This window comes from Notamacropus eugenii, chromosome 4 (assembly GCF_028372415.1).
Source record: "Notamacropus eugenii isolate mMacEug1 chromosome 4, mMacEug1.pri_v2, whole genome shotgun sequence".
NCBI lineage: Eukaryota > Metazoa > Chordata > Mammalia > Diprotodontia > Macropodidae > Notamacropus > Notamacropus eugenii.
In genome coordinates, this window is record NC_092875.1 from 36153214 (window position 1) to 36270725 (window position 117512).

The 117512-nt window shown below is 39.4% G+C and overlaps 1 protein-coding gene across 2 annotated transcripts; it reads right to left on the reverse strand.

Annotated features, from left to right (window-relative positions):
- Positions 1-2839: 2839 nt before the first annotated feature.
- IFT81 (intraflagellar transport 81) lies at positions 2840-81498 on the reverse strand. Of its 2 annotated transcripts, XM_072600500.1 has the most exons (20): positions 81358-81498; positions 77596-77760; positions 76660-76763; positions 75885-76065; positions 70577-70666; positions 69648-69713; positions 69235-69345; positions 67703-67787; positions 59189-59352; positions 57763-57858; positions 56160-56306; positions 25033-25182; positions 23613-23741; positions 22991-23080; positions 16409-16495; positions 15845-15916; positions 15678-15763; positions 12066-12111; positions 8086-8229; positions 2840-2951 (listed from the first exon to the last, which is right to left on the reverse strand). In XM_072600500.1, exons 2-20 carry the CDS (start codon positions 77737-77739, stop codon positions 2937-2939), a joined length of 2007 nt encoding a protein of 668 aa, XP_072456601.1. In that variant the 5' UTR covers positions 77740-77760; positions 81358-81498; the 3' UTR covers positions 2840-2936. The 2 variants fall into 2 exon arrangements, with proteins under 2 accessions (XP_072456601.1, XP_072456600.1); XM_072600499.1 differs by lacking the exon at positions 2840-2951 and having other exon boundaries at positions 7456-8229.
- Between the last annotated feature and the right edge of the window lie 36014 nt (positions 81499-117512).

Genomic DNA, 117512 nt, shown 5'->3' on the forward strand with positions numbered 1-117512 from the left:
GATCACTTCCATGTATCATTTGGCAGGTTCACATTTCAGCTGCTGTATGTGTGGCCTTGAAGCCTAGCATGGTGCCACTATACCTAGTGCGTGATGAGTAAATGCTTTGGAACAGGGTCATCCTGAGTTGAATTTAGCAGGTTTCTTTCACTGGGTCTGTGTTCTCTTCACATGGCTAATTAACATGGTTCTTCCCACTCTAGGGCTCAGAAGATAGCTATTAACAGTTGCTTTGGGCCCCAAATTCAGTCTCCTCTAATGAGCCTCTTCAATGTGAGCCAGGCTAGTCCTTGGACAAACATACTGGGCCAGTATCTAAGGCCATTCTAGCTTGGAAGGACCTGCTAGAACTTTGTTCCCTATTGCCATAGTCTTTGAAAACACAGGGCTACTCCTATCCATGATGACGAGCTTGGAGGAAGGCCTTAATGGAAAGACCCGGTCACTCTATTGCCTTTTTCTTTACATTGTATAAGATTTATTCCAGAACTCTGGAAAATAAAAATCCTGCAACTATTAATTATATTCTTTTTAAATTGGAAAACTGTGTTACAGATGCCTTCTGTTCTCAGCCCCGCCCCTCCGCCTTTTCCACCTTCCCTTCTTAACCTTAATCCTCCGCCCCTTTTCAAAAGAACCAAAAGTAATACGCCTGGGTGATACAGTAAAGTCACAGACCATCTCATGAACCAGTGAGCTTCAGTAACATTTATTACAATAGATAACATAGAAATAAATACATTTATTTAAATAAAAAGATAGAAATATATTTATTTAAATACACAGTATGTGTAAATATATGTATTTAAATATAATGTATAAATATATTTATTTAAATCTATAGTAACATAAGTAAATGTATTTAAGTAGATAATATATAAATAAATATCTTTATCTAAATATGTAGCATATATAAAGATATTTATTTAAACATATTTGAATATATATAGTATATAGAATCATATAAACATCACAAACGGATTTAAACACATACCATATGTAATTACACATAAAATATAAAATAAGCGTATTTATGTTTTGATCTGTTTAAGATCCATGACTTAGTTGATGCAGGGAACTTTCAACGAGAAGGCTTCTCTTCCAAAGTACACCAGCAACTACCTGTCAGTTTTCGTCTTAGAGAGTTGCCTTGGCAGCATTTTGGTCTTTGCAGGGTTCCAGAGCTACTAGGAGTCCAGAGGCAGAATTCAAACCTGGGTCCTTATGACTCTAAGTCTGGCTCCCTACCCACTGTACCACATGACCTCTCCAAAATACCTTTATTAAGCTGTCCCTATGCATGATGCAATGTCTTCAGCCAGTAGCAGAAGACTACATGTCAGGCAGGCAGGAGGGGTAGTGGAGGGTTAGATTAAATGGTCTGGAAGGTCAACTATCAAATCAACTGGCCATCACCTCTCAGTGGAAGCAAGAACTAAAGTTTATGGGAAAATATAGATACCTTAACTCCTGTGCTCTGAATACTGGTTTCCGTCCACAGTTCCATATGCTTGTGGCATGCCCAATGATTCTACCAACCCAGAAAGGAAAATGGCACACATTCTCAGAGGAACTCTTTTGTGGAACTACTTTAGGATCGCCAACAGAGGGCACACATGAGAAGGAAAAAATAAAACAAACCCCACAACAAAAAACTTGAGTCATTTAAATGTCATTGTGGCACTATATTTTACTTTTTAATCTCTTTGCCAGAATGCGTTGGAACTAAACTCTCAACTCTCTTTGTACATTTTTAAGCCTTGAGATGGGGGTGGGGTCAAGGATTAAAAAAACACAGATAATTTTAAATGACCCCTTTCCATCTTCATCTCCAGACATGACAACCCACCCACCTCTTGGACTGCATGCAATATGTGAAACAGCTCTTACAAAGGAAAGGGAAAGAGAAGGTGCTTAGGCTGGAGGGCAGAGGAGGTACACATGCCCTAAAGGCACTGTGTTATTTCCTTCCTGGGCTGCTATGAATTATCTGTCACCAAAAAATAGGAAGTTGGTCAAGAAGGACGTCTTGAGTTGATAATCGAGTTTTCAACCCAATGAAAGATTTAAACAGAATAGACAACCTTTAGGAGAGTTAATCATTAGGGCGCAGTCTTACTGGCTCCCTCAGGCTAAACACTCCGTTATTCCAAAGAGGAGAAATGACGTGAGCACCTGGAACCTTTTGTAGAAACAAGTCTTTTATTTCCACTCTCACTAACATGGCTGAATGCCTGGCGGTGACAAGGCAAGGAGGTTATGATAAAAGCCTCCAAAACAAAAATCATTCCTCAATTTGCACTTTTATTTTGTTTTATTTTGTTTTCCTAAAGATGGTCTGTCACTCATTTCAAATTCAATTCAGAACAATTCTGAAAACCTTTCTGAATTCTGAGCAACGTGTTTTCCCCTGGTTACCAGAAAGGGCTCCTCTATCACATCAGGTTAAGAAATAGTCAAGAGGTTTGATAATCACAGAGTCTACAGTTTTCTAAGGACTGTATGTATATTACATAAACTAATTGGGCTGAGGGATATATTTGGAACTTTTCTAGGATTTCCGTGAAATGCCATTTCATTTTGACTACCCCTCTCGGAGAAGTCCCAAGGACAGATGGCAATAAGTTAGAAGTAGAAGAAAGGATTACTTGCTATTTCCTTGGGCTCACTTGGGTTTCCCTACATCTTTAGGCCATGTACTAGAGACCCAGCTGCTGCTATACTGCCTGAAAACAGAAAGTATATTATTATTTTGGAGCGAGCATGAAGATTTACAACAAATATCACATAATACTATTTTAACTCTTTAAAACAAAAAGACAACCTTTAAAGTTGGATTTCTTCCTGATCCAGCAGAGAAAGAAAGAGGAGCAGTGGCCTTTTGAAATATACAGTTCCTACGATGCGTCCCATACAACTGTTGGCAGCACTAAGTCTTAGAAGTAGGAAATCTGTGAATGCAAAAGCAGTTTTGACAGGCTATTCCCCATTTCTTCTCCTTTCCCTCCCAAGGAAGACAAACAATTTTCCAGAATGAGTAAATATTGTTACCAAATGCCCAGTAAGGCTATCCATCCCGAGGAAAAAATATACATATATATATATACATACATATATATATACATATATACAATGAGCTCTTCTTCTAAAAGGGTGATCTATAAAGGACCTGTCTGAGTTAGTCAGAAGTTTTGAACGCTCCAATCAAATCATTATCTATAGTTACCAAACCCAAGCTGTTAAGTTCGATCAATGCTACATGAAAATGAAAGCTGGCCACTTTCATTTTTTAATTTTCTTGGAGGGATGATGACTTTCTGCTTTAGTTAGTAAAGTACAGTTGGAGCTGCCAACAAGGTGAATCCACAGTCTCATTTTAAGCAGAATGAATATGGCTAGCACTAATCAGATTAGTAGAGCTATCTACTACGCTCCTTGGAATATCTGTCATTGACATTTTTTTTAAATGAAGAGAATGTTTTTCAGAGACAGTAGGAGGCTAAAACGTAAAACATTCTCTGGGCTAGGTTTTCACTGACTGTATTCTTTTCTCGGAAAAAAATTCATTTGTGAGAAGGGGAATAGAAAATATATCATGACATATGGATATGCGTATATTATCATGTTATATAAGGATGTAGATATTATGTACACACCTACATTGACATATAGACATATATATATATAATTTCAGGATGCTATTTAATAAGTGAGCTCTTTAAATTGCATGCACATATGTGTGTATGTGTGTGCACACATGTGGGAGCATTGTTTAGGGGAGTTCCCTGATCAACCTGATGAGCTTGTAGGATAGTGAGGCTTTGTTTGGGACTTCAATATATCTTCTCATGCTCATTCTCCACTATGGATCCACTAGAGATTAAAAGGCTCACTTGGATCATTGGGACAGTGTTGAAGAAGAAGCCATCCCTTTGGGCCAGCTCATCGAAAGGAGTTTTCATAGAGGACTTGGCTTTTGCCCTTTTCCCTTGCTGGAGAAGAGTAGAAATGACCTGATTCCCCAGGGGATGGATGGCTGCCTTAAGACAGAGGCACATGGGAAATAAGGCACTTTCAACAAACTCCTGAGGAGGTTCCCAGACTCGGAGTGCCTGGACCAGTGCTGGGGAGAGAGTAGCAGAAGCACACAGCCTCTCAAAGCATGGAGCCAGGAGAGGAGAACAATGTGGACAATCACACTCTGGCCTTCTATAAAGAGAAGGCACTCGCCTAGGCAGTGCGAACTTCTAGGAGAGATAAGAGAATCATGGAAAGTGATCCCCAAATAATTTTGTATATATCTTATATTTACTTCTCCCCTGTGGAACAGAAGTTCTTTGAACACAAGGACTGCCTTGTATTAAAAATTCTATCTGTAGTGCCTGGAACAGTAACTGATCCCATAGTAGGTACTTAAAAAGTACCTACTGACTGACTGGAAACTATACTTGTGGAGGGGAGAGGAGAGTTCCTCAGCAGCGCCAGACTCTTGGGGATGACAGTCATACATGTGGCTCTTAAAGGTAGGGGACATGAGGGAAGAAAAATCAGGGACTTTTGCTAGCACAGTGATTTATTCAAATGGTTCAGATCCCCATTCCCCACAAAAAGGAAAAGGGCACTCAAGTCTTCTATGAAGACTCCCTTTCATGGGTTAAGCACAAAGGGGACAGGTATAGTGGACAGGGCACTAGACCCAGAGTCAGGAAGACCTGGAGTCCTGTCCTGCTTCTGATACGTAATATGTCTATGACGCTGAGCAAATCCCTTAAATCTCTCTGTGCCTCAAGTTTTTATCTGTAAAATGAGGGCTTCCAGAATTCCTTCTGACTCGGAATCTATGATCCTATGATCTTTCCACAACTATCTGACGACGTAAACCAAAGTTTCCCTCAAAGAGCCACAATGAGGAAAAATTGGGCCAAATGAACATGTCCAGATCCTACCTAGGGAGATACGCTCTTTTCTCCAACCTTAACACACACGCACACGCGCGCACACACACACACACACACACACACACACACACACACACACACTATGTTTTTGTTTTTAGGGGGTAGGGTTTGGATCTATTTCATTGGAGTTTCCAGAAAGGAAATTCCCTTTAACAATGTCTAGATCTTATATGTGCACAGTTGTTTAATTTTGTTTCCACTAGATTTGGAGCTTCTTGAGGGGAGGAACTATATTTTTGTCTTTCTTTGTATTCCCAGGGCAATACCTAGATCACATTAGCTTCTTAAGAAATGCTTGTTGATCTATTTACATATACCTACCTACCTGGTAGGCACACACTATCTGTCTACAATATCTGGTATATAGTAGGTTCTTAATAAATGATTATCTATCTCTCTCTATTTACCTAACTACCTATCTGCTTACTGATCCACCCATTCATACAATACAGATCCTCAAAGTACTGAATATACACATAACATGCATCTATGTGTATGTACGTATACATAGACACACATGCAATACAAATTCCCATTCAGTGCCTCAAGGCTCTGTGCCATTGCTGATGTGGGTCACTTCCCCCATCCTCTATCAATACAGACTGCAGCTTCACTAACACTTGGCCTTCTGGAGTTGCTGTGGTTGAAATATTCATCAGCTGGATCCAACCTGGTGATGACTCCTCCTAATTCAGCCAGACTGGTCCATGGAGAAAGATTTAAGGTCTGTCATGGGGCCTGTAATGACTTTCCAGCCTTTCATGCTAGAGGTTGTCCTACACTGGCACAGTCGTTGGGAATCTAGCTTATCTATCCTATCACAACGAGGCAACAATGTGAGTGTGCATCTACTGAATATCTACATATGTTGTATGGGGGAATATACACACAAAACATGTAAGTCACTAAGTTAAAGGCTTATGATTTTCTCCCTGTGAAAACTCCCAACACAGATCACACAACATCTACATATGTATGTCAGCCTCTACCCTGCACAAAATGTCATGTTTGTTTATTTCTGCCCTTTACCTGTTGGGGTGTAGCCACAGAACAGTAATCAACACTGTATAAAAATAATTACTTAGGTAAAAGTCCTCATAAAAGCAAACATGATTTTTCCATGCATTATTTCACATGTAGAAAATTTCCTTCCTTTTTAAAAAAAATTCCAGTAAGATGTATCCCTGCTGTAGTGTCTAGAGCTTCAAACCAAGGCTCATTGTTCTTAGGAATCTCATCCCCTCTTGCCGTTGTTGCTATTAGAATTACACATAATCAGGATGCTTCCAAACTTTCTCAAATCCCAATTTAAATATAGCCCACAAATACAGACCTCAAAATCACACTGGAAACATCCTGTTCACTAAGGTGACTGACACAAAAGACCTTGGGATAATCCGGACGCTCTGTGGAAGTCTGGGTCCAAACCTGGCCTAAGGCACTTAGGGCTATGAATGTGGGCAAGCCACTTAATCTGAGCACGTGTCCTCATCTGCTCAGTGGGGATAATAACATTCTGGTCACTATCCTACAAGCCTGTTGTGAAGATCAAAGGAGAAAGTGCATGCAAACACTCTGCAAACTGTTACGTGTGACTGTGAATGTCAATTACTGTTTTTCACCAGCATTCGCAGGAACGTATATTTCTGCGCACACCCACATTTTAATGAAAACCACTTCAGCTATGGGTTTGAATTCAAGTGTTGACTTTACATTGACCTGATCCAAAAGGATCATGAGATCATAGGGCTAGAGTTAGGGTCGGTTAGCCCAACTCTGCTCATTTTATAGATGAGAAAACAGAGGTTAAATGACTTGCCCACAGTCATATGAGCAATAAGTATCAGAGATAGTATTTGAACTCAGTTTTTCTGATTCTTAAGTTAGCAATTTCTCCCACTTTCTGCTTTAACTACATATGATTCTTTAGGATTGTTGAAATAGGCTCAATCTGTACATGCCCCAAAGTACAGATAAAAAGAGGAGCTGATACAGACGTGAAAAATCTAGGTGAGAAAAAACCCCAAAGTAGACAGTTTCAAGTTATCTTGCCCATATGAGGCAGAAGTTGGGTCTGGAGTAATATCCTGTACTTCTGAATCCCATTTATAACTGTCTGTGTACAAGATGATACTGACTTCTATAACAGCGGTGTCCCTCAAGTAATCATTCCTGAGGCCACTTTACTGTAGAATACTTTTGACAGGTTACTTTGATGTGGTGAGACGAACACAAGACTAGAAGTCAGAAGACCTTGTTTTAAATCTTGGTCCTTGTGACTTGTGTGACTTTTGGGGCAAGTCACACCACCTCTCTCTGCCTTGGCTTCCTCATTTATAAGATTAGCAGGTTAAATTAAATGATCCTTACTAGCTCTAAATTATGATTTCAATGACACTCCTTAATTTCCATTCATGCTACAGTTTGGAAAGCTACTACAAAAATGATACATCTTGACACTAGCACCTATTGTCATTTAAAAAAGAAACAGTCATGGTACTTGCAACAAGTTTTATTGGTCTTTAAGTTACATGAACAGAGCAAAGCTATTAACACATTAAAATAAATTTAATTTCACGTATATTTAACAAAAGAGAAACTGAAGAAAACTGAAGGAACTGATAAACTTCAGATAAAAGTTTCTTCAAAACAAGAGAGAAAAGTTCCTAAAGGACTCCTCTAAAGTTAAGAAAAAAGACTGAGAAAAACATTAAGAGTTTGGGGTTATTATGCTTTTTTTTTTTTTTTTTAATAAAACTACATGTTTCTTAATGGGCACACGTTTAAATATACAGGTTGTAAAATGCAATCACTCGTCCAATAAAACCAGAAGACATCACTAATGGTTAAACAGGAAAAAAAATGACCATTCTTTTAAATGAGAATAACACTGAACAAAGCTCTAAATCTAAGCCCTAAGATGACTTTCCATAAAAAATCATTAGGGAAAAGCTAATTTGTAGCCAATATATTTTATAAAAGTGACAGATTGTTTTTAGGTTAAAACACAAAAAACAAATCAGCAAACAGCATGGGGAAAAGATTATCACTAGTACCTATTATCAACCCAAACAGATAATACGTGAATTCAGAGTATCAGCCGGTCCTCGCCTCCCTCCTGAATTACCTGCCCAATGGAGGCTTGGCTTTGTTGTTTCAGAAAGCACTGTTTCTTACACTCCATCAGCTGCTCAAAGTCACGCCACATTTTAGCTTGCTTCATGTTGGGACCATGGCTTTCTCGTACAGTTTTTTGTTTTTCCCGAAGTTTCTGTTACAAAATATCAAGGACAAGTGGATCTAAATAGTAGAACAACTTTTAGTCAAGAATATACTGAACTTCATACATCTGACTGCTAGGCTAAACCCTACCCAGGCTGTCTGAAATTCATCAAAACTGAGATCGCTGAAATAAGTTACAAATTTAGTTGTAATGAGATGTCGTGAATTTAAAAACGAAAGTATGTCTTACAGGTGAATTTCTATGGTTTTACTTGAAATATTAAATGTGAGCCGAGAAAATGAAAATTCCCCAAACAGCTTTTGCTAAAAAAAGGTGAAAAGTTCTAATAACAGGCAACAAAAGGAAATGAGTAGATAAGCAAAAAGTCCTGCTCTGTACTGCTGCTTTTGTCATCAAGGACTGGAATGACTTAGAGATGTTCCAGTGGAAGTTTTTAAAACGACTAGTTAGTCAATAAACGCTTATGAAGTGACATTAAGAACAAACATCACGAACATGTATACAACAAAAACAACCCAAACACATCTTGTTTCATTACTATGTCCAGTTGGGAGAGATGGGAAGGCAGAAAAAGGGCTGACTGAGACATGGTCAGAGATGCAGAGACAGAAACCTAAAGAAATGCACTACAGAGATAAATATATAGAGAAAGAAGAAAGCTCAGAGGAACAGAAGGGAGAAACAGACACACATCTGTAAAGACAGAGAGAGTTTTTAAGAAATAAGTATATTCTAAGAGAGTGAAAATGCTTCAGAACAAAACAAAAACACCCACCATGGGAGCGTGGTTAATGCTTTACCCATTACAAACCCCCAGAACACACAGGAATTCAGATAACAAGATGGACACAAAAAAAAGACAGTGGAAATTTACTTCATACAAAACCATTTGGATTCCTAGACCCTGTTAAAAGTTTTTAAAGCTATATTGCAATTTTCCAATTAAATGCATGAATCAGAATATCTCTCGCTAGCGCTTGCCCCATGGACCAAACAGCCTGCAGGCTAGGCTTGTCCCGCAGCTACGATGGCTATAAACAGCAGAAAGAAAGGACGAAGAAGCTACGATTTTCATGCATTTCGTAAACTATTACACAACTGGCGTCTAAACTCCCTTAACTTAAATAGGTCATTAGTAAAACTGCTTAAAATGTACATTTTACTCTAGCTAACAAGAACAGTTTTAAACAAAAACAAAAATAGAAGTGTTAGGGGCTTCAACGACAGCATTTCTCAGATTATTTTAACATTTCAGTGCCATCTCTAGACGTGCTGGAATGAGAGCTGATCACCAGACTTGCAGTGTGAACACCAGCGCTACAAACCAAGCCTTGATCTATGGTTTGGCTCACTGTCTAGACTTAAGAAACGTTAGCGAGGCTTAAACTTAGTGGTGTGCCATGACTATATTTTTTTGAGAGACAGCTGTTCAGTTTTTAACCTGCTATTTCTGAGAATTTATGGGGATGATAAAAGTTACTGTATGAATACAACGAATTCTTCTATGCAATAGTTTACTTGCCGGATCTTTTTATAACTAAGTCTTTTGGGGATGAGAATTGTCTTGTTTGTACTTGTAAAGTTATTTTAAAAATTCTTTATGGGATGTCATCTAGAATTTGAGACCACTGAAGAAGAGTGGGACTAAGGAAGCTTTGGAGGTGAGCTAAGGTTTCTAGAATGGGGGAAAAATTGAACTTCTGACCTACTTGAAATGGTACTTAGTAATTAAACGGTGCCTCCCAAACTCTCAGGATGGTCTCAGGATCAGCTAGCTGCAGGGATGCAGGTCTAGCCCATGCAGCTCTCCAGAGGATTCTGGAGTACCCTGTGTCTCTCTTGTTTGGAAAGACCAGCTTAGTTGTGGGTCTGCCCTAGAAGGGGAAGTCTGTTTTTAAGAAGCGTATAAAGTGTTAGACTAAGTATCTTAACTGGTGAAAGAGGAGCAATTTTTGCTTTGCTGAACTCTATTACAATAATTCTCGTTAGAGACTCTTTAGCTGCCAGAATGAACGCCCAAATTGGAAGACGAGGAAGAGTCCTGAGGTCACGTCCAGCCAGTTAAGTTTAGGCCGACGGGGGAGATGGAAGACTACGAAACGCTTTTGTTCATGTAATATTTTTTCTAAGCAAAAAAGATAAATTTTAAAAACAGAAAATGATAAAATACATTTAGAAAAAGACGTGTACAGCGTGTTTCAGGCATGTTGGTTGTAACAATAACTCCTCATATTTCTGTAATAGAGCTTTTCTTACACAGTCTTCTGACAAAGGCAGAGTAAGTATTATAACATTCATTTCATGGAAGAAGTTGTGAGAAGTTCAGTGATTTGTTCCTGGTCATATACACAGTGGGATGTACACCCCCTCCCTGATCTCAGAGATGCTGGCCTGTATCTGTAGGGTAAGTCTGTACTAGTGATGCTACAAGCAGATACCGACAATTTGCTAAAAACACCTGTTATTCAATATAACAAAGGCTGTTTTGTTTCTCTGAAGAGATTATGGTGTCAGTATGAAGAGGGAAGAAAATAACCTGGAACTCAAACTAAGGAAAGGGAGAAAATGTGCTTTCACATTAATAGTGAGGAAATTTATTCCCAAATTATACAGTGAGACTGGTCCATCATATCTGCTCAGTCATCTACACTGCTGTTGTGGAAACCATTTTCCATTTCTGATGTTTACTTCTGGAGCCATCAGTTTCTTAGAAGTTGATTCAGTTGAAGTAAATGATTGTTTAAGCCAGAAAGGAACCAACACAAGCATGGATATTTTTCACTAAACTATGTAAAAGTTAAATGCCCAACACTTTGATTTTTGCTTTTAAGTAAGCTAAGGGTGAATAAACCTCGTTTTTAAATACATGATCATTTCTAGACTTAACTGCTACACAAGTTGAAGAGTACAACACATTCTAAATCCAATCGTGGATTTAGAATCCCCTAACAGTACTTGACAAAGAAAACTGCAACTCAACAACCTCAGCTGTCAGAGCACAAGCATGTCAGTGTCATGCTAATGACTCACAAATGCCAATGTCCGATTGTAAATTACAGTGAGGAAAACTTGGCAGGGTGGATTATTCTTTACTGTTTAACATGAAGGTAGAAGAAAAGAAACTTAGCAGGAGAAGGGACATGGGGAAAGCCTGGAGAGTTAGGGTGATCTGCCAAGCCATGCTGCCCATTGGCGGCAGAGCTGGGCCAGGACCCCTGTCTCCAACTCTCATTCGAGTGGTGTTTCCATTTCCCAGGCTAGCTTTTACTGTTACCTATAAATTGTTAATACATTAGATTATTTCTGATGAATACAGTGCTATCCATATATTAAAGGCCTGATTCTGAAGACCTTTTCTACTGATCTGTTGGTCATTTCAGTGCTCAGTGATTCCTCCGCCAGAAGGTGTCCAAGAGAAAGGAATGCTGGTAACACTTGGGAGAGTAAATATTACTTTTAGTAGGCCTGACAAAGTTTTGATGGGCAAGAAAGATGAAACTAATGTACACCATCCAGCTTTTGGATTATTAGAATTCATGCTGACTGATTAGTAAAATAATTGAGAATTGTCAGCACATCATTTAGACTTTGAACTGGTAGTTCATTCTGTCATTATTTGGGGGTCTGACCTGAATTATTACCAGGAATGTGATATTAAAGTTGTCTAAGAACCTTTTCAACAATTCATGCTATCTCTATTATGAAAAACCAGTTCAGATGGCCATGGGAATCCTTGAGGCTAAGGACAGAACTTTGACCTGCATCCTAAACAGCACTCGACACAGGGGAGCACAACACCATTTATGTACGAATAGTCTGTACACTGGTAGACAGGTGGTTTTGAATGAACAAGGTGTTCTTACCTTCCCAAGGTTTTCTTGTTCAGCAATATTCTTGGTATACTGTTCCCTAAGGAGCCAAGATAACAAGTTAGCTTCAATTTATTTGAATGAATTTTCTCATGAAACTCAATAACATGAACATCTCTATCTCAAAGTTTTATGAAGTTTACAATGCTCATATGAGGAATGTAGCATCCCCTTACAGTATTTCAATAATCATAATTACTTTTGTCTTTCTCAGCTTTGTTTAGTCCCAGTAAATGGTAATTTAAGAAGGAAAATAAAGTTACAAATATCTTGTGATTTCACGGGAGTGGGGAACTCCTAGTGAAGAGACTTCCTTTACTGAGGGAGCTCTATCCTCCACTCGCCTGTCCTGCAGTCTTTGAGAGCTCCCAATGGGTAAGTGACCTGCTCAACAATAAGCCCTTTCCTATTCACTATAACATGCTGTCTCTCTCAGAAAAATCAAGAGAATGAATATGTGAAATACTCTTTTTGTTTAATCTTCTTTTAAGACAACATTAACACATTTCTGTACAGGTCACTTCATAATTTTAAAGAGATTTTTAAAAAAATTTGTATTAAAACAAAGAACAGACACTGGCCAAGCACATGCTGAACTGCTTTCACACAAAAGTTCCATTATAATTGAATATGTGCTCATCACAAGATGAGGCAGCCAGGAGGACTGATGTAGGAAGGGCAAAGGAGGTAAAGCCAAAGCATGTGGGGTTAGGAAAAAGTAGAATAAACAAAAGACCAGAATAATTGAGTTTTTTGCTATCTTTATTCAAGAGTATGTTGTTATATTTTGAATAAAATAAAATTTAGAAAACTATCTGGGGAACACAAAGAAAAAAAGACTAGAGCAGTCTTAGGTGAAGAGAGATGGCCTTTTAACAAAAGGGGAGGCAGACCCAGTTGGAACAGTGAGAGTTAAGAAGATTCAAAATACTGAATCGATCAAAAGTGCTCATTAAGTACCTATTCTGTACTAGGTCCTCTAGTAGGGGCTGAAGACAGAAGAACAAAGAATGAAACAACTGAAGATAAAAACGTGTAGAAGGAATGAATGTATGTGAAGAATCAGTTAAGGGCAAACAAAGCCAAAATGCCACGAAAACTGCAGATTGGGGATATTACGTAACGATTACAATTATACATCCTATCTCATACCCAGTAGGATGTTCCCAGTTCTACTGCTTCTACAGCATATGTGCTATAAAAAGCTGTGTAGGATGCGCAGTCCATGTTATGTGCTTTGTTAATGTTAGCAACTCAACTCTTGTTTTTACTTTTGTAAATCTGTAAACAAAGTCATGTTGGGAAAACCGATTCAGAATTATTTTATGCTGAGGAGGTCTGCAGTAACTAGGAGTGGGGGGGTAGAAGTAAACAACAAGTCTAGGAGGTTCATTTTCCATCTAATGGGTTAAAACTAAGTGATGATAATCACAGCGCTAAATGTGCCAATTTTTAGACCACAGCTCAGTTAAAACTGTTCTTGGAGAGTAAAGATTATATGAAAACTATCCACCGATTGTGCCTGAATTATGGAAAGTCTGAAACAAGACGGTGAAAAGGCAAGATCTGAGTTTGAATCTGTGATTTTGGGCAAGTCACTGTACCGATGTTCGTTTCTTCATCTAAAAATGGCATTATGACATCTGCACGACCTACCTTACAGAGTTGTTGTGGGAAAAGCACTTTGTAAATATTAAGAAACAACTGTGACTTGTTATCGTTAATTATTGGAGATTTTTTTTTTAGTTTCTCCAAGGGCAAAAATTCTTTAAACAACAACAACAACAACGAAACTTATGTCCTTTTTCAAAATAAAAACTGGGACACCAGACACAAATTTTAAACCAAACGAATCACTTTCATCTGTGGTTGTGCCAGAAAAAGCTACAGATCTTTGAAATTTTTTTAGTGTGTCTCAGTAATATTCAAACAAATATGGGTGAAGCCATAACATGATGAATTGCACTTTGTTTTAATGTTCTCATTACCACATAATTCTACTACTGTTTTTTTCTGGGGGGAAGAGAAAACCAATGAAGTGGTAGGCAACTATGATAAAGGAATGAAGCAAAGGATCTTAACTGGAAAACTGATCAGAAAGTTTAGCAGAAACATTTTCTTCTTTACTCTTTATAATGACAACATTGGAAGGAATGTAACTTAATTTTTAAAAACTTTCTATTTTTAGAGGCCAAAATTAACTTTTCACATTCCTTAACATTGACCGTGTAGATTTACTTGAGTTGAGCTGACATTCAATAAAGACATCTGAATAAGTACATTTTTGGCCCAATATGTTGTAGCCTTAGGAAAGTGCCTGTTTTATAAATAGTAGACTTTAAGCCCCTCTTCAATTCCTGTATAAATTGAAAAAATATTTAAATTCTGCAAAGAAATCCTGTTTCTTAATTCTATTATCTTTCTAAGAAAACTATCACTTCAAAATCATTGCTATATGGATGAAGGTAAAAAAGTCTTACTCTAAATCTGAAAGGTGAAAGCAAAACAATTATTTTCTGGATGGGAAAACTCCAACTTATTCTGGAGACAATTCAAACAGAACAGCTTGTGTTTATATTGCGGTTTGCTTATCATACCATATTCCCAGCACAATCAAGAGCTGGACAAAGCCATGCAAAGGCTACTAGAATTCTTACACTTATTTTCATCCTTCACCACAGACTACTGGGCTCTGTACACAGCAGATACTCAATCAATTTTGAATGTTGAAAGTGTAGTGACTTCTGGGGCACAAAACAATAACCAGGCAGACAATTGGGGCTTAGCTCACAAGGGATGTGTCCAAAGAAGCAAAGCTCTATGCTTCCAAAAGGTTTAGATCACAGGATAAGATGGATCCACAGCAGGGAGAGCAAAGCTTGAATCGTGATGGTATTAAGAAGATATCCTTAACAAGCTGCATGGGGCTGTGATTTCCCTGAGTGCTGCCTGATCTGGTCCAACTACAAAGTAAAATGACCAGTTGGTGGGCTGAAACATGCTAATTCCCTTGAATTATCTTTGAGACTCGTCACTCAGACATACTATGAAGTAATGAGACCTGGAAGGGACCTTAGGGATCCTCTTGTCCTATCTTCTTAGATGAGAATACAGCGCCAGGAAATCTTCGAGAGTAGGCCAGGTGGGTGAACGGAAGAAGCATTTATTAAGCATTCACTCCGGGCCAGGGTGGTGCTGTGGACCTTTGACTCCTTATCCCAAACTTCTAGGTTTTAAAATCCTAGCGCAGAATTGCTTTTGCTTCTAATATGAAATCTGCAATCCAAATTTTCCTCTGAGAAGTTTTTTTGTTAAAGTATGTATTATAAGGAGAATGATTTGGGGCATGAGAATTTTACAGTGAATTCTAGATTGTGACTATACATCAAAACAATTGGTCAATTAAGTAGAATTTAATTTTTTTTTTTAAAGATCAAACCAGCAACTGAACAGAATGGCCATGTTGGATGAAGGAACAAAAAAGTATTCCTTGAAATTTAAACCTGAATATGCCCATTTCTGAACTAGAGATTTTTCTAACTGAATGACACTGAGGAAATCCTGCAGAGGCAGAATGAAGTTGTTGGGAATAAGAGGTGTACTTGCCGAATGGCCTTGCGCTTCTCCTGCTGATCCGAGGAGACGTAGGCCTTCATCTCGTCCGTTGCGCGCCTCAGCTGTACTTCTAGATTCTAAATGGAAAGAGAGAGCTCTGGAGACGCTGCTGACAAAAACCCTCTCTGAAGTTTCTCATTTGTTTTCCCTCGTCTTACCTTAATCATGCAGTTTGTATAATGGTATCGGCTTTCTTCTTGAAGACATTCTTCCCGAAGTCCTCTAACTTCCTACAATGGGATAAGAATGGGCAGCATTCTTTAACATGGTAAAAAGAAACAACCTTTGCTTCACTAAGCATAGTTCAAAAAACTTTTTTTCTAATAATTTTTCCTTTAGTGATTTTAACTTAACTGAAATACTAACAGATGCTACCTATGTATTTAAGGATTTTCAGATGCACATAGTCTGTGACTATGGAAAAAGCTGTTAGTTTACTCCAGAACACAACAATGAAGCAAAGATCCACATCAAAGTGAGAAGAAAGGTCAAAGTTCAGAAGACAGCTGGCTGGACTAAGACTCTTCCATAGGTAATGGATTCCGGCCCAACATGGCACAGGACAGTGAACACAGGAAGACCTGGGCAAATGAGCACACCGACTGACTAATATGAAAGGAACACGTGCCCACCAACAGAACAGGGCTGCTGGAGGATATGTTCTGTAACAGGAGGAACTACTCCCATTAATTACATGCATGTGGTTGAACCATCCTTCTTACCTGCTCAAGTTTGGACCGATTACTTTCTAGACCTGCTGCACAGCTGTCATACTGTGTTTTCTTTTCCTCACACTCCTGTGTCAGTTCCTGGTAGGAAAAGGGCAGACAACTGTGAAAATGAAAACTGGAATTCAGCTTTAAAGCAGTATTTGCTCTTGTTAATCCTGTAACTGAGCCTCAGACTTAGAATTGTTGTTGTAAACCATGGGGACAGACGAGAATCATTACAGATGAGGCAGTTACTCAAGTTGCATGTTAAAAGATCAGGTGAATAAACAGCACACAAACGTTCTTCTAATGTTTCTATGTTTACTCAATACTATCACATTTGGTTGCCTTGTGACGCTCAACAGAGACATAAAGATTTTATACTTCACCATGTGTACAACAAAGACCAACACTAGAAAAAAAAGCACCATTAAATATTAAGTTATTTAGGGTTTTAGTAGGGGGTGATAAAAATATTACCTTGAATGCATTAGGAAAGTACATAAGTACTAGTAAAAACACATTCTTCTACACAGAATACATTTTAAATTATATTTAAAACTCTTCTTTGCAAAAACAAGATTTTATAATGGAAAAAAGAAAAATCTGTCAGTTTTGCTCTATGGACCATACTTAAACTTTTAGTATGTTAATTTTCCTTGTACTAAAAACCTGTGCCTTATGCATTCCATATTTCTCCCAATGGACATTAATTCTAATTTCCAACTTGAGAAGCACTTAATTGTAGACCCAGAGAAGTAATTTCTATTTCTCATATTTGTCAACTTTTTCTATTTTCTTTTTCTTTCTTTTTTTGTTTGAAGATACTTGGTATTAAGTGACTTGCCCAGGGTCACACAGCTAGAAGTGTCTGAGACCAAATTTGAACTCAGGTCCTTCCGACACGGCGCCACCTAGCTGTTCCCTATTTTTCTTAATAGTCCTTATCTCTAGTTTTCTTTTGAAAATCAAATTGGCTAATGGCTTGTCTAATTTATTTTCTTCCCCCATCAAAAAAAAAATTCCTAAATTTTAGTAACTAACTTGATGGCTGGCTTTGTTTCGCTTTCCGTTTTGTTCATCTTTTCTCTGGGTGTTTACTTGGGGTCACCTGATTGTTTGTTTTCTACATTTTTGGCTGCATGCCCAATTCTTTGATTTTTTTTCTTCCTTTTGTTGATGGAAGTGTTTAGAGACATGCATTTTCCTCTCCCGATGACTTTGACTGCATCTCCAAAATGCTGGTGTGCTGCCTCATCGCTGCCACTACTTTTAACGGCATCACCTACCATTTCTAAGATTTGTTCTTTGATTCCCCAGTTCTTAAGGGGTAATTAATCCAATGGATATTTAATCCTTTGTTTAACATTCCTTTGCTGAAAAGAATTGGTTTTTGTTGACGAGTCTTTTCCACGCTCTGACCCACGGGCAATTCTAATAATAGTAACAGCTCACATTCACATAACGCTTTAAGGTTTGCACGTTGCTTTACAAGTTTTCTCATCTGAATTTTCATAACGGTGCCACAGCCCACTGAGAAATACCTAAGCTCCTTCTTATTTCCATTATTTCCATTCAGTAATCGTGAGATATTAAGCACATCTAAATTCTAAAAGTCTGTTCAGGTTTTTAACCTCTTTCTTGTTGATTTTTTATTAGATTTGTCTAGATCTGAAAGGGATATACAGACATCTCTCATTAATATAGTTCTATTACATATTTCTTCCTGTAATTCATTTACCTTTTTTAAAAAGTATTTTGATGCTATGTCATTCAGTGCATTTATCTGACTCACCATCTATAGTACCTTTCAACCCAATATAGTTCCTCGATTTATTTCTTTTAATCAAATCTATTTATTATAATCAAATTCATTATTGTCTGAAATTATCATTGCTATCCCTGCTTTTTTAAGTTCAGTTGAAAGATTATAGATTTTGCTTATCTTAACTCTTTTATCTTTATGTTTCAACCGTATTTCTCATAAATAACATGTTGGATTCTGGTTTCTTATCTCCTCTTCTGTTTTATGGGAATGTTCACTACATTTTAGAAGCAGCTAGGTGGTGGAGTGGATAGAATGCTGTGCCTAGGGAAAGAAAATCTGAGTTCACATTTGGCTTTAGACTGTGGGTGATACACTACTGTGTCACCCTGGACAAGTCACTTAATCTATTTGTCTCAGTTTCCTCAATTGTAAAATGGGGATCTTAATTATACCTACCTCCCAGGGTGGCTGTGCAAACCAACTGAGGTAATATTTGTAAAGCACTGAGCACAATGCCTGGCACATGAAAGGTGCTTAATAAATGTGTGTTCCCTTTCCCTTAATATTAATAAAGATATTTAAGAGAAGTTAATCTTAATCTTAAAAATTTATTAAGCTCCTACTATGTCTCATTGCCAGGTACTATGCTAGATATTAGAGACACAAAGACAAAAATGAAATAGTACATTCCCTCAAAGAGCTTACATTCTTCTGAGGGAGACAACAAGTACATATGGTACGTATATAAATACACACTAAGTAAATGCAAGGCAGCTTTGTGTGTGAAAATACTAGCAACTGTGGAGGATCAGGAATAAAGATTTATCCATAAACATTGATCCATGTACTATCTAAAGTATGGCTATGTATTATAGCCTTTCCTCATGTCCGTAGTAATTCATGATTATGGTCATTTAATTACAGACCTGGCATATTCTACTAAACTAAAAAGGCTTCAAACATGACCCTACCAAAAAAAAAAATAGTCATATACCATTCAGCAATGTGGTAAAGTGGCCCTGAATTCAAATCCTGCCTCTAATCTTTCATTTTCTGTGTGTTCCTGCATTCTGAGCTCGTACTGGTCTAATCGGCCACAGTCAGACACACTGAAACTTCACGTTATCATGGTGATGTCATTTTGGTCCTCTTTGAAAACAAAGGACAACAGCCAACCAACCAATCATTCCCTCACTTAGACTCCTCACCCATAAAATAAGTGACTGGATCAGACGCCTTCTCCAAGGTCTCGTCCAGCTCTACAGTTATGCTCTTTGGAACTAACTGGAAAAACTGAGCAGTAGCAGACAGAAATCAGGAGTAGAAATAGCTCATGCATAAAACAAAATGGGAGGAACTTTAAAAGAAAATGCTTAGATTGCCAAGTTGTTCCTCTGACTTGGAGGATTCAGTGGCAGTGGAGAAGAATTAACTGAACTTAAGAGAGACACAGTGATATCGCTATGTCTACGAGAAGCAGGCAGCACTGTATTACTAGAGCTTGGGACTGGGCCAGTGTACAGAGATGGTCATGGAAGTCATCAAAGAAAGAAAAAAATGACATTCCTATAACATTTCCTATAACATTTCCAAGCATTTAAATTTGTTAAGGCATATGATTCAGTATGTGACTCATCACATGTATAACCAATGTATAAAATTACAGCAGACAGACAGGATATATAACTTGCACACCAGAGACTTGTTCAGATGTTTTTTCTATGCTAACAAGAAGGACAATACTATGACCTTTTATGTGTTATTTCAAATGTCTCTTCAACTTAAATTTTGTATTTAACTATAGTGGTTCAATGCACTTGAAGGCACATTTATTAAATGTACTAGTTACTGTGCTAGGTGCTGGAAGAAACAAAGACAAAAAACAAAACTGTTCCTGCCCTTGAGGAGTTTACACTGTTGGGGAGAGACAGCAGCACACATTTAACCAATCAACCAACCAACACATATTTATTAAGCAAGAACTATGTCTATCAGGTGCTGCGCTAGGCATCAGGGAAACAAATACAAAGAAGGAAACAACCATTCTAATGGGAGAGACAAGATGGACATAGACCAATACATACAGCCATCAACAGAATGTGAATAAATACAAATAAATGCTAAACAGTTCAATACAAAGTAGCTTGAGAAGGAGGGAATTAGCAACTGAGGAGATCAGAAAAGGTAGAAAGTAGTACTGGAAACTGAATCTTGATGTGGGGGATGACAGAAGGCAGAGGTAAGGAGGGAGGGCATCACAGACATGGGGGAACAGCTAGAGCAGAAGCATGGAGGCAAGGAGATGTAAAACGACCAGAGAGAAGTCAAGGACAAGACAAGTTTGGCTGGACTGCAGTGTGGGAGGGAGAGTATTGTACAATGAGTCTAGGAAGATGGGTTGAGACAAGATTCATAAGGGTGTTAAAAGCTAAGGAGAAAACTTGACAGTTGATTCAAGGCATCATGGAGCTACTGGAGTTTGGTGACTACGGGAGAGACATGGTCTGTAGAAAATTGAATAGGGGAGAGAAAAGTCAGTTAGGAATCTATTGAAATAACCTAGGCAGGAGGTGGTGATTGCTTCAGATAAGGGGGTGACTGTGTGAGCAAGGGGAAGGGGTGAGATGCAAGAGATGTTGTAGAAGAAGAAAGGGTCAGATTTGGCAACTAATAGGATATATGGAGGGAGAGTGAGGAGTCACAAGGTTACAACCCTTAGAAACTGGACAAATGGTGATTCCTTTGATAGAAGGAAAGAAGTATGGAAGAGAGCTGGAATTTGGGAGAATGATAATGAGTTGTTTTGGATCTGCTGAGTTTGAGATTCCTATGGGACACCAATGGGTCCAACAGACACAGTGATGCCAGTGATGCAGGACTGAAGCTCAGGGGTAAGATGGGGTCTGGATAAATAGATCTGGGAGTCATTGGCATAGAGCTGATAATTAAACCTGCAAGAGTGGATGAGGTTGCCAAGAAGATAAGGAGAGAGAAGAGTAGGGGGCTTAGGATAGAGCCTTAGAGAACACTCATGTTTAGGGGGTATGATATGGATAATGAAGCAGCTAAGCAAACTGAGAAGAAATGATCAGATAGAGAGGAGGAGAACGAGGAGAGAGTAGTATCATGAAGGACAGGAGTGGTTAAAAGCGTCAAGCAGTTAAGTAAATCACAAGGCAAACTGAAGGAGGAGAGAACACAAGCATGTAACACCCAACTGTTAGGGGTGTTGAAAAAGGTTTTTTTTTACAAAGGGTGAGAAATTAAGACTAAGTGAACTTTAAAGTCCCCTCTAATTCTAAGGTTCCAATTTAGGTTGTCCTAAGTCAGGTTAGAGGAGTCAGAAAAGGTCAAAATGAAGAGGCAAAGGCAGCCATCTTGTCCCAAATCCAGCAGCTGGTGGGCTGTCAGTCAGATACCTCTGCTCACAGTCCAATGGCTGCTAGGATTGCGCCCAAAGGGATCTGCTTCTGTCTGAGTTTGGCACCTCTGTTCCAGAGTAACATAGACAGAGATCAAGAAAGATGGGAAGAAACGGCAAAGGAAATTTCAAATGTCTTTCCATCAGATAAATAAGCAACGCTATTTTATTATTCATGCAGCCTATTTCCATTGGGCTGGAACCAATGACCATATTTTGCATAACGGTAACTTTTAATAGTAGGAATTCTAATGCGTGTGACCACTTCATGGGATTCCTATTCACACTGACTGGAGCCTAGCTGTGGGGTAGATTAAGTGGGAAAAAGGGACTCTCTATACCTTAAAACCCTTTGTCCGAGCAGTACATCTCCTTTCGTACCATAGGGGGAGCAGGTTTTAGGAGCCCTGTTGACTTGACCATGTGCTACTTTAAAAAAAATGCTGTCTTAACAAAATGCCTTTGCTAAGGGACAACTGTATCTACTGGCTGACTACTAACAGAAAGCACCCCACATGAGGACTTGTGAGCTATGGTGTTAGGATGCAGTCCCGTAGGGTTATCCTCTAGAGGTCATCTGTAACAAGTTAGGGGAGTAGTTCAGAGGGAGTGCTACATTTATTTCGGATCACTTTCTATGATTAGTAGAGTTCAAGTATTAAAGTTTATTCCACCTATCCCATACTAAAACTCGCCCTAGGCTTGGCAGGGTGTAAAACTTATCCTAAATTTGGACCTTCAATAGTCCTAATACTGACAGCTGAAAGACTGAGGGCTCTAATAAGTTTTAGAGTTATATCCTCAAGGCATTATTGCACTATTAAAACAGATGGGATTCAAAACTAAATTTATAAAGCAGAGAGATTAAATGAACACTGCTAATATCAAATGGCTGAGGCCAAATGACCTGGATTTGTGGAGTACACTCACCTTCAGTCTGCTAATCCCTAAAGTGGTGGTAAGAACTAACTTCCAAGTAATGGCATCTCATTACATATCACAAGATATGATGGCATACCACACAGTAACTTCATTATTCTGGAGTTAGCCTGGCACCATTCCACATCAGCAGGCTCTCAGGCTTCACCTGGTCACAGAAGAGTGTGACCATATATTTATAGCACTTACTTGCATAAAAGTTAAACTGGGAATGTCACCTAACTGATTTGTATTTAAGATAATTTCTTCAGATAATCTAAAGTCTATAACATTTAAGTAAAGGAAATTACACAAAACTCTTTTAATGACACATAATTTACTCCTTCATTTTTGATGAGTCATAATTTCCATGACTTGCCTCAGTAAACAGGAAAGAACACATTTACAATTCCAACTACTTCGGCCAAGTGGCAATACAGAACACCAAGACATTTCCCGATGGTGTCTCTACACCCATGCTACTTACCTGGCAATTCTGTCGCAACTGCCTCAACTCTTTGATAATTGGGGCTAACGCTGACTTCTTTTCAGCCACCAGTGAATTCAGTTTTTTTACCTGTTGTCAGAACAAAAAGTGTAAACACACGTTCCTGCTACATTAACAATCTCATTAGAATGAAGAAAGATTTTTTAAAAAGGGGGATGAGGACTAATATGTTGAGCATGACTGTACATGTATAACCTGTATCAGATTGTGTGCTGTCTTGGGGAGGGGAAAGGGAGAAAAATGGGGACTCAAAATTTTACAAAAATGAATGTTGAAAACTATCTTTACATGTAATTGGGAAAAAAATAAAATACTATTAAGGGAAAAATAAGTTGATGAGATGAAGATCTCTGGAGAGACATAAAAGTTAGAACCTTTCCCCAAAAGCAAACATTGGATCTGCAATTATTTTTACTAGGTACCACAGAAAACTTGTTTACTGGTATTAAAAACATTTTATAAAGACAGTCAGAATATACATGTCCCACTTTACTTGGAAACCATTCCTCTTTCTTTTGCCCCAGAACTGTTTTTTGTTTTTCAGTTTGTCCTCTGCTTCCTCCATGTCCAATAAAGGAAGAGAAAGAAGTCGCAGAATCACCATTTCTGACATGCCGTCCAGTGTTCGTCCTTTCACTTCATCTACTTCACTCTTCAGGGCAGAGACCCTCTCCAGCTCCTCCTGGGTGTAACTGTAGCCAGAGATGCCCTTTTTGTCCTCAACGGTTTGCTGGTGAACAAAGAAAAGAGAAAGAAAGCCCCACAGAATGTATAGGAAAGCCCCAGAAATTCACAAAACAAATTCACAGATTTAATTATAGCTTAGCATCAACACAGCTAAATGAACAAACTTAATGAAAATCCTAAAAGTACATTGCACATTTTGAAATTCAAGAGATTTACATGCCTGTGTGGGTACAAACACATTTACTTTCCCTATGGGGTTACCTGGCATATAAAAGATGTGTTTTCAGCGTTAGATTTAAAATCTCCATTAATGACCAATGGCATCTATAAACAGGGACACCAGAAGCTCTAAAGGAGTCACAGGTGGGCACGCCAGCCTCTCTGTGTTTGGCTTCCATGGGCCCTTCTTCTTTGTAGCTCCATAACTCATGGATGTGGGAAACTGCTCATTTTGTTTTTCTATCATGGAAGTCAGATAATTTTTGGTTGGTTCTAGATTTTCATTTTTTCCCCTGAAATTTTCATTTCAGCAATTTTGGGGGGCTTTACTTGCTAAAAAATTATATTTTGATGCTCATATCTGTGCTAAAGGTGGAGATTAAAGGTTGCAGATATATATGATTTCTGATTATCATATGTAAAGACAGATGCCAAAAGCAGCAGTTTGTAAAAATAAAAAAGTTTGCCTATAATGAAATTATTAAGTGAATACTTGATAAAAAGGCAAAACTAGGCTTTCTTTTAGAAAGTGTGAAGGGCCACAAAAGTATGGAAGGGATTAAAAAGCATAAAGAAGATGAGGACTGAAAAGATGCAAAGGACTTCAGAAAGAAAGTCATTGAGAAGTTCAGAGGGGACAGCGTTGGAAGACTGGCTTTGGGAGAGGAAAAAATGAAATTACAGGGGATTAAGGAGGGAAGTGGACATAGCAGATGAGAACTGTACATTTAAGGACTTTGGAAGCCAAAGACGCAGTCTGGATGGTAACTAGGATGGCCAGGAGACAATATTTTAAAAAATGGGGGTACCCTATTTAGTGACATACACCTTTGTATTTATTTTGGGTTCTGACATCTTCCATGCGAGCCAACCAAAATTAGGAGATGTGCCCAAGTAGGGGCTAAAATAATCTAAAGACATCAATCTTATTCAAGAATTTCTATAATATGAGACAAAATCAAACCCGGGAACTACAGGGCTTTTTCCTTTGTCGTTAAATACACGACTTTCCCGGTTTTACTGGGAAGAATGTTGACTTCACAAAGGTACAAATCCACGTGTTTTCTTGTTCCTATGTTGACAGTGACCCAGGGGAGAGCTGGCGCTGCTGTTACCAGCTGACGCTGGACGTTCTCGTGCCTCTGCCTCAGCAGCTCCTCTGTCCTCTGCAGCAGGCCAAATTCCGCCTTAAATTCGGCTATGATTTGATGCTTCTTCTTGAAAACCGTGCTCTTACTCCGAAGTTTACTAACGTAACGTTTAAACTGGAAGAAAGGAGAACAGAGCGACACGTAATTCAACTGACAGAACAGAGAAGCTAACGAAGAACATTGTTTTCTCTTGTACTTGAGACATCGAGGTGGCACAGAGGATGGAGCATGAGACCAAGAGTCAGAAAGAACTAAGTTCAAATGTGGCTCCAGACACTTAGATAGCTGTGCAGCCCTGGGTGAGTCACTTCCCCTCTGTCTGCCTTAGTTTCTTCACCTTTCAGAATAGGGATACTAACAGCACTGACCTCCCTGGACTGTTGTGAGGACAAAATGAAATCATATTTGTAAATCTTTGAGTGTGTATAAATACCTAGTATGATTGCTGTTATACTTCCCAACAGGCCACAAAACTTTATTTCATGTGTCACAAAGTTAGGTAATAGCAATCACTTGGCTTAATTAGGAAATCTGGGACTACCACATTAAAAAAATCCTTAAAAGCTACAGGCTAAATTAAAAATGTTCTCAAAAATTTTTATTTATCACCTAAATAGCCCCCAAGATTTAATGCAAATGTGTGAAATCTTGGTCTTTTTTATTCACTAAAGGCTTTACAATGCTCCAAAGCAAAAAGAATGTTGTCCCATAATAAGGCCCCAGCAAAAGAAAACAAGTTGCTGGAATAAGATGTGAATTGTTGTATCCATTCTATATGTGAGAATTCATTTGTTAATTCACATGTTAAAAAGAAATAAATGAATAGGTAGGAGACAAAGAAGGGAGATAGAGGAGAAGGACTCCAATTTTAAAGGGTGGTCAATGGTTATGTTTTTCTGGTAGAAGAGCATGAGACATACTCGGAATAAAAACAAAGTTGAACAACTGTAGTTGCCATCTCGCATTTGGGAAATTCATACATACAACGAAGCTGTGATCTTTGTGTCTAAGTCATCACGCACCTTCAAGTGCTGGAGAGCTGTAGGACACTCAAGGCTGCAAGTTAAGACTTACAGAGATAAATTGTGTCATTGCTAGTAAAAAGTGATATTATAGCCAAATATGCCATCACTAAGGAAAGAATATGTATTTATGAAGTTTGTGCCAAAGAGCTTGAAAAACAAATGCCACGGACAGAAGGCAGTAGAGTGTTCAAAGGAATTAATTTCATAGCTAACAGAACAACACCACTCCCAGTTGGTGGCTTTTAGGGAAAGTACCTAAAATCTTTCCAACCAATGGAAAAAGTTTCTGATATTTCTGAAACTGCGGGGTATAACACAGCGTGCCTCTTTAGTAAGCTCACATATACCCCAAATGCTGCTCACTTTTTTTTTTGCTATGTGTTTTTTGCTATATACCATAAATTTTATACATACTATAACACTTCTATGAAGTTTAGTTTATTGATGAAGATTTTCAACAGAAAGAACTTAGCTTGCTGCTTCAAAAAATATAAAACTTCATAGCAATTCAAAATAGTTATTTGCATAATGCGTGTTATAAATTAGGCACTCAGGAAATGTTTATGAAATTGAATCTTCCTTGAAATTATCTTCTTTTTTTTAAATGCTCAGTGTTTTAAAGGCTAATTCTTCTAGATATAGTAATTAAAATTTTCAGATTTTAAAAAACATATTCTACTTTATAAAATTCAAATATTTTTCAAGTAAGGTTTTCTTCAAAGTACTACTTGATTCTTGAATATGCAAGAAAACTGCCAAACAATTCATAAGAGACTTAACCTAAAGTTCCATTAAATAATCTCACAGTGCCAGTTTTTGGCCCTCTGAAAAAAGATTTTCTACTTCAAAATTTTAAAAGAATTTGGAAGCCATATTGAATTGGGGGAAAAAGATGATTCCAAATGTTTTGTTAATGAAGAAGGTCAAGCCATTTACAGTAAATGAGAACCAGTTTCAAAAACTTAAATTGCACTAAAGTTAACTAGGGTCTAATAACTTGTGAAGTTTCCTTTTGAAGAACCAATGCTCAAGTCTGACATAACCATAGATTCAGAATCCCTAGAGTAACTATATGTTCTATTAAAAGTGTCCTGGGCAAAGTGCCCAAAATAAAATCAGCTCTGTTCATCTGCCATCCGTTGTAAGATCTAGGCCAGAGCTTTTTCTATCATGCAGTACTCCAAAACTATTTTTAAAGTGAAAAGCTATAAAAGTTTTTGGTGAAAGAACAAACCTACAAATTACTCAGTGTGCTCAATGCAGATTGGACTCCATGAAGTTTCTAACTACATGCCATTTTACATTGTACATGCTATTGCTGGTAAGAAGAGTCAAGGTCGAATAAATCTTCCCACCACACAACAAAGTAAGGCTGAGTATCGGTGTGTTGAGACCACCATGGTCTTTTTTTTTTAAAACCACACACTTAAATAGGCAACTAACAAGAAAAAGCAATACACATTTTCAGGACTTTTGCTCTTGGGGAAAAGAAAGCATTCTAGGGTAGTACTCCCTTAACAAAAGAATTAATATTCATATACTCCAGTCAAAAAAAGAATGTCAGTGCTCCAGACCAAGATATGTGATAGGAAAAAGTACATTAGGGCAATTAGTTTTTGTAGTTGTTGTTCTGGCCTCTCCTCGATGTGGGGGTGCCTGCTCTTTTAGATGTGTTTCTTCTACCCAGCAGATTACCGGGTTGGTTTCCCTTCTTGCCCTTCCTCTTTTTGCTGTTTGGTCATTTCAGTCACATCTGATTCTTTATGACCCCACTTGGGGTTTTCTTGGCAGAAATACTTGGAGTGGTTACCATTTCCTTCTCCAGCTGATTTTCAGATGAGGAAACTGAGGCAAACAAAGGTTAAGTGACTCATCCAGGGTCACACAGCTAGGAAGTGTCTAAGGTGGCATTTGAACACAGGTCTTCCTGGCTTCAGGTCAGTGGTCTATCCACTGTGCCACCTCGCTGCCCATCCCCTTATTCTAGGGCAGTTTTAATGAATGACAGCAATCTTTCTGACTCAATGGTGCCTTAAAATACTAGTATTAGTTCAGTAAAAAAAAAATCACAACTATTTTAGAAGAAATATTTTCATATAAGAATAGGTATATTTAAATCACTACAACTATGAAGTCACTTAGAAAATGACGGCATAGTTTCATTTGCTTCTTTACAAACCGGTATTGTGGTGTTAGTTGTAAAGAATGGAATGCTGAACACATTGCCCAGTCACTAATTAAGCCCCTACCATATACACTGCAATGGGTAATGGATAATGCAAAGATAAACAGGATATGTGATGACTGCACTCCAGGAACTTATTTAAAAGAAGAAGTAAAAAACACACAGAGAAATGCAACCTAAATTAGAATACTTCCCAGTGCTCCACCCAAACCCAAATCCTGGTCACTTGCCTACCAGCCTCTGGCTTCTTCCCAGGGCCTTTTCTAGAGCTCTAGAGGGCACGTTTTGAACCCGACTGCCCCTCTTACCTCTACCCTGATTTTCTTCAGCTTCCCCACCTTATATTAAGGCAGGCTTCCTAGGGCACCTAGGCCTGCCACAAAGTTACCCTGAAGGGAGGTCCTTTAATAATCACTTAGGGAGGTAGCTTTGCAATAGATAAAGGATTTAAGGCCAAGAGACTTGGGTTCAAATGCAGGCTTTAACATGTGTTACTCATGTGAACCTTGGTAAGTCATTTCATCTCTATGTCTGTTTCCTCATCTGTAAAATGGAATCACAAAACTTGTACCACACCAATATCACAAAGGTGCTGTGGGGAAAATGTTTTGTGAACCATAAAGCTCTAAAGAAATGATCATTACTATTAAATGGAGGCGAAATCAGCAAAAACTTCTCCACAGAAATGGAGAGCCCCAGAGTGAAGGCTGAAAGGGATCTGGAGATCAGCTAGTCCAATGCACCCAGAAAGATTACTGACTTGCACAAGGTCACAAAGGAAATAAGTAGGAAAGCTAAGATTTGAAGTCAGGCCCTCTGACTCCGAGTGCAGTACTCACTCCGCTGTACCTCTACATAGATCAAATTTATCCAATTAAACCTCACTTTATTTACTCAGTCATTTATGTATTAATTTTTAAGATTATCTAAACTGTACAAATTTAGTGCATAATGGCGAGATCCACTACTTGACCTTGGCTGAGTAGACTTGACTGTGCAAGGTTCATTTACATATTTATTTAAATTTTTAAAAAATTTCCATTCCAAATTCTCTCCCTCTCTCCTACCCCTTCTCTCACCCACTGAGAAGGCAAGAAATACAATACTGATTATTATGTATGAAGTTATATGAAACATATTTACAAATTAGTCACATTGCAAAAAAAAGCAATACAAATAAAGAGGAAAAAAACATGCTTCAATCTACACTCAGCTTCCACCAGTTCTCTCTCTGGAGGCAGATGGCATTTTTCATCAAGAATCCTTTGGAATTATCTTGGATCACTACATTGATCAGAGTTGCTAAGTCTTACAATTTTTGTTACCTTGCGTGTACAATGCACTCCTGGTTCTGCTCATTTTGCTTTGCATCAGTTCATATAAGTCAAGGATTTTCTGAAACCATCCTGCTCATCATTTCTGATAGCATGATAGTACTCCATCACAATCATATACTTGTTCAGCCATTCCCCAACTGATGGACATGACTTCAATTTCCAGTTCTTTGCCACCACAAAAAGAGCTGCTATAAATATTTTTGTACATATGAGTCCTTTTCATTTTTCTTTGATCTCCTTGGGATACAGACCTAGCAGTGGTATTGCTGTGTCAAAGGATATGCACAGTTTTGTAGTCCTTTGGGTATATTTCCAAATTGTTCTCTGAGTGGCTGGACCAATTCACAACTCCACCAACCCTCACATCCCCTCTAGCAATTGTCATTTTCCTGTCCTGTAAGGTAGCCAATCTGATGGGTGTGAGGTGGGTACCTCAGAGTAATTTTAATTTTAATTTCTCTAATTATTTGTGATTTAGAGCATTTTTAAAAATGTGACTATTGACAGTTTTGATTTCCTCTCCTGAAAACTGCCTGTTTATATACTTTGACCAAACTATGAAAGATTCAGAAAAGAGATGAATAATTTCAAAACATGCTAGGCTTAGTGAACTTTTTGTTATAATTACTGTGCTCACACATGAATTATCTATTAAATAATTTTGTAAGTATGTACTATATGAAATCAATGTGAATATGTTGAGGTTCATTAATTAAATGACCAAGCAAATTAAGTTCAAATTTTTATAATTTAAAAAAGGACCTTTTACTAATTTTTTTTGTAGAATACAATATGAAGTACTCCTTCAAAGACGAACAGAAGGATATTTCAATAGTTGTTTTAGAATCTAATAACAACACAATTACCATACCAAAATTTTCTCCATTGATAATTCTTTATAATATACAACTACTGCAGTAGAGGGGTTAAGTGACTATTTGAAAACTACCTTTTCATAGGGAGATAGCATGGCAAGGAAAAATCCAAGTTTATGACCTATATTCTCTATCTTCTCAGGCTGTTACTATTAGCATTTTATTCAATTAAACAAGCATTTACTTACTATGTACTAGCACTATGCCAGGCCCTGATGTAAATGGTGGGGTGGGAAGAGGGAGAAATGAGGGAGAGACACTACTTAAGAAGTACATGACAGAAGCAGAGCCAAAATGGCAGCATAGAGAAGCACTCGGCTGAGCTTTCCCAAATTTCCAAAGCGGCAGAACCAACAACTAGTGAAACAATTTTCCAGTCCAAGACAATTCCAGAGGTTAGCAGGAAAGATCTGTCTCACTTGGGTGGTGGGACGCTCTGGAAGTTCAATGCAGCTCAAGCAGTACAAGTTTGCAGCAGCACCTTTGCAAGTTCCCAGTCCCTGGATCATGGGGCTGGGTAAGAGGGTTGTCAAACAATTGGTCAGAAGGAGATTGTAGGGAACCCTTCCCTGGCACTGGATTCAGGACCCTGTTGCATTGCCCAGATGCAATTCTGGGTCACATTCCACGAGCCAAAAAACTGATAGCACTTGAGGCTGAAGGGGGCCTGGTCATGGTTTGAGGGTGGAGAGGAGCTCATGAGGAAGTGGGGACCCTGGTCTTAATTCTAAGCCTGAGGGTAGTATCAGCAATTGAGGGTGTAGGTAAGCAGGAGCCCTGGTCACAGTCCCAGGCCAGGAGGAATACTAGCACTGGTGGCTAGAGGGGAACAATGTCCCTTCCTGGGGACCACAGCATGGGCCAAAAGAGTAGTGACCACACCTCTCCCTAGATTATCCCACACTGGAAGCACCAAAAAACCGTAGATCTCCAAACCTAGCTCTGATCACAGCAGTAAGAAAGGCCTGAAGCTTAGGATAGTGTCCCCTCCACCCTGGGAGCAGAGCCCAACTTTAATACAAAGTTCAAAGTCAAGAAATAGACTAGAAAAATGTTGTTGTTCAGTCATGTCTGACTCTTCATGATCCCATTTAGAGCTTTCTTGGCAAAGACGTTGGATTGATTTGCCATTTCCTTGTCCAGCTCACTTTACAAATGAGAAAACTGAGGCAAACAGGATGAAGTGACTTGCCCAGGGTCACATAGTTCAGAAGTGTCTGAGGCAAGATTTCAACTCCAGTCTTCCTAATTCCAGGCCTGGAACTCTATCCACTGTACTACCAAGCTGCCCCAACAGGGTTAAGTGACTTGCCCAGGGTCACATGGCTACTAAGTATCTGAGGTCGCATTTGAACTCAGGAAGATGACACTTCCTGACTTCAGCCTGGCACTCTATCTACTAAGTTGCCTAGCTGTTCCACTATGCACTGGAAAAATGAGCAAGCAACAAAAAAAGAACCTAACCACAACAAGTTGCTATGGTGACAGGGAAGAACAAGACAGAAACTCAGAAAAAGACATGTCAAAGCAGCTACATGCAAAGCCTCAAAGAAAAATGTGGACTGGATACAAGCCTAACATGAACTTCTGGAAGAGCTCAAAAGGGATGTAAAAAATCAAATATGAGATATAGACAAAAAGTGGGAAAAGAAATGAGAATGACACAAGAAAATTATGAAAATAAGAGTCAACAGCTTGGTAAAAGAGGCACAAAAATACTGGAAGAAAGTAATTCCTTAAAAAGTAAAATTGGTCAAGTGGAAGCTAATGACTCCATGGGACACAAACAACAAAACAAAATCGAAAAAAAAGAAAAAATAGAAGAAAATGTGAAATATCTCTTTGAAAAAACAACTGACCTGGAAAACAGAATGAGGAAAGATAATTTAGGAATTGCTGGGCTACCTGAAAGCCATGATCAAAAAAAGAGCCTAGACAATATATATTTCTAGAAATTAACCAGGAAAACTACCCTGATATCCTAGAACCAGAGGGTAAAACAGAAATGGAAAGAATCCATGGAAAGAATCCACTGATAACCTCATGAAAGACATCCCAAAATGAAAGCTCCTAGGAATAAAACAGTCAAATTCCAGAGCTCTCAGGTGAAAGAGAAAAATAATGCAAACCAGAAAGGAACAATTCAAACATCATGGAGCCACAGTCAGAAAAACATATGATTTAGCAGCTTCCATATTAAAGGATTAGAGGACTTGGAATATGATATTCCAGAAGACAAAGGAGCTAGGATTACAACCAAGAGTAATCTATCCAGCAAAATTGAGTATAATCTTTGCTGGGGGGTAGGAGAAGGAATAGATATTAAATGAAATAGAGGACTTTCAAGCATTTCTGATGAAAAGATTAGTGCTGAATAGAAAATCTGATTTTCAAATACAAGATTTAAAAGAAGCATAAAAAAGTAAATATGAAAGAAAAATCATAAGGGAATCAATAAAGGCAAGATGGTTATAGTCTTACATGGGAAGTTGTTAATTGTAACACCTAAGAATTTATCATTATTAGGGCAAATACAAGGAATAAAAGTAAAGGGTGAGAAAGAGGGATGTACTGGGAGAAGAGGGAAAGAAGAGGAAGATCTCACATAAAAGAGATGTTAAAGGAAGAGCCTTTATAGTGGAAGGGAAGATGGGAGGCGGTATGGGTGGTGGAAAATGTTTGAGCCTTATTCTCATTAGAATTGGCTCAAAAAGGGACTAACATGAACACTCAGCTGGGTAAAGAAATATATAGAAAAGTAAGAAGGACTGATAGAGGGAGGCAGTGGTCAGAAGGAAAACAAACTTTTGAGAAGGGATGTGGGGAAGGGGAGAGAGGGAGAGAAGGAGAGATGGAGGGAGGGAGGAACAGAGGTATGAAGGAGGGAGGCAAGGAGGGAGACAGGAAGGCAGGGAGGAAAGGAGAGAGGAAGAGAGGCAGACAGGAAGGAAGAGAGAGAGGGAGAGAGGAAGAGAGGGAGGGAGGGAGAGAGAGAGAGAGAGGGAGTTGAGAGAGAGGGAGGGAGGGAAGAAGGGAGAGAGAGAGAAAAAGAGAGATGGAAGGAGGGAGGGAGAGAGAATAAACAGGGGAAAAAAACAGGATGGAGGGAAATATATAGTTAATAATCATAACTGTGAATGGGATGAACTCACCCATTAAATGGAAGCAGAAAGCAGAATGGATTATAAACCAGAATCCAACAATTTTTGCTTATAAGAAACACATTTGAAAAAGAGAGATGCATAGAGTAAAACTGAGGGTCTGGAGCAGAATCTATTATGTTTCTGCTGAAGTAAAAAAAAAAAGCAAGTCTAGCAATTATGATGTCAGACTAAGTAAATGCAAAAATAAAACTAAGAGAACTACATTTTGGTAAAAGGTATGATAGAAAATGAAACAGTATCACTATTAAACATATATGCACCAAATGGTATAGCATCCAAATTCTTAAAGGAAAAATTAAATGAGTTATAGGAGAAAATAGACAGTAAAACTATACTAGTAGGGGACCTCAACTTTCCCCTCTAAGAACCATATAAATCTAATTATAAAACTAACAAGAAAGGAGTTAAGGAGATGAATAGAATTTTAGAAAAGTTAGATATGATAGACCTCTGAAGAAAACTGAATGGGAATAGAAAGAAAGACACTTTTTTCTCAGCTGAACATGACACCTTCACAAAAACTGACCATGAATTAGCGCATAAAAACCTCACAACCAAATGCAAAAAAAGCAGAAATATTAAATGTATACTTTTCAGATCATAATGCAATTAAAATTGTATTCAGTAAAAGGCTGTGGAAATGCACATTAAAAATTAATTGGAAACTAAATAATCTAATAATAATGAAGTCAAAGAACAAATCATAGAAATAATAATTTTATTAAAGAAAATTACAATGAAACAACAATACCAAAATTTATGGGATGAAGTCAAAGCAGTATTTAGGGAAAAATTTGTATCTCTAAATGCTTATATCAATAAACAGAGAAAGAACAGATCAACAAATTGAGTAACTAAAAAAATTAGAACAAGAACAAATTAAAAATCCCAATTAAACACCAAAATGAAATTCTGAAAATCAAAGGAGAATAGATTAACAAAACCAAATGAAAACCATTGAACTAATAAAACCAGAAGCTGGTTTGTATGAAAAAAAACAATAAAAATAAACTATTGGTTAATTTAATTTTTTAAAAAAGAAGAAAACCAAATTACCAGCATCAAAAATGAAAAGGGTGAATTTACCATCAATGAAGATAAAAATTAAAGCAACTAGTGGGAACGCTTTTGCCCAATTATATGACAAAAAACCTGACAATCTAAGTGAAATAAATGAATATTTACAAAAATGTAAATTGCCCAGAGTAATAGAAGAAGAAATAGAATACTTAACCCTATTTTAGAAAAAGAAATTGAAAAGTTATCATTGGTCTCCCTAAGAAAAAGTCCCCAGGATCAGATGGATTCACAAGTGAATTTTATCAAACATTTAAAGAACAATTAATTCCAATACTATATAAACTATTTGGAAAAACAGATACAGAAGAAGTCCCACCAAATTCTTTTTATGACCTAAATATGGTGCTGATAAATATACCAGGAAGAGCAAAAACAGAGAAAAAAAACTATAGGCCAATTTCCCTAATGAATATTGATACAAAATGTTAAAATAAAATTTAAGGATATTACAGAAATAAATCACAAAGACCATACATACACAATGTCTCTATCCCAAAGAGATCATAAAAAAGGGAAAGGGACCTGCATGCACAAAACTATTTATAGCAGTTTTCTTTGTGGTGGCAAAGAATTGGAAATGGAGGGGATACCCATCAACTGGGGAATGGCTGAACAAGTTGTGGCATACGAATGTAATGGAAAACTATTGTGATCTAAGAAATGATGAACAGGCAGATTTCAGAAGAACTTGGAAAGATTTACATGAACTGATGCTGAATGAAGCAAGCAGAACCAGGAGAACATTGTACATACGCAGTAACAGAAATGCTGTGCGATGATCAGTTATGAATAACTTAAGCTCTTCTCAGCAATATAATGATCCAACACAATGCCAAAGGACTCATGACAGAAAATGCTATCCACATTCAGAGAAAGAACTGATGGCCCTTTTTAGGGACAGGGAGAGGAAAAAGGGATAGGAGAAAATTTACAACTCAAAATTTAAAAAAAATGTTAAAAATTGTCTTCACATATAATTGGAAAACTAAAATACTATTAAAAAACTCATACACTGTGACCAGGTGGGATTTATATCAGGAATGCAAGGCTAGTTCAATATTAGGAAAACTATCAGCATAAATGATCATCTCAATAACAAAACCAACAAAAATGATAGGATTATCTCAATGGACACAGAAAAAGCTTTTGACAAAATAAAACATTCATTCTTATTAAAAGTACTAGAAAGCATAGGAATAAATGGAGTTTTCTTTAAAATGATAAGTAGTATCTATCTAAAAACCATTGGCAAATATCATCTATAACAGGGAAAAACTAGAAGTCTTTCCAATACGATCAGGGGGTGAAGCAAGGATAACCATCATCACCGCCATCATTCAATATTGTTCTAGAAATGCTAGCTACAGTATTAAGACAAGAAAAACAATTGAAGGAACTAGAATAGGCAATGAGGAAACAAAACTATCACTCTTTGCAGATGATATGATGGTATACTTAGAGAATATTAGAGAATCAACTGAAAAGGTAGTTGAAATAATTAGCAACTTCAGCAAAGATTTGTTTTTCTTGTTCACTTGTTTCAGTGGGGTCCAACTCTCTGTGACATCATCTGGGAAACTGGTAAAGATACTGAAGTGCTTTGCTACTTCTTTCACCTCGGTTTACAAATGAAGTAACCCAGGGAAACAGGTTCAAATGACTTGCCCAGTGTCACACAGCTAGTAAGTGTCTGAAGCCAGATTTGAACTCAAGTCTTCCTGACTCTAGACCAGGCACCCTATCCACTGTACCACTCAGGTGCCCCAAGTTTTGGGATATAAAATAAATCCAAATAATTTATCAACATTTCTCTCTATATATATATTACCAACAAAATCCAGCAGGAAGAGAAAGAAAGAGAAATTCCATTTAAAATAACTGCAGATAATATAAAATACTTGGGCATCTACTTGCCAACACAAACTCACAAACTATAGGATCACAATCACAAAACATTTTTCATACAAATAAAGTCAGATCTAAACAACTGGAGAAGTATTAATTGATCATGGATGAGCTGAGGCAATATAATAACAATTACAATTCTACATAGATTAATATACTTATTCAGGGCTATACCAATCAAATTACCAAAAAATATTTTATAGAGCTTGAAAAAAATAACAAAATTCATCTGAAAGAACATAAGGTCAAGAATCTCAAGGGAATCAATGAAAAAATAATGTGAAGGAAGAAGGCTAAGCAGTATCAAATCTAAAACTCTATTCTAAAGTGGTAATCATCAAAACAATCTGATACTGGATAAGAAACAGAATGGCGGATCAGGGGAATAGATTGGGTACACAATACACAGTAGTAAATGGCCATAATAGTCTAGTGTTTGATAAACCCAAAGATCAAAACTTATGGCACAAGAATTCACTATCTGAACAGAAATTGTTAGGAAAATTGGAAAGTAGTTTGGCAGAATCTAGGTATAGACCAACATCTCACACTATATACCAAGATAAGGTCAAAATGAGTACATGATTTAGATATAAAGGGTGATATAAGCAAAGTAGGTGAGGATGGAATATTTTATGTCAGAATTATGGAAAAGGGAAGAATTTATGGCCAAATGAGAGACAGAGATCATTATAAGATGTAAAATGGATAATTTTGATTACATCAAATTAAAAAGTTTTTGCACATCACAGAATAAGTAGCATTTCATATGCACATTTCAATGCTAAAACAAGTTGTCAGTTCATTGTCTGCTTCTAAAAAATCAGTCTTCAAAAATACACATGTATTAAAGTCTTGAATTAATTGTCAAATAGTAAGAACTTGGAATTACTGATAGTTCTGTGCAGCAAAGATGATGATATTTTAAAAGGCACAGATCCTCCTGTGATTTCATTTAGTAATTAATGGATATCAGATTATAGTCATTTAAAGCCAGCCTTTCAAAAGGCACAATACTCTAAAAGGATAATTAATTCTATCTCCATAACTCCTGAACTTTAATTGCAGAAAACATTTATTTACTATCCTTATCTGTAACAAGGATGGGATGTAACATAATACAGTGATCAGTTCTGGAACTATTTCTTGCATACAGCTATAAAGTATTTTGTAAAGTACTTTAGTATATTTTTAGTATTAAAAAAGCCTACAGAATTCCCAAGGCCACATATATGGCCCTCTAGGTCCTCAAGTATGGCCCTTTGACCGAATCCAAGCAAAGGGCTGCATTTGAGGACCTAGAGGGCCACATGTGACCTTGAGGCGGCAGGTTCCCCACCCCTATGACACTGTCAAAGTTCAGGAAGAATATTATTTATATGAAATAAAAATATACATTACAGCTTTTAAACAAGACATAGGTATACCTGAGTTCTGAATAAACAGAATACAGACAATAATAATTAACAAAGTTAGCAGCTTCTGAATGTCTTAAGGTGAATCCCAGACATGTGCAAGGAGTTAAGTAGATGGTTATTGTTTAGTTAGTCCAAATAGTAAAGTAATAACAGATCTGTAAGCAATTCAAACAGAATGAAGTGAAGCTCTGAGAGGTCTCCTTTGGACCAAACCATTGAGATCATTATCGGAAGATGATAAGAAATCATATGGATTAGCAAAATATAGCACGTAACCCAAAGAATAACCTCTTGCTACATTAAAAGAAAAAAATCATCTTATGGCATGCTGTCAAGTTGGTCAAATCAAGTAAGTTATTCATTAAATATGAACTGCAAAGTATTTTCTAGGAAGCTTGCCATTGGCTAGGAGGGCCCATTATAGTATGTATCGAAATAATTTGGGTAGTATTGTATTACAAGGGTACCACGCCAGATGCTGAGGTCAAGAAGGTTAATGCTTTAATTCATACCGAAGGGTGCTCAGAGAGCATTCAACAACGGGAAGCTGCATTTTACATCTGAAATACAGCAGAAGTTTGGTTTCAGTAATGAATGAATGCTTTTCAGGGCACACTTTTCACTTCAGTATCAACTCTATAAAATCCGTTTCTTTGGAATGTGACAGCAGCGTTTCTTCTCTCTGCATCTGATGTGTCTGCAGAGCCTCTGGCAGAAAGGACTAAGCCCGGAGCCTGCTGCTTTACCGCACACGAGCAGGCTCTCTCCACATACAATCACCTTGTTTTCTTCAGTGCTATCTACATAGCCACTCCTAAAGCAAATGTCAGGCCTCCTTTTCAAATTTATCCAGCCCATCACTGTCTCCTCTAGGCAGCTATCGCTGTGGATATTTATATGGAATAAAGGATCTTTGCTCCTTTTATAAACTTCCTACCTTTATCTCTAATGTGACAAGTTGTTATTTCCATAGTAACAAATTGTAAGGTTGAAGACTGGCATATAAAAGATAACAGTATAATAATATATTTTGTACTGCTTATCTCAGAATCACAAAGTACTAAAAATAGTCATATTCCCATGTTACCTAGAAGGAAACAGGTAAAGAGAAAATAGGACAACTCATCCAAGGTTATACAAGTCAGAAAGAAAAATGAGATAAGCTAGTGTTCCTGCCTTCAGCCCCTTGTTCTAGCCAGTCAGTGCAGACCTTCCCTTCTTTAATTAGATCTATTCTTATTGTCAGTTAGACTATAGCGTTACTTTTCTAAAAGCCCAGGAAACCTATAAGAATAGGCCAAGGACAAGTATCAAAGTCTATCTTAGAATCGTATGGATAATGCATAAAATATTTTCCTCCTCTTTGTATATCTTCTCTTTTTGATCCTAAACTTCAAGAGAAAATGAAAAAGCAATCTTTTTTTTTTTGTCAGCATCAAAAACCCTCCAATAAATCATGTGGACTCCTGAAGGCCTGCTCTGGATCAGCCAACATACTTCGATTATTTCATGCCAAAGTAGCATTCTTTTCAAGTCACCCCCCCCAAATGGTACCATATAACTAAACAAATACCATTCTGACCTTTCTCTATCTGTATTATACTTTATATCTGATCAGCATTAGAAAGTCAAATATAAACAGCACAGATGGTGGAGGGGTCACTAAACACAGCTACTGTTGGATGATCCATGAAAAAGGATCTGGTGTACTGAGAGAAATCTGTCCTTTTCTGAACTCTGGATTGGGACATTCCTCTGAAACATATTCACACACTATCATCCAAGGCCTCTGTATTGCCATATAAATCAAAATACCACCAGCTGTTGTATATTTCTTGTACAGCTTAAAACAATTCTGGCAAGCAAATCAAATAGCTCTCCAGAAAGGGGAAAAAAAAATGCAAAATTCTCCCCAAACCTGAATTTTAAAGTTAGAGTATGACCTGGACTATATTGTTTAATATGTTACTTTATAATTCATCAAGTGAAGCCAAATTTACTTTGATTCTATTCTGCTCCACCTCTCAGGAACATTTAGGGCTGCTAGACCCTGCTGGGAATGCTAAAGAGTACAATATGATTTGAAAGGATCTAAAAATATCAAAGGTTTACCCAGGGATCACTTGTAACTGAGCCATCTCCCCTTTGAAGTGTCAGAATTTGATTTCTAATTTTTCGGGATCTGACAGCTGCCGCTACGCTTGCCAGCTTTCCCCTGGGTTCACTGTCCCTCGGAAGCCCTTTGTAAAGATTTCCCAACCTGGCAGATGGTGCTGCACTAGAATTTGTGTCATTTGCTATATAACAAAACTGGTCAACCACCTGCTGTTAACGTAAATATCCACTTTTTCTTACTAGCTTGGCTATTACTGATAGCAGAAATTCCTTGTTATGCTCCTGAAGAAAACAGTATAATAATGCCAATAATAATAACGTTAATGATAACAGCTGGCATTCACATAGCACCTCAATGTTTGCAAAATGCTGTACATGTGTTATCTCATATATCAGTCCAATGGAAACACAAGCTAAGGCTGACCTTTCACTGGAGATACTGCCAAGAGAGGAACTGACCACAGCACAATGGAGATGGAAGAGAGCAGGGAAAACACTGAATCTCACCTCCTCATTTTACACATGAGAACAGAGGAACACAGAGAGGTGAAGTAATTTGTTCAATTTGGTGTTAGAGGTCAGAGCAGAACAAGGGCTGCTGACTCACAGTCCAGTTCTCCTGCTACTTGAACAAAGAATCCTCAAGACAGTCATTGGGCTACAAATTGGGGCAGGTCAGGTTCCAAAGGGCAGCATTATTAGGAGTGAGAAGTTTGGATATGAAATCGTTAAATGCAGAGATGGGGAGAAATCCAGGGGAGAAAATGGCTCCCATCAAGCACTTATAGCACTGGATCAAAAGACTAAAACTCAGGGGCTTTATTTCTAAATCCTAGCAAGAAGCCTTAGAGTCCAAATTCTAACGTAATGCAGGGATACTTTCTATAACATGCTTGAGTCTCTGCCTGAAAACTTCCAGTGAAAATGAGCTCATTTCTTGATGAGGCATTCTGTGAACGAATAATTCAAGTTATTTAGAAAGCTAACCTCTTGCCCACCTGTAACTTTTAGTCACTGCTCTCCCTCATTCTGATCTCTCCCCATTCCAATACATCCTCCATGATGCTGTCAGCAATTCTTCCTCAGGAATAAACTTCATCAAGTCACTCCCCAGTTCAAAAGCCTTCAGTAGCTCCAAGAGATATCTCCAGGAAAAAAATCCAACTACTGACCACTTGTAGTCTGGTTACAATCCATCCTTCTCTTCCCACTCTCTATATTTCATTTAAACTAGGTTTCTATCTCTCAAAAGTGGCATATCTTCTCTTAGGTGTAGTGAAAAGAGCCCTAGATTTCAAGGGAGAGGACCTGAGTTCAAATTCCAGCTCTGGTACACACTCCCTCTGACAGGCCTCAGAGGACGGGGCCAGGCTTGGTGGTTCCTTCCAACTTCTGCTCTCAAGATCACAGTTTAGACTGGGGAGAAAACATGGTAACAACTATGGACAAAACAGATATATGTGGGGTAAGCCTGAGCTAATCTCAGAGGGAAGGCACAAAGATTAAGGACTGGGGAAGGTTTCCTGGGGCTTTAGCTGAGACTTAAAGGAAGTTAGGGAAGCCAGGAGGTGGAGAATTTGAGGGAGAGCATTCAAGGCATGGGGGACAGCCAGAGGAAACACTTGGAATCAAGAGATGAAGTGTGAGGAAGAGCAAGGAGGCTAGGATCATTGGATCTCAGAGCACAGGATGTAAGAAGACTGAAAAGGTAGGAAGGAGTCTGGTTATGGAGGACTTTAAAAGCTAAACAGGAGATTCCATATTTGATCCTAGAGGCAACAGATTACCCCTGGAGGTTATTAGATGGAGGGTATGTGACATGGTCAGATCTGTACTTCAGGAAGAGCAATTTGGCAGTTGCATGGAGGATGGTCTGCAGTGGGAAGAGACCTGAGGCAAGCAGAGCCACCAGCAGGCTGTTACAGTGATTCAGGTGTGAGATCATGAGGGCCCACACCAGGGTAGTGCCAGTGCTAGTGGAGATGTGAGATCACATATAAGAGATGTTATAAAGGTAGAAATGACAGGATTTGACAACTGATTAGATACAGGGGTAAGAGAAAGTAAGAAGTTGAGAATGACACCTAGGTTGTGAGCTTGGGTGACTAGGACGATGGTGGTGCCCTTGACAGTAATAGTTAGAATGAGGAGATTTTTGGGGAAAAGATCATGGGTTCACAGTTTGCTAAGTTTATGCTGCCTGTGGGACATCCAGTTTGCAATGTCTAGTAGGCAGAGAATCATTTGCTTAGAGATAACAGTTGATTCCATGGGAACTGATGAGATCACTAAGTAAAAGAGTATAGCAGGGACAAATGGGGTTGGGGGGAAGAGCCCTGGGGAACATTCATGGTTAGTTGGTATGAAAAGCCAGCAAAGGAGACTGAGAAGGAGTGGTTAGACAGGCAGAAGGAGAACCAAAAACTTGAGAGGAGAAAGGATGATGGAGAAGAGGGTGATGGTGCCAAAGACTGCAGAGGAATTAAGAAGAATGAAGACTGAGAAAAAACCACTGGATTTGGCAGATCAGTGGTAACCCTGAAGAAAGCAGTTTCACTTGAATGATGAGGTCAGAAGGCACATCTGAAAGAAGTGAGAGAGTGAGAGGAAAGGAAATGGAGGCACCCATTGTAGACAACCTCCTCAAGATGTTTAGCTACAAAAGCTCCAGAGAAGAGATATGTGAGTATAGTTAGAATGATGGGAAGGGACAGTTCATTTTTATATATAACAGAATTTAATACTTAATAGGTCCTAATTCTGCCCTCTGGGCAACAAAGAACAAATCTACTCAAAGCTACTCCCTTTCACATGAGAGCCCCAGGGCAAAAATAAGTTATCCTGTCTTCCCTTAGTCCCCATGATAAACCTCAATTCTTTTACCCATTTTTTCCCACCAATTCACTGCAGAACCCTCATCACTCTGACACTCTCCTTTGGAACAAGTCTTATCTGTCAGCAATCTTCTAAAAACATGGTACATGTACTGAATATATTACTACAGATATAGTCTGACTATAATATGGACACTGAATTTCTAATGAACACAGCCTAGGAATATGTTAGCTTTTATAGAAGCTACATCATACTGTTGGCTTATCATAAGTTTGTGGCAACTAAAACCTACATGAATTACCATGCCAGGGGTGGGGAACATGCAGCCTTGAGGCCACATGTAGCCTTCAAGTTCTTTGGGTGCGGCTTTTTGACTGAGTCCAAGTTTTACAGAATAAATCCTTTAACTAAAGGGAATTTGTTCTGTGAAGATTGCATTCAGTCAAAGGGCCACACTTGAGGGCCTAGAGGAATACATGTGGCCTCGAGGCTGCAGGATCCCCACCCCTGTGTGAGTGTCCTATACTTGCACAATTGATTTTTCTTTTTTTAAATTTTATCTATTTATTTTTAAAAAATGTTTATTTATTTTTAGATTTCAACATTCATTTCCACAAAATTTTGAGTTCCAATTTTTCTCCCTATCTCTCTCTTCCCCCATAGTAACCTGCATTCTGATTAACCCTTCCCTCAATGTGCCCTCCCTTCTATCACACCCCACCCTTCCCTTATCCCCATCTTCTCTCTTTTCTTGCAGGGTAAGATAGATTTCTATACCCCGTTATCTGTATTTCTTGTTTCCCAGTTACATGCAATAACAATTCTCAACATTCATTTCTAATACTTTGAATTCCAACTTCTCTCCCTTCCTTCTCCCCACTCATCCCCACTGAGAAGGCAAGCAATTCAATGCAGGCTACATATGTGTAGTTTTGCAAAAGACTTCCATAATAGTCATGTTGTGTAAGACTAACTATATTTCCCTCCATCCTAGCCTGTCCCCCATTTATTCTATTCTCTCATTTGACCGTGTCCCTCCCCAAAAGTGTTTACTTCTAATTACTCCCTTCTCCCATTTGCCATCCCTTCTATCATCCCCCCCACCCCACTTGTCCCCTTCTCCCCTACTTTCCTGTAGTGTAAGATAGATTTTCATACCAAACTGAGTGAGCATATTATTCCCTCCTTAAGCCATATGTGAAGAGAGTAAGCTTCACCTTTCCCCTCTCACCTCCTCCCTTTTCTCCTCCACTGCAAAAGATTTTTCTTATCTCTTTCATGAGTGATAATTTGCCCCATTCCATTTCTCCCTTTCTCCTCCCAATATATTCCTCTCTCACCCCATAATTATATTTTTATAGATATCATTCCTTCTGATTCAACTCAACCTGTGCTCTCTATGTGTGTGTGTGTGTGTGTGTGTGTGTGTGTGTGTGTGTGTGTGTGTGTGTGTGTGTGTGTGTAATCCCTCCACCTACCCAAATACTGAGAAAAGTCTCAAGAGTTACAAATATTATCTTTCCATGTAGGAATGTAAACAGTTCAGCTTTAGAAGGTCCTTTACGATTTCTCTTTCCTTTTCATGCTTCTCTTGATTCTTGTGTTTGAAAGTCAAATTTTCTCTTCAGTTCTGGTCTTTTCATCAAGAATGCTTGGAAGTCCTCTATTTCATTGAATGACCATTTTTTCCCCTTAAGTATTATACTCAGTTTTGCTGGGTGGTAATTCTTGGTTTTAATCCCAGTTCCTTTGACTTCTGGAATATCCTATTCCAAACCCTTCAATCCTGTATGTAGAAGCTGCCAGATCCTGTGTCATCCTGACTGTACTTCCACAACACTGGAATTGTTTCTTTCTAGCTGCTTGCAATATTTTCTCCTTGACCTGGGAACTCTGAAATTTGGCCACAATATTCCTAGGAGTTTCTCTTTTCAGGCCTCTTTCAGGAGATGATTGGTGGATTCTTTCAATATTTATTTTGCCCTCTGGTTCTAGAATATCAGGGCAGTTTTTTCTTAATAATTTCATGAAAGATGAAGTGTAGGCTCTTTTTTTGATCATGGCTTTCAGGTGGGCCTATAATTTTTAAAATGTCTCTCTTGGGTCTGTTTTCTAGGTCAGTTGTTTTTCCAATGAGATATTTTACATTATCTTCTATTTTTTCATTCTTTTGGTTTTGTTTTGTAATTTCTTGGTTTCTCATAAAGTCATTAGTTTCCATCTGCACCACTCTTATTTTTAGAGAAGTATTTTCTTCGGTGAGCTTTTGAACCTCCTTTTCCATTTGGCTAATTCTGCTTTTAAAGCCTTCTTCTTCTCATTGGCTTTTTGGACCTCTTTTTCCAATTGAGTTAGCCTATTTTTAAAGGTGTTATTTTCTTCAGCATTTTTTTGGGTCTCCTTTAGCAAGCTATTGACTTGCTTTTCAAGCTCTTCCATGGCCTGAGACCACTACATATTTATTTTGGAGGTACTAGATGCAGAAGCCTTGACTTCCTCTGACAGTATGCACTGTTCTTCCTCATCTGAAAGGATGGAAGGAAATACCTGTTCACCAAGAAAGTAACTTTCTATGGTCTTATTTTTTTTTTCCTTTTTTGGGCATTTTCCCAGTCCTTTAAGAAAGCTTGACTTCCGAATCATTTGTCAAGAGGAGGGTCCTAGTGCTCCTCCTCACCCCAGGAGTGTGCTCAAGGCTAAGACTCAGATCAGCTGCTCAATTATTCCAGGGGCTTTAGGCAGAGTGCTTCACAAATGGATGCTGCAGCTGCTGCCACCACTAATGCTGCTGCCTGGGGCCAATGCTGGGGGGAACCCTGTTCCCTTCTTGCCCATTTGGGAAAGCCCTCTCACTGACCTTTGAAGCTTTATTTGGTGCTTGTGAGTTGAGGGATCTGAGACCCTCCCTGCTGGGGATTCTGCCCCAGAGGTCTGTTCTGGTCCTGTTCCTCTTGGTGCTGCACAGCCAGGGTTGGGCTCCGCTCCATGTCCCATGGGCTAGACTTTTCCTGTCGGCTTTCCAGATTACCTTTGGCTGGAAATCTCTTTGACTCCATCATTCTGTGGCTTCTGCTGCTCTAGAATTTGTTGAGAATCATTTTTTACAGGTATTTTATGGACAGTGGGGGAAGAGCTAGAGTATGTGCGTCTTTCTACTCCGCCATCTTGGCTCCGCACTATTCACAATTGATTTTTCAAACAGAGGCAGTGTGGTATGTACTGGAAATAGCAGTGGATGTGGAATTAGGAGAGACCTGGATTTGAATGCCACCTCTGATACTTACTTGCTGGGTGATCATGGGCAAATCACTTAACTCCTCCTTGCTTCCATTAATTCATCTGTCAAATGGGGACAGTATCATCTATAGATGGTCTAGGGCTATTATGAGAATCAAACGACATAAAATGTGCAAAGTGCTCCATAATCATTAAAAGTGATATAAATGTCAGCTATTTTTCAGCCTAAATTGAATTTCTTCTATTGTATCACTCTCAGCTTTATTTTATCTGAAAACTTGGTAAGCATGACTTCATTCACTTAGAATTCATCCCTCACTTATTAAACCCATGTTTTCACCCATATCATTGATAAAACTATTAACTGGGGCCAGCGTCAGAGAAGAAACATCTGATGTGATTTTTCTAGAGACCTTTTCAGATGACTCTAATCCATTAATTAATCATCCTTGAATCATACAATCAGCTACAAATAATTCTACCAGTACTAATCATGAAAATTGAAATTAACTGTAAAGAAAGCACTTCATTTATTTAAAAATCTCATTCTGCTCTGCTTAAATGTGTTTTTAAGAGCTGTGTCTTACTATAGCTGAGATTTTAAAAATAATTCTATCCACTATAAAAAAAGCAAATGCACATTTTATACTTCTTAAGACACCATTCAATTTAAATTCAGGCAAAACCAGCCACAACTGCCAAGAGCAAAAAAAAATTTAAATGTAAAAGTTGAAAATATGAGTTTAAGAAGGAGAAATTCTTTCACGTCAAAGGTATTTATGTTAACATCAATGTTGTCAGAAATTTTCTTTCTTTTTTTCCTTCTATTTCTCTTGTGGAATAAAGAAGGAGCAGGTCTTCCAGATGCTTGTTGAGAAGTGAACATGTTATAATGGAGAAAGTGCTGGGCTGGGAGTCAGGGAAGCCACAAGGTTGTGCGGCCTTCAGTAGGCCACTTTAGAATTCTGTTTCCTCATTCATACAAACAGGGTAATATTGCCTGTACTCCTCTTGGGGTTTTGATGAGGAAAGCGCTTTAGAAAGCTTAAGACACCAAATAAATAGGATTCCTGTTATTCACTGTGACTTAGGGAGAAGACCAAAGGGTGAAAGGAAACTGCTGGAAGACGAGGAAAGCTGTTTTCAAGAATTTTTGAAAATGTTGTAAAACCACAAGAGACAAATTCATCCTTGGAAGGAACGGACTCTAAGAAATTGAGGGCAACTTGAATCTCTCCAACAAGTATATACAGTAAATCAGGGCTGGATTAGGCAATAATGGATGGCAATTAAAATCAGTGAGCTCACTAAATTAAAAATTTAGTTCTGATATTATATAATATTTTAAAAACAAATGCTCAAGAATACTGAGTAAGGTTATCATCTTTATTTGTTTTCTGAATCAACTATGGAGAGGTATCAGTAAGCTTATCTGATGATGAATTGCTTTTGGCCACGGTAACCCAACAAAACAAAGCAAAGTTAGAAAATGGTTGCTCTGCTTCTGTGGTGATGGTCACAGAGGGGCAACAATAGAGCACAAAGTGCTAAGAAACACACAGTTTTTAGATCATCAATACACTCCAAATGTGAGCTCCTTGTCCATTCCTCTGGACTTTTCTATCATGTCCTGAAAGCTCATCACCAGGAACATCATCATCCTACGAGATTGCACCAGCCTTGGTCCTCACACCTCACCAGTACCCTCTGCCTCACTGAAGGAAGACACCAGGCCAGCAACCTCTTCATTTCCCAGTTGTTATTTTCTCATTCTATCACAGTGACTCCCTGTCAGATACCAGTGGCCCCCACCCCCCACCCCAGGGCACATTAATAAAGGTTTACTGACTGATTGATTGCTTAACAACCTATAAGGGGAAACGTTAAAGGAGATGAATAATATTAATCTTGATATATATACTTTGTTCAGTGATTTTTCAGTCATATCCGACTCTTCATGAACTCATCTGGGGTTTTCTTGGCAAAGTCACTGGAGTGGTTTTGCCATTTCCTTCTCTAGTTCATTTTACAGATGAGAAAATGATGGCAAAGAGGGTGAAGTGACTTGCCCAGCATCACACAGATATAAGTGTCTGAGGCCAGATTTGAACTCAGGAAGATGAGTCTTCTTGACTCCAGGCCCAGTGCTTTATGCACCATGGCTCCACCTAGCTGCCCATATGCATACTACACGTGAAATGAAGAAGGTAATTGTAGCTGAATAGAGGGGTGGCACATAGAGCAAAAAAAGGAGTTGGTAGAGTGGGATTTATTGTATGTTCAAAGGCAACAAGAAATATTATTTTGTAGAATACTTGGTTATCATATATTATGGTACTAATAATATATATGGCAAAAAGATCACCATAAAAATAAATGTAGTTGGTGCATCAACATTGGTTGCTGAAGACAAAGTAGTCAAGAATTTCTATGACTAAACTGACAATTTCGTCAATTAAATCAACATATAGTCTGCCACATGGTACAAAGGTGAGGATGGGGAGGATGTACGTGGGAACACACAGTTCAGGAAGAAGGAATGAGATTATACAAAAGCTGTATGCTTCTATATCATAAATATTTCCATTAAGAAAAGAATTGGTGGTATGGTACATGACAAATATTAAGTAATAGAACAGAGAATAAACAGATTATATATTAAAAGACAGAGGAAAGACTTACTAATGCAGGAATTATCTTTGAGTCAGCTGTTAATGTACCGTTAGACTATCAACTCATCAAAGCGAAGGTCAGAATTAGTTTTTTTATAAAATAAGAAAAAGATATGGTGTACAAGTGAAAAACAACTTATCCCTGAACTACTTAAACTTGAAGTTGAAAATCAGAAATGAGTTATGAACAACAGAAATGACATCAATATCAATAATTTTACCAGCAGTTTAACCAATGCAAATTAACAAAAGAGCCCCCAAAGTGGCTCCGTCAGCAAATATCAGGCTTACTTGTCAAACAGAGAGAGATGATGCCAAAGGCAACGCTGGGATAGAATATAAGCTCATTTGTAAAATCTTAAGAAGAAGGATGATGGATGATTACGAGCAGTCTCATTAAGCAGAGAGAAGTAATGGAGGGCAAAACAGGTTTAAAGAAAGCTTGGCAAGATATCCAACTAAGCAAAGCCACTGCAAATGCATTAAAGGATTAAAAATGGCAGAACTACAAGCAAGAAAAACAGAAGAGATGAAGGAAAATCTCTTTAACAAAGCTCATTTCCATCAAGGACAGCAGAGTAACACTTGCAGACCCTAGGATGACCGTCTCAGGAGCACGTCTAGAAGGGGAAGCGATGCCACTGAAGAGAACAGAGCAGGAGGTGCACTGATGCTGGCATCCGTGCTGGGAGCAAGGCAGTCTGGAGAGGATGGATACACCAGGTACCCAAAGGAGAGAACAGATACAAAAGAGTGGGGAAAAAGCTCCAACAGCGACTGACCCCCTTGCTGACTTTTTTACCTACACAAAATCTTAATGAGAATCATCTATAGGTGTGAATCAGGGACACTCTCGGTGAGGGTATAACAAGCTGTTTCATATCCATATGTCAAAGTCATTCAGGATTCCTTGGAATAAATAACAAATAACCCTGCTTAATGACTTTTTAATAATAAATACCAGCTGAGGCATAAAACAGGGAGACAGATGTCTGTCAAAGTTACTCGTTGTTGTAACTGTTGGTCAATAAACACTTAATAAACTGCCTACTATGTGCCAGGCACTGTGCTACGAGAGAGGATGGAAGAGATCCAGCAGAGTCCCTGTAGATAGTCAAGTTCTCCAGATGCTTCTGTTTGCAGATGACGTTGTGCTAACTGCATCAAGCCCCAGAACATGCAGGGGCTCCTGGAAGAGATCTATAATCACTCAAAGGAGATTGGTGCATCCATCCATCCATATAGGAAAGACCAAGCAGATGAAGAATATCTATTGTCCAGATTTCAATAAGCATTTGGATGGATACCCTATGGAACTTATCCAGAAGTATGTATGTTGAGTGCAGGCAGTGCAGATGAACAAGGAGTTGGGTAGAGAACTGAATGGGAGAGCAGATTGGATTGGGAAATTGCAAAGCTCCTTTAATGACTCCAAATTTTCGATGAAAAGTATCACACAGAGGGCAATGGAGAGATGCATGGTAGATACAAGCCAGCTGAAATCTATAATCAAAATGGAACTTTGAAGAAGAACAAGAATAAAATATATAATCAAGGCTTTATATGCTAGGAAGGGAAAATGGTTTGGTCAAATGCAATAATGAGGGATAACAGGTGGGATGGCACCTGTGCCCTCACAATGTCATGAAGAAGTGAGGGAGACCTCAAGCACAGAGAGATCCTCTGTCAAGACTTTATGAGTTATGATTTACATCACGGGAGGGAACTCCCATATTGATAATATCTGAGATCCACTTGAGTATTTGGGTAAGAATTATAATTTTTATTTCACAATAACATGATTGAAAAGAAAAAGATCTCTTTCTCTAAGTTAACTGGGTCCATAGGAAGTCTAGCTGTTAAGCTAGCACATAAGTAATGTGTACTCCCACTGAGTTGGTGACAATGTATATTAATTGTAGATAAAGTACTTAGGAGGAATTATACAGTTGTTTTAGTTTTGGTTTTGAAACCCCCAAATAGAAAGAGACAGTAAATGGGGCCAAGTTAACAGATCTCCTAGTTAGTGCGACATTTTCTATCTACTGTATAGTTTCTTTCATTCCTCTGGTTTCCATCAGAAGTGGAGAGACCTCAGAGGCCAGAGTCCCTGCTACGTACCTAACAAGTAATCACCCTTCTGCTTCATGACCTGGAGTGGGGGGGAAGTGAGGTGGAAGGGGAGGAGTAGTTGTGCCTAATTATGTCCTCTAGGGTCAAGCAGAATAGGGCTAATCCTTCAAATACTTGAAGCCAGGTGTCATGTCTCCCCTAAGTCTGCTTAAGGTTACTAATGATTCTCTTTTTGCCAAATTCAAAATGCCCCATTCTTAGTCTTTTAAGATTAGACCTCACTCTTTCATTCCCTGTACCTTATTTTCCATCCAATTTGTGAAATGATTCACATCATACACACACACTGGCTGTGAGCTTTTTCATGGTAGCCTGATAGTTACATCTTCTTAAGAAAAGGCAGGGTCTTCTGTGGTAAAAATTCAGCACTGACCCCTGTGGGACATCAATCACATGCTGACACTCACTAGGCCACTTATTAGCCAACTATAAGAACTCTAAGAAGAGTGGCATAGAACATACTTCCCAGTTGTAGTTGAAACTATGAGAAGATCAGAAACTTTCCTGAAAATCATACATTACATAATACATATTTTGCTTCCCACATATTTTCCTCATGACCTATCACCTTATCAAAGTAGGAAGTAAAATTGGCATATCATAATTTGCTCTTCACAAAATCACACTGACTGCTCCCTAGTACTTTCTGTTCTCTTAGTTAACTGTCAAATGATTATTGGATGGTTTGTTCTAATAACTGTCTAGATATTCTATGAAAATCAACTCTGCCTACCATAATAATCAGAGACGTCTTTTCCAGTCTTAAGGGACTTCTATTTACCATGCATTTTCAAAAATAACATAGAATATCTTGGCTTAAAGCTCCTTTTCTAGTACAAAGAAAAGCCTTATAGCATCAGCAGATGGTCTCATTTTACTGAATTATAAGTACTGTGTCAAACATGATCCTCATACATGCACAGTGCCTATGAATTACACTCCACTGCTGTGCAGCACTTTTTTGGGTGTGGGAAAAGAGCAAACTGTTAGTAGATGGCAGAATCTCTTTAGGGTAATTAATCATTCTCCCCTTGCCGCCCCCCCCCCCCCCCCATGACAGTAGAGCTGTCATAGAGCACAGGCTGTCAGCTTCCAGACATCATGAAAAATATTCTCTTAGCATCAGGAAAAATGGCATTGATGCTAAAAGCCAAAGGGAAATATTCCAAGCAAGTATTTTCTTCTTACACCCATTGGATACTACTCCTTTGATACATCAAAAGGCAAGATGAAGGACCACAATTAGCAGCACTACAGAGAAAAATGGCAATTGATTTGGTCTTGAAACAGTCATGGCATGTTGCCAACTTCAATATCTTCAAAGCAAAAAAATCGAGGTTTTGATGACTTCAAAGATTCGATTCTTGGTTCAAAATCTTCCTCTTCATCTCTTCATTCTCATTAATTTTGATATTCATCATTATAATTCTTTTAACATTCTTGCTTCATATTCTTCATCTCTTTAATTCCAATGACCTCTGTCCATTGCACTTCAAACATCCACTGACATAACTGAACCTGATCACTCACTCCATACCTTCAAAATCTCAAAGTCCTCCTGACTATAATCTGCTATACTTTTGATCTGCTCCAAACGTCTTCCTTTTCCATCCCCCATTGCCTTACTGACCTGATGTACCCCATGACTAGTTATTTTAATGAGTTTCCTACAGCTGTAAAATATCTTGCCAAAATAACTTTCCTCATTGCTTTGACAATTCCCAGACCTGGTAATCCCTCCTGCCTGCATTTTTAACTCCCACTTACAGACTTCTATTCATGGCCAAAAAGTAAAATGAAATAAAATGAAATGAAGTAAAATACAATAACAAAACCAGGTTGATTTAGTCCATTATAAAGTGATGCTGTCTATCTTCAGTGCGGGGCCTCACTATGGGTTTGGCAATTTATTTTTTGATGACTCCCTGTACTGACTACACAAAGTGACTTCATTGTCAGTTTTCTAACTCAATCTTAGTAAATGGGCTCACATCCTAATTTACCAAGAAAGAAAGGGCATCCATAAAAACACTCCCTTATCTTTCTTTCCTTCAATCTCAAAATCTAAGGCTATCCAAAACAGTATTCAAAATTCAAAATGAGTGCTCAATACACATTTGTTGTTAATGAGACAACTATGTGGCGTAATGGATAGAGCACTGGACCGGGAGTCAGGAAGAGCTGAGTTCAGCCTCACACACTTATTAGCTGGGCAAGTGACCCTGGGTAAGCCACATAACCTCTGTCACTTCAGTTTCCTCATTTGTAAAATGGGGATAATGATAGTACCTCTCTCCCAGGGTTGTTATAAGGATCAATAATTGTAAAGTGCTTAGTAAAGTGCCCAGCACGTAGTAAGTACTACATAAATGTTAGCAGCCATTAAGAGGACACACTTAGTAAACCACTGATGGAGTCATGGATCGGTCCAACTGTCTGAATGACTTGAGAAAAGTTACTCTCTGACCCATCAATCCCTATGGTGGGCACATAGTCCAAGAAGGTCAAAGCTATAAGAAAAGTTCCATATATACCAAAGCATCATAGCAGGACTTTTTTCATCACTGTCACTTCTTTTTTTGGTGGGGAAAGTAAATGCCCTTCAACTGGCAAATGACTAAACAAGTTGTGTTAATGTAATGTAATGTAATGTAATGTATTATACTACGGCATATGAAACAACAAATATAAGAAATCTGGAGGAACATGAGAAGCCTTTTTATAAATTAATACAGAATGAAACAAAGAGAATGTTAATATACCCCGTGGATATAATACAGGAAATGAAAGCATGAAGAGGCAGCTGAACTCCAACTGACAGATAAAGAAGCACAAGTCCCCTCTTGAAGGAGAGGGGATAGACCATAAAGACAGACTGAGACCTACAATTTCACACAAGGCCAATACGATGCAAATCTCTTTTGTTTGATTAAACTGAGTTGTTACAAGGAATGACTTTTACTGAGGGAAGGGGTAATCTATTGAAAGTAGTGGGAGGAGTGACATTGATGCCCCTCCAAAAGATGATCCATAAAACAAATAAACATATGGAAGGGAGCATTAAGAAGTCTAGAACAGGACACAGACAAGAAGGACAGCGTGAGGACTATAACGTTATCATTTATACTAAAAAACAAGAACAATCCAAACTGGATGGTTTTATATGCAACCTTCTTTTTCTATTCTTTTGATACATATATATGTATGTGTGTATGCATGTATTTATACAATACATATATATGAATGTTCATGATTGATGATTATCCAGTTCATAATTTAAAAAATGAAAAAAAAAAAGAAAAGCTTCAGTGATTTTCTGTCTTCACCACAGAGCCTCTTCCTTCACTTTCAGCATTCTTACACACCACATACTCGACAGTTCAGCAACACTGGCCTCTCCACCTTCCCCATATATGAGGCTTTGTTTCCCTCTCTGGCCTTTGCTCTGGCTGCCCTTCATTCTGGAGTTCTCTTCTCCTTCCCGCTGCCTCCTGGAATCCCTGGGTTTCCTTCAAAACTCAGTTCAAGTGCTATCTTCTGCCTGAAGCCTTTCCTGATTTTCCCAACTACTAGGCATCCATTCTGTACATATATTCTACATACACTTATGCAGGCCGTCCCAAAAGTCTTGGTGCAGTTGTAGTGCACTTCAACTTTGAGAATTCCTTGTATATGCACCTGCAGTCTTGTCCTACCATAAACACCTTGAGGGTAAGAACTGTCTGACTTTGGTCTTTGTAGCCCCAGGACTTAGCACGGTGCCTAGTACATGGTAACCAAACTGGCTTTCTTGATGTTCTTACCTCTGCGCAGGCTGATTCTTGTCCCAGGACTGCTCTCCTTCCTCACCTCAGCCTCTGAGAATCCTGAGCTTTCTTCAAATCTCAGCTCAAGAATCCCTCTTATGTGAGCTTTTCCTAATCCCCAACAGCTAATGCCCTGTCCATAGAAATTATTCTGCATTTACTTTGTGTATACTCTGTATTCTTTTATGCCTACATATTTCCTACCTGTAGAATATAGGCTCCTTGTGAGAGGAGACTTTAATTTTTTTATTTGTATCCTAACTGTACAGCATAGTACAGTACCTAATATATAGTAGGCACTAATTCTTGATTGACTGATGAAAACCCAAAGGTGTTAATTCAGGTAGCACATAAGCACTGAGAATTTTTGTGATACTTAAATATGGATACCATCTGCATTTGTAGAATTTCTATGACTAGAATTCTAATAATATGAGAAAAAACAATAAGCTGAGTGATAGGAGAGTTTCTATTTGCATCATTGCTACTAAATCACTTTGTCAACTTGGGCAAATCAGCTAAATTCTCTGCTTCATTTTTTGTAAAGGTGGAAACATAATTTGGTCAACATAACTGGATAATTATGAAGAGAAAATGTGAAAACAATTAAAAATTTTAAAAGTTCTACCAAAATGTAAGGCATTATTTTATTTTCATTAGTTAGATGATTATTTTAACAGTTGGTTCCAATGGCCAAGAATTGTTGGGATAGAACCTCTTGGTAAAATTTTTTTTGACCAATTTAAGGTCATAGAACTTAATTATCATTTTTGTTCAATACCCTCATTTTACAGATGAAGAAGCTAATGTACAGCGAGATTAAGCGACTTCCCCAAGGTCACACAGATAATAAGTGACTGTACAGACATGACTAAAACTCAGGTCTTCTGACTCCTGACAACAGTCTCGTGTTTTTAACCACTATATGTACCACATTGTCTTGGCCAATCCTATAGACTTATCTACAATTATACATTTATTGACTGATACCCACTTACTTTGCTTCATTTTGGACATTTTTGATTTGTCAGGTTACAAATAAACTCAATAGTAAAGATAATTTGGTTTTAAAATAAAAACACCAGACTATACCATTTAAAAACAATTAATTTGAAAATTTCTGAATGTTACTTTTATATCAAGGAAACCTCATTAACAGCGTGAAAACATTTTCACTTTAGTTAGAATGTAAACTATACTTAGAATTCTAAACAACACTCTACTGCATTTTAGGTTAATTCAAACTTAGAAGGGCAAGAACATTAAAAGCTCTGACCGGGAACAGTGCAGATCCTTGTATTTACCTCATCTCCTTTCAGAACTTCAGTCCCATCAAACTCACGGGTCTGAGTTGCCTTCATCGACACTTCCCGCTCCAGGTTGGACAACTTCTCCTTGGCTTCCTGAAGTTCCTCAGCTTTGGCTTCTTTTTTACGAGAAATTATCGATGCCTGTGTGTTTATTGTATTGTATATTAATGTCATTGCTCCAACAAAACTGGGTATTGTTACTAATAAAATTAGATAATGAAATCAATTCAATTATCCATATGAAAATAAGTCACTTTGTGGATAATCTGATAAATAACAATACTGGGCTTATTCTCAATGGCTTCACACGTTGTTAGTTCTTTAAATCAGAGCACACCAAGAAATTAAATATTGACCTAAATAACATACACTTAATTAAGAAGGCAAGTACATTGAAATATGTTGTCAAGTATCTATTTTATTTGGTGAAATTCTAACAATCCAAATACAGGTTTCCAAACCTATTCCATTGATTGACTGTATTTAGACAAGGTTTCTACTAGGTTATTTTCTGCTTGTACCCATAACTGTCCACTTTCACTGGCTAGAAACTATTGTGAGACTTCTCCAAATGAGCCACGGATCCTAGGTCAAACTATCTGGCAAACTATCTATATATAGAATGGTGCACATAGTTCTTTGAAAATATTCAATAACAGCCAGGATTCTTGTACAAGTTTTTCAGAAAATGCTGCAAGGTCCCCAGAGGGATTTATTTGGTAGCTTAGATGTGGCAAACAAAACAAAAATCCAAGGCTATGAAATGTTCTCCACCCAGAGGAGGCACCTGTGCTCTTTCTAGTTAGCTATGAGGCAGCACATTTGCCAAAAGCACTTGATCAAAACCCAATCTACCACATAATCTAATACATCAAGGATCCATGATTTTGTCTGAGTCTTTTCTCCACTGACCCAGACAACATACAACTTAGTATCCAGGCTTGTAAATTACTACAGCTGAAAGATCCATCATTCTTTAACCAAATAAACGATAAGCCTTTCCCAATCAGCCAAGGGATCCTCCAGAAGACAATCCATGACTTGCAGGCTTTGTGTTTTACAAGCATGGCCTTCAGGAACCAAAGTCACAATGAGGCATCAGAGAAGGACTTCAGTGGGGAACAATCTAATAGCTGTTGCTAAAATAAAGAGTTTTGAACACTATACCCTCATTTATTTATGCATACAAACACAAAGAAGCTTTAACTAGAAAAGTTATGATACTTTTTAATTCTGTACATATTAGAAAACTTTAAGGCCCAAGGGAATCTTCATGAAAAATGTAATAAAACTTCATGTTCACAGAAAGAAGCAGAGAAGCAGAAAAACAATTTTACAGAAGGCAGACTCTAAGGAAACTAGTCATTATCAGGAAATATATTCAGTTTCATACTTGAACATAAACCTTTTGTAGCTTTTTTTTTTTTTTTTTTTACAAATTCTTATCTGTGGATTAGTACTGAAAAAGAACATTTGTTCTTTATTTCCTGCTCACTTGAAACCTGTAGATAGCACATTCCAGAGTTTTTTAAAGGCAGCTCTGTGATAGGATTACAACTCTAAATGCACCACAAAGAACAGCTGGAAACCTCCTTACCTGTTGCCTGTACAATGAAAGTTTGCCTTCAATTGGCTCATTTCTCATCATTTTCTTCTCAATGAGCTGATTGATCTGGGTATTCACTTCATTTATCTGAAACAAGTCCAAGGTTTAAAAAAAACACATATTAAGAATTTCCTGTGCTTCCCTGGGCTGGGAATCCATTTGACTACACAAAGCAAATATGATCAGACCAAACTATTCCTTGACTCTATAGCTCTTAGCAGTATCCACATACACAAGAAGCAATACTGTTAATGATTGAATAGGAGGAACTCCTTCCTAAATGGAAAAAGTGGTGTGCTATCTGTAGAAAATGCCTTTTAACATACTCCAGGGTATTTGGTAAATGAGTACTTTAATTCCAACATAGTTTCATTTACTTATTGTATTGTTCCATACTGTATCACACTGAATTTGCAATTCAGTGTATTTCTATGAAATTTCTATAACTTATATTTCATAAAAAGATGATTTTATAGATCTTTAGTGAAAAAACCGGTACACACACACACACACACACACACACACACACACATATATATATTTTACACAAACACATGTATGTTTTAAAAATCTAAAAGTGCCCAAACTTTGAAAACTAAAGCTGATGAAATCCAGGGTCCAGATATTAAAAGCTTTCACAAGTACTAAATAGCATATGATAATGGCTTAGCTATACCTTGAATAAATCAAGGTTTTTCAAATCTGTCTTAGATGGTTCATCAATTGCAGTCAGTTAAAAGGATGAATGGAACAGAAATATATTATCTTCAGTGGCTCATAAGTATGCCTTTTTATGACTGTTTCTTTTTAGAAGGTATTTAGTCGTGAAGTATTGGAATAGCAAATCATCAGTTAAAATTGCCTTTCAATACAACTGATCATTTAAAAATTGGATCTGATTAATATTTTTTACTTAAGAACCCCAAATCCTAATATGATCAAGGATTTCATCAAGAGTTACAGTTTTAAATTTTAGTAATGCAGTATCTGGCATAAAAGACTAATCGAATAGATGAACTCTGTAGGGGTAGTTAGCTTTGACATTGCCATTTGAAATGAAAATGTAAATGAAAGATGACTGAACATATTATTTTTGCACTTTATGACTATTATAATACAAAATCTGATACAATACATATGCATAAATTAAGATCTTTTCTCATGTAAAAATAAATTACTTCCTCATTTTCACAATCATTTTCATAACACAAAAGCACAAATCAAATGACTACTCCACATTTCCCAATTACCTATACAGGAAGTTGTCATTCTTGCTAAAATTTATAGATCCTAATTTCAAGAATTGAGACTAGGAGACTTTATAAAACAAACTTCTAAAATAAATGCAGGCAGGATATGATTTTGGAGGGGATGGGATGGGATAGGGAGTAAAAATAAATGATTTGTTCCGCAATACCTTGGCTTCAAGTTCAAGGAGATCAGAATGTCCCATAGCTGGCTCTGAAACTACTTTCTGTAAGAAATGCATTTCTTTTTTCTTATTATCCAATTCTTTGGGAAATTTCTCAGATACCATATATGAATTAAACTTTATCTCCTCTTCAAGTCTCTTCATTAAACCTTAAAAACATTAAAGTAAATTAATGGGTAATTCAGCTGACAATGCAGAGGGTACAAAGATGTACTCCAGGTCCTCCCCCTCAGACAGGAAGCCCTAGAGAATCCTGATTATGTCTCAATCATTCAGCACAGGCTATAACCAAGTACACAAGTGCTTTTGATGATCATTATGATGATGATAATTACAACTGAACAAGAAAGTTTTCTGGAAGAAATTACAAACTTAAAATAACATACACTCTCTATCTGGCTCATTCTTTTTGGCTCCACTGTTTTTTAAAAAAATTCTAAGTCAGAAAAGGAGAAAACTGTCTCTCTGCTGGTTCCAGGGTAGATACAAATAAACAAATGGAATTCTTGGATAATAGTCTGACCTCTGGTCAAGAATACTTCTATTCCTGTTTTACAAGTTTATTCAAGTTTTAGGCACTCTTTTTAGAGTTATAAAGTCAGCCCCACAAAGACAAGTCATAGATTCTTAGTTTACATTCTAAATGATGCAAAAAAATACAAGCAAGCTACATTTTTACTCATTCATACCTTCACCAAGCATTTATTAAAGACCTGTTACTATGTGCTATAGCATGCTAGGTACTAGGGATCAAAAAGAAATCTACAATGGTTCCTGCCTGCAGGAACTTACATTCTAGTGGTAGGAAACAACACGGACATGTGGAAGAAAGTACAACATAATTTTTACAGCCAGGGATGGGATAAGAGGAAGGAGATCCTGGATAGGTGTTGTGTGAGAGATGATGGTGAGCTGGGCCTGGAAGGAAGTTAGAGGGCAAACAGACAACATTCTAGGTTGGGGGGACAGCCTGGGCAAAGGCACAGATTTGGAGAGGGGATATAAATAAGGAACAAGAAAGTACATGAAGGCCACAACTGTCTTATAAGCCTGGAAAGGTAGGTAGGAGCCAGACTGCAAAGGGCTTTAAATATCAGAGACGAGTTTGTGTTTTTTTCTAGGGGGAACTAGGAGTCACTGGAGCTTCCTCTTCAACAGGGAGTGAAATAGTCAAGTTTGTGCCTAACTACAAAATCATCACTATTTCAAAAATGGCAGTAACAGTCTCATGGAATTTCTCAATTTCAAACCAGTAATATGACTCTGCAAATATAAAACAAGTTAAAACATGAAACCAGCTACATTGGCAATTCGTTCTAGGCTTTTAATGTTTGAATATATTTTATCTTTTGAAGTCTTAGTCATAATTGGGCTGCTACTAACATTCTATAAAGTGAGACTGAGTGAGACAATCCAGGTAAAGTGCTATGGAAATCTAAAAATTCTACGTAAATGTCAGGGGTATTAGTATTGATTGATCATCATTGTTAAGTTTTTTGCTTTGGTACACACAAACATGTTTTTCTAAAAAATTGTATTTTAAACTCTTAGGCTAAAGAGCTAAGATGGAAGCTTATTTTTTTATATAAAATATATTTCCATATTAGCCATGCTGCAAAAATAAATAAAAAGCAAAAAAACAAAGAAAGTGAAAAAACTGCACTTCAATCTGCACTCAAGAGTTCGTCAGTTCTCTCTTTGGAGTTGGAGAGTATTTTTCATCATGAATCCTTTGAAATCGCCTTGAATCACAGCTGATCATCTTTACAATATTGTTCCCATGTACAATGTTCTCCCGCTCACTTCACTTTGCATTGGTTCATAAAATAAATCTTCCCATGTTTTCTTCTGAAACCATCCTGTTCATCATTTATTACTGAGTAAATCGTATTCCATCACAATCTTATACAAGTTGTTCAGCCACTCCCCAATTTTGATCTTTTGCTACCACAAAAGAGCTGCCATAAATATTTTTGTGTGTATATATATATATAGGTTCTTTTCCTTTTCCTTTGATCTCTTCAGGATACAGATCTAGTAGTGGTATCGTTGGGCCAAAGCAAATGTACAGTTTTACAGTTCTTTGGGCATACTTGTTGGAAATTTATTTCAAATCTTTCCATTACACACTTACAAATTCTGATTTGGCTTTTAAAAAATAATGAGTTTCCAGTTTTAGTTAATCTACATACGTAAATTATACAATAAAATTGGCTCAATGCCTTGAAATTATTTTTAGTTATGTTTTCTGAACCATGTAACAATATTAACAGCAAACCTCATGTTTTCCATTAAGGTTTTCTGACTTTTTTTTTTTTTTTTTGGTGGTTGTTGGCAGAAGAACTAAGGGAGAACTGAAGATAGAAAGTCACAAAATAACTAAGCAGCATTCCTATCAAATCTTTTTGATCTAGAATGTTTCATTACTAGGTTTTCCTTCTTTTAAAAGTTAACTGATATATACTACACATGAAGAAGATTGTGTGGAAGAAGAAACAATTATGAAGATGATGGGAAAGCTTTGGAATTATGAAGATTGAATTTGGGAAGGGGAAATTTGAGAGGACCTGAGAAGTTGAAGGAGAAGGAGGACAACTGAGAAAGGTCTTCATCAGAAAGACTTAAGGAAGAAAAGGAATATAAGGACTCAGGAAAAGACAGTTCTTGAGTAAGATAAAGAGTAAAAGATAAATTAGGGGAAGAAAAAGACAAGAGGTTAATAAGAGGATAGAAGGTTGGGTGTAACTAACTAGGTGCTACAAAGTGAGGAGAGTGAAGCAGTCTGCCATGGTAGTTCACCAAAAACACTAGTAGCAAGAACAGCTGAGCTAAGATCTCCCTTCCAGCAGATCTGGCGCCAGAGACGAGGGCATCTCTCTTCTTCTCGACCAAGCAGGGGAGTTGGCACGAGGAAAGGGCATTTTCCTCTTACCCCAAAGGCTGGAGACTGGCACATAATGAAATGGCTTTCTCCTCTTCCCAGGCAGAAGAATGGGTGTAACAGAATGGCATCCTTCCTGTTCCCAAGGGAAGCGAGGAAAAGGGAATGGCCTTTTCTCTCCTTACCTTCGGAAGCAGGAGACTAGTGTGTAATGGAAAGGCAACTATCTATAGACCTAATAACAATAACAGAGAACTTAGCAAAAAAGAACTGCTGCCCTCAAGAAGCTTACCATCTGAATGAAGGAGACAAGAGAGACAGAGCAGATACAAAGTAACCTTAGAGAGTTAGGCACTAGTACTTGGGGAGCCTGGGAAAGGCCTGCTACAGAAGGTAACTTACATCTTGAAGAAATCCAAGAATTCTAAAAAGCAGAGGGGAAAAGAGTGAGCATGTCAAGCATGGGGAACGGAGAGTAACCACAGAATGCACAGAGGAGAGTAATATATAAGAAGCTGGAAAGGCAGATTACAGTCAACTTGTAGTGAACTTTAAAGGCCAAGACAACAAGTCAAGTCAACAAGTTTATTAAATGCCTAGTTTGAGGTAAGAACTGTGTTAAGACAGCCAAAGGAATTACTATTTGACCCTATGGGTAACAGGGAGCCAGTGGGGACTGGGGGGCTTGAGGGTGATATGGTTGGACCTGTGCTTTAGGCAAGCAAAATTCAGATTGACAGGCTGAATAATAACAACAAAAGCAGTGTGCTGCTCTAAGAAGATTTATGGAAAGATGTGGTAAGAACAACACAAGATGAGATGATGTGGAAAGCCTCAAATTTCTAACAGAGTAAGGAGCACACACATCAGTCAAATCCCAGACTCATCAAACTGTCGAAGTACAGACAACTGACCAACTTGTATCTTAGCCTAGCTGAAAGGTGGGGAACCTGCGGCCTTGACGCCACATGTGGCCCTCTAGGTCCTCAAGTGCAGCCCTCTGATGAAATCCAAACTTCACAGAACAATAATGACTTCACCATGTGATCAGCCCATCTTTGCTTGTCATACAATTCCTTGACATCTTTTACTGTTGTACTCTGGAGTTCCTTGCTGTAGTCTGCTCTTACTCATGACTTTCTGTGGGATATTCATTTTTAATTTTTAAAAAAATGTTGTATACCAGGTCTCATTGCCATGCAGCAACTCTAGTAGAATGCTGTTCTAAAAAGAAATGGGCCTTGACTTCTATGGGAAGCTTGGGACTATCAGAAGAGCAATCCAATTTCTTGGAGGTAACCCAGATTTCTCTCTTCCTGTCCAGCTCTGTACTATGTGGCAGACACACGTATTGATGTTTAAGCACTGTAATTTGTCCCTTAAAATTCATGTTAATAATCTGGGCAAAACTCACGCTTTATCCTCTTGGTCTTTCCTGCATGGTTCATCAGGCCAGACTCCTTTGAGTGATTACAGGCCTCTTCTAGGAAGTTCTGCAATGTTCGGGGGCTTGATGTCATCTGCAATCACGAGCATCTGGAGGACCTCACTGTTCACATGGAATCCCTCTTCCAATCTAGAATCTATGTGCTGGATCTACCTCATCACAGTGAACACCTTCGGGGAGCATAAATCTCTACTTTTTGCTTTGCATGTTTATGATCCGAGGGCTATTGAACAAGGTTATTTCTATTTTCATATCTTTCAAGGAATTTTGAGTAATTTTGTTGTATTGGAGATATTTTGTTGAAAAACAGCTCACAGGGAAGCATTTTGTTCTACTAAATTATGCTTTTCATTATCAATTAGTGGGATCTTATATTCTCAGTTAACTGAAAAATGGTAAAAATATGATGCATCATGGAATATCATTTACAAAAACCTTCTCATTCCCTATTTATACCCTCATCAAACACGGCCTCGATTTATGTATTACTCTCAGTGCAGTTTTCTGTTTAGATGAGAGTGCAACCATGTGGGTCAGATGTTATACCCTTTTTTTCAGTATTAGATCAGACTGATATCTTCCCTTCCTTCAGTCACCATATATATTGATCCTTTAATTCCGTCACAATTGTGTTACTTTCACATGGATCTCTTCTAACTACAGTTGATTAAATATGGCTACTTTTCTTGCCTTTGTTCTCTTTAGTAGCATTTCTATCTCACTGTATAAATACACCTAGTACAGTAATGTTAGTGTCCAACCACCATCCTTGACGGAGAATTATTTTCTACAAATTTTTTGTAATTCTTACAAAATCTTTTTTTTTTTTTAACAAATTATTTTCCATTTTCTTTTGCTTGTTTTCCTCCATCCATAACACTGGGATGACTTTGCTTAAAATGGACGTCTCGACAAGCGTTACCTTTCACTGCTTCTCTCTACTATGGCACAAAACTGCTCATAAATTGTCCATCATCCTTCCTTGCTTGATTTCACAAACAAGTCTATATTTTGAAATGCATTTACATTCTAAGTATTTGTTGACTAATAACAGGCCTGCCTTTGTTAAAAGTTATCTCTTTATGGCAAGCAAGTCAGATATTCATGAAGGCATTTTCTAGGCTCCTTTGTTCTTCCTGTTGGGGGAAACAGTTTCTACTAGTTAAACTTCTGCATAAAATTATATAATTAGTGACAATGTAATTTCTGTTGTCCACTTCTCATTTATGATTTTCAATTACTTGTTTAAATACTTGAGAACTGTTTCAATTACATGCCATACCTTGCCATGATTATTTTTCTTGTTTTTTAATAATTCTGAACTTAGGTTTAAGTTGACAATCTGACTTGACAGGTGGCTGATAACTACCATATCAATAACAAAATTTTTCCCATCTATAACTATGTGTTCTATGTCCTATTTTATGGTATTATATGATGTCCTGCACCTACCAACTCTCTTCTGAAAATGTTCATGATATTAGTATGTGAGTCTTCAGTGTAATCTCCAAGTCTCTGGCCTTTCTCATTTCTTCTTCCTGAACTATGCTTTCTTTTCCAAATATTTCTCACCATACTCATTTTTTCCTACCTTTGCATTAAAGTCAAGTATGAGAATACATGCTGATTTAATTTGGAAGAGCTTATCAAGTTCCTTGTAGAATGTCTCTACCTCTTTTTCAACCTCAACAATCAATGCTGGTGCATAAGCCATAATTATTTTCATAGTGGTCTCTTTGCAATATGTATCGTTAATACTTGAAGACCAGAATAGTTCACGAAATGTTTCTTGTTCACTTTGGGTGTACAATAAAGCCCCCTTGCCAACTCTCCAAAGAAGTTTCTGCCAGCTGTCTTTCCATCTAGTTGCAACTGCCTTCAATCTGGTTTTGTCTATACCAGGAGTACCAGCATTAATATGATTCAGTTCTCCAGCAATATGTTTCCTTCTTGATCTCTGGACATCTCACATTTAGGGTACATTACAGTCCATGCATGGTCTACAACTGGTTCTTTGCACCCTCTGCCCCTTTCAAGCCACTCTGCTATTGATGGTACAGAAGTGGAAGAGGCCCTTTGGCTTCTTTCTTTCCTGGGTTGATGTGGCCACCACGCTCTCCCCTCAAAAAAGCATCACCAAGTGACCTCAGAATTAACCTAACTCTATTGGTGATGAGTTTCTCTACACAAAGCTAGTTATATTACTTAGCTCAAAATTTTAATACCATCAGAAATCCATGGAGAAAATAATGCTTATATCTGTCTGTTATACCAAAGACTAAAAGATTAAGTACTTCTTTCTTCCCTTATGACCTATACGTTTTATATTTTTCCTATAAGGAAAATTCAAAGCAAAATAAAGAAAATGCTTCAGAAAAGGGATTTGAAAGGCCTGTCATAAATTCCTGTATCAAACTTCTATAGTCTATCTGCAAATATATTCTGCCCTAATTTCAGAAATTGGTGATCTTTATTTTAGCACTATCATAGCTAACACTATCCACTACAAGAACACATATACCAAGAAGTATTTAGATAATTGAAATGAAAAATCACAGACATTACAGAATCACAGGATAGGATAGTGCAAATATACTGCACTGAAGTGGACTCTTTTTCTGCACTATCCCAAACCTTTAGCTCCGTTGTCCCATTTTTGTAATTTCTAAAAAGTCACTAGTAACTACTGGTTTTGATGTTTTCTTAGCAATGGTCAGGCATGTGAAAGCAAATTCTATATTGATTCAATAAGAAAAAGGGACCTAACAATAGATTTGCTTTGAAGACAGTTCCCTGATATTTATAGCCTAGAGACAAAATAATCCCTATCAGATCTAAATAGGATATGGCAGACAGACCAATAAAATGCTACCATTTAAGCATTTAGGGAAAAAGTTAATTTCAAAGAGATTTATTTTTTTCTGCGTGTAAAGTTAAAGATCTTGCTAAAGATTACAGACAGTAATGAGAGAGAATAAGGAGACACCAAAAACTCAATACAAAGTAGTTTTCAAATATTGCCTTCAGATGATGTAGTGGATAAAGTACCAGGCCTAAATCAGGAAGACCTGAGTTTAAATAGGACCTCAGAAACTTACTAGTTGTGTGACCCTGGGCAAGTCACAACCCCCACTTGCCTCAGTTTCCTCATCTGTAAAATGGGGGTGATAGTAATAGCCCCTACCTCCCAGGGTTATTGTGAGGATCAAATGAGATTATTCTAAAGTACTTAGCACAGTGCCTGGAACAAAGTAAGGGCTAAATAAATATTAGTTATCATCATCATCCTCATCCTGTCTACACTGACAGTGCTTATGAACTTACAGTGGTTGGAATCAAGACAGGGACCATATGCATCTACAGTCAGCATCTACGGACTCTCCCAAATACACAGTTTCATGAGTAGTGAATGAGTGTTATCTTATGGTGGAAGTACAGTACAATACAGCAGGCATTTAAGTCATTTAACCTTTCCTATTCAAAGATGACACTACTGATCCCCTATCCCCACAGCTATGTGTTTTGTGACACCCTTCTAATAGTTTGTCCTGCTCCACACTAACTTTCTAGGTCTCCCCTCTGAATCAACATTATACTTGAAAGATGCCAGGAGATGTCATTTAATTATGATGAAACAGACACTTCCTCTGTGCAGAAGTCAGAAGCAGATTGGAGCAAGTACCTTGGTCTCATTAACACTATGGGTCGAACTCACTGACCTTTAATGGCCCCACATCATGTATTATGCCTTACTCTAGCCCTAAACAATCACAAGCAATCAGCTTGTGAACTTGCTGAAATCAATGAAGGGGGTCCAGTACTCTCCCAATGCCTTCCATTTGCTTGTCCTACTACACCATGCAGCCTGATTTAAATTAATACGATTCCTCCTACTCTCTAGATTCAAAACTAAGCAAAGAGCAGTAAGAAAACCCAGGACAAAGTTTCACACCCAAAATATCTTCATTAATGTCCTGATAGCTATTTGAGAAGCTATAGGTAAAGTGTTCTAAATTAGACAAATATTCCTCAACCAAAAGCTCATTAACCAGTGGCCACTAAAAAATCATTGGTTTCCCTAACAAAACACAACTTTTGACATCTTTTCTCTTTTCCTAACTGAGAGTCGCCAACATGACAGGGCACCTTTCACCAGGTGACCTTCACTTACTTTCTGGCTTTGCATCTGCTGCTGCATGCCGCATACTTTTCAGCTGGTTCTGCACTCTTTGTAGTCTCTGCACTGCATGAAAAAGCTTAAAATACAATCAGATGCATTACTTCAACATTCCACTGAAAGGTTCCATTTATAAATTTATGCGATGAAAAATATGAACCTCATATGACCACTAACAAGGACCAGAGACATGATTTTATTAAAGTCAAATATAATGAGCTTGGCCATACTTCTTCAGTGTAAAGCAGCCTTTTACAGTCTTTTTACCTTTTATTTTCAGCCTTGTTTTCATGGATTTCACTTTGTTTTTCATAGATTGTTGGGGTTTCTAGTAGACTGAAAGTTCAAAATGAGCCATTGGTCTGATGTCAAAAGCTATGGCAATTCAAGCATATTGATAAATACTTGTGAACAAAAGAAGTTTATATGTTTACTTTTAGTCAATTTATATTTTTTTTCAAAGGCAAAGAATCTGAGTCTTCACTAAGTTAATAGTTTAGAAGGAGAAATGTCTAGGCAAATATTAATGTGTGTGTTTGTCCTTCGTTGCGGAAGAAGACCATGCCATCAGAGAAATGATGACATGACTTGCACTTGACTTTGATTTGAGTGAGGGAGGGCTGTGCAGGTCACCAGCCACACTTCTCCTCCAGAGCCATCTGAATGAAGTGACCAGATATTCATCAGGATGACTGGAGACGACCCAAGATGAGGCAGTTGGGGTTAAGTGACTTGCCCAAGGTCACACAGCTAGGGAGTGTCAAGTGTCTAAGGTGAGATTTGAGCTCAGGTTCCCCTGACTCCTGCACTGCTGCTCTATCAACTGAACCACCCAGCTGCCCCTGGCAAATATTAAATTATCATTCTGAAGCTTGAACCAAGAAGTTGCTCAACGTTGGGCTGAATCTAGAGACACATAATAAGAACGGCCAAGTTAGTAGGGAAAGGACTGGCTTGAAAGCAAATATATTTTACTTGTAATAACTCAGATTTCAAGATAAGGTCCAGTAAGTGAAAGCCCCTACTTTACAGGTGAACATAAACATTTAAATTAATTTTTTATGCCAAGATCTCTGCATCTTTTTGTGAATTTTGATAGTAATCACTGAAGTTCAGTGTATAAGATCCAAGGAAACTCTCAAGGACTCAAAAACCTTTTCTGATAGTGAGGATCTCAGACCAAGCCAAGGACTATGGCTCCCAAGAATGATGCCCAGGGGCAAGCAGGTGATGGAGCTGCTGGTTTGGGCCGTGGTTAATCTAGTTTAGCAGTAATCATCTGTCTGATTGTGGTGACACCTGAAGTGTTGGGCAGGGCATCAGGACCACCTGAATCAACATTACAAATAAGAGCAATGCCTACCTTCCACTCTAAAATGCTCTTTTTAATATAATATTTTTATTTCATCATAATGCTAGAAGCCAAAATGTTGACAAAGACCTTAGGGAACTTGTATAATAAGTTCTGAAATTTCACTTTCCCTTTCATGTGGACTATTGCTATTACAGGGACTTTCTTGAAATACCTGGTTCTTTTGTTCCTGTTTCTGTTGTGCTAAAAATTCTTCTCTTTCTTTTTCAACCCGAAGTTGTCGTGCTATTTTAAGCATCCGTTGATGATTCTGTACTGTCTCCACCTACAGAAAAAGCAATCCTTAGTCCATATCACTGTCAGGGTTGAGAACACATGACTCAGCATTTTCCAGCGAGCACTTTCCTTTGGTAAACATCAGTGTTTCCATATGACAGCAAGGTTCTGGACTTAGGGGCCTTTCAAAATCTGGCCTTCTGCCTGCAGAGATTTCCTCTCCATCAGTTAGTTACTTGATTCCATCCTAGTAGGAACACTATGCTCATCTTAATCCTTGTTTGCATTCCTAAATCTTTTCAAACCTTGGACTGTGACGCTCACACCTTACGTTGTTAGTTTTTTTCTTACCCTTTTCTTCAAACGTTCTACTCTTTTAATGAGCTGATCTTTCTCTTCTTCCATGGCACTGATGTCCTAAAAAGCAATTAAGGAGACACTGTAAAATGACAATGGGCTGTGAAAGTCTTACATACATAAAACACTACTGCCATATTCCTAATTCAGAGCTACAACATTGAGGAAAATAGAGTCTCTTTTAGAAAGTGCACATTTCTATTTTCTCCCTGGGGCTGTTTATGTAGGAAATTTAGTTGACAGCATGACATTCAACCAAGAAAAACAACCAAAACAGGTTAGAATGAAACCAGATAAGGTTGCCAACAACACACTTTTTCTGATGGTTCCAAATATAAGAATGAGATTTTTTTTTTTTTACAAAAAATCTTTCATAATGGAGGTACACATGTCCTAACCACTCAAGAACTGCAGCAATTATATCTATTTTGAACTGGTTAAATACTAAACTAAGGTAGAATCACAATGACCTATAGTCTGACAATTTTCCATGAAAATTATTTCAAGACAATGGCCTTCTCAAGACAGAGAAGTTTGCTAATAAATGTATCCTGTTCTTGAAAATAATGTCCCTAATAAATAACTCTTCCTCCCTTCTGACCAACTCTCTAAAACCTCTAAAAAAATTGTAACAAAAAAACTGTAGCTTATTAACAGCAAACATTTTTTAAAAATATATAAATTCCATGGTGGTTGTCCACATAGTGTACAAATCTATGTAGTATACAAAAAGTAATGTGATCTTCACCGTAACTTTATTAACATCTTCTTCAATGAAGACCAATTCTACAGGATAAACTTGCCAACTGTTATTGCTAACTTAGTCTATAGCTGACGCTGAAAAGTCCCCTCACTTAAAAGGGAAAAGTAATCTCCAGCTATCTAAACAGCCCTGAACTAGTTATAATTTCCCTTGTATTTACCCTTCGTATTTCAGCAGTAGAAAATCCAGATGTTTTCAGTTGTTCACATTCTTTATGTAAGGTTTTGAAACCTTCCATCAATTCTTCATACTAAAAACATAAAAGAAATCCATAAATGTATCCCTGGATCCAATTGGTCTTTTTTAAATAGATTTTTAATACTCATTTATGTATGCTTAGTAAGTCATTTTCTAAGTAGAGTGTTCTGAAAACATGATTGCTAATCTATAAGGCCCTTAAACTGGAGCTTTAAATCAGGGAAGAATACACAAGACTAGGGTATTTTTCCTACAAGAAGATGACAGGAAATTCATCATTCTTCTTTCCACATAACATTCTAAACAATTCACATATTAAATATCTAGCACTTCTTACTGAAGATAATCAATGTATTTTCTTAATTATGGCTGTTACTAAACAATTTATTGAGTGCATAAGACAAACCAAAAGGTGACTTGGGAGCATAGCATACATAATATAAAATATATCATATTGGAGAAAGTAAACATATAATAACTCATATTGTACTTGAAGAAATAAAGTTTAAAAAAATTTGTGAGTATAAAAGTTCAATTCAGTATGCCATACCAACTCAAAGAATTAAAATAAATAACTGACTTTAAACATCTCTGATCTGCTTCATAGGAAACAAATCTTTATAATCTATAATTGTCTGGTTAATTGAGTTTATACAGTAAAACTAATAAATTTCCTTCAGAGGATTTCATTTCTTATAACATTATTTATGGAAGAAATTCTTTCATATGTATAACCAACACATACAACTGTAGGTTTATAATATGGTAGAGAGTTGAGATATTTAAATAAACGATAATACAAGTTTTTATTTAAAATTTTTTTCATTCAGTTTTTTTATTCAGTTTCCTCCAAGTGGAAAACTCAATAAAGGTCAGAATCACAAACATTATCTTGATTGGGTCGAAAGTTCAATCAATAAAACCCGAAAATGTCCAGTGTTACATAAGGTGTGAAGAAAAGTGCCTGGAGTTGGCTGACAAGATAGTAATTTAAATAATTAACTGTAAAAGAGAGAGGCCTTGTGGAGTGACTGGGGACATTGAGAACAAGAAAGATCCCTTTGAGCCACAGCAATGACAGGAGTCTTCACTCCTCCTGACTCTCTCCACCGTCTCACATCAGGAAGTTCACTCTGCTAATGCATTCTCCTCACCCTGGATGTACACTCCACCACTTCAATTCCTTTCTCTGACTGGTTGATTCTTCCTAGAATTTCCATTTTAAGGAATGTGCCCAGGACAGACGTGTCTTCATTCTTCTCTGTGCTGCATTACTGACTAGACTTTCTCCACCAGGTCCCCTAGTGGGGGTCTTTCCCACCCCTTCCCACACCCCACCAATATTCAGTTCCTTTGATGTGTTATTTTCCCCCATTAGAAAGAAAGCTCCTTGTGGGCAGGGATTGTCTTCCTGCTTATATTTGTATCCCTAGCACTTACAACAGTATCTGGCACCTAATAAGAGCTGAATAAATAATTGCTGAGGAGGCAGCTAGGTGACTCAGTACACAGAGCTCTGGGCCTGGAGTTCAAATCTGGCCTTGGACATTTACTAGCTGTGCGACCCAGCGCAAGTCACTTAGCCTTGTTTTGCCTTAAGTCACTGAAGAAGGAAATGGCAAACCATTCCAGTATCATTGCCAAGAAAATTCCATGGACAGTATGGTCCACAGGGTCATGAAGAGTTGGACGCGATTATATTGACTAAATGACAACAGCAATGCTTGTTGACTTAATTTGAACTCTTGGAGTAACCTCAATTGCCGAGTCAGAAGGGTTCTCCGAGGCATTCCAGACCAATCTATACTTGAACAGAATTCCCTTTGCCACACTGCTGACAAAGGTCACTCAGTCCTGGTGTAAAGACCTCAAGAGACAAGAAACCAACAACTCTCTAGGTCCACAGCGTCCCATTATTTTGATATAGCTTTAAGGAAGTGTTTTTTTCATGAAGTCTAAATCTGCTTCTTTGCAACATTCACTCACTGTTCCTCAATCAGACTTCTAGATCAGGCAGAACAAGAGCAGTCACTCCTCCATGTGAAAACCCTCTAATTTCTTGGAGACAGCTACCATATTCGCCCTGTCTTCTTTTATCCAGTCCAGATGTTCCCAATTCCTTCCACTCATGGCATGACCTCAGTGTCCTTCACCATATAGGCTACCCTTTTCTGGAGGGCAATATTCTTCCTAAAATACGAAGTCAGGACTAAACATAATCACCTTGTCATTGACCTCTAGCTACTTGGCTTGGCTTCAACTCTACCACTATCATCAACGTCTCCCCTCCCACAACCCCACTCCCAGCCCCTTCCGGGATAAACTCATCATCATGGAGATTGCTTCAGCTTCAGCTCTGGTACTCTCACCTCATCAGTACCCTTGGTTGCTTTGGCCCCTCTGACTGGAGGGCTAGAGGGCACAGCAAACACACCTCCCACAACCTCCCAATGTCTGGTAGACAGCAGGTACTTAATAAAGGTTTATCATATCCAGATGTGGTCTGATCACAGAGTTCAGAGCAGGACCATCACCTCCTGTCTTGGACATCATGCCTCCCTTAATGCAGCCTAAGACAACATTATTTTTTTTAGCTGCCATATCACACTGCTAACTCATTGGGTTTGCAGTTCACTAAAAACTTTCAAACAAACTTCACCATCTAGTGTGTTTGAAGTTGATTTCTTTGAACCCAAGTATAAGATTCTATTTATGCCTATTAAATTTTATCTTACTAGATTTGGCTCAATATTCCAGCTTGGGGTAAAGATTAGTCTGGCATACCTAATCTTTGGTAGAGTCATGCTGGCTCTTTGTGATCACTGCTTCCTTTTCTAATGGTCACTAACCATCCCTTCAATAATATGTTCTAGAATTTTGCCAGGAATTAAAATAAAACTCAGTGACAAATCACTTGTAGGCTCCATTCTTCCTTTTTTTTTCTTTTGAAAATCAGCACAAATTCCTGTGGCATTATAGATCTCCTCCGCGATCTTTCAAAGATCACCAGTAATGGTTCAGTAATCACAATTTGCACTTTCTTCAATGTCCTGATATACTGTTGCCTGGGCTTAATGATCTCAACTCATTAAGGACACGCTGTCTTCCTATTTGAGTTCCAAAACCCGATTTGTCATTTTGTTTGGGTTGGCTTTAGTCCAAAGATCATTCTCCATAGCAAAGAAAAGAGAAGCAAAATTGGAATTAAGTAGTTCTGTCTTCTCTCCAGGTTTCCATTATCATCATCTCATCAGCCCTATCCCATCTCTGATCCTTCTTTTTTTCCCAATAGACTGAAAAAAAAATCCCTTTTCTTCCTGCTTGCTTTCCTTACCAAGCTTACAAAATTAGGAACTTTAATAGCTCTAATACTATTCCTCTCAAACAGGTGATTCCTGTTGTTTTTAAATCTTTTCTACATATACCCTTCTCCCCTTCCCTAGTGGACAACCAGTGAGCTATCTATTCTAACAAAGAATAAGAGGGATAAAATCAGTTCAGCAAAACTAACCAGAGCATTTAATCATCTAGTGCAGCCCCTTCATTTTACAGGTACTCTAGTCTATCTCCTTCATTTGGCAGAAAAGGAAACTGAGGCCCAAAGTTTCTATTGCTGACCTACCACCAAATGTTCTCCACTAGGAAGGAACACCTGAACAAGGTCCCAAAGGAAGGGAAGAGCTGCCATTAACACAGTGCTTTAATAAAGCATCTCTCGGGATCCTTATCCCTGCCTTCTGCATATGATTATCCCCTTTTTACACATGAAGAAACCAAGGCTCAGAAATGAGGCAACTTCACATCTAGAGAAAGAACTATGGAATTGGAATGCAGAATGAAGCAGAATATTTTCTCTTGTGTTATGTTTTGTTTTGTTTGGGTTTTCCTCATGGTTTCTCTCATTCATTTTAATTCTTCCATGCAATACGACTAATGTGAAAATGGATTTAATAAGAATGTATGTGTAGAACCCAAATAAGATTGCATGATGTCTCAGGGAGGGAGGAGGAGGGAGAAGGAGAAAATCTAAAACTTATGGAAGTGATTGTAAAAAACTGAAAACAAGTTAATAATAATAAAAAAAGAATTTAAATCTAAAAAAAATGAAATTAGGTAACTTGATCACAGTCATACAGCAGGAACTTCAGTGTTGGAGTACAAACTCAGATCTCTCCTGATGCCAGACCTAACACCCTTTCCACTCTACCAAGATGTTCTGGATATCAAAAGACAGAGACAGAAGAACAGATCATTTCAGGTATAGGGGACAACATATCCAAAGACATGGATGTTACGGGGGGTATAATAAAAGCAGAAAATTGTAAAAAGCTTAATTTCATTAGCATGTAGAGAACATGAAAGGAAGTACTGTGAAATAAGGTAGATTGTAGGAAAAACCCAGGTTGTGAAAGGCCTTGAATTCCAGACCAAAGATAATGTGCTTTATTTAAATAGGCAATATGGAACCATGGAGGATTTTTGAGCAGCAGTGCAATGTGATCAGACCGGTGCTTTAGAAACATTATTTTGGCAGTTACATGAATGGGGAAGAAACCAGGGTCAGGAGGACCAGTTAGCAGGATACCACAATGCTCCAGATTAGAAGTGATAAGGGTTTGAACTAGGGCAATGGTAGGAGAAAGGAAGAGATGAATGCTAGAAATATTTCAGAGGTGGTTAGTAAGGCTTTTCAACTGATTGGGTATAGGAAGTGAGGGAAAGTAGAGTCAAAAATGTTTCATTGGTATCCCTATTGAATTTAAATTATTTAAGTATCAAACAAAGAGTCTTTTAATTCTTTTGCATTTCTCCCATAGAACTGTCTACCACAGTATTCTATCTATTGCACAATAAATTCATTCTTAATACAAATTTGAGGCACTCTGACTTGTAATTATATACAGGAAATTGTTATATGGGAACATGATAGTATAATTCATTGTACTCTATCTCAGGTCTCTGGATATTTCTGTTATTTAATATACCATAAAATATAATCCCCATAAACCTTTCAACCCAGAAATTTTATAAGGGAAAATACTTTGCTAATGTCTCTTGACATAAGACTGAAATAATAAGATGAAAATCATTCAGTTGTTTGATATGTATTATATCAGTTCTTAGAGATATGGTAACACTTGAACATTTTCAATACTTTCCACTTTTTTGTGGATATTTGGCATCATGTAGAGAAATGAATGTCCATTAAAATAGACCCTGGAAGCCCACTCTAGATGGCTTTAAAACTCAAGAGTTTACTTCTGATGTACCTGCTTATTGGTGTCAGCCACAGTTTCATCCTGAAGGAACTCAGCTGGGACCTCAAGTTTTATTAAGAAGCGAGCTAAGTATGCTCTTTTCTTTAGTTCATTAGTCCGCTGAAGAAGCCAGTGTAGAACTGGGTGAATTACAGGTTTACTTCCAATAACCAGACCCTGTCGAAAGGTACTCCTAAAGAAAGAAGAGAAGTTCACTGATTTAAGAACAAAACACTGTTGTGGGGAAACTGAAGCCACAGATATATTTGCATAAAATCCAATTAATTTCTGACTACTGTCAAAAATGAAGTTTCTGAAGAGTTAAAGGATGGTCATTCTGAAGCAAATCTGCCTATTACCCAAAAATTGAAACACAGATTAGGCACCACAGTACCAGTTTTATTTGAGAACTAGGATAAGATTTGAAAAAAGGTGTTAATTGGTTCAGTCAACCTTAACTAACATTTCAATTAATTCACTTAAGTGGTGTTTATATTGTTATTTTTTTAAAAAAAACTAAGAAAGGACAAAAGTGATGAAATATCTCAGCTGAAAGAAAATCTGATTAGCTAGGCTTTCTTTGATGAAAGGAAAGAACTGACCCACTTAAAAATGCTCATAAGGCTTCTGAATGACACAACAGAAGCACAATAACAAGCCTAATATGAGGTATAATATTATTTTAAAATACAGTGAAATTCTGAATGTGCCTTGACAGACTGCACAAAGTTTTGAATTTATTAAAAAATATGTATTTTAATGAAGTAAAAAATGAGCAGATTCTTACATGTCAGTGGCATTTCCTGGAGGTTTATATTTAAGGATACCAAGAAGGCTCAACATCCGCTTAGCTGTCTGATCTGGCATCTCCTCTCTTATATCAACAACTTGCTAGTAAGTAAAGAAAAGTGAACACATATTTTACAAATATGGAACAATGGACACATTAAAAAAGAAAAATATGTTGATGAAATTTGTTCTTTTAGTTTCTTAAAATAGTTTCTTATAAAGCAGGTATTATTTCAGAAACATTCGAGGTCCCCAAATTACACATACAAGTAGGGCCAGGAGTCATATTATGGTTGTCAAGCTAAAATATGTTCAGCCAACAAAGGAAAGGGATTAGTGTATAAGCATGTAGCAGCCTGCACCAAAATAGCAGTTATTGTGAAAATGTTTTCATTCCAAGGCCAAGTATGCTCACCCCTGGAAATAGAGAATAATTCCTATATAAGGTACAAATAGATTACAGAATTTTTAATGTAGAAGGGCCCTTGCTAGTGTGGCACAGTGAAAAACCATGCTAGATTTGGAGGCAGATGGCTTGATTTCAAATCTACCTGCCACCTGTGTGACGCTGGGGAAAGTGACTTCCCTTCTTTGGGTCAGTTTCCTCATCTGCAAAATGAAGGGGTTGGTCCAGGTAACTTCTAAGTCCCTTCCAACCCTATTTATCTATTTCTATTAACCAGGGCTAAGTAGATTAGAGAGGTAAAGGGACATCTAGTCCAGTTCCCTCATTTCACAAAGGAGTAAAATGCGGGTTTTGGGAGATTCAAGTTCCTGGCCCAAGGACACAGATCTTCTGCCTGCTAGCTCAGGTTCCTCCTATAACACTGTGCAGCCCAGTTACACTTGCATTCTGACAGGCTAATGTAGGAGCTACAGACATGGCCTTAATTAATTTCTACTTGAGTTCGCGGTTTCAAATTTCACTTCTTACCTTGGGGTCAATCTCCGCAAGAACATCGTTGAGAACTTGTAACAGTTGCATTGGCTCCAGGGAATCAAATGTGATTAAATTGTAGTTCTTCTTAAAAGGCTCCTTATTGAGCTTCTCCACAATGAATTTGATTTGATCACTCATAATTAGGTCTTTAAAATTATGCTAAAGAACAAAAATACAAAGTTCTTCAATGATGGAAGCAGAAGTAACACAAGATGAATATTAAGAATCACAAAGCACACAGAAATGCAATACGATACAACATAGCAAGTATAATATTGAAAAAAAGGATATTTTTATGCAGAGTAATTAGGCTTTATAAATCACAGAAAAAAAGAGTTAGAAAATTAACTAACGTTCCCCTCTAATAACCTTCATTTCTAACCCCTTTCCGTCACGGTCAGAGTAGCCATACCTGGAACCATCACTCACTGGGCCAACAATCCTCTGCTCTCTTTGCTCTTCTCCCTCAGTGTATTCTCCCTATCTCTTAGCCTTCTCCTCCCACCCCACCCTATTTTTAAGTCCAACTCCAATGTCATTTCCTCCATGAAGTCTTCCATGATCTCCCCCGCTGGATGGGAGCTCCTTCCTCTGAATACTATACTTTTCTTCTACACTTACTATATTTGATTTTCATTATAATTATTTCTTACATTTCTTATCTTCTTTAAAGGGGGAGGGGGAAGGAGGGTATCTGGGCCTTATTTCATCACTGTGGAAACTCCTTCCACTTACAGATGTGTGACTGTGTAATTCAGCATCTCACCCAGGAAACAGAGAGCTTCAATAATAATCCCATAGTCACACGGCTGGTATCTATCAGAGGCAGACCTTGAACTCAGCCTTTTATCCACTAAGCAGTGATAGCTCTTGAATAGATCACACTTAAGAGCTAGACGAACAATCTGACCTTCCTCAGCACTAAGGACAGTGCTTGTACATAGCAGGGTGAATGGAGTATTTGATGCTTCAATCAATCAGTCAACCAACCAGCAATTCATTAGGCACTACCATATGTCAGGTCTTGTGCTGGGGGAGCACGGGGCACAAAGACAAAAATCCAATAATCCTTGCCCCCCAGGAACTATATTCTAAAAGGAAAGCTAGCAGGCCCATATCTGAGTATATGCAAAATAAATACAAGTCCATACATGTGTGGGAGAGGGGCAATGGTAAGTGAGGTTCCAGAAAGGCGTTCTGTAGGAGGCAGAGTTTGATCTGAATTCTGAAGGAACAAGAAGCAAAACAATCATACAAATTAACAGTGGCTTGTGGCCAGGGACTAGAAACATAAGACCTGGGCTAAAATAAATCAGATTGTCAACATGGAAAGATCTTAATAAGAATTTAAAATCTGATCTACATATCAGCACAGCTCTATCAAGCTACCAAATTTCCCACCTGGTATATTACTAGTTAAGCAAAGGAAGGAATGGTGAAAATTTACCTACCTACAAGCACACAAAGCATTAAATTTTTAACTGAGTTTTTTGAGTAGGATCTCAATCTGAAGTAGGCATATAAAATTATGCTAGTGGGAGTTAATAAAATATTAATATATAAATTATCTGAATTCTTAAAAAGTGATATCAAATACTTATGTGATATTTTGAAGCAAATATCTGAAAAGCTAGACCCTTTCAAAAATTCTTCTAAACTCTAAAAGATCTCTAACTTCACCAATTCCACTGACACAGATCTCATCTTCACAAATTGGGGAACTCTCCTGGAGTTGCTACAGTCCCCCAAATTCATTAAATGGTAGTCAGCCTCCATGTGATAAGTATCTGCAGAGGCTGGTCCTCCAGAGTCAGACACAAGTTTATTAACTTGGTATAACTTGCAAAAAGCCTCCAGTTCCAGGTCTCTAATTCTATGATTTTGCGGGCATAACCAATACCTGCATTCACCTCTAAGGTACCCAAGTAAATCTTCAGTGGAGGCTGGGGAAAAAAAACAAAGAAAACCCTCTTGCCCTCCTCTCCAAAAGCAATAAAGATAATAGGAAATGATAATAATAAGTAAAGGATTTGTAGTTTTTGGAGTCATTTCATAAAATCAAAGCCTTTATGTAAATGGAACTTTCTGATAAGTACTCAAGCTTTTCATGTTTTAAAATATTTATGTACATACCCAATTCACAAATTGTATATGAATGATTTCTAATGGGTTGTGATCTGCACCTATAGAAGGAGTAAACCTAAACCAGTAAGATCCCAAATCAAAGACCAAATTCTCATTTTCTACCCTTTAGAAAAGCAAACTCCTGCATCTTCTAAACCCTGGTAATGACTTTTAAAAAGCCATCCACAAATGAACAAAATGACTTTGCAAAACTGTTAAAGGATGCTACTTCTGGTCCTCTGTTTTCTAAGGTTTTCTTATCCTGATTTTCAAATGCTCAGTTTCTCCCTAATGAAGGCACACACGCACATGACACTGATGTACTGAACAGGTAGGCCCATCTTTCTGCCCACTGGGTTCGCTGCTCTAAAAATAAGTAAAGCAATTAATCTCCAGATTTCATCAGAAGGTCATCACATGAACTCACAAACCATTTACCCAAATTAGAACCCAAGGGGAGAAAGAAATTAAAACCAGGACATCATACATTTCTCAAGTTGCTTAATACAGTGGAAAGAGCACTGGATCTAGAAATTAGAAGACCTGAATTCAAATTCCACCTTTCTTACTTACTATCTACCTGACCCTGAGTACTTTACTCTACCTCAGCCTCATTCAGTTCCCCCAGATGTAAAATTAAGAGACTGGGCTAAATGACCCTTGAGAAAGCAATGCTGCTCTAATAGCTTGGATACAATGAGGGCAGGAGTGAGATAAGTTTGAAAAGGAGGTAAGCTTACAGACCCCCCCAAGTCAAAAACTCCTTGGTTTGGGGAACTGGAAGACACAGACTCATCCTGCCAATGACTTGTTTAAAGAAGAAATTTCACATGCTCTATAATGAGTTGGCCCTTTCCAGCCCTAAGGGGCAATGACTCCCCCCCAACCCCCCCAAAGCTGTGATATATATTTGGGGAAGTTTCTGGCTTTTGCTCTGGGCTCCAGAATCATCCTCTCTTGGTGAGTTCCCGCGGATAACCAGGTTAATCGTTATTGAGAAGGGGGTGATGGATTGGAGGATCAAGATTATAGACTGGACTTTCAAGGTCAGCTGGTCCAACTCCCCTCATTTTGCCAATGGGGAAACTGAGGCCGGTTAGTCCAACTCCTTCGTTTTTACAGATGGGGAAACTGAGACCCGGAGAGGTTAAAAGATTACGTAGTTTTAAAACTGGAAGGGCCCTTGAAGTCCATTTCCTTCAACTCCTTTGTTTAACAGAATCTCTGAAACCCAGATAATTTGTTCCAATATCACAGGGCTGGAGCTGGCAGGGGGCCTTCAAGGTCAGTTAGTCCAACTCCTTTGTTTTACAGATGGGGAAACTGAGAGAAATTGCTTTAAATATCACAGATCAGGCTCCAGAAGGAGCCTCAGAGGCCATTTAAGGCCACCCCTCTTTCTTTTACAGAGGCCCAGGGAGGCGAAGAAACTCGCCGTGGTCGGGCCCTCGGGCTTCCCCGCCCCCACCGTCCTTTCTCTCCGGGCCCTCCCGGGGCCGCCCTCTCTCCCCCCCACACCCCCAGGCCTCGCCTCGGCCCCAAAGCCTGGAGGCGTCGAGGAGATGAGCGCGGGGCCTTTCAGGACGGCGGCGGGGCCCCCAGGGCCCGGAGCCCGGAAGGGGTCGGCGTTACCTCCACTTCTCCTCAGGGCGCGACTTTTTTTTTCCCCCCAGGGTTGGGGCTGGGGGCGGGGGAGAGCCTCGGTATGGGGCTCCTGGAGACAGAGCCGCTTGGCAACGGTTGCTAGGCCAGAGTGCGTCGTCACTTCCGGTGGGCGGGGCGGAGGAGGAGAGGGTGCGCGTTCAGGAGCTAGTGGCTGGGGAGGGGGGAGGAGAGAGGGAGGTGCACGCCCTGCTCCGGCTGCAGAGCGCGTGCGCAGGGTGCAAGGCCGTCTGCAGAATGCCGCAGTTCTGAGCATTGCAGAGGGTTGCACCTGGGGACCACGGCGCTGTAATTTTCTGCGGAGGGGGCTGGAATTAGAACGATCAAAACCAGGCCCATTATATGCATGCTATGGTTTAAAAAAAACCCAACCCTTCAGGGCTCCGCAGGCTCAGAGGGGATTCAGGTGCCTGCATGAAGATGTGAAAGCAGCTGACTGCGGATGCAGCTTCGCTGCGCTCTGGGTCTTGCAGACTGCCTCGCTGCGTGCCAGATGTCGTGCTGCGGCTCAGCCAGAGACCCCTGGCTCTGCAGGCAGAAGGCCCAGCTTGACATTCCACCCCCCCCCCCCCCCCAATTTCACTAAAAGGAGAGGATTGGACTAGATCACGCGTGCTTAACCTGGGGTCCCTGGGCTTGGGAAGGTCTCGACAGCTCTATTTCTTGATCGTGATTTTCCTTTGTAATTCTGTGTATTTTGTCAATTTCATGTTAGTTTCCTCTCTTCCAGACGAATTTGTAACAACTCTGAACCCCCCCCCCCCCACTCCTCCCCCTCCCAACCCCTTGCCAGGGGGATTTGCCAGCGCCAGATCCAAGATATTTTAATAATTTCTATGGGTCTAAGTGTTCCCATCTGTAAAACGAGGAGGTTTCCAGGAGTTGTTAGATTTGCTTTCAACTCAGTGATTCTGGGAATCGGTCAGCAGGCTTCATTCACTACAGCGGCCTTTAAAGGGGTCCATAGCCCAAACAAGGTGCTGGCTTAAATAGATGTGCCTTCCAGATTTAAGGATCTCACATTCTACTGCAAACTTAGATCAAGAACTGAAAGAGCCCTTGGAGGATGTCTAATTCAACCCTCTACTCTTTAGAGAATAGGAGACTAACACCCACAGCCACGGGATCTGTCCAAGGTCAAGGTCATGCTGTTGACACCAGCAGTATACATCAGATTTCAACCCAGCTAATTCTCCTAATTTCACATTTAATATTCTTTGACCTGAATGTCAAATAGTATACTGAGATGTCTTGGTGTAGAAACGCTCTCTGCCAATTTGGCTCTTCAGTAAGTGTTCATCCTTTGAGATCCTCACCCATCTCTCCTCCAAGGGGACCTTTAAGGTCCGGCCATGCCGATTCAGTCATTGAAACTCCATCTAGGCCTTTGCTGGCCTGTTCCTCATGCCCAGGATACTCTTTGTCTGTATCTGCTATATACCCTATATATGTATATATCATCTCCCCCATTAGATTGTGAGCTCCTTGAGGACAGGAGATGCGCTTTTGACTCTCTTTGTAACCTCAGCACTTAGTGCCTGGCACATAGTAGTACTTTATAAATGTTTATTGACTGAAGGACTTGTGGTCTCCTCCATTAGACTGTGAGCTCCTTGAGGGCAGCCACAGAACTTGACAATGCCAGGACCAGAGTAAGTGCAGCAGCAAATGCATATTTGTTGATTGAAGTCTTATAACCCAGAAGCATAGTGTTGTCTGAGATCTATAGAGAGTAAATGGTATCGCTTTTCAGTTAGTAAATGTCAGAGGAGGGATTTGACCCTAGGTTTCCCAACCTTGGATGATAATTCTCTTTCCACTATGTCAAGGAAGTTCACATTTGCAGTTCATTGTCTCTGCCACAAGTAGATACTATAAGCAGAAGCTCCTCTGACCTCTTTGTGCCAGTATTCTAGTCTGGCCCTGCCCCCTCTCCGCCCCCACTAAAAGGGAGAGAGGGAGGAAGGGTGCAGATTGGGACATATGTTTTGTACATTCACAGGCCAGTTGGCAGAGGGACACAGGGATTGCCTATTGACTTCCTCCTCTTTGCCACCTTTTATCACAAGGAATGATTGGGAGTCCTGCCATAGGTGTTCAGAGAAGGGAAAATGACCATAGTGGCCTGGGAATGCTTACTTTTCTAAGGAGGAAAGATTTGAGCTGAGTCAGGAGGTTATTCTGGTGGAATGTCAAGAGCAAACCTGGGTTTGAATCCTAGCTCCAGCAATGCTCTCTCCAGGCCTCAGTTTCCCCTATAAAATGAGGGATAGTAAGGACATATATCTAGAGCTAGAAAGCACCTTAGAGGTTACCTAACCCTACTCTCTCATTGCAAAGGGGAGGAAACTGAGGCCAAGACAGGCAAAGCGAACTGCTTGGAATCACCCAGGTAGTAAGTAATATCATCAAAATCTGAATTCAGATCTTCTAAATCCAAACCCAGCATTTTTTCCTACTGTCTTCTGACTCAACTCAATTCTCCCCGCTTTGGAGCAGCAAACTCTGGGGACCTTAGTACAAACATTGATGATCTCTAAGGTCTCTTCCAAGACCAGAAAATTTGAGAAGAGCTCCTTTGGAAGGTCAGGGAGACAGATGGAGCAGTGCAAAGAGGAGTACCCCCTCTGGAATCAGAGATCTGAGTTCAAATCTGTCACTTGCTCCTGTGTGATGGTGAACAAGGGTCTCAGTGCCTCATCTCCAAAATGATGGGATGATATCTGAGGTCCCTTCCAATTCTAGAACTGTGATTCTATGGCTCCATCAATGATGACCTTCCTTTGGAATTCCCTCCTGCTCACCAGGAAAGGTCCCAAAGTCCAGTCCAGCTCTCCCAGAAGTTTGGGGGTATGGTACCCCACTGGAGACTTCTCCATTTCTCAAGGCTTCCAAGCCAGACTCACCTGCATGGATGCTGGTGAAGCCAAGGCCCACGCTGTATTTTAGTTTTAAGTTCAGATCTTTCATCTTTACCCTGAGATATTTCTGGATTGTGTACAAATATTCAAGGAATGCTGGGATAAAAGATGTTATCTGGGCTGGGGCTGTGGTCATATTGACCACTTGTAGTTCACATTCCTTAGACCCTGGAAGAAGGAAAACCAGCCACAGGCATGATCTTGGAAGCAAAGGCTTTCTACTGTTCATCACCATTTAATACTCTTGACATTGGGATTATTTAAAGATTAAAAAAAAATTTAAATTTGAAACTGAAATAAGGGTAGTTATTTAGGCAGTCCCTGCTTTAAGCCAATATTCATGAAGGGTTCGTGAGCAGTGACAAATGGCACTTACTGTAGCCTTTCTTGCAAAGCAAATAGTAATCCAAAGTATGTGACACAGGCAGCAAATCAATTCATGTTCCAGAGGTTTTAATGAGAGTGAGTCTAATGCTACAGAGAGATAAGCTCTGTTCTTCTGCATAGAGAAGGTAGGGACAGAGCTCAGAGCTGGAAAGGGGGAGGAGGGGAAGGAGGAAAAAAAGGAAGGGAATAAGTATAGTTCCAAGCACTAGATAGATAGATTGATATAGAGTGCCTACCATGTGCCACGGGTGACCTTCTAGGTCCTCAAGGACTGAATCCAAACTTAGGTCCTCACGGGCTTCACATGAAGTTTGGATTCAGTGAAAGGACCATCCTTGAGGACCTAGAGGGCCACCTGTGGCCTCAAGACCTCCCGTTTCCCACCCCTGTGCCCACCCCTATTCTAAGGGCTTTATAAATATCTCATTCAATCTTCACAATAACCCTGGGAGGTAGTTGCTATTATGACCCCCATTGTACAGTTGAGGAAACTGAGACAAATAGAGGTGAAGTGACTTGCCCAAGGTCATACAGCTAGAAAGTATCTGAGGCTGGATTTGAACTCAGGATTCCCTGAGTCCAGACCCAGTGTTACCTTCAGCCTTTGGCTCAGAGATGGGAGGCAGGAGGCAGCAGCTTGCTCTGTGACCTGGAGTAGGAGTCCTTTCCTCTCTACACCTCAGTTTCCTCATCTTCATCTCTCCTCACTTCTCACCTGACTGTACTACTTGGATATTTTGGCACTATGCCCCAGGCACCTTCCCCCCCATCCCTCTCTGCAGATTCTTGTGGTGTGTTGCCTTCCTTCATTAGAGTCTAAGTTCCTTGAGGCCAGGAATTGTCCTTCTATTTTGTATCTATTATGCCCCCAATTCTTAACACGGTGCCGGGCACATGGTAAGTACTTAAGAAACACTGATAAATTTAAGGTGAGGCGTATGGACTAGATTGGGGGTTCTGATCTTTTTTTGTGTCATGGACTCTTTCAGCAGTCTGGTGAAGACTTGGATCCCTACTCGGAATCATGTCTTTAAAATGATAAATAAAATACATAGGATTACCAAGAAAATTTATTAGATTAAATCAAAATTTTCAAAATATTAGGGGAAAAACGCCCCAAGTTCCCAGATCTCAGGTTAAGGTTGTCTGACCTCCAAGGTTCCATCCATCTCAGTCTCTAGGATTCCATGATACTAATAGCCATGTGACCTTGGGTAAGTCACAAACTCTCTGGGCCTCACTTCCTCAACTGTAAAATGAGGGGATTGGTCCAGGGTGGTGGTACATGTCTATAGTCCCTGTTACTGGGTAAGCTGAGGTTGGTGGATCTTTTGTGCTCTGTAGTTCTGAGCTGTGGAGAGATAAACCAATGGCAGGTCTGTGCTAAACTTAGAATTAACATTGTAAGCCCTAGAGGAGGGAGGGAAACTATCTAGGTAGCCTAAAGAACAGGGGAGTCAGTCCATGTGGAAAATGGAGCATTGGTCAAAGTTTCCAAACTGATCAGTAATGGGCTCAAGTGAGTGAGCAGCCCCTACACTTCTAGCCTGAGCAAGGTGGAGAGATTTATACTATAAAACAAAGAGGAGAGTGGTGGGCTTGGACTAGAGAGCCTCTGAAGCTATGAACTTTCAATTCATTATATATTTGAACGTTGGCTGTTTCAAGGACCTTCCCAGCTCCGACATCCCCTATTTTAAGCCCCCTCCTACCTCTGACATTCCCTGTTCTAAGTCTCCTCCCACCTCTGACATTCTCTATTCTAAGGGTCCTTCTAGCCCTGACAGACATCCTCTCATCTAGGTGGACTCTGATATCCAGGCTTCTCTCCTCTGTATACTGCAGGAAGGCCAGGCCATGGGCCATGGATGTGGTTGGTTTCCCTGGCTCCTGCAGGCACACTTCCTTCTTTCCTCCTGGTGGGCTGACTCAGGTGCTTAACCCTGGCCCTCCCCCCAGCCTAGGAAAGCACCTGGAACAGGACAGACAAAGCAGGAAGACAAAAAAGGCTTTACCATTTGTGGGAGAGAAAAAAAAAGAAACCAAATAACTTTCCTTCAGAAGGTTTTCAAGTCCTTTTTTTCCCCTCACTGAGTGTTTGGTGTATTTATAGCTTTCAGGGGGAGTAGTTAAGTGTGCTGACTTTGAGGCTGCTTTCTGTGAAGCTGAGAAGCCAGAGATTGTGTAAGACAAGGGATGATGGGGAGGGAAAGAAGAGGCCAGGGCAGCTGCCATGTCCTTCATGCTGGGAGATTTCCCCTTGCACCGTGCCAATGGCTCCCAACTCCAGGTCTTTGACTGAGCAAGTATTTGCTAAATGCCCACTATAATAAAATAATAGTAATAATTCGGGTTTCTATAGCATCCAAGAGATAGTGATGGACATATAATTTCACTGATGTAGCGAAGTCCCCCTACCAATACAGGTTGGCACCTTCTCCAAAATTTATAGTCTTAGAGAGTTGTCCAGGGTTCTGAGAGGTTGTCAGGTTCACACAGCCAGGATGCATCAGAGGTCTTCTTGGCTCTGAGGTCAGCCTTCATCACACAGTATAAACTGTTTGCTTAGAAAAAATCCTGTGACATGAATCGTGCAAGAGTGGCTGTTATCTACATTTTACAGATGAGAAAACTGAGGGGCTTTGCCTATGGTCACCCATGTAGGAGGTATCTGAGGTGGGCACTGTGCTCTAGCTTTAATATCCAGAGTTCTATGCTAAAGAATCACAGACTGAGAGCTGAAAGGGACCTTAGAGACCATTTACTACAATTTCCTCATTTTACAGATGGGGAAACTGAGGCACAGAGCGGTGAAATTATTCACCTGTGGTCACATAGGCAGTCAAGTAACAGAGCTTGGATTTGAACTGAGTTCTGACTCCAGAACTCACATTATTGGTTCTTACTGTTACTCTCACAAGGTACTACTTTGGACATGGAGGGTATGAAGAGAGCTATGATACACAGGCTCCTTTTGAAAATATGAATTCAAAAGAGATTCCTAATGATCAGAATTGTGAGTTCAGTGAGTCCATTCCTAAGTTGTCTTTGGTGGGAAATTGTTTCATCCTGTCCTTTCGTGGGTTCTGCTGCTCCACAATTTGTTTTGAGACATTATTTAAAGATTTTTGGAAGAGTTCCGGGGAGAGCTCGGGCGAGTCTCTGCCTTATCTCCGTCATCTTGGTTCTAATGAGTCTGTTCCTAGGAGACCATGAGCTATCGTTTCTTCCATTAACATCAGAACTTGAGCTCCTTGAGAGCAAGGAAGTTTTCATTCTTTATATTTTCATCCCCAGCTCCTAAGGATAATGCCTGGCATAGAACTGAGTGAACATCTCCTGGTTAGTATTATCACATTGTGGCCTCCCATTTTATAGACTAAGAAAAACAGTGAAGCAAGATGGAAGCATAGTAGGAAGCTGGCTAACCATTAAATCAAATCTGTCACTATTGACATTGGGACAAATCACTTGATCTCTCAGCCTCAGTTTCCTCCAGTGGTGGCCATAACACCTGTTTTTCCTTGCAGGGTTATTGAAAGAATCAAAGGCATCCTTAACACTCAAACTGATCTGTGATCTCATTCATTCAGGAATTCTGTCCAACGTTGCAAACAATTCCCACTCATGTCTGTGGGGGACCTGGGAGACTAGCTATTGAGTCCAGCCCATATCTGGGAAAAGAACCATCACTCTTAGTCACTATCATTTTATATATGAAGGACCTGGGGCTCAGAGAAATGAAACTTCTTGGTCAAGGGTGAAAGGTGGGATTTAAACCCAAGCCCTATGACCCCATCTAGACTAGTTGCTATTTCCACCTTATTCTGCCCTTCTGCTCTGCATTAAATCAACAAGCATTTATTAAGCATCTACTGTGTGGCAGGCACTATGCCCAGCACTGAGTCCAAAGCATTCTAACCATTGATCCCTCTCCCACAGTGCACCAGGGTCAAGCATCTATGTCCTAACCCAAGTTGGGAAGAGCAACCGTGATGCTTATTAGTAAAACAGAACCTCCAGGGATCCAGACCTTCTGCAAAGCAGTTTCCAGTAAGGGGCTTGCTTGGAAATCAGACAGAGAGAGTTAAGTGCCTGCTTCCTGCTAGACTTCACAGAAAAGGAAAAACAGGCAGCCTTCTGGAGGGATCTCTGTGAAATCAGACCCACTTTCAGGGCTGGGGAACATGCTCCGGCCCGTGTTTAATTTCTTCCTTCTGTCTGGTATCTGACCTCTGCTGTTCTCCAAAGCAGAGCCATCACCATGTACAATCTGTGCACGTTCCCATCCATATAAGGCCACATTTCTCCTCCTCTCTTCCCCTCTGGCTGTGTGTGTGTATATGTGTGTGTGTGTGTGTGTGTGTGTGTATGTGTGTGTGTGTGAAGCCTTTGTAGATTCCCACTCCAATTTGCTGACTTTCTCATTTCAAATCCTCTAGCAGGGACAGACTCGGGAAGAGGGAAGGAGGCTGGGGTCTGCCAAGGGAATGTGTGGCAGGTTTATTTTTGTCCAGGCTGCATTCTTTGCACCCCGTTCCCTGTCCTGGCCACTTTGGGATGTCACATGCTGATAAGACAATAGGGAGTGGAGGGGAGGGGATCCAGGGTTCAAAACTGCAACACCACAGGTGTGAGCTGTCATCATCCACCAGGGGCCTCCTGAGGTCACCAATGTCCCCTGTTCCAGTAGCCTGTCTGCCTCTGGGAGACACAAAGTATGACAACTTGCATTTGTCTACCTCAAAGGACTGGCATCTTAATTCTAGTATGTACAATGGTCGGATACAAGGGCTCTTAACCTGGGTTACATGAACATGGAGTTCGAAAAAAATATTTGGATAACTATTGCAGCATAACAGTCTTTGCAATCCTATGTTTTTTGTTTTATGCATAATTAAACTTCACCGTGGCATAAAAACACAGCCTCACGACAATTGCACTAGCTACTAGTTGGTCCCTCTGCCTCAAGTCACTCTTTAATACAATCCATATACTTGTTGTTCAGTCATGTCTGACTCTTCTTGACCCCATTTAGCATTTTCTTGGCAGAGGTACTAGAGTGGTTTGCCATTTCCTTCTCCAGCACATTTTACATATGAGTAAAGTGAGGCAAACATGGTTAAGTGACTTGCCCAAGGTCACATACCTAGTAAGCGTCTGGGGTTAGATCTGAGCTCAGGAAGATGGGTCTAGCTAAATCCAGGCCTGGCACTCTATCCACTGCACTACCTAGTTGATGCTAGCAAAGGACTGCTCAGCATGGCATACCCAGATCAAAGAAGGTGCTGTGCTTTATGAGCAAAGTAAAATTGTGGTAGCTCAAAAGAAACATGAGATGTGCACATTTAGAGAATTCCCCCAAATGTTCAAATGGACTATTTGTACCTGACCTGTGGTAGAACTTTCTCAGCCCATATTGGTCTGATCAGCTACAGTCAGACACACTGTAACTTGACTCTGACACAGTGATGTTATTTTAGTCCTGTTTGAGAATAGAGGACAACAACCAATCAACTAACCAGTGCAATCCATCCTTCACATATCCAACAAAGTGAATTTCCTGGGACATAAATCTGACACTCTCTCGCTCAGTAACCTCCTGTGGCTCCCTATTACCTCCAGGATCAAATTAAAAAAAAAAAAAGCTGGTTTTTAAAGCCTTTCTCCCTTATCAGTTCTCTTAATGGGAAAAAAATAACAGCTGACTACTTGAAGCTTTTCCCACACACCTTCCTTCTTCCATCTTCATGCCTTTTCCCTGACCATTCCCCATGCCTGGGATGCCCTGCCTCCTCACTTCAGCATCCTTAGCATCCCAGGCTTCCTTCAAGGCTCATCTCAAAGCCTACCTTTTTCAGGAGACCTCCCTGGCTCTCCCCTCCCATCTGCCCCCAAGATTAGCCTCTGTTTATACTGTAAATAGTTTGTATGTGCACTGTTATATGCATATTATCTCCTCTCTTGGAATGTGAGGTTCCTGTAGGTGGGGACTCTGTTTTTGCCTTTCTCTGTATCTCCTGTGCCTGGCACATAAAATGGGCTAACAAATGCTTGTTGACTGACTGTTGTATGTGTCTTGATAGGTAAATACAAGGTGATTTTGAAAGGGATAGTATTAGCAACTGAAGGAATTAAGGAAAAGCTTTATGTAGGAGTGGTGCTGGAGCTGAACCTTAAAGGAAAGTAGGTTTTCTGGAAGGTGGAGGTGAAGGGGTAGTGTGTTCCTGGCATGGGGAACAGCCAGTGCAAAGATATGGAGGTAGGAGATGGGGTGTCATGTTGGAGGAACAGTGTGCAAGACATTGGGGTATGAAGGGCAGCTCAGGTATGCATAGAGGGGAGTAATGTGGGTGTGTACAGAGAGGGCAGTAATGTGTAATAAAGCTGGAAACATAACTTGGGGCTGGGTTGTGAAGGACTTTAAATACCAAACAGAAAAGTTTGTATTTGATCCTGGGAGTTAATATGGAGCCATTGGAGTTTCTTGATTAGGACCATGATGGTCAGACTTAGGAGGATCACTTTGCCAGTTGTGAGGAAGAAGGGATGGATGGGCATGGGGTGAGGTCAAGGATGGCTTTCTGGAGTAGTTGGCACCTGCACTAAAGTTTCAATATATAAATATTTTTTGAACTTCTCCTAAATACAAGGCCCTGCTATTAGGTCTACAGGGACAGTAAGGGATACAGACCTTGTCAGTCAATAAGTTAGTCAACAAACATTTTAGGCACCTACTGTGTGCCAGTCACTTTGTTAACACTGGGGATATAAAGAAAAGCAGAGGATGGATCCTGTCCATGTGGAGCTTACAGTCTAATGGGAAAGACAATAAGCAAACAATTTGTGCAAACAAGATCCATACAGGATGAAGTAGAGCAAAGCTCTAGCATTAAGGAGAATCAGTAAAGACTTCTCATAGGAGGTGGGACTTTAGCTGGGATGTGAAGGAAGCTAGAGACAGAGATGAGGAGAGAGGGAATTCTAGGAATGGGAGAATAACTAATTAAAAGCCAGGAGATGGAATGTCTTGTTTGAGGAAAAACAAGGAGGACAGTATTATTAGATCACAGAATATATCGGAGAATGGAGTGTGGGAATAAGGTATAAGAAATCTGGAAACATGGTGGTAGGAATGATATGTAGGACTTTAAGAATCCAATGGAAGATTTTATGGTTGATCCTGGAAGTAATAGGGAATCACTGAAATTGATTATATAGGGGTGGGGGAGATGTGGAAGAGGTGACAGGGTATACCTGAACTTTAGGAAGATCAATATGGAAGCTGATTGGAGGATGGACTGGAGATTTAAATCTCTCCCCTCTCCAATACCAACATTATCTTTGCCAGGGATGTTGTGCAGTATTTCATGTTGTTTCCTGCCTCTGTTAGGTTGGTTGGTCAGGGAGACCAGTCAGTTGATGATGGCAAAGTCAGAGGGAGAAAGGAAGGAAGGAATGGAAGAAGGAAGGAAGGAAATAAATAGATAATTTAAAAAATATATTAAGTGCTTCCTATGTGCCAGGCTAAGCACTTTACAAATTTCATCCTTACAACTACTCAGGGAGAAAGGTGCTACGATTATCCCCATTTTACATATGAGGAAACAGGCAAGCACAGAGTTTAGTGACTTTTCCATGATCCGATAGCTAGTAAGTGTCTGAGCTTGGTTTAGAATTCAGGTCTTCCTGACTCCAGGCCCAGAACTCTGTGCACTGTGGCTCCCCGAGCTGCTTCAGGAAGATTAAGTAACCCAAGATCACACATGTAGCAAATGGGCCACTCACTGCAACCATCATATATCTCTATATCTTTCTGTTGTTAATATTAATTCTCTGGAAATTGTGGTTTTCTATGATTCACAGTCACGTAGTATCAACAAGAGAATAACAGTTTAAAAAAATGGACCTTTGTGCCAGCTGGGCAGAGCCAGCTTTTCTTCCTCCCTTTATGAAGTCCCATCTTGCTACCTGGGAGAGCTGCAGCCAAGAGAGGGAGGTATATGTCACCTCCTTTTGTTTGTCCTTTGGGGTCTGGCTCATCAGCCAGTAGGAGAACCCCTTGGTCATACATGCCTGAACAGAATCAGGAAGAAAAGATTTACCCAGCATACCTCTTGTTTGTGCAGAGTTATTTGCATCTTGTCTCCTCCATTAAAATGTGAGCTCCTTGAGGTTTTTGCCTTTCTTTGTAACCATATCACTTGGTGTAGTGCCTGGCACATAGTAGGCACTTGATAAATGCCTACTATTGTTGTGACTTACCCAGGATGCGACGAAACCAGTGTGTGTTGGACTTGAAACCATGTCATCCCTATGCCTGGAATGCACTCCATCCTTACCTCCCTCTCCTAGAGTACCACTCATCTGCTAGGCTGACACTCAGCTACCACCTTCTGCACGAAGCCTCTCCCAATCCCCCTAACTGCTAACTCCCTCTCTCCTGCCTCTGGTAGGTTGGTTGGTCAATCAGCTGGTGATGGCAGTGTCAGAGGGAGAAAGGAAAGAAGGAAGGAAAAAAGAAGGAAGGAAGGAAGGAATTACCTTGCATTATCTAATGGATTTCTTTTGTGTGTGCATTTTACATGTATTTATTAATTTTACTTATATTGCATATTACATACTATATTATTATATGCTTACATGTTATGTACTTACATATTTGTGTATATATATCGTATACTATGTATTATTACATACTTGTAAATTTATATTATATACGTATATTTATATGTTGATATGTTATATACATTTTTATACGTACTTATTGTCTTTATCTCCCCCCCCCATCAGAATGTAAGCTCATTGCAATTAAGGCTGGCTTCTTTTTTTGTATCCCCAGCCACTTACCAGACAATTAGTAAGTACTTGTTGATGGATTGCGGTCAGTTCTCTCTCTACCAGGCTTCTCCCTCCTCATCAATGTCCTTCCTAAAATGTAACACCCAGAAATGATTTAACAAGGCTGTACAGTTTCTCCACTGCAATCATGTTAATTCTCCTATTACTAAGTTCTAAGGCCATCAATGTCCATTCATCCAAGGCAACAAATATCTGGTAAGTAATGACTATGTGCTAGGCATTGTGCTAAGTGATGGGGATACAAATACAAGCCAAAAAAAAAAAAAGACAGCTCCTGCCCTCATTCTAATGGGGAGAGATAATACATAATGTTTATCAATCTATCTATCTATCTATCTATCTATCTATCTATCTATCTATCTATCTATCTGTCTGTCTGTCTCTCTATCTACAGATAACATAGATATAGATATATAATAGATATAATATATAGATAGATAATATAATAATAATACATAAGGATATAAAAGGATATTGAAAAATATCTATCTGTATGGATGGACGAGTGAGATGCTCATAATAGGAGTTTTCATTTATATAACTTCCCAAAGCCCTTCACTTATATTACGTCATCTGACACATCTATATAGGCCTCATCCACATGTTTTAGGTCTTTTTCCCTTCAAATTGTAAAACATAGTTTAAAAGGTTCTTCTGCAACAAGTGACTGTGTGTGTGTGTGTGTGTGTGTGTGTGTGCGCATGGATCTGTGATAAATATGACCACAGAGATCACTTGGTTCTGATAATCAACATAAGGACACAAAGCAGGGAGACATGATTAACCCATTCCGTGCTCACCTTTCTTTGTATCCTTGGCTCTTGGTACATGGCAAGCTCTTGATAAGTGCTTGGGAGTATTTTTTGAAAAACATTTTTATTCTGAGCTTTCACACCCGCCCAAAAAGAACACTTTCCCACAGATAATGGAATCCAAAGAGGAGGATTCTATATGAGACCTTGAATCTCTATTTCATACTGCTTGCCTTTAAAAAAAAAATGCAAGAAATTCTATGTGCTATTTCCAAAACTGTCCTGGCTGTGTTTTCTTCTAAACTTCCTTATGTATAGTTTTAAAATGATACGGTGATCCTCTTTTTTTTCATCACTTTAGTAAATGCTTGTTGTCTGATCGACGTAGATGAGTACAATCCAAATTTGAGTCTGAGAGGGTGGAGAGGGGAGGGGAGAGGTGACAATGCCCTAGGAAAATTTGGAGAGGAAGAGAACTTGGAATTAGGGGAATGTGGGTTTGAAGCCCATCTTGGAGACTTATAAGCTGTGTAACCTTGTGCAAGTCATTTAATTTCCCCGAGCCTCGGTTTTCTTATCTGTAAAATGAAGGGCTTGAGTTAGATGACCCTTAAGGGCCCTTTCAGCTCAAACTCTGTGTTCTTATGATACTATAAAGTTTCTCTGGGCCTTGGTTTCCTCATCTGTAAAATGAGGACGTTAGACTTATTGGCCTCTGAGGTCTCTTCCAGCTTTCCATCCAAGATCTTTTGATCCATGAGTCTTTGCACTTTCAGCTCTGAAGGAACAGAGTGTTTTCATCTGGCAGAGGTGAGGAGGCACGAGGGATGGTCTGTGTGAGTGCACAGGGGCGGGACAATGTAGGACGTGAGGGGGGCAGGTTGTAGCCTGATCTGGCTAGAACACAGAGCATGTGACAGGGTCACACAAGGCATGGGAGGGGAGGCGGAGAGCCAGACTGTGGAGGGCTTCAAAGGCTAGCTAAGGACAGAATATAGAGGAAGCTATTTGCACACACTGGGGAGGCTCATCTGTAGCTCTGCCAGGGTTTCACCAATGGGGAATGTTTATAGGAATTTGAGAGAGGTGGAGGGGGTGTGTGAGGGGAGGGTGGTAAAAGCCCCCTTTGGAGCCAGGAAGGCCTGGATTCAAGGCCCATCTAGGAAACCTACTGGCTGGGTGATTTAGCCTCTGGGTGCCCTAGACAACGATGGTAAAATGCAAAGAAGGAGCCAGCCTGCATCTGTAGAGTAAGTAGCTTCCCCAGGTGGGCATTCCCTGCATCACTGAAGTCAAGTATTTAGTCCCTAGCCTTATATTAAGTTTAAGGATTGCAAACCACTGTATTCATGTTAATGCATTGCATCCTCACCACAGCTTAGCATACTTTATATATAAGGAAACTAAGGATTTGGGCAGCTAGTGGTACAGTGGATAGAGTACTGGCTCTGGAGTCACAAGGATCTGAGTTCTAATCTGGCCTCAGACACTTACTAGCTGTGTGACCTGGGCAAGTCCTTTAACCCTGCTTGCCTCAGTTTCCTCATCTGTAAAATGAGCTGCTTTGCCAAGAAAATCCCAAATAGGGTCAGGGGTCTGACACAACTGAACAACAACAAATCAAGTATTAGAAAAGTAAAGTGCGTTGCCTATCATGGAGGCAAGATGCAAAAGTCTCTCCCAAGTATAAGGCAACCATTCTTTTCACTCTACCATGCTATTTTCCTTTTATAAAAGGGCTCAAGCCCATCTTGCCTGTAGAGCAGCAGAGACAAAGAAAGGAGGACACAAGGAAGGGCTTCCCCAGTGTCCCTTAATGGCCTAACTTAGAATAAGGGGCATGAAAGGAGAAAGGGATGTAATGAAGAGGCTTACCTTAGAAAAACTGGATTCAGGATTTGCCTTGGAACCTAATACACATGTCAGCTGTATGATCCTGGGCAAGTCAGCCTTTCAATGCTTCCGACAACTGTTTCTTAAGATTTTACGTTCAGAAGATTAGCTGACTTGGAGGAGGGAGTTTCCATACTGGGATTTCCCTCTTTGCCCCTCTCCCCACCCCAATGAAATCATGGGCCTGAACCACACACTCCCTCAAAAAAAGACCCATATGGTCAATGTCTTTAAAATACTTACAAATGTCAAATTATTTTTCTTTACATAAACAAAAATTGTGTTTCCTTATGCCTATTAAACCTAACCACCACTGCAAACCGGAGCTTATTCCTAGCATGCTGCAGTACAAACAGAACAGAGATTGGCATCTGAGGAGGGTGTTTCATGTCTGGTTTTATTGCTTCCCTGACTTGCTTCAAGTTCCACCTCCAATCCTACTTTTGTAAGAAGTCTTTTGCCATCCCCCTTAACACTAATAATGCCCTCCCAGTAAGAATTTTCCCTGGTTAGGCTGTGGAAAGGGAAGTTTGTTTTTTGGGGGCTTTTTTTGGCCTTTCTTTGTATATCTGGCACTTAGTATGATGTCTAGCATACAGCAAGTACTTAATAAATGTTTATTGATGGATCAGTTAGCACAACAGCACATAGTAGGTGCTTAATAAATGTAGACTTGACTTAACGACAATTAATAATAATAACTAGCATTTATATAGCATTTTAAAATTTGCAAAGCACTATAAATATTTGTCCTTCACTCTCTAAGAGGACCATGACATCAGGGAGGTGATGCCATGACATGCAAATGAATTGAAATTAAGTGAGGGAGGGCTTTGCAAGGTCATCAGACTCATTTTTCTCCTCCAGAGTCATTCGGGTCCAGTGGCCAGATATAGATCAAGACAACTGGCCCTGGATGTAGTGGGAGACCTTGGTCTTTTTAAGCCAAGGTCTCTCCCAGGTCTCAGTTTGCCTGAGGCAATATGCATTCAGTGATTACGGCTAGGTAAGAAGTGAGGCAGAGAAAGACCTCTTTCACCTACTCAAAAAAAAGTCACCTGGGAAGGGAAGACCCTTAGGATTTCTGACCAAAACAGAAAAAAATTGCTGTTTACGTTTACTCTGAGCCAATCAGGCCCAAACAATAACCAAGTGGGGCTTGTCCTGGGACCTATTGTTGATAAATCTACGAGAGTCAGAGTGATTTGGTTTAAGGCTTGGTCTTTAGGAAAGAAATCTAGCCCATAACCCCCAAGATATCTTGTGAGGTTTCAGTGTTCAAAATTTACATTCCTTTTGGCAGTGTACCTGCAGGGAAGGTCATGATACCCTGTATGGACAGGGTGAAGGGAAGGGAAAGAAAGAAAGGAAGGAAGGAAGGAAGAAAGGAAGGAAGGAAGGAAGGAAGGAAGGAAGGAAGGAAGGAAGGAAGGAAGGAAGGAAGGAAGGAAAGAAGGAAGGAAGGAAGGAAGGAGGAGCTGTGTTGCCCATCTGACCAGTTTCAGTTGGATCCCCAGCGTGGTAGCTCCGACTACCTACCATTCACAGAGGTTGTTTGTCCTTCATCCTACTCTACAAATATTATTCATTTGATCCTCACCACAACAATGCAAAGTAGATTCATTTTTTTATTATTATATAATTTTATATTATATAATTATAAATAATATATTATATAATATATATTATATAATTATTATTATCTGCATTTTATAGATTATGAAACTGAGGCAGAGAGAACTCAAGTGATTTGTCCAGGGTCACATATGTAGTAAGACTCTGAGGTTGTATTAGAACTGAGGTCCTCTTGGCTGTGGCGCTCTATCCTCTGTGCTATCTAGCTGGACTAGGACTAGACTTGGAGTCAGAAGGTCTTAGGTTCAAATGCTGCCTTAGATGTTTGCTAGCTGTGTGACCCTGAAGTAGTCACTTAGCTTCTAAATAATCTTCAGCATCCATTCCATAGGGGGGTCATGAAGCTCGAATGAGATAAAGTACATATGATATACATTGATTTTAAGTAGTGTATACGTTTCCATGATCATTTATTCATCCCAGAAATTATGCTTCACTTAAGACAGCCTCAGATTGAATTAGCTCAGAGAGATATCTGATAGGGATAACTGATCCCTTAGGATGGCCCAAACCTTTTGGTTTTCTCTTCTGGGACAGTCCAATAATAAAATGCTACTAAGGATGGTTCTGTACCCCATGGATTCATGGGATGATAAACTTAGAATTGGAAGGGACTTCAGAGGCCATTGAGTCCAATTCCTCTTCCTATTTTACAGATAAAGAAACTGAGGTTCATAGAGTCAGAGTAAACCAGTAAATCATACAGTGAGTATTCACAAGTTGATTGATTAATCTAGAGTTGGAAGAAATCTCATCGCTCAACAGTCATCATTTTGCAGATGAGGAAACTGAGACTCAAGGAATTAAAGTGACTTTCCCAAAGTAACAAAGATAGTAAATCATGAGGTAGCTATGAATAGTCTTCAACCTGGAGTCAGTTTTCAGTAGTATCTGACTCTTCATGACCCCATTTGGGGTTTTCTTGACAAAGATACTGGAGTGGTTTGCCATTTCCTTCTCCAGCTCACTTTACAGGTGAGGAAATTGAGTCAAACAGGGTTAAATGACTTGCCCAGGGTCACACAGCTAGTAAGTGTCCTATCAACCACCCCATGATGACTCTCTATAGCAGGATCTAACTCTAGCATTCTGTGCCATTCCATTGAGGCATTTGGTGGTAGAGAGAGTGAGTGCTTAGCCTGGAATCAGAAAGATCTTTGTACAAATCCATCCTCAGACACTTATGGGTTATGCGATCCTGGGTAAGTCACTTAACTTCTGTTTGCCTCAGTTTTTTCAACTGTAAAGTAAGGATCATAATAGTACCTAATGAGATAATATTCATGAAAAAAAGTGCTGAGCACAGTGCCTGGCACTTAGTAGGAACTTAATAAATGCTTATTTTAATCTCCCACTGAAGTCTGTTGGAAAGATTCACCTCCTCCTTCTTCCTCCTTGCTATGATTGTACTAACAAGACTTGAATTCTACTTGTTCTGCCACACATTTTGTGATGGGAACAAGGACAAGTCACTAAATCTCTGTCTCAGTTTCCTCAACTGTAAAATGGAAGTAATCACAGCACCTACCTCCTTGGATTGTTGTAGAGATCAAATGAGGTAACATTTGTAAAAGAGCTGGTACATAGGTGCTAGATAAATACTGTTACTATTATTTATGACCTTCCTTATAAGAATGTTATAAAGACAAAGTAAAGATGCTTTAAAGAAACCCACACCACCCCAAACACTCCATGTATCTATGTATGCGACCCAGCTCTGTTGTCTGAGGTCAGACAATAAATAGCAAAGGGTTGAATGCAGTTGAACTAAAATAAGGATTGAGCTTTGGCCCCAGGAGAGACTGTTCCATTTAGTGTAATGAGTTTGGTGTGTGGCTGCCCCCTCCTGGCAGAGAGTGATATCACAATTCTCCTTTCTGACTTGAGAAAGGATACTGTTGAGAAAGGTGGGTGTTAGAAGAGACAGAAAAAGAAGGGGAAAACTGTGAAAAATGGTGATTCTTCTCATTCATCTCTATTTGGATCTTCTCTTGCTACCATGGAGTTTTTTTTCAAGTGGTTGAGCAGGCTTTCCCTTCTCATGGGATAAATGTTACTTCTTACATCGCCCACAGATAACCCAGAGTCTTAGAGAATCGTGGATCTATAACGAACCTTAGAAGCCATCAATCCAACCTCTTCTCTTAACAGATAAGGAAACTGAGGCACGGGGAAGGAATTTGCCTAGGGTCACCCAGGCAGTAAGCATCAGAGATGGAATTTGAACTGAGATCCTCTGGATTACAGAGTCAATGATCTTTCCAATGTTCTGTACTGATTCCTGGGGGAAAAAGATGTCAGCTATCATTTGGTTCAAGATGATACCTAGATAGGAATTCCTTCTGCCATATCTTCAACATCCAAGTGATGGATTGGTCATCCAGGTAAGGACCTCTGCTTTAGGGAAACTCCCTAAGTGGGGATCATAAGTAGGATGGCAGAACACAAAGATAGTAACCTGGAATCAGGAAGACCAGGCTTTGATTCCCTCTTTTGACACAGGTCATATGGTTTTGGGCAAACCACTCAACCCCTACTGGGATCAGTTTCCTCATCAGTAAAATGGGATAATAGTACTTAAAGTGCCTACTAAATTGTTACAATGAGGGCCAAAGAGATACTGAATATACAATGCTTTGAATACCTAGAGGACCTTAAGAACTAAACTTTAGACTCTCCCTTGTTTCCCTTAAACACTTCAAAGCTGCCTAAATGATGCTTTCTATAGTCTTCCTTCCATCCCTACTCCCAATAAACTTATCCTGTGTTTATTTGGGATAGGGAAAGGGAACTGGGACTTTGATTTCATTTGTGTGTATAGAGAACTCCTGGATGAGAGAATTTCCTCTACTAAAGCACTTGTTCTGCAACTTCTAAGAGTAGCAGCTGGATGGTACAGAGCACTGGGGGCTTGGAATCAGGAACATCTGAGTTTGAATCCTGCTTCTAGCACTTGCTAGTTGGGCAAATCAAACTAGGTAAATCTTTCATCCTCTTGGTAATGGTTTTCTCATCTGTAAAATGGGGATAATAATAGCACCTCCCTCATAGGGTTGTGGTAAGGATCAAATAAAATAACAGAGGCAAAGGATTTGTGAATAATTCTTCAGCTATATAAAATGTTGGCTATTATAGCCTTAGAGTGAATGAAACTTACCCAGGGTCACAGATAGGCAGATTATATGAAGTAGAATCTGAACTCATATCTTTGGGCTCCAAGGCTAGCTCTCTGTCCACGGGGACATACCACCTTTCTTTATTTGGTGTGGGTTTTTTTTGTAGATACTTACATATATGCTTGTTGTCTCATTAAAATGGAAATGCCGTGAGGGGAAGTATGATTTCATTTTGTTATAGTATCCCCAGATCACAGGGCCTGGCATATAGTAGGTGCTTAATAAATACTTGTTGATTTGACTTGTTGATTTATTGATTAAAATATCAATTATTATTGTGGAAGGACCTGGGTTTGGATACTGGCTTTTACATGTCCCAAACTGAACTCATTATCTTTCCTCACCTTTTTCCCACCTTCCAAGCTTTTTTATTACAGTTATTCCTTCCACATTGTGACTTTCCCCATTGCAGTTTCGATATGTCAAGGGGCAGCTAGGTGGTGCAGTGGATAGAGCACCACTGCAGGAGTCAGGAGGACCTGAGTTCAAATCTCACTGCAGACACTTTGATACTCCCTAACTGTGTGACCTTAGGCAAGTCACTTAACCCCGGTTGCCTCATCCTGGGCCATCTCCAGTCATCCTGATGAATATCTGGTCACTGGATTCAGATGACTCTGGGAGAGAAGTGAGGTTGGTGACCTGCGCAGCTCTTCCTCACTCAAAACAAATTCAAGTGCAAGTCATGTCATCATTTCTCTGATGGCATGGTCTTCTTTGGCAATGAAGTACGAACATGCACATTTGATATGTCACAGATCAGCAGAAGAAACTAAATGGGAATTTGGGGGGAGTTTTGAGGAAGCTGCGGATGGACTGGCAAAAGAGTGGACTACGACACAAAGTTTAGAAACTCAGAAATGCATAAAATATGTGTATAGTATTGAATAATATCAACATATTTTATCTTTTAATACCATAAATATACACAATTTCTTCTCTGGTAAGAAGGGAGGGCCAGAAAAATTTTACACAGATTTTCCAAATTGTGGAGGAGGGGGCACTGTGCTCCTAGACCCCACAATATGGAAGGGATAACTGCTCCACTGAGGACACCCTCACCTTCCAGACTTTCCTGTTGCTGTCAAGGGCACCCCTATCCTCCCACTCACCCAGGCTCATAAGCTAGGTCATCCTTGGCTCCACACTCTCTCACCTTCCCCTCCTTCCTATATCCCGTCAATAGCCAAGCCCCGTCATATTATTTCTTGTATGTACCCCCTTCTCTTCTCTGTTGGTTGTTCTCTCTACCTCAAGTAGGGAGAACCTACTTGAACCCCTGCTCCAATCCATTTTCCATTCAACTGTCAAGTTGATCTTTCTAAAATGAAAATCTGATCATGTCACCCTCTCTCCCCCATTCAGTAAACTCCAATGGCTCCCAATTGCTCCCAGGATCAAAAATAAAATTCTCTCATCTTCTTGTATCTAACTCCTCTCCCTGTACTTTGTGATCCAGGAACAGTGGCCTCTTTGGTATTCCTCAGACAAGACACTCCATCTTCTGACTCTAGACGTTTTCTCTGTCTGTTCCCCCTGCTAGAAATGCTCTCCTTCCTCATCTCTGCCTCCTGGATTCCTTCAAATCCCCGCTAAAATTCCACATTCTGTGAGAAGCCTTCCCAATCCTCCTTAATGCTCATGCTTTCCCTCTGTGATTACCCCCAACTTAGCCTCTCTTTAGCTTTTTGTTCAGAGTTGGTTACATATTGTCTTCTCTGTTAGATTATGAACTCCCTGAGGGTAGGATTTTCTTTTGCCTTTCTATGTATTCCAGTGCCTATATCTACATAGTGGGAGCTTAATAAGTATTTGTTGTCTGAATATCTGATTACTATGCCATCTAGGTAAATATATCTTTGAAAAAGCTAATTAACTCTGGTGGTAAATTGATATCTATTGGCTAATCAGTATTAGGGAGTATGTAGTGGCTCCATGGAAAAAGTTTTCTTTTCTCTTCTTTTCTTTTTTTGCATTAAAAAATCCATTGCAGTCAAAATTAGAAGAAAAACAGGGAACTTGGAGGAGGAAAATTTTTCTAGCAAGTTTCTCTGATAATGGCCTCATTTCTCAAATATAGAGAGAACTAAGCCAAATTTATAAAAAATAAGAGCCATTCCCCAACTGATAAATGGTCAAAGGATATGAACAGACAGTTTTCAGAAGAAGAAATTAAAGCTATCTATAGTCATATGAAAATATTCCCTAAATCATTAATAATTAGAGAAATGTGAATTAAAACAACTCTGAGGTACCTCTTCATACACATCAGATTGAGTAGGATGACAGAAAAGGAAAATGATGAAATGCTGGAGGAGATGTGAGAAAATAGATACATTAATGCAGTTGGAGGAACTGTGGACTGGTCCAGCCATTCCGGAGGACAATTTGCAACTATGATCAAAGGACTATAATACTGTTAACACCTTTAGCCCCAGCAATACTACTCCTATGTCTGCTCCCCAATTTCAAAGAAAAGGGGAAAGGATCTATATATGCAAAAATATTTACAACAGCTCTTTTGTGATGGCAAAGAATTGGAAACTAAGGGGATGTCCATCAGTTGGAGAACAGATGAACAAGTTGTAGTCCATGACCGTGATGGAATACTCTTGTGCTATAAGAAATGACAAAGGGGATGGTTTCAGAAAAACCTGGGAAGACTTATGTGAACTGATGCAAGGTGGAGTGAGCAGAACCAGGATAACACTGTAACAGTTATATAGTAACTACAATTTTGTAATGATAATCATTTGTGACAAATTTAGCACTTCTGGTCAATACAATGATTCATGACAATTCAAAAGAACTCAAGGTGAAAAATGCCGTCCACCTCTAGAGAGAGAACTAATGGATCCAGAATGCACATTGAAATGCATTTTTTCTTTCTTTTTCTTGCTTCTTTAGTTTGCAACAAGGCTAATGTGAGAATAGATTTCACATGACTTCATATATGTACAGTGGATATTGTATTTCTTGCCTTCTAAATGGAGAAGGAATGGGATGGAAAGAATTTGGAACTAAATATAAACTTGGAACTAAATATAAAAAAAATTAAACTCTATAAAAAAAAAATCCTTTTTCCAAAAGAAAAGAAAAACAGTATTAAAAATCAACTCCAGACTTTCAGAGTCACCCCCAGATAGCACAGTCAGATACCCTGGGGACCTAGCTGGCTAATGTAAGTGAGATTTGGGAGAGTAGATTCAGCCCTCTGATGGGATTCAAATATTACTTCTGGCACTTTGCTAACTGTGTGGACAGTGGAAAATCACTTAATCTTTCAGAACCTTGGTTGTCCTATCAGTAAAATAGGGAATCTATCTTTGGGAGGGTCAAAGAGGTCTATAAATGAACCTTCAAGGATTATATAAAGCCAGCTATTACCAGTTCTAAGCCCTGGAGACACAAAGGTGACAAATTATAAAGGCTTTGCCTTCAAAGATCTTAAAAATCTAGAAGGGTACAAACTATAAAATGTAACTATGAGCTTTTATTATTTTTTTTTGGCAAGGCAATGGAAGTTAAGTGACTTGCTCAGGGTCACATAGCTAGTAAATGTCAAATGTCTGAGACCAGATTTGAACTCAGGTCCTTTCAATTTCAGGGCTGATGCTCTATTGAATTGGCCACCTAGGTGCCTTGAGTATGAGCTTTTGATACTTTAATAGTCTGAAAATCCTACTCATGTGAGTACTCCCTCTTCTAGTAGTAGAAATTACAAGTTATCGAGGCCCTTGGATAATTCTTACTATTAATTATCCTTCCATAAGATCTCTATAGAGTATTTGCTCAAATGCATTGGAAATATATATAGAGAGAGATAGGTATAAATATAGCTAGAGATAGATACAGATATGGATATATATATATGTACATATACACATACGTATGGAGGGAGAGAAAGAGAGACAGAGACAGAGAGACAGAGACATGAAGGCAATTAGGTGGCTGGGTGCATAGAGCTTTGTACCGGAGTCAGGTAGACCTGAATTCAAATTTGGCTTCAGACACTTACTAGCCATGTGACCTTGGGCAAGTCACTTAACCTCAGTTTCCTCACCTGTAAAATGAGGATAATCATAGTGATGTGGATACAGACAGTGCCCTGGGAGTTAAAAATAATATTAAGGATTGACTTTGTGAAACCCCTTGGTTATTTTCTAAACTGAAGGCACCCTAAAGTCTATCCCCTTTATCTTGAAACACCATAAAACTTCCCCCCTATACTGGACCATAAGATTCCTTGTCTCCCCCCATTCTGGGTTGTAAAGTTTCCCTTATCATCTTCATCCTGTGACTTTATCTTGCAAGTCTCCCTCTAGATCTCCAACCCCATAAGGAAACCCTACAATCATCCTATATAAGTTTGACCCTTTTCCTCTGTTATTGCCTTTTGTTTGACTTCCTGCTAAACCCCAGGGCCATGGGCTTTTGCATCAATAAAGCTCCCTTTGACTACAGAGAAGGTCTAAGCGAATTCTTTCAAATCTGAACCAACTCTCCCATCTCTCTCTTCAACAATAGCACCTATCTCCCAGGGCTGTTGTGAGAAGAAAATGAGATAATATTTTTAAAAGTACTTTGCAAACCTTGAAACAGTATATAAATTCTAGCTATTACTATATCAAAGTAATGAACTTTTAATAAATAATGGTGATGTTGGCTATTATTGTAACTATGCATTTATAGTTATAGGTATTACAAATGTATATTTATATATTATAAAGACATTTATAATATACACGTATGTTATAATAGGTGCACATAATATATACACATATATACACATTACAAATATACAATATTTGTAATATACACATTAAAAATATTTATAATATATACACATATTACAAATATATTTATGATATACACGTACTACAAATATATACTATATGCTATTTATGATATATACATATATTGCAAATATATACTATTTATAATATCTATTGCCTAGAACTGTAATTTCTTTACTTTTGTTGGGGGCTCCTTCTTCGAAAATTCCTTCTGCCAATTAGAGAGTTGCCTGGGGATCACACAGCCAGTAGATGTCAGAGGAAGGACTCTAACCTAGATTTCTTTGAATCCAAGGATGACTCTCTTTCCTCTCTGGAGGCCTAGAATGCAAATTATAAAATGATTAGTACCTAGGATAGGGCAAAGAAGAATGAGAGACTAGGGATGAAAGACTTGCTTTTATCTGGGGGAATCAGGGAAGGCTTAAGGATGCTCAAAGGCTCATAAGATTTGAAGGGCCCCTGGAGATCAGCTTATCCAACTTGCTCATTTTACAGAGGAGGATGCTCAAGGCCAGAGACAGGGAGTGAGGAGGCAGAGTCTGAGCTGAATCGCAAATGAACAGGATTTGGAAAATCAGGCATGTGAAAGGGATCCAGGTCAGGCCTTGGGTATGGCATTCACAAGGACACGGAGGTCAGAAAAAGCAGGACCAGACCAGAGATCAGTGAGTGGTCCAGACTTCTGGTGGGTGAAATGTACTAAGCATGCAAGGCTGATTGGAGCTAACTGTGGAGGGCACTGAATGCCAAGCCAAGGACTTCTTTATATTTGATCCTGTAGGTAGAATGTCAGTCCCATGAATCACAGTAACCATATATATATATATATATATATATATATATATATATATATATATATATATATATATACATCGCTCTAAAGTTTAAAAAGTACTTAAAATTTAAAATGCAATAAAAAAAATCCTTTTCAAAAAGAAAAGAAAGAGTTAAAAATCAACCCCAGTCCCTCAGGCTCACCCTTAGAACCCTGAAAGAAGGCATGTAATTCTCACAATAACCCTGTGAGGAAAGTACTATTATTATCCTCACTTTCCAGATGAGGAAACTGAGGCAAACAGAAGTAAAGTGATTTACCCAGCGTCACACAGCTAGTAAGTGTCTGAGGCAGGATTTGCTCAAGCCATCCCATTCCATCCTCACCTCCTCCAGCAGACTGCTCCCTCTGTTAACCCAGCTCTTTCACTTATTTTTAATCTCTCCCTATCTCCTGTCCTCGAACATGCCCCCACCTCCTCTCACTTGATCCTTTCATCCCTCATAGCTATCATCCCCATCTCTTCTGTTCTTTGTAGCTAAACTCCTCTAAAAGGTCATCTACTAATCTCTCCACCACGCTTTTCTGAACCCCTCACAATCTGCCTTCTGACTTCATCATTCCACTGAAATTGCTTTCTCTAAAGTTACTTATGATCTCCTAATTGCCAAACCCAACTGCCTTTTCTCAAACCTCATTCTTCTTGACCTGTCTGCAGCTTTGGGCACTGCTGGTCACTCTGTCCTTCTGGATACTTTCTTCTCTCTAGGTTTTCAGGACATCTCTCTTAGTTCTCCTGCTACTTATCTGACCAAGCCACAGTCTCCTTTGCTGGGTCTTCTTGATCAAGCCGGCATAGGTGGTGTCCCCCAAGGTCCTGTCCAGGACCCTCTTCTTTTCCCTCTCTCTACTATTTCATTTGGTGATCTCATTAACTCCTATGGACTTAATTACCATCTCTGCTCATTGTTGTTTCAGTTGTATCTGACTTTTTGTGATACTTTTTGGGGTTTTCTTGGCAGAGATATTGGAGTGATTTGTGATTTCCTTCTCTGGTTCATTTTATGGATGAGGAAACTGAGGCAAACAAGGTGAGATGACTTGCCCAGGGTCACACAGCTAGTAAGTGACTAAGGTCAGATTTGAACTCAGGTCTTCCTCCACCTAGCTGCCCTATCTCACACTTGGACTATTGCAATAGATGACTGCCTCAAGTCTCCTCATTCCCCTCCAATCCTCCAGAGATTTTCCTAAAGTATAAGTGTGATCATGTCACTTCCCTACTCAATAAACTCCAGTGGCTCCTAATTGTCTGCAGGGGCAATTACAAAACCCTGTTTGCCATTCAAAACCCTTCATAAACTAGGCCTTCCTTTCCAGTCTTCTTACACTTGATTCCTGAGGCTGAAGACTTTGCACAGCTCTGCCTCACTCAAATCCAGTTCATTTGCAAGTCAAGACATCACCCTCCTGATGTCTTTGATCCTCTTTGAGAATGAAGGATTGAACAGCACTTTACTCCCCAATACATCCTCTTCAATCCAGTGACACTGGCCTCCTGGCTGTTCCAGGAACAAGGCATTCCATCTGTTGGCGGTGGCCATTCTCTCTGGCTGTCCAACCTATGCCTGGAATACTCTCCTCCACTCTGCCTACTGACTTTCCTGGATAGAATGGTGAGTCTGGTGTCAGGAGGACCTGAGTTCAAATATGGTCTCAGACACTTACTGGCTGTGTGACTCTGGGCAAGTCACTTATCCCTGTTGGCCTCATCTGGAAAATGATCTGGAGGAGGAAATGTCAAACCACTCCAGTATCCTTCTAAGAAAGCATCAAATCTGGCCTCAGATGCTTACTGGCTATGTGACCCTGGACAAGTCATTTACCCTTGTTTGCCTCAGTTTCCTCATCTGGAAAATGAGCTGGAGAAGGAAGTGGCAAACTCCTCCAGTCTCTGTGCCAAGAAAACCCCAAATGGGGTCATGAAAAGTAAGGTACAACTGAAACAACTGAACAAATGACAAATGTGCCAACCACTGTTCTAATTCAGTCATTCTGAATGGGAGAAAGTCATAAAATCAAAGGCTCATTGTATCCTAGATTTAGAGGTGAAGGAGGCCTTCGAGATTTTTTTAGTGTAGCTTTATTGGGATATTACAGATGAAAAACTGTGGCCCAGAGAAGGAAGTAGTGTGGAAGCACATTAAAGCCTGCATTTTTCTCTTTTCAAAACATTAAGAAATAAATGTTTCTCTAAACGAAACTCTTTTCTGGACTTATCTTAATGAAGGAAATCTTATAAGTACTTAAACAGTGCCACAGCAGTTTTTCCACCATAGCACACTCCACCCCCTCCACCCCCAGACATCTAGTCCTTCTGAGAGGAAACATGGCCACAGTTTTTAGTTTAAATTCCTGGAAAATGGATTAGAATTCAAATTAGACTTAGGGAAGGACCACCTTAATCCAATTAAAGCTATTACTGGTCTCCACCTTTGACTGGACTGAATGATTTAGGAAAATGATTTTTCAAGATGCTCCATCCATCCATTAATTTCCTTCCATAAATTCTCCATATCCACCCAAGGTCCTGGGCACCTCCTTGGCACCCTCTCAATACTGCCGGAAACCAGTGGAATAGGCAAGTCATCAGTTACTCTCCGTCAGTGTTGCTCTGACAGACCCTTCTTTTTTTCCAGCTATGTTTTCTCAGATGCCACATCTTCATAGATTCCTGTTTGTAACACATTGCAACCTGCTCATACTTACCATTGTCCTTTGGGTGATTCTTAAGAGATGCAGTGATATTTCATAGCTCATCGCCATACACTATTACAGAAAGGATGTTAATGTTTAAAAGACATTGAACCTTCATTAATGGGGCAATCTTGGACTTTTCTTCAGTCTACTTGCTGATTTTTTCACTCATGACATGACCACTGACCATGGTCATCCCCCAAGTCCTCCTAGGTCCTCTTCTTTCTCTACACTCACCCACTTACTCTCTCACACCAGCTCCTCTGGGTTCTGTTACCACTTCTACGCAGAAGAAGATTTCAAGAGCTATACACCCAGCCTCAGTTTCACTCCTGAGCTCCAGTCTCTCATCCCCAATTGCCTATTGGCCATTTTAAATCCTATATCCCATAGGCATTTCAAACTCAATATGCCCCAAACAGAACTGAACTGTTCAAATGATAGCTTTGAAAGAGAGACAGAGACACAGAGAAAGAGACAGAGAGATAGAGACAGAGATGCAGAGACAAAGACAGAGATAGAGTGAGAGAGACAGAGAGACAGTGACAGAGACACACAGAGAGAGATAAACAGATACAGTTAAAAGAGAGATGTAGATAACCAGCCCAAACTGTGTCTATAATAATTCTCCGGACTATCCCCTCTTCTGAAATTCCCTGTTTCTATCAAGGGCACCACTATCCTTCCAGTCACCCAGGTTCATAATCTTTATGTCCTCCTCAACTCATCACTCTCACTCTACTTAAAAAAATAGTTGTTAAATGTTACCAATTCTACCTCCCAAGGATATCTAGGATATCTCTTATATCCTTCTCTTTCTCCTTAGACCATTACCCTTGGACCAGCCTTCATCATCTCTTGCCTGGAGTATTACTTGGTCTTCCCTCCTCAAGACTGTCCTCACTCTCTCTCTGTCTGTATCTCTCTGTCTCTCTCTTTCAAAGTTTTCATTTGACCCAGTCTCCCAACCCCAAATCCTCTAAGAGACAGTAAGAAGAGCGGGAACAGAAAGAAAAAAAAAATCTATTACATTTTGTGAAACATTCAGCAAACTGTCACTGTTAGCTTTCCCACCATAATTTATCTCACTGACTCTAACCACAGCTGCAAGTAGCCTGGGTCCTGTGGCTCAAAGAAATTCATGAATCCTGCCTTCAGGAAGAGAGCTGCTGGGGGAGGGAGGAGATGCCCAGAGAACATTCTGGGGGAAGTTGGCAAGCTTTTGGAGAAGTTCCACTGACCAATATTTCTTGAAGGCAGACTTGTGCTCGACCCTGCACAAGGCACTGTGTTCAATAGAAAAAAAGACTGTCATTCATTTGTTCATTCATTAATTTGCCCGTGGACCCAGATGGCTCCAGAGGATAAAGTGAGGCTGGTGACTTTGCACAGCCCTGCCTCATTTCAATCCAATTCATTCTCACGTCATCATTTCATCTCCCTGACAACATGATCCTCTTTGGGAATGAAGAATGAACAACCCAGTTATTTTTTAATGCTTTGTAATCAGAAGAGATGGCTTCAAATCTTTCCTGTCATTCACTATTCGTGTGACCTTGGGCAAGTCCCTGAACCTCTCTGTGTCTCAGTTTCCTCATCTGTAAAATAAGGGAATTGAGGTTCCTTCTGGCTCTAGTCCTAGGACTTCATGGTCTTATGGATAAGAATCTGCCTTGGACACTGTGGTCCTTGACTTCATGTTCCTTACTGCAGAAGCTAGAACTATATAGCTGCAGAGGCCATGAGGTGACAAAGTAACCAGGGAAGTATGCAGGAGTAAGAGTCAGGAAAACCTGAGTTCAAATCCTGATTCAGACATACTTTCTAGCTTTGTGAGCTTAGGCAAGTGACTGCCTCAGTTTTCTCATCTGTAAAATGAAGATAATATTAATAATAACACATATCTTACATTGGTGTGTTTGTATCAAATAGGGAAACATACAAAGCACATTGTAAACCTTAACATGCTATATAAATCCTGTTATTATTATGAATATTATTATTACCTAGGAATCCTCGCACTCAGATGGGCACTACAAAATGGCCTGGGATAAGGTGCATGAAAGGTGGTCTTAAGAAAACACTTCGTTTGAGAAAGAGGACCTTCGGTTCTTAAGACCTAACGTCCTGATAGGCCAATTGGTAAAAGCCATAATAGAAAGTAAGAAGTGAAAGCCATAAACGTGGCAGTGAAGCCTGGACATGGTGATCTGTTAAAAATCATAACTGAGATACTGAATCATGTTAGACATTGTCTCATAACTTGGAGACTGTGACCGATGAAAGTCATAACATGGACACACAGCATGGACACATAATATGGGCTTGTTTACAACCCACACATGATCAGTACCCAAACCTGTATTTGGGCATTTTATCCAACAACACTGGCTTAACACTCAAGCTCAGAAATGAGCTCATTACTAAGCAGAAACCTAAAATATCCACCAATCAATAATAATGTACTCTATGGCTCCACCCCGCTTTGCTTGAGTCCTATAATTATCACTGGACTTTCCTGGGGTCTTTGTGAGGATCCAACCAGTAGACTGGCTTTTGCCCCAGAATGATGACTATCAAATTCTTGGCAGGGATCCTTCATACTGCTGCAATGTAAGTATCCAATTGATTAACCTACTACCTACAATCAATCTGGAGCTCTTTGGCCTCTTACTTTGGTATCATACTTGTCCCACTGTTTGTCAGGGAGGTACAGAGTTCCCTAGATACAGAATTCCCTGGGAATTTCATACTTTACAGAGAGATAGGGAAATACCTGGATATACTGAGGTTGCTGAAGATATGAATGAATGAATGAAGCATTTATTAAGTACCTAATATATGCAAAACATTGTGCTAAGTGCTGGGGATCAATCCCTTCTTTCAAGAAGCTACCATTCAAATGAGGTGGGGGGAGAGACAACACATACAGTATCTTCCATATTTTAAGAATTGCCAGTAATGGAGAACTAATCTGAGTCAGGAAGACCTGGTTTTAAATCCTGCTTTTGTGACTAGGTAAGTCAACCTCTTCATGATCCAGGAAATTCTCTAAGACCACAAGATAGCATCAATAAATAGCCACTTATTAATCACTTTCTGTATGCCAGGCACCGTGTTAAGTGCTGGAGATTCAAAGAAAGGCAAAAAACTCCCATAATTCCTTCCCTCAGGGAGCGTTCAGTCTAATGGGGGAGACAGCAAGCAAAGCAAGAAATAGAGAGTGTAAATAGGAGATAAACTCATAGGCCGTGGTCCTGGAAAGACCTCTTGAAGAAGGGTGTACTTGTGGCAGAGCATGACTGGGGCAAGGCACTGCAAGATGGAGACCTACCTTATGGGGTCTTCATCAGGGTACCCCTTTGCAAACCTTAGAGTGCTGTCAAAATGTGAATTATTCCTTCTCCAACTTACTGCCAGAGGGTTGTTGTGAGGGTCAAATAAGCTAATGAATATTAAATATTGTAACTGGAAAGCACTGAATAAACGGAGGTCATTCTTGCCATATTAGTCCTGTAGTCCATACCAGTCACTTGATTCTTGGGGGATTAGTCAGTCAACAAGCATTTATTATGCACCTATTATGTGCCAGGCACTGTGCTAAGTTCTGGGGATACAAAAAGGGGCAAAAGACAGTTCCTTCCCTCAAGGAGCTTATAATCTAAAGGAGGAGACAACATGCAAACAAATATGCGCAAAGTGATTTATCGGATAAAGAGGAAGAAGGAAGACACCTGAATTAAGATATATTTAGAAAGGCTTCCTGTAGGAGGTAGGATTTTAACTGGGACTTGAAAGACACTAGACAGAGATGAGGAGTGAGAGCATTCCAGGCATGGGACATAGCCCTGAGAAAATGCCTGGAATCAGGAGATGAGGTGCCTTATTTGAAAAACAGCAAGGATCAATGTCCATGGATCACTTGATTAACATTGTGTATGCTAGCAGGCTACATGTGAGGTACAGCTAACTAGGTGCTAAGACAAGAGTGTCAAACACACAGCTGGTGGGCCACCACACTCTGAGTGCTACCCAAACCGGATTAAAATGTAATTTGGAAATATTTAGCAATAAATGAACACAGTAAAGCATCGATAATATTATATTTTAAAATGAAGTCAATGTGTGGTCTGCAAGGATCCTTCTGTATGCAGTAGTGGCCCACATTTCAAGCTGAGTTTGACTCTACTGCTATACAGTACACAAGACCCAAGATGTTCCCGTCCTCTGGCAGCTTATACCTGAATGGGATAAGACTTTTCTATATGTGAGGTTTTAATAAAAAAAGTCTGACTGCAATCTGGGAAAGTTCTGTACTGGGAAGGTGGACAGTCATTCTACCCCCACTCTGGCTTTATCAGGAGAGGCTCTGGAGGAGGCCAGCTTTGAGTGGTGTTTTAAAGGAAGGGAAGACAGTGGACTGGCAGACGTTAAGTGGGAGACTGTTCCAATGTAGAAGAGAGCAGGGAGGAAGTCCTGGAGGCGGGAATGGAAAAGGAGAGAGAGCCAAGTAAAATCTGGCTTTGTTGGAGTTTGGGTGAGCAATGGGAGTTGGGCTGAAATAGGCAAGTGTGTGTGTGTGTGTGTGTGTGTGTGTGTGTGTGTGTGTGTGTGTGTGTGTGTGTGTGTGTGATAGGGATATGGATGAAGATGTTGAAATCACCAGATAGGCCTCTTCAGCTCCTTTGTGTCTCAGTCTGTTCCCCTGAACCATAGTCCTATTAGTCCTGACTTTGACCTAGACTCTTTGGATCCTAGGTTTAGAGGTAGAAGGGACCTTGGCAATCATCAAGGTCAACCCACTCTTTTTTTTTTTTTAAGTTTTATTTATTTATTTTTAGATTTCAACATTCATTTCCACAAAATTTTGAGTTCCAATTTTTCTCCCCATCTCTCCCCTCCCCCCACCCCATAACACCTTGCATTCTGATTACCCTTTCCCTCAATGTGCCCTCTCTTCTATCACACCTCACCCTTCCTTTATCCCATCTTCTCTCTTGTCTGGTAAGGCAAGATAAATTTCTATGCCCCAACATGTATTTCTTATTTCCCAGTTGTATGCAAAAACAATTCTCAACGTTTGTTCCTAAAACTTTGAGTTCCAACTTCTCTTCCTTCCTCCCTCCCCACCCATCCCCACTGAGAAGGCAAGCAATTCATTATAGGCTGTACATGTGTAGTTATGCAAAAGACTTCCATAATAGTCATGTTGTGTAAGACTAACTATATTTCCCTCCATCCTACCCTGTCCCCCCCCCCCCTTTTTTATCTATTCTCTCATTTGACCTTGTCCCTTCCCAATCAACCCATTCCTTTTACAGTTGTGGAAACTGAAGCCTGGAGAATCAAGGTGGACAACACCAATTCTCTCATTTTATGGAGGAGGAAATGGATGCCCAGAGGGGGGAAATGACTTAATCCATGCAACATGACAGAACAATATGGCGCCTTCACCTCCCAATCTTGCACTTTTCCCTCTGCCTTGATTGGCTTCACTTGTTGGGTTGTCAAATTGCAAGCACCCAGGGCCATTGCTGAAATTCTTGCCCTTTTCTAGGGACAAGATTTAGAAGTAAGTTTATATAATAGGTGTCTAGAAAGACTGGATGTGCTTCTAAGAGAGTATGAATGAGGTGTGATGGAAGTGTATTGAAGAGATGTTGGACCAGTGTATACAGTCTGTAACTGTCTGGGTTTGCTAACCATAGGTGAATGGCAGCCTCTTTGACTAGTTGCCCCTGGGGAACCTTTCAGATGACCGTGGTTGGTCTCAGCCATCCACTTTGGCTGCTCTCCCTTTGTTTGACTCCTTTACTGATAGCATTAGGTGAGAAATTGTGTTTTAAAGAGGGAGGTCTTGGGTTCTCCTCTCTGAGAATACTATGCAGCCCCACAGAACAGACTCAGTCCATTGGTTTTGTGTTTGTTTGTTTTTGTTTTAGGTGAAGACTATGACCTTGTAAGTTCTGTAAGGTCAGGAGAGAGAGCCTTTGGGAGCCATCTATCATTCTGGATTCTGGGAATCTGAGTTCATGCTGGGTGACTCTCAAGAGTGACCTTCAGGACCCAGCCCAGTGGTACTTGGACCAAGAATTCATTAAGCATTGATCTCACATCTGGACATGAATGTAGTGGGATCAATGCTGTGCTAAGTCTGAGCCCACTCTCCCCAAAGACAAAGATGGTAGAGGGGAAGATGTGCCCCAGAAAGGCTGGGAGTAAATGTGTGTAGTTTTTTTCTTGTTATAACTTTGAAGTAAATATCCCTTTCAAAAAAGTTAATTGATGATAAGTAGTTAAGTGAAACTGGGTTGTTACTCATAGGCTGCTGTTCTTCATTCTTGAAGAGGACCAATGACATTGGGAGGGTGATGTCTAGACTTGCTAGTGAATTGCATTTCAGTGAGGCAGGACCATGTCAAGTCATCAGCCTTGCTCTCTCCTCCAGAGTCTTTGGAGTCCAATGGCAAGACATAGGTCAGGAAGACTGATGATGGCCCCCAGATGCAGTGGGAGACCTTGCCCTTTTTAAGCTAAGACCTTTCCCTGGTCTCAGTTTGTCTGATGTACCTAACAGTGGAGTAACATGGTATAACTGGTGGGGGCTTGAGCTAATAATTTTAGAAAAAAGAAAGTTCAGTTTCTCAGTGGTAAACGAGAGCCCTGAAGGGAGATGTAGCTGGCTTGGCTCTGGGAGAGAGTCCAGAGCACAGTTGATACACTTAGCTTGTACAATCATTAATAATTTGCACTCACATTTCAAGAGACCTTAAGGTTTATAAAAATGCTTTTCTTACAGTCATATGAGGTGGATAGTACAAGCATTATTATCTCAATCTTGCATATGGTAGACTCTTGATAAATGCTGGTTGAACTGAGTTGTATTATTCCTATTTTACAGAGAAAAGAAACGAGTCTCAGAAGTTCTTTTGCCCAAAGTCCCACAGCTCGCAAAGGTCAGGGTTGGAATTCAACCCTAAGTATCTTGCTTTGAGGCCAATGCTCCTTCTGCTTCTCTTGTGATATACAAGATGGGAACATAATTTCATGTAGTCATCCCTCCTTCTTCTGCCCCTTCCTGGTACAAGCCTTGCATGGGTACTAGAGTATCATGAACCACAAAAGCCCAGGATAGACCCAGGCCCCCATAACCCCCTTTCTCATGCCCCAATGATGAGACAGGTGGCACAGGAGATGGGATGTTGGAGTTGGAGTCAGGAAGACCTGAATTTGAATCCTTCCTCATGTACTTAGTACCTTTGTGACCCTGAATAAGTCACAATCTCTTTCAACATCAGTTTTTTCATTTGTTAAAAATGGAAATAATTGCACTTACCTCACACAGTTATTGTGAGGAAAAAGCAAGGAATATCTAAACATTAGAGGGTCATATAAATGCCAGCTATTATTATTCTTATTATACAATTATTATTATACTATATTATTATTATACAAAGACCTGAGATCAATGCCATACCGAGCTCTTCCTGCAGCCTTGCTGGGTTTCTCCATTGCCTCACTAAACACTATCGTGGTCAGCTATCACTCTTTGAGAGACCCATTCTTACATCCCCAAGAGGAAGAGGCAGCTGGTGGCACAGCAGATTGTAAGCTAGATCTGGAATGAGGAGGAACTGAGTTCAAATCCAGCCTCAGACACTCACTAGCTGTGTGACCCTGGGCAAGTCACTTAACCTGTTTGCCTCAGTTTTCTCATCAGTAAAACAGGCAGGAGAAGGAAATGACGAAACCATTCTGGTATCTCTGCCAAGAAAACCTCCAACGGGGTCATAAAGAGTCAGACATGACTGAACAGCAACAGCCTCCCACAGTTGTTAGAATAAGATAAAGTACTTGTAAGTCATTTCACAAATCTTAAATCACTAAATAAATATTTTGTGATTATCACCATATTATTATATTATGATCTATAATATTATGATAATATTATAACACCAAATTAAGTGAGGTGGTGAGGCATAGTAGATAGAGGAGTGGACTTGGATTCACAGAAACCTGGGTTTATGTCCCTCCTTGTACACCCACTAGCTGCTATTGTTTTCTTCTTCTTCTCCTCCTCCTCCTCCTCCTTCTTCTTCCTCTTCTTCTTCTTCTTCTCCTTCTCCTCCTCCTCCTCCTCCTTCTTCTTTTTCTCCTCCTCCTCCACT

Coding starts and splice junctions, on each gene's coding strand:
- IFT81 (XM_072600499.1), bottom strand. CDS start 77,739: ATGAGTGATCAAATCAAATTCATTGTGGAGAAGCTCAATAAGGAGCCT. Junction 69,346..69,647: donor TAGAACGTTTGAAGAAAAGG/GTAAGAAAAAAA, acceptor CTTTTTCTGTAG/GTGGAGACAGTACAGAATCA. Junction 25,183..56,159: donor AAGTTCTGAAAGGAGATGAG/GTAAATACAAGG, acceptor CCTTTCTTCCAG/TTTAAACGTTACGTTAGTAA.